Source organism: Ichthyophthirius multifiliis, assembly GCF_000220395.1.
Source record: "Ichthyophthirius multifiliis unplaced genomic scaffold scaff_1120509250845, whole genome shotgun sequence".
Lineage (NCBI taxonomy): Eukaryota > Ciliophora > Oligohymenophorea > Hymenostomatida > Ichthyophthirius > Ichthyophthirius multifiliis.
The window spans coordinates 23,156-164,374 of record NW_004086444.1 but is presented as its reverse complement, the minus strand read 5'-3'; the positions used below and the strand labels follow the sequence as shown (position 1 = coordinate 164,374).

General features: G+C 16.5%; 30 protein-coding genes across 30 annotated transcripts in view, besides 204 other annotated features; 15 read left to right on the top strand and 15 right to left on the bottom strand. All coding sequences in view use genetic code 6, as the record gives it.

The window, feature by feature from the left end:
• Positions 1-3,060, top strand: part of IMG5_100390 (tetratricopeptide repeat protein) — a gene marked incomplete at both ends in the record, with an annotated part of 4,879 nt that extends 1,819 nt beyond the window's left edge. The window contains 6 exons of the mRNA XM_004035328.1: positions 1-11; positions 69-404; positions 537-794; positions 901-1,069; positions 1,186-2,388; positions 2,456-3,060. The exon at positions 1-11 is cut by the window's left edge and continues 397 nt beyond it. Of these exons, the coding sequence (XP_004035376.1) occupies positions 1-11; positions 69-404; positions 537-794; positions 901-1,069; positions 1,186-2,388; positions 2,456-3,060 (2,582 nt within the window). The remainder of the gene's footprint in view (positions 12-68; positions 405-536; positions 795-900; positions 1,070-1,185; positions 2,389-2,455) is intronic.
• Positions 424-526: a microsatellite.
• Positions 425-513: a microsatellite.
• Positions 807-892: a microsatellite.
• Positions 1,106-1,179: a microsatellite.
• Positions 2,405-2,454: a microsatellite.
• A 36-nt stretch (positions 3,061-3,096) lies between the features above and the next one.
• Positions 3,097-3,161: a microsatellite.
• A 24-nt stretch (positions 3,162-3,185) lies between these two features.
• Positions 3,186-3,233: a microsatellite.
• Positions 3,198-3,237: a microsatellite.
• Positions 3,200-3,237: a microsatellite.
• A 1,415-nt stretch (positions 3,238-4,652) lies between these two features.
• Positions 4,653-4,677: a microsatellite.
• A 276-nt stretch (positions 4,678-4,953) lies between these two features.
• Positions 4,954-5,004: a microsatellite.
• A 236-nt stretch (positions 5,005-5,240) lies between these two features.
• Positions 5,241-5,295: a microsatellite.
• Positions 5,296-5,935: 640 nt separating this feature from the next.
• Positions 5,936-5,984: a microsatellite.
• Positions 5,980-6,015: a microsatellite.
• A 93-nt stretch (positions 6,016-6,108) lies between these two features.
• Positions 6,109-6,171: a microsatellite.
• Positions 6,149-6,207: a microsatellite.
• Positions 6,152-6,214: a microsatellite.
• Positions 6,215-6,558: 344 nt separating this feature from the next.
• Positions 6,559-6,642: a microsatellite.
• A 280-nt stretch (positions 6,643-6,922) lies between these two features.
• Positions 6,923-6,956: a microsatellite.
• Positions 6,957-8,144: 1,188 nt separating this feature from the next.
• Positions 8,145-8,173: a microsatellite.
• An 83-nt stretch (positions 8,174-8,256) lies between these two features.
• IMG5_100380 (hypothetical protein) lies at positions 8,257-8,490 on the top strand (the record flags this gene model as incomplete). Its single annotated transcript, XM_004035327.1, has 1 exon — positions 8,257-8,490. One exon carries the CDS (start codon positions 8,257-8,259, stop codon positions 8,488-8,490), a length of 234 nt encoding a protein of 77 aa, XP_004035375.1.
• A 124-nt stretch (positions 8,491-8,614) lies between these two features.
• Positions 8,615-8,697: a microsatellite.
• Positions 8,672-8,735: a microsatellite.
• Positions 8,736-8,752: 17 nt separating this feature from the next.
• Positions 8,753-8,841: a microsatellite.
• Positions 8,842-9,531: 690 nt separating this feature from the next.
• Positions 9,532-9,581: a microsatellite.
• A 501-nt stretch (positions 9,582-10,082) lies between these two features.
• Positions 10,083-10,187: a microsatellite.
• Positions 10,188-10,198: 11 nt separating this feature from the next.
• Positions 10,199-10,255: a microsatellite.
• A 532-nt stretch (positions 10,256-10,787) lies between these two features.
• Positions 10,788-10,835: a microsatellite.
• A 521-nt stretch (positions 10,836-11,356) lies between these two features.
• Positions 11,357-11,382: a microsatellite.
• A 723-nt stretch (positions 11,383-12,105) lies between these two features.
• Positions 12,106-12,144: a microsatellite.
• A 36-nt stretch (positions 12,145-12,180) lies between these two features.
• IMG5_100370 (hypothetical protein) lies at positions 12,181-13,248 on the top strand (the record flags this gene model as incomplete). The annotated part of the gene is made up of 1 exon (XM_004035326.1): positions 12,181-13,248. One exon carries the CDS (start codon positions 12,181-12,183, stop codon positions 13,246-13,248), a length of 1,068 nt encoding a protein of 355 aa, XP_004035374.1.
• A 152-nt stretch (positions 13,249-13,400) lies between these two features.
• Positions 13,401-13,466: a microsatellite.
• A 495-nt stretch (positions 13,467-13,961) lies between these two features.
• Positions 13,962-14,005: a microsatellite.
• A 498-nt stretch (positions 14,006-14,503) lies between these two features.
• Positions 14,504-14,559: a microsatellite.
• Positions 14,515-14,578: a microsatellite.
• A 2,711-nt stretch (positions 14,579-17,289) lies between these two features.
• Positions 17,290-17,318: a microsatellite.
• A 1,288-nt stretch (positions 17,319-18,606) lies between these two features.
• Positions 18,607-18,656: a microsatellite.
• Positions 18,657-19,519: 863 nt separating this feature from the next.
• Positions 19,520-19,574: a microsatellite.
• Positions 19,527-19,586: a microsatellite.
• Positions 19,587-19,680: 94 nt separating this feature from the next.
• On the bottom strand, positions 19,681-20,254 carry IMG5_100360 (short chain dehydrogenase reductase family , putative; the record flags this gene model as incomplete). The annotated part of the gene is made up of 3 exons (XM_004035325.1): positions 19,681-19,698; positions 19,765-19,862; positions 20,005-20,254. 3 exons carry the CDS (start codon positions 20,252-20,254, stop codon positions 19,681-19,683), a joined length of 366 nt encoding a protein of 121 aa, XP_004035373.1.
• Positions 20,255-20,884: 630 nt separating this feature from the next.
• Positions 20,885-20,940: a microsatellite.
• A 286-nt stretch (positions 20,941-21,226) lies between these two features.
• Positions 21,227-21,270: a microsatellite.
• Positions 21,233-21,262: a microsatellite.
• Positions 21,271-21,582: 312 nt separating the features above from the next.
• Positions 21,583-21,651: a microsatellite.
• A 1,012-nt stretch (positions 21,652-22,663) lies between these two features.
• Positions 22,664-22,709: a microsatellite.
• Positions 22,665-22,715: a microsatellite.
• Positions 22,716-24,712: 1,997 nt separating this feature from the next.
• Positions 24,713-24,799: a microsatellite.
• Positions 24,728-24,787: a microsatellite.
• Positions 24,728-24,799: a microsatellite.
• Positions 24,730-24,775: a microsatellite.
• Positions 24,800-25,844: 1,045 nt separating the features above from the next.
• Positions 25,845-25,881: a microsatellite.
• A 1,068-nt stretch (positions 25,882-26,949) lies between these two features.
• On the bottom strand, positions 26,950-28,606 carry IMG5_100350 (hypothetical protein; the record flags this gene model as incomplete). Its single annotated transcript, XM_004035324.1, has 2 exons — positions 26,950-27,089; positions 28,555-28,606. 2 exons carry the CDS (start codon positions 28,604-28,606, stop codon positions 26,950-26,952), a joined length of 192 nt encoding a protein of 63 aa, XP_004035372.1.
• Positions 27,020-27,076: a microsatellite.
• Positions 28,582-28,679: a microsatellite.
• Positions 28,608-28,673: a microsatellite.
• A 166-nt stretch (positions 28,680-28,845) lies between the features above and the next one.
• Positions 28,846-28,930: a microsatellite.
• Positions 28,875-28,952: a microsatellite.
• A 964-nt stretch (positions 28,953-29,916) lies between these two features.
• Positions 29,917-29,958: a microsatellite.
• A 1,209-nt stretch (positions 29,959-31,167) lies between these two features.
• Positions 31,168-31,230: a microsatellite.
• Positions 31,231-31,485: 255 nt separating this feature from the next.
• Positions 31,486-31,510: a microsatellite.
• Positions 31,511-33,392: 1,882 nt separating this feature from the next.
• Positions 33,393-33,432: a microsatellite.
• Positions 33,394-33,436: a microsatellite.
• Positions 33,399-33,485: a microsatellite.
• Positions 33,403-33,491: a microsatellite.
• A 178-nt stretch (positions 33,492-33,669) lies between these two features.
• Positions 33,670-33,713: a microsatellite.
• Positions 33,670-33,715: a microsatellite.
• Positions 33,716-35,027: 1,312 nt separating this feature from the next.
• Positions 35,028-35,085: a microsatellite.
• A 310-nt stretch (positions 35,086-35,395) lies between these two features.
• Positions 35,396-35,509: a microsatellite.
• Positions 35,510-35,678: 169 nt separating this feature from the next.
• On the bottom strand, positions 35,679-37,812 carry IMG5_100340 (hypothetical protein; the record flags this gene model as incomplete). The annotated part of the gene is made up of 6 exons (XM_004035323.1): positions 35,679-35,766; positions 35,817-35,875; positions 35,939-36,231; positions 36,586-37,122; positions 37,169-37,300; positions 37,497-37,812. Coding segments are annotated over 6 exons (1,425 nt in total), but the record flags the coding sequence as incomplete, so codon positions are not given.
• Positions 36,602-36,692: a microsatellite.
• Positions 36,606-36,692: a microsatellite.
• Positions 37,380-37,406: a microsatellite.
• Positions 37,813-37,986: 174 nt separating the features above from the next.
• Positions 37,987-38,043: a microsatellite.
• A 445-nt stretch (positions 38,044-38,488) lies between these two features.
• Positions 38,489-40,436, top strand: IMG5_100330 (kinesin motor domain protein; the record flags this gene model as incomplete). Its single annotated transcript, XM_004035322.1, has 4 exons — positions 38,489-38,674; positions 38,776-38,907; positions 38,954-39,322; positions 39,378-40,436. The coding sequence occupies 4 exons, from the start codon at positions 38,489-38,491 to the stop codon at positions 40,434-40,436; spliced, it is 1,746 nt and encodes a 581-aa protein (XP_004035370.1).
• Positions 39,617-39,652: a microsatellite.
• Positions 40,033-40,102: a microsatellite.
• Positions 40,042-40,105: a microsatellite.
• A 68-nt stretch (positions 40,437-40,504) lies between the features above and the next one.
• Positions 40,505-40,544: a microsatellite.
• Positions 40,545-40,805: 261 nt separating this feature from the next.
• Positions 40,806-40,873: a microsatellite.
• Positions 40,860-40,935: a microsatellite.
• On the top strand, positions 40,931-42,299 carry IMG5_100320 (methionine aminopeptidase 1, putative). Its single transcript, XM_004035321.1, has 4 exons — positions 40,931-41,191; positions 41,239-41,724; positions 41,767-42,060; positions 42,099-42,299. Exons 1-4 carry the CDS (start codon positions 40,940-40,942, stop codon positions 42,228-42,230), a joined length of 1,164 nt encoding a protein of 387 aa, XP_004035369.1. The 5' UTR covers positions 40,931-40,939; the 3' UTR covers positions 42,231-42,299.
• A 788-nt stretch (positions 42,300-43,087) lies between these two features.
• IMG5_100310 (uv excision repair protein, putative) lies at positions 43,088-44,465 on the top strand (the record flags this gene model as incomplete). Its single annotated transcript, XM_004035320.1, has 4 exons — positions 43,088-43,163; positions 43,252-43,409; positions 43,457-44,243; positions 44,299-44,465. Coding segments are annotated over 4 exons (1,188 nt in total), but the record flags the coding sequence as incomplete, so codon positions are not given.
• Positions 43,411-43,457: a microsatellite.
• Positions 43,763-43,789: a microsatellite.
• Positions 44,349-44,417: a microsatellite.
• Positions 44,466-45,140: 675 nt separating the features above from the next.
• Positions 45,141-45,176: a microsatellite.
• Positions 45,177-45,705: 529 nt separating this feature from the next.
• Positions 45,706-45,730: a microsatellite.
• Positions 45,731-46,982: 1,252 nt separating this feature from the next.
• Positions 46,983-47,030: a microsatellite.
• Positions 47,031-47,419: 389 nt separating this feature from the next.
• Positions 47,420-49,813, bottom strand: IMG5_100300 (hypothetical protein; the record flags this gene model as incomplete). Its single annotated transcript, XM_004035319.1, has 5 exons — positions 47,420-47,481; positions 48,313-48,666; positions 49,117-49,148; positions 49,184-49,392; positions 49,484-49,813. 5 exons carry the CDS (start codon positions 49,811-49,813, stop codon positions 47,420-47,422), a joined length of 987 nt encoding a protein of 328 aa, XP_004035367.1.
• Positions 48,073-48,118: a microsatellite.
• Positions 48,075-48,117: a microsatellite.
• A 96-nt stretch (positions 49,814-49,909) lies between the features above and the next one.
• Positions 49,910-49,942: a microsatellite.
• A 524-nt stretch (positions 49,943-50,466) lies between these two features.
• IMG5_100290 (protein kinase domain protein) lies at positions 50,467-51,867 on the top strand (the record flags this gene model as incomplete). Its single annotated transcript, XM_004035318.1, has 6 exons — positions 50,467-50,590; positions 50,651-50,718; positions 50,767-50,886; positions 50,953-51,024; positions 51,090-51,513; positions 51,551-51,867. The coding sequence occupies 6 exons, from the start codon at positions 50,467-50,469 to the stop codon at positions 51,865-51,867; spliced, it is 1,125 nt and encodes a 374-aa protein (XP_004035366.1).
• Positions 51,868-52,185: 318 nt separating this feature from the next.
• Positions 52,186-52,256: a microsatellite.
• A 712-nt stretch (positions 52,257-52,968) lies between these two features.
• Positions 52,969-53,009: a microsatellite.
• Positions 52,975-53,024: a microsatellite.
• Positions 52,988-53,047: a microsatellite.
• A 315-nt stretch (positions 53,048-53,362) lies between these two features.
• Positions 53,363-54,457, bottom strand: IMG5_100280 (ubiquitin- hect domain protein, putative; the record flags this gene model as incomplete). Its single annotated transcript, XM_004035317.1, has 3 exons — positions 53,882-54,457; positions 53,600-53,728; positions 53,363-53,547 (listed from the first exon to the last, which is right to left on the bottom strand). Exons 1-3 carry the CDS (start codon positions 54,018-54,020, stop codon positions 53,363-53,365), a joined length of 453 nt encoding a protein of 150 aa, XP_004035365.1. The 5' UTR covers positions 54,021-54,457.
• Positions 53,763-53,880: a microsatellite.
• Positions 53,778-53,841: a microsatellite.
• Positions 53,826-53,867: a microsatellite.
• Positions 54,458-54,674: 217 nt separating the features above from the next.
• Positions 54,675-55,978, bottom strand: IMG5_100270 (ubiquitin- hect domain protein, putative; the record flags this gene model as incomplete). The annotated part of the gene is made up of 3 exons (XM_004035316.1): positions 54,675-55,265; positions 55,319-55,363; positions 55,940-55,978. 3 exons carry the CDS (start codon positions 55,976-55,978, stop codon positions 54,675-54,677), a joined length of 675 nt encoding a protein of 224 aa, XP_004035364.1.
• Positions 55,837-55,891: a microsatellite.
• A 2,806-nt stretch (positions 55,979-58,784) lies between the features above and the next one.
• Positions 58,785-60,082, bottom strand: IMG5_100260 (ubiquitin- hect domain protein, putative; the record flags this gene model as incomplete). Its single annotated transcript, XM_004035315.1, has 2 exons — positions 58,785-59,586; positions 59,634-60,082. 2 exons carry the CDS (start codon positions 60,080-60,082, stop codon positions 58,785-58,787), a joined length of 1,251 nt encoding a protein of 416 aa, XP_004035363.1.
• Positions 58,877-58,942: a microsatellite.
• Positions 58,882-58,981: a microsatellite.
• Positions 58,906-58,957: a microsatellite.
• Positions 59,200-59,248: a microsatellite.
• Positions 59,608-59,632: a microsatellite.
• A 414-nt stretch (positions 60,083-60,496) lies between the features above and the next one.
• Positions 60,497-60,565: a microsatellite.
• Positions 60,516-60,585: a microsatellite.
• Positions 60,524-60,584: a microsatellite.
• Positions 60,586-61,931: 1,346 nt separating the features above from the next.
• IMG5_100250 (hypothetical protein) lies at positions 61,932-64,334 on the bottom strand (the record flags this gene model as incomplete). Its single annotated transcript, XM_004035314.1, has 3 exons — positions 61,932-63,272; positions 63,364-63,808; positions 63,886-64,334. The coding sequence occupies 3 exons, from the start codon at positions 64,332-64,334 to the stop codon at positions 61,932-61,934; spliced, it is 2,235 nt and encodes a 744-aa protein (XP_004035362.1).
• Positions 61,957-62,002: a microsatellite.
• Positions 63,285-63,360: a microsatellite.
• A 154-nt stretch (positions 64,335-64,488) lies between the features above and the next one.
• Positions 64,489-64,540: a microsatellite.
• A 149-nt stretch (positions 64,541-64,689) lies between these two features.
• Positions 64,690-64,750: a microsatellite.
• Positions 64,704-64,762: a microsatellite.
• A 1-nt stretch (position 64,763) lies between these two features.
• Positions 64,764-64,819: a microsatellite.
• Positions 64,820-64,861: 42 nt separating this feature from the next.
• Positions 64,862-64,960: a microsatellite.
• Positions 64,862-64,979: a microsatellite.
• A 1,004-nt stretch (positions 64,980-65,983) lies between these two features.
• Positions 65,984-66,025: a microsatellite.
• An 829-nt stretch (positions 66,026-66,854) lies between these two features.
• Positions 66,855-66,903: a microsatellite.
• A 192-nt stretch (positions 66,904-67,095) lies between these two features.
• Positions 67,096-67,136: a microsatellite.
• A 1,699-nt stretch (positions 67,137-68,835) lies between these two features.
• Positions 68,836-68,872: a microsatellite.
• Positions 68,873-69,491: 619 nt separating this feature from the next.
• Positions 69,492-69,563: a microsatellite.
• Positions 69,564-70,042: 479 nt separating this feature from the next.
• Positions 70,043-70,108: a microsatellite.
• Positions 70,109-70,116: 8 nt separating this feature from the next.
• Positions 70,117-70,159: a microsatellite.
• A 439-nt stretch (positions 70,160-70,598) lies between these two features.
• On the top strand, positions 70,599-72,835 carry IMG5_100240 (hypothetical protein; the record flags this gene model as incomplete). Its single annotated transcript, XM_004035313.1, has 4 exons — positions 70,599-71,060; positions 71,102-71,230; positions 71,409-72,709; positions 72,799-72,835. Coding segments are annotated over 4 exons (1,929 nt in total), but the record flags the coding sequence as incomplete, so codon positions are not given.
• Positions 71,313-71,342: a microsatellite.
• Positions 71,329-71,372: a microsatellite.
• A 117-nt stretch (positions 72,836-72,952) lies between the features above and the next one.
• Positions 72,953-73,002: a microsatellite.
• Positions 73,003-73,161: 159 nt separating this feature from the next.
• On the bottom strand, positions 73,162-75,583 carry IMG5_100230 (hypothetical protein; the record flags this gene model as incomplete). Its single annotated transcript, XM_004035312.1, has 9 exons — positions 75,419-75,583; positions 75,066-75,098; positions 74,271-74,558; positions 74,030-74,200; positions 73,813-73,922; positions 73,639-73,753; positions 73,454-73,594; positions 73,291-73,400; positions 73,162-73,168 (listed from the first exon to the last, which is right to left on the bottom strand). The coding sequence occupies exons 1-9, from the start codon at positions 75,479-75,481 to the stop codon at positions 73,162-73,164; spliced, it is 1,038 nt and encodes a 345-aa protein (XP_004035360.1). The 5' UTR covers positions 75,482-75,583.
• Positions 73,180-73,231: a microsatellite.
• Positions 73,184-73,224: a microsatellite.
• Positions 75,171-75,206: a microsatellite.
• Positions 75,213-75,254: a microsatellite.
• Positions 75,584-75,778: 195 nt separating the features above from the next.
• IMG5_100220 (hypothetical protein) lies at positions 75,779-76,283 on the top strand (the record flags this gene model as incomplete). Its single annotated transcript, XM_004035311.1, has 2 exons — positions 75,779-76,026; positions 76,094-76,283. The coding sequence occupies 2 exons, from the start codon at positions 75,779-75,781 to the stop codon at positions 76,281-76,283; spliced, it is 438 nt and encodes a 145-aa protein (XP_004035359.1).
• A 592-nt stretch (positions 76,284-76,875) lies between these two features.
• Positions 76,876-76,927: a microsatellite.
• Positions 76,928-76,970: 43 nt separating this feature from the next.
• Positions 76,971-77,011: a microsatellite.
• Positions 77,012-77,946: 935 nt separating this feature from the next.
• Positions 77,947-77,981: a microsatellite.
• An 89-nt stretch (positions 77,982-78,070) lies between these two features.
• Positions 78,071-78,123: a microsatellite.
• Positions 78,124-78,499: 376 nt separating this feature from the next.
• On the top strand, positions 78,500-79,118 carry IMG5_100210 (hypothetical protein; the record flags this gene model as incomplete). The annotated part of the gene is made up of 2 exons (XM_004035310.1): positions 78,500-79,015; positions 79,077-79,118. 2 exons carry the CDS (start codon positions 78,500-78,502, stop codon positions 79,116-79,118), a joined length of 558 nt encoding a protein of 185 aa, XP_004035358.1.
• Positions 79,119-79,863: 745 nt separating this feature from the next.
• Positions 79,864-79,898: a microsatellite.
• A 1,309-nt stretch (positions 79,899-81,207) lies between these two features.
• Positions 81,208-83,972, top strand: IMG5_100200 (leucine rich repeat protein; the record flags this gene model as incomplete). The annotated part of the gene is made up of 4 exons (XM_004035309.1): positions 81,208-81,843; positions 82,141-82,194; positions 82,421-82,568; positions 83,965-83,972. The coding sequence occupies 4 exons, from the start codon at positions 81,208-81,210 to the stop codon at positions 83,970-83,972; spliced, it is 846 nt and encodes a 281-aa protein (XP_004035357.1).
• Positions 81,859-81,938: a microsatellite.
• Positions 83,250-83,305: a microsatellite.
• A 3,324-nt stretch (positions 83,973-87,296) lies between the features above and the next one.
• Positions 87,297-87,360: a microsatellite.
• Positions 87,361-89,395: 2,035 nt separating this feature from the next.
• IMG5_100190 (hypothetical protein) lies at positions 89,396-95,759 on the top strand (the record flags this gene model as incomplete). The annotated part of the gene is made up of 7 exons (XM_004035308.1): positions 89,396-89,728; positions 90,314-90,374; positions 90,516-90,903; positions 92,105-92,369; positions 93,634-94,591; positions 94,643-95,037; positions 95,097-95,759. The coding sequence occupies 7 exons, from the start codon at positions 89,396-89,398 to the stop codon at positions 95,757-95,759; spliced, it is 3,063 nt and encodes a 1,020-aa protein (XP_004035356.1).
• Positions 91,993-92,114: a microsatellite.
• Positions 92,012-92,114: a microsatellite.
• Positions 93,451-93,483: a microsatellite.
• Positions 94,262-94,295: a microsatellite.
• Positions 95,760-97,535: 1,776 nt separating the features above from the next.
• Positions 97,536-97,569: a microsatellite.
• A 100-nt stretch (positions 97,570-97,669) lies between these two features.
• Positions 97,670-97,788: a microsatellite.
• Positions 97,755-97,855: a microsatellite.
• Positions 97,758-97,829: a microsatellite.
• Positions 97,758-97,862: a microsatellite.
• Positions 97,863-98,222: 360 nt separating this feature from the next.
• Positions 98,223-98,319: a microsatellite.
• Positions 98,246-98,276: a microsatellite.
• A 34-nt stretch (positions 98,320-98,353) lies between the features above and the next one.
• Positions 98,354-98,411: a microsatellite.
• Positions 98,412-99,289: 878 nt separating this feature from the next.
• Positions 99,290-99,451: a microsatellite.
• A 131-nt stretch (positions 99,452-99,582) lies between these two features.
• On the bottom strand, positions 99,583-101,098 carry IMG5_100180 (hypothetical protein; the record flags this gene model as incomplete). The annotated part of the gene is made up of 3 exons (XM_004035307.1): positions 100,664-101,098; positions 100,271-100,633; positions 99,583-100,119 (listed from the first exon to the last, which is right to left on the bottom strand). Exons 1-3 carry the CDS (start codon positions 100,823-100,825, stop codon positions 99,583-99,585), a joined length of 1,062 nt encoding a protein of 353 aa, XP_004035355.1. The 5' UTR covers positions 100,826-101,098.
• Positions 99,711-99,771: a microsatellite.
• Positions 99,716-99,766: a microsatellite.
• Positions 99,819-99,978: a microsatellite.
• Positions 99,896-100,026: a microsatellite.
• Positions 99,969-100,028: a microsatellite.
• Positions 99,972-100,038: a microsatellite.
• Positions 100,114-100,192: a microsatellite.
• Positions 101,099-102,141: 1,043 nt separating the features above from the next.
• Positions 102,142-102,189: a microsatellite.
• Positions 102,190-102,713: 524 nt separating this feature from the next.
• Positions 102,714-102,754: a microsatellite.
• Positions 102,755-102,886: 132 nt separating this feature from the next.
• Positions 102,887-102,936: a microsatellite.
• A 1,339-nt stretch (positions 102,937-104,275) lies between these two features.
• Positions 104,276-104,337: a microsatellite.
• A 238-nt stretch (positions 104,338-104,575) lies between these two features.
• Positions 104,576-104,626: a microsatellite.
• Positions 104,627-105,642: 1,016 nt separating this feature from the next.
• Positions 105,643-105,698: a microsatellite.
• Positions 105,699-105,921: 223 nt separating this feature from the next.
• On the bottom strand, positions 105,922-109,552 carry IMG5_100170 (zinc finger lsd1 subclass family protein, putative). The gene is made up of 7 exons (XM_004035306.1): positions 109,048-109,552; positions 108,671-108,992; positions 108,378-108,615; positions 108,063-108,316; positions 107,935-108,019; positions 107,654-107,881; positions 105,922-107,595 (listed from the first exon to the last, which is right to left on the bottom strand). Exons 1-7 carry the CDS (start codon positions 109,219-109,221, stop codon positions 107,259-107,261), a joined length of 1,638 nt encoding a protein of 545 aa, XP_004035354.1. The 5' UTR covers positions 109,222-109,552; the 3' UTR covers positions 105,922-107,258.
• Positions 109,553-109,773: 221 nt separating this feature from the next.
• Positions 109,774-109,826: a microsatellite.
• Positions 109,776-109,815: a microsatellite.
• Positions 109,795-109,869: a microsatellite.
• Positions 109,810-109,858: a microsatellite.
• A 47-nt stretch (positions 109,870-109,916) lies between the features above and the next one.
• Positions 109,917-109,957: a microsatellite.
• A 13-nt stretch (positions 109,958-109,970) lies between these two features.
• Positions 109,971-113,057, bottom strand: IMG5_100160 (zinc-binding dehydrogenase family protein, putative; the record flags this gene model as incomplete). Its single annotated transcript, XM_004035305.1, has 1 exon — positions 109,971-113,057. Exon 1 carries the CDS (start codon positions 112,839-112,841, stop codon positions 109,971-109,973), a length of 2,871 nt encoding a protein of 956 aa, XP_004035353.1. The 5' UTR covers positions 112,842-113,057.
• Positions 112,462-112,496: a microsatellite.
• Positions 113,058-113,114: 57 nt separating the features above from the next.
• Positions 113,115-113,165: a microsatellite.
• Positions 113,166-113,187: 22 nt separating this feature from the next.
• Positions 113,188-113,244: a microsatellite.
• A 358-nt stretch (positions 113,245-113,602) lies between these two features.
• Positions 113,603-113,644: a microsatellite.
• Positions 113,609-113,656: a microsatellite.
• Positions 113,657-114,769: 1,113 nt separating this feature from the next.
• Positions 114,770-114,838: a microsatellite.
• Positions 114,771-114,865: a microsatellite.
• Positions 114,774-114,847: a microsatellite.
• Positions 114,810-114,861: a microsatellite.
• A 1,753-nt stretch (positions 114,866-116,618) lies between the features above and the next one.
• Positions 116,619-116,669: a microsatellite.
• Positions 116,626-116,669: a microsatellite.
• Positions 116,670-117,219: 550 nt separating this feature from the next.
• Positions 117,220-117,261: a microsatellite.
• Positions 117,262-117,512: 251 nt separating this feature from the next.
• Positions 117,513-117,589: a microsatellite.
• Positions 117,513-117,596: a microsatellite.
• Positions 117,597-117,644: 48 nt separating this feature from the next.
• Positions 117,645-117,685: a microsatellite.
• Positions 117,649-117,685: a microsatellite.
• A 10-nt stretch (positions 117,686-117,695) lies between these two features.
• Positions 117,696-117,743: a microsatellite.
• A 185-nt stretch (positions 117,744-117,928) lies between these two features.
• IMG5_100150 (protein kinase domain protein) lies at positions 117,929-119,395 on the top strand (the record flags this gene model as incomplete). Its single annotated transcript, XM_004035304.1, has 4 exons — positions 117,929-118,117; positions 118,192-118,754; positions 118,815-119,203; positions 119,262-119,395. Coding segments are annotated over 4 exons (1,149 nt in total), but the record flags the coding sequence as incomplete, so codon positions are not given.
• Positions 118,756-118,805: a microsatellite.
• Positions 118,911-119,102: a microsatellite.
• Positions 119,116-119,155: a microsatellite.
• Positions 119,121-119,168: a microsatellite.
• Positions 119,396-120,148: 753 nt separating the features above from the next.
• Positions 120,149-120,181: a microsatellite.
• Positions 120,182-120,188: 7 nt separating this feature from the next.
• Positions 120,189-120,245: a microsatellite.
• Positions 120,196-120,285: a microsatellite.
• Positions 120,286-120,370: 85 nt separating this feature from the next.
• Positions 120,371-120,426: a microsatellite.
• Positions 120,427-122,653: 2,227 nt separating this feature from the next.
• Positions 122,654-122,689: a microsatellite.
• Positions 122,657-122,689: a microsatellite.
• Positions 122,690-123,122: 433 nt separating this feature from the next.
• Positions 123,123-123,157: a microsatellite.
• A 973-nt stretch (positions 123,158-124,130) lies between these two features.
• Positions 124,131-124,195: a microsatellite.
• Positions 124,196-124,300: 105 nt separating this feature from the next.
• On the top strand, positions 124,301-126,216 carry IMG5_100140 (hypothetical protein; the record flags this gene model as incomplete). The annotated part of the gene is made up of 4 exons (XM_004035303.1): positions 124,301-124,509; positions 124,560-124,794; positions 124,835-124,969; positions 125,020-126,216. The coding sequence occupies 4 exons, from the start codon at positions 124,301-124,303 to the stop codon at positions 126,214-126,216; spliced, it is 1,776 nt and encodes a 591-aa protein (XP_004035351.1).
• A 171-nt stretch (positions 126,217-126,387) lies between these two features.
• On the bottom strand, positions 126,388-130,121 carry IMG5_100130 (hypothetical protein; the record flags this gene model as incomplete). Its single annotated transcript, XM_004035302.1, has 7 exons — positions 126,388-127,175; positions 128,705-128,827; positions 128,877-129,156; positions 129,194-129,470; positions 129,514-129,629; positions 129,670-129,857; positions 129,935-130,121. 7 exons carry the CDS (start codon positions 130,119-130,121, stop codon positions 126,388-126,390), a joined length of 1,959 nt encoding a protein of 652 aa, XP_004035350.1.
• Positions 127,490-127,521: a microsatellite.
• Positions 127,490-127,527: a microsatellite.
• An 814-nt stretch (positions 130,122-130,935) lies between the features above and the next one.
• Positions 130,936-132,268, top strand: IMG5_100120 (tubulin-tyrosine ligase family protein, putative; the record flags this gene model as incomplete). Its single annotated transcript, XM_004035301.1, has 4 exons — positions 130,936-131,151; positions 131,262-131,344; positions 131,390-131,669; positions 131,720-132,268. 4 exons carry the CDS (start codon positions 130,936-130,938, stop codon positions 132,266-132,268), a joined length of 1,128 nt encoding a protein of 375 aa, XP_004035349.1.
• Positions 131,166-131,237: a microsatellite.
• Positions 132,269-132,578: 310 nt separating the features above from the next.
• Positions 132,579-132,618: a microsatellite.
• Positions 132,619-133,450: 832 nt separating this feature from the next.
• Positions 133,451-133,510: a microsatellite.
• Positions 133,511-133,864: 354 nt separating this feature from the next.
• On the bottom strand, positions 133,865-134,455 carry IMG5_100110 (hypothetical protein; the record flags this gene model as incomplete). The annotated part of the gene is made up of 1 exon (XM_004035300.1): positions 133,865-134,455. The coding sequence occupies one exon, from the start codon at positions 134,453-134,455 to the stop codon at positions 133,865-133,867; it is 591 nt and encodes a 196-aa protein (XP_004035348.1).
• Positions 134,456-134,511: 56 nt separating this feature from the next.
• Positions 134,512-134,546: a microsatellite.
• Positions 134,547-135,461: 915 nt separating this feature from the next.
• Positions 135,462-135,500: a microsatellite.
• A 598-nt stretch (positions 135,501-136,098) lies between these two features.
• Positions 136,099-136,143: a microsatellite.
• Positions 136,144-136,184: 41 nt separating this feature from the next.
• Positions 136,185-136,214: a microsatellite.
• Positions 136,215-136,331: 117 nt separating this feature from the next.
• Positions 136,332-136,367: a microsatellite.
• Positions 136,368-136,825: 458 nt separating this feature from the next.
• Positions 136,826-137,527, bottom strand: IMG5_100100 (hypothetical protein; the record flags this gene model as incomplete). The annotated part of the gene is made up of 1 exon (XM_004035299.1): positions 136,826-137,527. The coding sequence occupies one exon, from the start codon at positions 137,525-137,527 to the stop codon at positions 136,826-136,828; it is 702 nt and encodes a 233-aa protein (XP_004035347.1).
• Positions 137,528-137,967: 440 nt separating this feature from the next.
• Positions 137,968-138,005: a microsatellite.
• Positions 138,006-139,500: 1,495 nt separating this feature from the next.
• Positions 139,501-139,558: a microsatellite.
• Positions 139,510-139,558: a microsatellite.
• Positions 139,533-139,573: a microsatellite.
• A 1,584-nt stretch (positions 139,574-141,157) lies between these two features.
• Positions 141,158-141,204: a microsatellite.
• Between the last annotated feature and the right edge of the window lie 15 nt (positions 141,205-141,219).

The following is a 141,219-nucleotide window of genomic DNA, read 5'->3' as shown; positions in this document are numbered from 1 at the left end:
TTCTGATGATTGTAAAAATATATTTTTTTTATTTAATTTTTAAAACTAATTAAAAAATACTATAATAGTTAGGAAATTGGGAATAATTATAAGAATCTGTATCTTAAATTTTATATGATGAACCTAATAATATAATAGCCTTATAATTGTAGGCTTTTATTACTTTTATAAGAGAAGGAGATATTGAATTAGGATGTGAAAAGCTTGATATTTTAATAAAAGTAATATAAAAATAGGAATAGAAAAATACTTAATTAATGCATAAAGTAGCTTAATTATTTTCAAGAATATCAGGAAAAAATAAACAAATTTTAAATACAACTTTAAACTTATGCCTTTAGTGTAAAAAAAGCAATCCTTTAAATGCCAATTATGCTTCAGAATTAGCTGTTTAATATTTAATGGTATTATATATAAAAAAATAATATATATATATATATATAAATATATATATATATATATATATATATATATATATATATAAATATATACATATATATATATATATATATAAATTTATAAATATTTTATAATAGTTAAATGATTATGAAAAAGCTTATGGTTTATTTTAAGAAGCAGCTGCTTTAGATGAAACAAAAATAGATTGCTTAATAGGAATGATTTAATGTAGATTATATTAAGGAGTTATTGAAGATGCTGAGTAATAAATTGAGTTTTTAAATTAAATAAATTCGTAAGAAGAAAGAACTCCGGAAATAGCATATTTAGAATATTTATTAGCTTCTAAAAAAACATAAAATGATCCTAAAGGAACTATAAGATTTGTTGATGAAGTAATAAAATAAATATATATTTAAAAATATATATATATATATATATATATATATATATATATATATATAATATTTTTTTATATAAATATATATATATAAAAAAAAGGCTTTGAAACTTCATATATAAAGTACTAAATTATTATCTCCAAACTTCGAATATTACATTTAATTAAATCCAAATTTCCTTTTATAACTTTCTCAAGCCTATCTCAGTTAGATCGGTATGAAAGAAATGCTTTCTGGAAATCAACCATCAAATGGTTCAGTTGCGAAAGGTAAATAAAATTTAAAAAATAAAATAAAAAAAGATTTATAAATATATAAAATATATATAATATATATATATATATTTATATATATATATATATATATTCATATATATATAATACAGGTACTAAATTGCTTGATACAATTACTAAATAAATTCCTGGCTTAGTGTCAGCTTATTTATTATTAGCAAAGGGTAAAATGTCTTTAGGATAATAAAGTGATGCTTTAAAAAGTATAAATAAAGTAATAGAATTCGATTCTAAAAATGAAGAAGCTTATGTTTTATCTGCTTTGATAGCTTCTTAGAGTAAAAACTACAGTTTAGCTTAAAATAATTTACAATAGGCTATTTCTAATAATTTTATGATAAGAGAAAATCCTCTTTTCATGCTTGTGAAAGGTGAAGTAGAATATGCAATGGGAAATTTCCTTAACTGCGAATAAACAATGGAAGCAGCTTATGAAATACCGGAAGTTAAGGATTAAAATATACAAAAAAATTCAAATAATCAACAATAAATACTTTAGTTTGGTGAAAAAGATAGATGTTAAATATTCCTTTTATATGCAAAAGCTTTATCTAAGAATAACAAAGCAAAAGATGCTAAAAAAATAATGAATTTAGCCATCGGTTAGTTTGCGAATACTCCCGAAGAGGTAAATGTATTTATTGCGAATTCTGAAATTGCCATAAATTCAGGCGATGTGAAAAAAGCAATTTCTATTTTGAAAGGAGTTTAACAAGATTCACCTTATTTTTTAAGAGCTAAATAGATATTGGCTGATGTTTATTTAGAATAATTACGAGATAAGAGAAATTATGCAAAATGCTACACTGATATGGTTGATTTAGATTAAAGTTTTGAAAACTATAAGCTTTTAGGAGATGCTTTAGTAAAAATTAGAGAAATGGAAGACGCAGCCAAGGCTTATGAAAAAGCCGCAATTTTAAAACCCGAAGATTAGGAAATTATAAGGCTTTTAGGTTCCTCTTTATGCTAAACCCATGACTTTTAGAGAGCTTTAGATTATTATGAAAATGCTTTAGGGTAGAATCCCAAAAGAATAGATCTTATTTTAGGTTTAGGATAGTTATGCATCCAGATTAAAAATTTTAAAAGAGCAGAATAGGTTTTAAGACCTGAAGTATTTACCTTAGATGAGTATTAGGAGAAAAGTTTTAGTGTATTAAAAAAAAATATGTAAGGTTTCTATTTAATTGCTAAATTACATTTAAAAAAATAAACACCAAATGAAATTAAGCCTATTGAAATGTATAGAAAAGCTATTAAAAAAGCTATCTAATTATAAACAGAAGTTATAGGTATTTAATATAAGGCAATAAATAAATATTTATATAAAAATATATATATGTATATATAAAAATAAAGAAAAAGCAAAACAGGAAAGCGAAGATGTAGAAAATGAAAGAAAATATATAGGATAGTTGTTTTTAGAATTAGCGAAATATACTATAAAATATGAAAGAAATGAATAAGCTGCATTGGCTATTTTATAAGAATGTAATAAATATGTACAAGATTAGGAAAATGTATTAGAATTGGAAGCTGAAATATATTTAAATGGTGGACAAAAAGCAGATTGTGAAAACAAATGTAATATTTTATTAAAATTAAATGCAAATAATGATTTCGCGTCTTTAACTTTAGCAGAACTTCTCTTATAAAAAAATGATTATTCATAAGCTATAGAATAATTTAAGAAAATATTATAAGATAGACCAAATAATTATGGTATTTTGTCCAAATTAATAGACTTTTTTAGAAGAACTTTCTAAATATAATAGGCTAATGCATACATAGAAAGAGCAGAAAAAAAGGCAACTAATAAAAACGATCCAGGATTGTGTTATTGTAAAGCTTTATTTTATAAATATAACAGGTAAATATATAAATAATATATAAGTAAATTTAAAATAAATAAAAAAAAAAAATATTATTTATTTTAAATATTTAATAAAAAAAAATAAAAATGAACAAACAATAATTAAAAAATATATTAAATAAGTATTTATATATATATATATATATATATTATATATATATATATATTTATATATATATTAAAGTATATATAGTTTATTTTTTATTATTTATAAACATTTATTTTATCTATTTATATTTATATTTATATTTTTATTTTATATTTTTATAGATGCCCGAAAGATGCTCTAAATGAATTTTCTAAAGCTAAAAAATCAATTTAGTATGCTGAAGAATCTTTAGTAAATATGATTGATATATATTTAAATCCTGATTAAGATTTATACTATAGTAATGTAGATGAAAGTGCTAAAATAGTTGATGAAATAAATTTAAGAGCTTGTGAGAGTTTACTAAGGGAAATGTAGGCGAGATCATCTTATTTGAGATATTTAGTTATGGAAAGTTATGTTTATTTTTTAGGTGGAAATAAATATAAAGGAGGATTAGAATAAGGAATTAAAAATTTAACTGATATTTTAAAAGCTAATAATGAATATATACCTGCTATGTTAGCCTTAGCTATTGGGAAATTCATTTAAAAAAAAGTACTGAGGCTAAAAATTTATTAAAGATTTTATGGAAAAAGAATTACTTGACTGAATACGGTGATGATTTGGAAAGAGCATGGCTATTATATGCTGATTCTTATGTTTCTATATAGAAATATGATAATGCTGAAGAAATCCTTAAAAAATGTCTTAAATATAATTAGTCTTGTGGTAATAATATATAAATATATCTTTATTTTATTTAGATATTTAAAAAAAAGGAAAAGCTGAAGAATATATGGGACTTATTAAAGAAAAAGAAAGTTCTTATGTAGACGCAGCTACTCATTATGAAAAAGCAAATAAATTAACTAATGAAAAATCAGCTTCTATTGCTTTTAGATTGAGTTTCAATTATTTAAAAGCTAAGAGATTTGTTGATTGTATAAATATTTGTAAGAAAATTCTTGAGATTTTCCCAAATTATCCAAAAATTGAAAAAGAAGTGCTTGAAAAAGCAAGATAATCTTTAAAATGATTATTTTTTATTTTATATAAAAATAATAATAATTTTCATATAAAAAAAATTATAAATAAATAATTATAGAAAAAAAAGCATTTAAATATTAATTTATTATTTTTACTATTTTACATAATAAAAATAATAAGAAATTATCAATAATAAAATCTAGTATTATATTAAATTTAAAATATAGAATATATACTTATATTATATTTTATAATATTTTTTTTTCATTCAGTTTAAATATCAAATTCATCTATTTCTTATGAATTCAATTAAATATCTTCATCATTATCTTATTCATTTAATCTTTAAAACCTTCTTTTAAGTATTTATTTACTTGGAATTTTATCTTAAGTAAAGTTCGGTTTTGCTTAATTTTCTAAAATTTTTTATGTCAAAAGATTATCGTTTTTAAGCAAACTTTTTTCAGTTATTGATAAATCATTATGCTTTTGTTCTTTTTTTTTATTAAAAAAATATAAAAATAATCTAATTTTTTTTTTACATAATTAAATTATATTAATAGAAGGCTAATATAATTAGTTATCTATTATTTTTTCATATAATTGTTTATTTTTTCCGTTTATTTTTTCTAATATTAATTTTTTTTTCTCGTTTAGTAATAAAGAGAATTTATTAATTATATTTTTCATGTTTTTTGAATGTGTTTCTTCTTATATAGCCAATTATTATGTTAATTTATTTATTTCTTGAATTTTTTATTCTAATGAAAACTTTAAATCTTTTATAGTCTCCTCTTTTTTTTTATATACTTTTTATATTTAATCAAGTATTTATTCTAATGAAACATCACCTAAACATTAATTTAGTGTAATTTCTAGTATATTATACTAATTTATAAAAAAAAGTATATATATATATATATATATATATATATATATATGTATTTAAATATATATTTAAATTATACATGAGTATTAATATTAGCCTTTTATTATATTTTCATCTATTTTATTTTATTTTTTTTATATCATAAATAATTAAAAAATAATTTAAATAAAATCTACTTATTTTTAATTTGATTCTTCATTATCATCTAATTTTATTATTACGTTTTCGATTTTTTCATTAAAAAAGTTTAAAATTTAATTATAATATTAATCTGAAATTTATATTTCTTAATTTAAACATTCAGATTTTATTACTATTTTTTTATTTTATTTTTATAATATTATTTTATTATTATTATTACATTATCCTTTATATTATTTAATTTATGTCTTAGATTAGCTAACATATACTAATATTTATCCTAATTATCCTTGATTTTAAAATTATTAATAATTTAATACAAATGAGCTAATTATAAATATTAATTCTCCTAAAATAAATGAAAATAATTTTAGTTATAGTTTATTATATTTATACCTTTAGTAGTATGGGCTTTTGTTAGATATTATTAATATTGTTTATTTGGTAGTAAACTTTAATTTTATAATTCCATTTATTTATATATTTTGTAAATTTATTTTAGCTCTAATATTATAAAAAAATACTGATTAAATATAATTTATAAGAAAATAAAAATAATTAATAATTTTATTTTTAATAATAAAAAAAAAAATATATATTTAAACATTAATAAAATGAATAAAATAATCTTATTAATTCTGTTCATAATTTAAAAAAAATAGATACTAAACATTTAAAATAATAAAATAAATTTAAAAAATCATGTTTTGCTTTTTATTAAATAAAAATATTTATTTTATATAAAATTTATATACACATTATATATACTTTTAAAATTTTAATAAATTAAATATTTAGTTAACCAAGTTTTTTTAAAATTAAAAATAAATAAATTATATTATGTAAACATTAAAAAATTAAAAATGAATTTTTAGATATAAAAATAAAATTTTAGATTAAAATAAAAAAAATATTTAAAAAAAATTATTAAAAAAAAAAGATAAATATAAATTAATTTTTTTATTCTTTATATTTTAAAAAATTAAAAAAAAGATAAACATAAGCATAAGCATTAAAAAAAATTCATTAGAATATAAATAATTAAATATAATAGTTTTAAAAATAAAAAATATTATATATAAAAATATTAAATAACTAATTAAAAAATATATATAATTATTTAATAAATAATTAAAATTTAATATTATATATATTAAAAAAATTATTTTTTCTATTTAAAATAATAAGATATATTATAATATTTATATAATTATAAATAATAGAAAAAATAATAATAATAATATATTTTTATTTAATTAAAAATAAAACTTTAATATATTATTAATAAAAAATTATAAATAATTTAATAAAAAAAAATGAATTAAAGATATTAATAAGTCGATCAAAAATTATAAAAATATCAATCATAAGTAACCTAAAGTCCACCTCGCATATAATAATTGATAAATTAATAGTCTAACTAATAGATGCAAGTTAAAAATACAGGAGAAATACTTACAAACTCAAGAGCATTTTTAATCTAATAATAATAATAATAATAATAATAATAATAATAATAATAATAATAATAATAATATTAATAATAATAATTTTAATAATAATAAAATTCTTAAACATATATTTAATAATTTCCTAAATATAAAACTGTTTAAGCTGATGATTTTTAATAAGGATAAGCAATTTAATAAACCCAATATCCTTAACGAAATCCAGTTTTACTATAATAAAAATCTTAATAATAGTTAATATCTTAAAATCCTTCTTAGCAAATTTTACCTATAGCTTAAAGTATAATTTATAATACTTAACCTATTACTACTTATAAAATTTAATAATTATAGTAACCATAATAAATATAATACGTTTAATAAGTACAATAAAAACAATAAGTATAAATAAGTTAATAAGTTTAATAAGTACCTATTTACACTTTAACTACTTAACCTGCTTTTGTTTAAGAAAGAATCATTTAAAAACCAATTTATATTGAAAAAAACACAGAAGAAGATAGTTCTTTAGTTGCCGAATTAAGATAGTAAATTACATAGTAATTTTAATTTAAAATATAATTTTTTTAATAAATATATTATATAATAAAACAATAAAAAAAAATACTTAAAAATATAATTAGATTAGAATAATAAAATTAATAATTATTAATCTAAATATAAAACACTACATCTAATAATTAATAAGACATTAATTTTATAACTTAAGTTAATTCTTTAAAGCTTGAAATGGGTAAATTAGAACAAAATTATATGCTTTTAAAAAGCGAAAACGAAAACCTTTAAATTTTATTAAAAAGATAATCTGAGGAAAATGTTCGTTAGTAAAAAGAATTAACATAATTATAATTTTAGAGAAATACATAGGGTTTAAAATTGGAAGAATTCTAACAAACAATAAACTAGTTGAATATACAAATTAATAATTCAAGTTAAGAAAAAGAACAACTTAGAAATGAATTGATAAAAAGGTCTAAAAGAGAAAAAGAATTAGAAGGTGGGTTAAGCAAAAGTAATGATTTGGAAATTAAAATAGCCTAATTAACATAGTCAGTTTAATTTTATGAATAAAAAATATAATATTATGAGAAAGAATTGGGTAATTAAAATTAATCTAGAAATCAATTAGAATTAAAATTATAAGATTATCAAATTTTATAGTAAAAAAATCTATAATTAGAAGAAACTTCAAAATATTATTAATAATAATTATTACAAAGTGACTAAGATATCTAAAAATTAAATTTATAAATTAATAATCTAACTATTAAAATCACATAAATATAAGGTAATGTATAAGAAAAAGATAGTTAATGGGAAGTTAAATAGGTATATTTGACTTAATCTTTGGAATCTTGTCAAAAGAAAATATTAGAATATGAAAATTTGATTATTTAATTAAGAAAATAGATTACAGAATTAGAATATTAAAATACTTAGATTACTGTATATAAAAACTAGATTTCTAGTCTAGAATTATAAATAAAAAATTATTCAAATATAAAAATTTAAACTAATAATTCAGAATTTGAAGAAAAAATTACATTGCTTGTATAATAAATTGACTTTTTATAAAATAAAATCAATTAGTATTTTGTTTTTATTTTATTTTATTTTATTTTATTTTTAAACAAAATTAGATTAGAAAGAATTATAAATGAAAAAAATTAAGAAATATAAAGGCTAAATAATTTTATTTTAGAATTATAAATGTAAATTGGAAAATAGAATTAATAAAAATAATAAGATGAATCTGAAATTATTAAAAGAAGTAAAAATGTTGTTAGATAAAGTTTCACTGATAATATTGATGAAATTATTAGAAAATCTTAATAAACAACCAATACTACTGTTGCTGATTATATTCCTTAATATAATCCTAATTAAGTTTCTGAAACAATAGAAGTTGTTTAAGAATTTGTTTAAGTTAAGAAAAAATATTGAATTTTTTTTTTTATATACATATATATTTATTTTGAATTTAATAAATAATAATTTTATAATTATTCTTTGTTAAATATATAATATAAAGTATTTATTAAATCTTTAATAAATATTTTATTTATTTTAAGTTTTTTAGTATTTAAAAAATTAAAAGAAAAAAAATGGATATAAGTTATTTGGTAAATAAAAAATAAAGTAAAAAAAATGAAAATAATTTAAATAAAAATAAATAATAAATTAAATAAGATTTATTAACAAAAAAAATATAGTATATTATATTATAATATATTATATTTTATATTTATAATTATCAATTTATTAGTATTAAATATTATTTATATATATAATATAAAATAGAAAATTAATTCTTCAAACTATTATCATATTAATAATGTATTTTATATTTATTTATTTTTATTTTAATCAATTAAATTAATTGTTAAAATTACCATTAAATATTTCTTATTAATACTTTTATATTTTCGATATTTTTATATATTTTTAAAAGCTTTAAAACAATTAATAATTTTCATAAATATATTTAAACCTTTAAAAAAAATTACAATTATAAAAATAAATTATAGATTTTAATATATATATATATTATTCATATACCTTTTTTTCTTGGATTTTTCAATATTTTTATTTTAGTTAATATATAAAGAATTACATCTAACTTTTTATTTTTATTAATTTATTTATTATTTCTACTCTAATATTACTTTATTCAATAATACTCTATTATAAGTGAAAATTTTATTTTAAATGAATTATTAATTTAAAAAGTTTTTCTTTAATTAATTTAATTTTTCATTTTATAATTAATTTTCTGTTATTTTTAAATCTTATTCGCTTTTATTTTTAAACACTATTTATTTTTATTATTCTTTAGATTATTCATAAAATTAATATTTTATTTAATCAATAAAGAATTATCTTATTTTTGGCATTGGAAACACTTTTTTATGCTTTAATATAATACTTTTCAATTTAGTTTTAGTCTTATCATTTTCATATTCAATTAAATTTTCATTTTCTTTATATTAATTATTTTGTTATTCATTAATTTTTTATTAAAAATTTTTTTTTAAGCTATATAATTTTAAACCAAATATTATGATTGCATTATTTATTTTTAATACTTTTTATTTTAATAAAAATATAAAAATTTAAAATAAAATAAATTTACATTAGTTATTGGAATATATTTAGAATAATTTTTTTATTTATAAAAATCTTTATTTTAAAAAAATAATCCTAAATCTTCAGCTTTTTTTTAATTTATCATTTACCTACAAAAATCTATATTTTTTTAATCATATGAAATACTTTTTATACAATCATTAGTCTCACTAATAATTCTATTATATGTAAGCAAAAAATATAAAAATTTATGTTTTTTTAAAAAAATACTAATTAAAAGGAATAAATTGATAATTTTGATTAATTAAATTATTTGTTTCAACAAATTTATATGTTTTATTTATGGAAAAACTATCTTTAAAAGCAAATAAATATTAAAAAAAAATTAATAAATAAATAAAAATATATAATATTATATAATTATTTAAAATAATAAATACTTAATTAGAATTATTTATTTTTAATATTTTAATATTATTATTATTATTATAATTATTATTATTATTATTATTATTTTATTATTATTATTATTGTTATTATTATGTTTATTATTAATTTTTTTCAATTTTTTAATTTATTTAACTTATATCATTTTTAAATTTATTTTATGATATGCTTTTTTTTCTTTATTTTATATTATATCTAACTTTATTTTTTTATTAAAATATCTTTTACAATAAGCTTTAATTTTTTGTATTATTAGTTTTCATTATATTTATCCTTTAAATTTTCTTCTAACTTTTTATACTACTTTTTTAATTTTTTTATATAATATAATATTATAAATTATATTAATTTAATTATTTTTCTACTCATTATTATTTTTCTATTTTTTTTTTTTTTATTTTATTTCATTAGCTTAAAAACTTATATTAGTTATTTAAGTTTCTTAAGTTTCTTAATTAATATATTGTTAAGTTTATGTTTAATTATCAAAAGTTTTTTCATTAATACTTTATTTTTATTTAACATTATTATTTTATTATAAATTACAATTTTTTATACATTTATACTAATAATCATCTTCTTTAGTATTTTAATATTATTTATCATTATTTTGCGAAACATTTTATATGTTTTTTTTTATGATACTATTAGTAATTATTAATAGTTCAATTGCTTAATATTATTTTTTTGATAAAAATAATTATCTATATAATTTTCTTATTTTTCTTCTATTTTATATTATTTTTCTTCTATATGTAATTAATTTACATTTTTATATAAAATTTTCTATGCTAACATGTTTATATCATTAAGTTCTAACAAAAATTAGGAATACTATATAGAAAAAACTAAAAATAAGTATATATATAAAAAAATTCTACTTTTTTATTAATATCAATACATAAGATATTTAAATTATTTCTAAATTCGTCATTAGTATCTGTTTGGAGGCATTTTCCAAAATAAGCCGCTAATTAAAAACTCTCAAAAGCCTTTCTAATTTCAAATTATAATTCAAATAAATAAACTAAATTATATAGAAAATGAATTATTAATTTAATCACTTTCAAAAATCTAAATTCTTTTTTTTTCTTTTATAAATAACAAATTGCTGATTTTATGATAATTCTATATAACTAATATTTATTAATATATGAATGTTTTCCAATTATTATAATAATAAAGAAATGCTATAATTATACAATTTATTATCAATATAAAAGTTACTAATTAAAATTACAATTTTTATATATAAATATAACAAATTTTAACACTTTTTTAATTTTAATTTTAATTTTAATTATTTATTAAAATATTTTACTTAAACGTATAGTGTTTATTTAACTAAATTTTAAGCTTATAATAAATATTTTAAAGCTAAAAATTATTTTTCTTATGTTTTTGCTATATAATAATTATTTAATAATATTTAAGTATTCATGTAGAATATATTAAATATTAATTTAAGTTCCTCAAATGATACTTAATAGCTATTTTAATTTTCATTATTAAAATCTTTATCTTAATTTTATAAATAAATGTCTAAATACTCATAAAAAATATCAATTTAATTATTATTTAATTATATTAAATTGTTTTAATTTTCTTTTTTTTTAAGAAAATGATTTATTAATTATTTTTCTATTATTTTTTAAATAATGTAAAACTATCTATAATATGATTGCAATTTATAATATGGAGATATTATATTATATATATCATTTTCAACTATTGTTTTAAGATTGAAAAATGCTTTTTTGTATTATTTCTTTTTTTAAATTAAAAATAAAATACATATGATAAATATATATTTTAAATTTTATACTTTTTGTATTTATGCTTTTGAAATTTAATATTATTTTAAAAATGTTCTTTTTAATTTATCATTTTAAGTTTTCGGAGATCCATTTACCGAATTCATGTGTTTAATAGAATTTGTTTTGATTAAAATAAATTTAATATTTTTATTTTTTTTAACGAAATAAATAAAAGAATTAATAAAAAATAACATAAATTTTTAAGAATAATATAAAAGTATAAAATTAAATATAAAAATAATATTAAGATTTTTTTATATAAAAATTAATAAAATATAATACAATGAAGACATTAAATTAAAATGATAAAGAATTTTGCTTAAAATCATTAGAATAAGAATTAAGATTAGATGGAAGAACATTATTAAATAGTCGTAAAATCGAAGTTCATTTTGGATTAAATCCAGGCGAAATTGAATTAATAAGTGGAGACACACATATAGCAACTAAAACGCATTCAAGTATAACAGATCCAAAAAAAGAAAAGCCAAACGAAGGTTTTTTGTTTTTTAAAGTAGATTTATCATCCACATAAGACGAATAATAATAAAACTTGTAAAATTTCAAAGAATATTCAAACGAAATATAAAAATTATTAGAGAAAATTATAAAAGGATCAAAGTAATTTTTTTAATTCAAAACAAAATAAAAAATATATAAAAGAGCAATAGATGTAGCAAGTTTATGTATAATTACAGGAAAAAAAGTATGGAATATAACAGTGGAAACATCAGTAATTTCAAATGGAGGAAATCTTATTGATAATATATATTTATGTGTAATGATAAGCTTATTGCATTTTAGAAAACCATATATTTCAATTGAATAATAATCGAAGATAAAAATTCATCCAGATAAAAATCCATAACCATTATCTATTCATCATATGCCTATTCCTTTTACTTTTGCGCTATTTAAAAATGCGACTCTTTTAGTAGCTGATCCTCTTGCTTAAGAAGAATAATTAATGGAAGGAAGAATTACTATTTCAGTTAATATTTATAATGATATTTGTAATATTCATAAACCCGGTGGAGCACCTTTAAAACTAGATGTTATTGATAAGCAATATAATTATAATTAAATTTTTTATATATATATATTTTATATTTTTAGAATTATTCAAGTTTGTTTAAATAAAATTAAAAAAATGACGGGATTTGTTAGAGAAATTACTAGTAAATGTGCTTAATATAATGTGGAGCTTATTAAATAAAAAAATTAAATAATTATAATGAATTTTGACAATCCTTAAAATTTTATTGAAGGAGAAAATAATAAAATTGAAGAAGAAAATAATGATGCTAAATAAATTGATTAATAAGAATTATAAATGATGCTTGAAAAATGATGTTTTTTTTATGTTAATGTTTTTTAAATTTATTTTGTTTGTTTTAAAAAGTATAATTAATATTGGTATATATTTTGTTAACCATTAAGTTAAAAGAATTGTTAAAGTATTAAATATAATTATTTATTTATTTATATATATGTATAAAAAAAATATAAATATAAATATATATATATATATATATATATATATATATATATATTTATTTATATATATATTTATTCGCATATTATTTTTCATTCTAACTTTTAATAATAATTTAATATTTTCTTCATATATGTTTCTTTCAGTATTTAATTTAAAATTAAATTTTAATTAAAAACAGCATGTAATTTTTAAGAAATATTATCTTTTTCGTAATTAATTAAAAAATTCTTTATATAAATAACATAATATATATTTTTTAACTAAATTATATATTTGAAACACATCAATTTTTTATTTTAGTAAAAAATATTAAATTAAATAATATTAATATATTTTGTTATATTTCTAAAAGAATATTACATTTTATTATATTTCTTTTATATTTTTGGCTCAATTGATTTTTATTTTTTAATTATTCAATTTTTTTTTAATATCTTGCTAAGTAAATTAGAATTCTTTTTATCCTATCTTTTTAAAAATTGCAAATATTAATATAAAATAACCAATAACTATCCTGATTTTGTATTATAACTTATATATTTAACTAATTATCTAAAAAAAAAATATATTATAATATATTTATTAGTCAATATTTATTATTATCAATATTATTGAAATACTTAATTTATTTTTTATTATATTGTTATAAAATAATAGTAAAAATTCTTTTTTATATTAATATTTATTATAAATAAATATTTTATTTTATTTTCAAATATTCTTTAAATAAATTTTAAATTTATTGAAAAGTTAAAAAATATGCATTAGCTATTTAATTTAATTTATTATTTTAAACATATTTTTAAATAGGAAATATATACTTTAATTTAAAAAATTTTCATATTCAATAATTGATTATTAATTTTTAAAAATAATATAGTATTATATGTATTCATTTTTTAATATTTATCATATTTGTTTTATAATGAGTAAAATTAAATGTTTAAAAATTTCATTTATATTTGTATTTATTTTATTTGAAAAAATAATAAACTAATTAAAAATAAATATAAATAAAATTTAATATTATTATATATTATAAACTAATAATTGAAATTTTTTAAATTCAAACTTTTAACAACATATTTTTTTAATTTAAATTTAAAATTAAAAATAATGTTTTATTTATTTAATTATAAATAATAATATTTTATTTATTTAATTTTAATTATTTATAATTTATAAAATTCATATATATTAGTTTTTCATACATAAAAATCTAAAAGTAAGTATTAGGGATTAAATTTCATTTCATTTGCAATAAATTTATTAAAACTAACTAAAAAACATAATAATTTTTTTTCTATTTAATAATATTTTGAGATTGATTTAAATGTAAACTATCTGGTAATGCTATTTCAAAATTAATCATATTATAAAATAAAAAAGGATTTTATTTATAAGTTTAAATTATATTTTCAATTTTTTCTATTTTATTATTTCTTTATATATTTATTCGATAAAAATACATTTTATTTATATATGTATTACTAAAAATTAATTTAAAAGTAAATAAGACTTTCTAGATTAGAAATAACTGAAAATAAAGATAATATATTGGTTATACTATTTTATCTAATTAGTTTAGATATTTTTTTTTTAATATTTTATTATAAATTTACTAAAAATCTAATTTAAATTCTAATAATTATTTAAATTAAGGTAGTTATTTCATAAATAATTCGAATTCTTATTATCCGATTTTATTTTATTATAAGTTTAATTTTAATTTCTTTAAATTTTCTTTATTTTTAAATCCTTAAATTATTAAATGAATATCTTTTAAATTTGAATTCCTTAAATTAAGAACAATTTTTTTATTTATATAATTTTTTTTTTATTTTTTTAAAAACAAATTACATTAAATATAATGAAAATTCTTCTAAATTTATAAATAAAGGTAGATTATTTAATAAAATTTAGCAAATTTAATTATCAATTTAATTATTTCTAAAAGTAAATAAAAATAAAACAAAAAATTTTTTGATTTCTTTAAATAAATATTTATATATATTTTACGATAAAGCAATATCTAAGTATTTTAATTATTCTATTTTTATTAATTTTTATAAACAATCTTCTAAATCAATATTTTTTAACTAGTTTTTGCTTTTAAATATTATATATTCAATAATAAACAAATGTTAAAAACTTTAATATTAAAATAAGTTTCTGTAATTATGTATATTTATTCAAGTTTTAAAATAATTCTTAAATATCTTCATAATTTGCTTGATTATCCCTTCATTTTTTTTTAAAAAAAAAATAATTAAAGAAAATGTAATTCTACCATAAACCAAAGTTAATATAAACTAAATCATTCTATAATTGATTTTATTCGTAAAATTCAATATTCTTTCTTATTTAAATTTAATCTTTTAATTAAAATCTATTTTTTAAAAATATAAATTCCATTAAATAATTAATTAATTATTATCTATTACTCTAGATTTTTTAATATATATTTTTTAGTTTGAATTTTTTATATTATTTAATGTATTTAATTCTTTGAATTATTCTTTTTTTTATTATTTTTTTCGTAAGTATATATTTTAGATTATTTTACTGTAAATAAAATAATACTTTTTAGTTCTAAGTTGAATTATTTTTACTTATTTTTATTAAATTTTTGTTTGTAGTTTTCATGAAATTAAATAAATAAAAAGTTTAAATTTAATAATAATATATTTTTCTTAATTATAAAAAAAGAAACAATAAAGGAAAAAAATCCTTTTTTTTAAAAAAATAAATAAAAAAAATACTTGAAATAAAATGAAAATAAAACATCAATATAAATATATAAAAAACTTTATTAAAATATAATTAAAATTTTCAACTTCTTCTTAACAAAAAACATATTATTAAATACTTGGAGTAAACAAAGATGACACCTAAGAATAAATTAAAAAAGCTTATTTTGAAAAAGCAAAATATCTTCATCCAGATAAAGAAAATTCTTAAGAAAAACCACAAAACTAAATGTCTATTGAAGAATTTAAATTAATAACATAAGCTTATAATGAATTAAAAGATCCTGAATAAAGAAAAAAATATGATAATTCTATATATTAAAATACTACTAATTCTAGTTATTAAGGTAATTACGGTTTTTAAGGAAATCCTGGTTTTTAAAAAAATTAATTTAACTAGTAAACCAATCAATAGTATATGAATTCTTAATATAATTATTCATAATATAATGACTAGGGAGAATATATGTATAAAAATGTTTATTAAAATTAAAATAAATAGAAATTAAATGATGAATATATGTAGTTTTAAAATGAATATAGATAAAAATATAATTAAAATAAATATTCTTCGCCTAATAAGAATTTTATTCTTATAGTATTTATTTTAGGAGGCGTTTTATATGTTTTTATTGATTAAATTAATGATTATTTTTATTTTAAAAATGCTGAAAATTTAACCGAAATAGAAATAAACTAAAAATTAAATGAATTAAAACTATAAAAAAGTGCTGAAATTTAAAGATAAAATGTAATTTTGAGTAGAAATGTAAAAAATGATCCCATTTATATTTAAGAAAAGAGAAGAATTTAATTCGAAAAAGAATTAAAAGAAATGAAAGTGAAAATTTAAGTTGATGATTTAGAAGATATTAGAAAAATAAAAGAAATAAATAAAAATTAAGGCTTTAAAAATAAAAAACTTTTTTATTAAGGTAAAGATGCTTTACTTGAATATTCAAAATAATAAAACTTATAAATTATTAAATAATAAAATAATGAATTTTCGCTTTTTTAAGATAATAATAATGATTTTATTGGTTAATTTAAAAAAAATTATAATGAAAATTAATAATTAAATACAGATGAAGATGAATAGTATATGTGAAAAGTTTTTTCATTTTCTATTTATATATGATAAAATTATATATATATATATATATATATATATATTTTATTTTTCAAAATCTTTATGTAAAAGATCTTGTTTTTTTGATTAAGCTTTTTTTTTTAGGCTCTTTTTTAGCTAAACTATTTCTTTAATTATTTATTTTGATTTTAGGATTAGGAATTTAATTTAGACTTTTTTAAGTTTAACATCTTAAAGGTTTATTTGAACAAACATTGTTTAACTAATTATAATTTTATTGTTAAAAGCTTTATTATTTTATAATTCTAGTAGAGTTAATTGAATCTTATTATCTCTATAAGCTATTGTTATATCTTTATTTTTCTTATTTACTAATAACAAATTAATATTATTCTTCTTCATCGGATTTAGGTTGAGTTTTTTATAATTAATCTTAAGCAATTATTTAATCAAATTTTTATTAAAGTCTTTTTATATTTTAATTTACTTCAGTTAGTTTAATTTCATATGATTATTACATTTTATTTTCCATTTAATGAAAACTGTATTATTATTATTAGTTTTCATTATTTATTTATGGAGTTTTTTCTATTTATATATGTTGGGTTTTTAAAGATATACAGTCACTGTTTTTAATTAATTATTATAATCGAATATTATTTATTCTTAATGAGCTATTTTTCACATAATATATTTATATAATTCTCTTGATCTTTTATTTTTTTATCTTTTTGTCTTAATAATTCATATAATTCATCTTTTTTGTTTTTGTTTTTTTCAAAATAAAAAAAAATGAAAATACTTAATTAAGATTTATATTAATTTGTTTCTTCAATCAATTTTATATATGAACTTTATTTTTATTCGATTTATTATTAAAGTTATTGCTTTTTTTTTTCTACTTTTTATAGTTCATCTTGTAATTCATCGATTGTATTTTTACATCTAATCAATAATTCGTCTTTTTAATCACTTTTTTTTTTTTAAATAAATATTAAATATATTAGTGGTCAAAATCACTTTATATTTTTCACTTTTTAATTTATATATTATTATAATTTTCTTTTTAAAAAACTACTTTGATCTTTTTTGGTAATTATTATTTTAGAAAAAACTACTCATTTTTTTTTTAAAAAAAAATGTATTTATATAATTTATAAAACAATAAAAATATTTAAATTTTTAAAAAATAGACTTTATATTATTTAAATTATTCATTTTTATAAAAAAATAATTAATTTCAAATTAAATATACATTTTATTAGTTTTTTTTGTCCACCAACTGAAAATAATTAAATTTTTTTATTTTTTTTAAACAAAAATCAAAATATATATACAAAAACTTAATGAATTTTAAAAATTAATTCTAAAGTTTTTATTTTAATTATAATGGGGGTTTTTATTTTAATTATAATGAGGGGGGGAATATTAATACTTATAATTTAACATTACTTTACATAAGAAAATTATATTTAATTAATATTTCATAGAACATAAGGTTTATTTCTATATTTTAATGTATATTATAATAAATAAGAATAATATATTTTATTTTTATTTTAAATGACAAATATTTTAAAAACTATTGCCTAATTATTTTCCTTAAATAAATTTATGTAAGAAAATCAAATACCAATTAATAAAAATATTTTTTTTTATAAATAAACAAAAAATATTTAAAAATAAGATTCTTTTTTTTTATATTGAAAAAAAAAAAAAAATATTTTAAATTTATTCTAAATAACATTATCTATGTAACTAAATTAATTTATATTAACCTAAACTTCATTTTATGATATTTTTATTTTAATTTCCAAAAAACTTTTTTAAAATATATTTTTATAAATAAAAAGATGTTTATTTTAGTAATATTCTTTTTATTAATATATTTATTATATAATTATTTTATATATTATTTAAAATAATATAAAGATTTAATATTTTTAATATAAATTTTTTATAATATTTAATAAGTATTTTTTTTTTATTTTCAAAAAGCAAATTATTATTGTTTTATTGTTCAATATAAAATATTTATCGATTTTAATATATTAATTCTTTTTTAAATTAATCATTTGAATTAACTTCATTTTATAATCCCATTTACTTCTCCTATATTAAAATATACATTTTTATTTTTACGTTTTCAAGTTCAGTTTTAATAATCAATTTTAAATATATATTTAAACTTATTTATATATTTTTTTTTTGTGAAAATAATAAATAAATAATAATAATATGAAAATTTTTGACTTTAATTCATATAGTAACCAATAAAAACTATTATAAATTTACAAAAAAAAATAAAAAATATAAATTTAATTACAAAAAAATAAAAATAAAAATCAATTAATAATTTTCTAAATATTTTAATAAAATTCGTCTACCTCATTTTAATTATGTCCAGTTAAAGAAATACACAAATGTTTTTTCTAAGATTCTCTATCAAAATAAAATTCTCCGCTTTTAATTTTTTTATAATTAATACATAAAAGCCATACAATAGTATCCGAACCTTAATAACATTACCTAAGTACATTTTTATATCTTTTATAAAACTCTGGCATAGCTACAGGTAATACAGGTGTATCTAACCCATCCTGGATGCATTGAATAGAATTAAATACCTGTTTTTTAAGTATATAATTATGTCCATTTTTCACACAAAACAACTTGTTAGTCTTTTATTTTTGGCATATTATACTTATCCATCGAAATTTTATTTATTCATATTAAAATCTTAAAATTCTAATTTTTAAGTGTACATACCTCCACTACTTACTAGGACAACTTTTGCTTTATCTTCAGCAGTCTAAGATGTTTTTTCCATTAAAGGAATAAACTTTTCAGTCATAAGGGCCACACCGGCAACATTAGTGGCAAAATTATATTCTATATTTTATTTTGTTAGTTATTTATCCTTATTCATAGTGCCAGCATTATGCACTAAAGCATTTAAAGGAACATTTAATTTTTAATATTCTTCTACGAAATTTTTAATAGAATCAAAATCACTCATATCACATAAATGTAAAGAAATTAAGTCTTTATTTGTCTCTTTTTTTAAATTTTCTAATGCTTCTTCGCCTCTTTCTTTATTTCGACAAACTAAATGGACATAAGCACCTTTTTTTATTAATTCATAGGCAGCAGAATAGCCTATACCGCTGTTTGCGCCAGTTATAATTATATGTTGACTAGATAAGTCTACTTAAGTGTCTTATTGGTTGAATTTTTAGCTGTTTTATCGTAACCTTTTATTGTAAATTCTCTTTGACCTTTTAAGATAAATTGGATTGCTCTAATGTAGTACATTTTGTTAATTTTTTAGCTTTTATTTTTTATAATTTTTATTATTTTTGTTTATTTTTGTTTGTATTTTTAGTGGGTTAAAATTTATATATAATATACTTTATTTATATTAATTATTACTTAATAAAGAATTTATGAAGAAAAAATAAGATTTAAATTATAAATTAGAAATTTCTTAATTATTCTTTATATATCTTTATATATTTATAAAAATATATTAATTAAAATATTATTTTAGTAAAAAAGAATTTAAGTAAATCTAAATTACATAATTATTAATAAGGAATAAAAATATATATTAAATAAAGTAATTTAATAAAGATATTTTTTGAAAAAATTATAAAAATAATTATTTATAAATATTTTATAAAAAAATATATATTTAATATTTTTTATTATTTTAATATATAAATAAAATTACTAGTATTTAAATTATTTTTCATAATTATATATTTATTATAAAAAAAATTTATATTAAAATTCATTTTCAGTAAAAAAAAAAATTAAATGTTTTTCTATATGTTAATATAATATTAATTTATTTATAAAAAGTAATAAAAAAATATTAAGTTTAAGAATAAATATAAATATTTTTAAAAAATAATGATTATATTATAATTTAATATCATTAATTATTTCATTTAGAAATAGTCCATTAACTTCTTTAAATATGTCCTTCAAAATCTAAAATAATAAAAATAAAATCATAAAAATATAAAAATATATAAAAAACCTTCATAAAAAGATTATTAAGTATCATCATTTTCAAAAGAACTATTTTAATCACTTTAATCTAAAGAATTAATATCAATTTAATTATTTGTATTTTAATCATAAAAATTATAATGTAAATTAAATTAGAATAAATTATCAGCAACTTATACATTAATATTTTATAAATATTCAATAAAAAAATCAATGTTAGGCCTATTTTACTCTTCTAAAATAAGAGCATATTATAAAAAAATATATAGTTATTAACTATATCTAAATTTAATCTGAAATATATATAAATATAAAATAAAAAAAAATGAAATATATATATATATATAACTAAAAATATATATATATATATATATATATATATATATATTTATATATATACTTATATTTTACCATTTATAAATCTGCCTCAATAACTTTCTTATCAAAATCGAAATTTTCATAATCATATAATATATCTTAATCATGTAAAATAGAAGTTTCTAATATTATCAAACCTAATGAGAATATATCACTTTTCATAACATCATGTATTGGGTTATGTTATTACATTTCAAGTTATTTTAATAAAATTGGTGATAAATAATTAGCTTTTTATAATCCCATTAATGATTACATATAATTACTTAGTTTGTTTCTTTAAAAAAATAAATATATAAAATACTAAAATAAATACTTAGCTTAATTAAAAACGCTTTATGGTAATATTTTTATTTTTCCTTATTTATTTATTAATATGTTTTCAGGTCGTATAGATCCATGAAGTATATTATTTATTTTTAATGAATAAAGACCTTATATAACCGAAAATATAATATGCCAAATTTCACTTTCTTAATAAAAGTTAACTTCTTATTTTCTTTTTGTCAAATGAAATTATAAATTATAAGATAAATACCTAATAAATTAAAATTTATATATAAATATATAAGTATATTTTTTAATACAAAATAAATGAATATATATATATAAAATACTCATAATAAAATTATAGTTTCCAAATATTTTAGCATAATGTTGATATATAACTACTATTATAATATAATAATAATACAACTTTATCATTATTTAGCTGTATTAATTTTAATTAATTTTAATTTATATCATTTACTAAATTTTCATTTTAAGTAAAAACATTTATAATTGCTATTTCATATTAATAATTTGTGCTTTAAAAAACTTTTATTTTTCCATAAATATCATCATTAAGTTATTTGATTAATTTTAAGTCTAAATTATTAATATTTTTTTTTTTTACTATGTAATATAAAAAAAATTATACCATTATAGATAGTATTTTTATCAATTATATCGTTGTATATTTAAAAATCGTTTTATTTATTATCAACGTTTCCCATTTAGTTTAAAATATGATTTAATTTTATAAAAATAAATATATATATATATATATATAAATATATATATATATTTATATATATGTTTATCTTTGTTATAATATTTAAATTTTTTAATAATTCATTATTTTGTATTATTTTTTAATAATTAAATATATAAAAGTTTAATTACAAAATATATATAAATCAAATATTATAAAAATATAATATTTATTATTTTTAATATAATTTTTTTTATAAATTCTAATATAACTTAAAGATTATTTTTAAATTTAAAAATTATTTAAAACTTTTCTTTAGAAAATTTTCTTTTTTTTCTTATTTTTATTTTTTTTAGAAATTTTTATATATTTTAATCGTATTTTCATCCTTTTTCAAATTTAAAATTCACTTACTATACTATATTTTTTAAAATATTATTATAAAAAATTTATTCATATTATATTTTTTTACTTTTTAACTGTCTTGTTACTTTTTTCGAAATTATTTCCGTAAAAAAAAAACTTTAAGTAGTTAATTTATTACTTTCATTCGTACTTTAGATAAATACATACTTTTTTTCTGGCGTGAAATTAAATTCTTATGTATTTTGATTTTAGCTTTACATTAATTATGTTTCTTATTTAGTTTAGAGTGTATTTATTTCTTTAAAATTTTAATGTTTATAATTTTAAATTGGTGGTGTGTTAATAAATTATTATATGTTAGAACATGATTTTTTAGAAATTTAAAAATCACTTAATTCAACAAAAACTTTATTTAATAATTCTTAAAAATTCATTTTTTTTTATGTACAATTTTTTTGATTTATTTAAAAATTTTATTTATTTATTAAGAAAAATTGTATTAAAAATTTTAAATTCTTAAAAAAAAATTAATTATCTATTATTTTTGTAGCCCAAAATATAGAAATATATAAATAAAAAATATTTTTTTCAAAAAATACTATTAATAATTTTAAAATTAATAAATTTTATATAATCTATAATAATAAATAATTTAATTTTTTAGTAATATTAAATACCTTTATTGATAATTTCTGATTATAATGTAATTATTTTTTTTTTTTTTGTAAAAATAATAAATAATAATTAAATTTAGTTACATATAAACTAGTATATGAACTAAAATATTAAAAAAATATTTTCTTCTTTTTTAATTTTTTTAAAATGTTATTTTTATTTATATTTTTAAATTAAAAAAAACAATATAAAATAAAATAAATAAAATATCTTTTTTTAATATTTATAAAATATATAATATAATATTTTATTTACGCGCGTTTTTAATTAATTTGCAAATTATATTTTAATTAATAAATATTAAAACAAATATATATGTATATATATATATATATAAAATAATTTTTTGAATTTTCATTATAATTAATAAAGATTATTTTATTTAAAAAAAAAATTAATTAATATTCATTATTAGAATGAGTTTTCATTTTTATTTATTAAAATACTTTTAATTAAAAGCTAAATTATTTTAAATAAAAAATTATTAATAAGATTAAATATAAAATAAATACTTTTTTATTTTTTGACTATTAATTGCTTTAATTGTTCACTCTTTTTTCTTATAATACAGAATTAAATTAATTAAATTAACTCCTTATATATTAGAGTTGCTCATTTAAAGAAAATTTATTCTCAATTAATTCTTTGTTATAATTATTGGTTCTTTCTAATTCAATGCAATTTAAAAAATACTAGAAAAAAAAGACTATATATTATATTTTAATATTAATAAATACATTTAGTAGGATTGTTGTTTTATATTATTCAAAATCATCTCTAAGAATTTAAATTTATTTATTATTTCCATTTATTACTAGCTCCATTTTTTCTGTAAATTATACAATTAATCTTTCATTTTCAGATAGTAATAAAACAATCTTTTAAACAAAAAAATAATTAAAATAAGAAAAAAAAATACTTTTATCAAATATTGTTAAAGACAATTATTTATTTATATAATAACCTAATCTCTTTCATAAATAGTATTTTCATAAAAGCTTAATTTTTTTAATAATTCATCATTTTCTTAAATTGATTATAAAAGCTAATTAAAAAATAAAAAAAAATATTATAATATTATAATATTTATATTTATATTTATATTTATATATATATTAATATATATATAATTATTATATTTTTATAATATTACTTTATTTTGGATATTTTTATTTATTTCTTTTTATTTGATAATTTAATTATTAGTATCTATTAAACTATTTTCTTTTTATTATAAAATTTTATTTAATTTTTAAACTTCTTTTTTTTATTATTGATCTATTAAAATAATATAAATTTATAAATTTTTAAATAATACATCTAGTATATAATTTTCTATTTAAAATTAAAGATTTTAATTTTCTTTCAAAAACTAATTACTTTACTAATTCAGAGTATCAATTTATAATTAATTTTAATAAATTTCTTATTAATACTTATTTTATTAGCATTCTATTTTCTAATTAATTTAAAGTAATTCGTTTTACAATTTTTAACTGTTATTCTTTTCATTTACTATTCATATTAAACAAATTTTTCTTGATAGGAAAGTTCTATATCTTAGCAAGATTTTTTCAAAACTTCATTATCTTTCCATAGTTTAGAATTTTAATCTTTTAGATTTTCTATTTCAGTATAAAGAAGTACTAAGTTGATAAGAAAATCAGAAATTTTTTCTTTTAAAATATTTTTTTAGTTATTTAATATATTTTTTAATTCCTAAATGTCTTTTTTATAGGATTTTTCTAAATTTTCAATTTCGAAATTTTTTATAATTTCTTGTTATTTAATTAAGTTTTAAATATCAATTTTACTTTAATTTTATAAATCGGTAATTTCCAATTAATATTGATTTATATTTTCTATAAAGAATCTATAATATGATTCATTTATATTTCCTTTTATTTAAAATTTTCTATATTTTCTTATTTTTTTTCAATACTTATTTTCAATTTTTCAACTTCATAATTAAGAATCTGATTATTATTTTTAAATTCCTATATTTATTATTATTAGATTTAATTTTTGGTTTCTAATGTATTTTTTTCATTACTAAAATATATTTGTTTAATATTTATTTTCTCTTCACAATTTTTTTCTAAAAAATCGTTTTTTTCTTATAATAATTCTATTTCTTTTTATTTTTTATTTATTATATTTTCATATTCTTCACTTATATTCTATGTTTCTTATTCACTTATTTTTATTTTTATTTCTTATTTTTTAATTTCTTAGACTTAATTTTAAATTTTTTCTTCGTTTTTTTATATCTATTCTTCATATATTTATATATTTTATATTTGTTATTTCATATTTTTTTCATATATTATTATTTTTTCTTCTTGTTTTTTTAAATTTTCTTCCTTTTCTATTTTTAGTTGTTAAAATAATCTTTCTAATTAATTTTTTTCATTTTCCAATTAATTTTTTATATTTTAAAATTTCAAAATTTCTTTGTCTTTCATTTATTCTCCATCTAATTTTTATTTATTAATAATTTAAATTTACTATTAATAACTTTTTTAAGCATTATCTAGTTATTCTTTATAAAATTATATTTATTTATTAACATTTTCATCTAAGAAATCTTCTTTTTATTTTAAAATTTTATTCAAACTTTCAATTTCCATTGAAAAAACGCTAATTTTTTCCTCATATTTATTAATGATTTCGTTCACTTTTTTATTCTATTCAATTAATTAATATTTTTTCTTCCTAAATTTTAGTAAGTAAATTTTAATGTTTAAAGACATATATAGGATTTTTTATAATAAAGCACTGTAATTTATAATGTGGCTAATACCTAAATTTTAGTAAGTATATATTACAAATTTTAATTTTCTAAATCCTTTTAATTTTTATGTGATTATTTTCCTCGATTTATTAAATTAATTTCTGTGAATTTTCGTCGTATTATTTTTCTTTAAAAGACATCATTTAATTCAATCTTTCGATTTCTTGATTAAAATAAGTAATTTTTTCCTCACATTTACATTTTTTTATACTTTAAAATTACTATTATGATTGTTTTTTGGAAAATTCAATTTACATATTTTACATTTATTAACAAATTAACATATTTTTTTCCTCTAAGAGTAGATTCTCTTTAATTTTTGATTACAAGTTGTCATTTAGTCTTTCTATTTCACTAGTTAAAATATTTATTCTTTCTATATTATTTTTATGTTCTAAAATAGTGATATCTTTTTCATTTTCTTTCTCTTCCTTTTTTCTGAACTGATTATTTTTATAATTTTCTAAAATATTATTTTAGTTATTTAATATCATAGTAGACGAGTTTTTCAATATATTCTTTTAGGGATTTATATTCGATTGCTATTATTTTTGCTATAAATCATTTTTTAATTTACAATTATTATTATTATTATTATTATTATTATTATTATTATTATTATTATTATTATTATTGCTTGAATTTAAACTTAGAGCACGATTTGACCCAGAAGTCATTTAATTTACATTATACGAAGTTAGTTTTGTAAACTTTAAAAGCTAGTACTTGTATTTATTATTTAATTTTATGTAGATTATTTTGGTAAAGGAATTTTTATGCTACAATTTGATTAATTTAAATATTGTTATATACATATGGAGTCTTTTTATTTTAATTATGTAAATATAGTTAAAGAGTCAGGTTCACATTTTTTAGGAAAATCTTAATTGGGAATATTTTTGTATTTTACGTATTGACTTTTTGATAAGTTTCTGACATTTACTTTTTGAGTTCTACTCATTTTTTTTTTTTTTTTAAACGTAAAAATATATTTTCAAAATATAAAAATTAATATATAGTAAATTAGTTTAATTATATTGATATTTTTTTTAATTTTATTCATATTAAATATTTAGTTGTTATAAATTAAAATACTTTAATTAATTAAAATTAATTAAAATTTATGTAATAAATAATTTTATGTAAAAATCATATTTTTTAGTCTTCAAATGATTTAAATTAAAGTAAATATAATAAAAATACAATATATATATAAATTTTATAATATAAAAATTAATATTTTAACTATACTATATTTTTGTAAATTTATATATTTAAATATGTAATTAGAATATTTTATTTTTTTAAAAATATAAACATAATATAATTAGTTTGAATGAAAGTAAAAAATAAAAAAATTCTATTCTCAATTATATATTAAAAATTATTTTTTTAACAAAAGTGGAGATTCAGATAATTTTTTTATTGATTAGAATTAGTAGAATAATTATTTCAATTTTAATTATTTTCTTCTATATCCTCTTTAAAAATTTATAAATTAATTAAAAGTTATTTTGAGTATTTATATTTTATTACTTAATTAATCTAATTGCTAATAAAAAATAAAATATAATTAATATATTATATTATATTATTTATTTTAATTTCATTAAAGACAATGTTTATTTTCAAATAAAAATAATTTATAATTTTCATTAATTTGAAATAAGATTATTTCTTAAATTTTAATAAAAAACTAAAGAAAAAGAAACCTTTCACATTATATAAATTTTGATTTATTTTTATTAAAAATTAAGATATTTAATCTAAAAAATAAATATTAAAGTAGGAATTTAATTTTTTTCATTTAGATAAGAAAAAATACTAAAAAACCATATAAGAAATTAATAAAAATATAAAAAAATTATTTTATATAAATTTATAATTTTAGAATTGAATTAATTAAAATAAAATAAGAAATATTTATTCTATTTTATTTAAAGATCATATAAAATTGTTTAATTCTATTAATATTTTTTTTAAATTTAATTTAAGTAAAATCTTATAAAGCTAATAAAAATAATTAATATTATTCTTGTAATAATATATTTAAAATATAATGAAATTTTTGAATGAAAATAAAAAAGTCTATTATAAAATATATTTAAGAAACATCTTATAGTTTAAAAATAAATTATGTTTATTATAATTATAATTATAATCATAATTATTATAATTATTATTATTATTGTTATTATTATTATTATTAAAATTATTATTATTATTTTTATTGTTATTTTTTTAATTTTTTTAAGAATTTTTTTTAAATTAATATTTTATATATTTATAAACATATTTGATTATAATTTTATATTTAGACTATATTATAATCTTATTTAAAATATTTAAGGAATCTTAATCATTTGTAAATAAATAAAGATATATATAAAAATATTTTATTTTAATATATTTATTAATATAAATATATAAATATATATATATATATTTATTTATGTATTTATTTATTTATTTATATATATATATTTATAATGATTTTTGTTTTTTTATTTACTTGTTTCTTTTTTTTCTTTTTATTTATCAATTACTTTTCCTATATTCTTAATTTCTTTAATTTTTTAAAAATTAAAATCTTTACTTTTATTCATTATATCTTATGGATTATTATTTTCCTCAACATATTTTTAAGCTTCTTCTTCTAATATTTCAATTGAATCGATGGAATCTTTTAATTTTTAATACTTATTTATATTTATATTTTTTTCTTTTTCTTCTTTATTTATTTAATTATCTTCAAATTATCTTTCTATATCATACCCACTGCTTTCTTATAAATATTTTGTTTTTTTTATATTTTTATTATAATATATAATATTTTAATCATATTAATCCTCATCTAATATTTCAGACATTTCATGAATTTCTAAATAGCTATTTTCTTGTTTTTTTAAATTAAATATATCACAAACTAATTATTGTAAATTTTTTTAATTAAATTCTAATTTTAAATCATTTTTTGCTATTTTGAACCAATATTTTTATTGATTATTTAAATCCATTTCTTTAGGATTTAATTCCTTTTTTTATTTTTTTATTTTATATAAATATTTTTATTCTTTTACTTTTTATATTCTTTCTACAAAAAAATCAGGTAAATTATATAAATTTAAAAACATTGAATCATCATATTCTGATTCTAAAATAATTTTTAATTTATATTTTTTATATTTTTTTTACAAGAGTTTAGGTTTTAATTTTCTAATACGGCTTTATTTTAACCTTAAATGTATTCAAATATCCTATTATAGTATCCTGGTAAGATATTTTGAAAATCGTAATTTAATTATATTAATTGGCTTGTGGGATAGCATTTATATCCTTATTCGTTTTAATAATTTTAATTTATTAATTTGTTTACGGGATTTTATTTTTTTTCTTTTTGGACTTTTATTTCAAAATTCATTATATTTATTTTAAAAAATAAATTAAATTATTAACTATATGACTATATGATTTCTATAAAATAAATAATTACAAAAAATATAATAATAAAATAATAAAAACTTATAACTAAAAAAAATAGATATGGGGTTGAAATCTGTAATTTTTTTTAATTTTTAAAATTATTTTATAAAAATAAAAAAGTCTATAAAATAACTAAATATTTTATTATAAAATTAAGAATAAACTATATGTAATTTGAAAGTTTGATTATAAAAAAATATATAATTTTTTTTTTTTAAATTATATTTATTTATTTACAAAAGGAAATATAACATATATTAAATCAATTTGATTATATAAACAATTTTTTTTCATTTTTAGAAACAAAATACTAATGCTTTGATTTAATATCTGAAGTAAATATAAAAAAAAACGATATTTTTATTTAAAAAAAAAAACTTTGTATTAATCTAAAGTTTATTTAAGCCCTAAAAATAAAACAAGACATAAATTAATATGATACACAAAACTACATATATATATATTTAAGTAACATAAAATAATCATACATTTCAGATTTTACATATTTGATAAATTAAAATCATTCCAATAGTATATAACCTATAAAATTAATACATAAAGAAAATTAAGGACAAATAAAAAAGGAAAAATAAGAACTAGAATTAACTATGATTTTACAAAAAGAGGAATATTTGCAAATATTATAAAATTATTAATAAAAAAGAAAAATAATATATACAAACTTAACAAAATCAATATAATAGCTTTAGTAATTAAAATAAAACAGTCACATAATAAATAATTTAATTAGAGAAATTTAAATTCATTATTTTACAAAAGATTAAATAATTAATGAATTTGATGTAAACAATGAAAAAATATGGATTATTATTAATGGGAAATGTATTATATAAATAAAGACGGAAAAAGGAGTTATTCTTAATATAGCAAGTCTTAATGAATATGCCATTTTTGGGGAAGAAAAGTTTCTTTTTTAAGATGAAAATTACGAATATTCTGAATATTTTTTAAAGGTTTAGAGTGTTTATTTAGAAGTTTATTGTTTTGCGGGATGTTTTCTTTAAAAATACTTACCTTTTTGTATTTTAGAAGATTTAAAAAATTAATGCCTATAAAAAATTTCTTTGAGGAATTAAATATAGACTGAAAAGAAAATTTGGAAAAAATTAAATTAGTTTTAAGGATTAAAAAATTAAATTAACGAAGTTAATTTGATTTGTAAGTCATATTAAGAAAAAAAAAAAAAAAAGAATAATTTTAAAATAAAGAAAAGTTAATTTTGTTAAAAAAAGAAGAAATATAAAATTTTCAAGAAAAAAAAAAATATGAAAATTTATAAAAAAAAGTTGAAAATTATATTTTCTATAAAAAATATAAATTAAATATTTAAGAAAAAAAAAATTAAAATTTTTTAATTGATAATTAATAAAATATTTCTTTTACCCCTAATTTTTTTAGAAGAAAAGAAAATTTATTTTCTATAAATAAATATAAAAAAGATAACATTAATCTAAAATAAATTAATAGTAAAAGTAATATTTTTTAAGGATATGATTTTGGATAATCTTAAGAAGAAATAAACAAAATTAAACGCAGATAAAATTAAAAATTATAATTAAAAATTAGTATTTTAAATCAGTAAGATAAACCAAAATTAGTAGAATTAAATTAAAGAATAGCTACAGAAAGAAGAAAAGAAGATCTAAAAGTTAACATAATTAACAGAAATAATAATTTAAACTCATTTTTTAAAGATAGATAATATTCTAATTATGATTATAATTCAACTATTTAGCCCTAATAATAATTATAAGTTATTTTAAAAAAAAGAAGTACATCATTAAGTTAAAATGGATTAATTTTATCTATAAATAAAGGAATGAAAGATAATAATTTTTAAGAAAAAAATTCTAGAAAAAATTATAAAAAAATAACTGACTGTTTAAATTTATCGAAAAAAATTGATTTTTTGAAAATTTAGAATTTTAAAATAAAACAAAAAAATGGTACATTTACCCAAAAATAAGCTGAGTCTTTATAAAAAGAAAAAGTTATTTATAGAAATAGAAGTTCATCTTAATTAAGAAATAACTAAATTGAAAATAATATAAAATAATTAAATTAAAATATTTTTTAATAAAAAAATGTCCTTAATTAAAAATATGACTTTAATAAATATTTACTTTCAAAACAAAAAAACAATAAGGTATTAAAAAAAGGATATATTCATAATTTTAACATAAATATGCCATTAAATACTATAGAAAATTAATCAAGTTAATATAATAATAATATTAAAGGTTATAATAATTAAACTTGATAATTAAATATTTATAATAATATATTATATGTATTTTTAGTAAATTTAGTGTTTGTTAAAATAATATCATTAACTAAAATATTAATTATTATTATTTTTTTATATATAAATTATTTCTATCAACAATCTTCATTTAATCCAGGAGTTTTATTTTAGTAACTAAGTGCACAAGAAGTTGAATCAAACTAACAATATTAGTTAAATATAAACAAATATATTTAATATAAAAAATAACTTTGCAATTATCAAAATATGATTCACAATAAGATTAACAAATCGGCTAAGTTTAATTTTCTTTATATTTTTAAAAAATAAATAAATAAAATAATACTTATTATTACCATTATATATACAATTGGGAAAATTCCATTTACATAAAAATTCTTTATATGAATAAAAACAACTTTGATAATTTAATAGTATTATAGATCCATTGTAACTATAAATAGATAAAAATAAAATTTATTTTAATTAATATTTTTTTTAAAAAAAAAAAAATGCTAAAATTTATATTATTTACTTTGAACTTAGTTCTTTCACAAATTATTATTCGATGTTTTATATAAATATATCTTCAATTAATTAGTCTTTTGAAGAAACGGTATAATCTGGCCAAACTTCCTTTTAGAATTTTATTTATAAATATTAATATATAAAGTTTGATTATTTATATAATTATATATTAATAATACTCTTTATTTAGGTATGCAAATATATTAAAATAAATATTATTAGCAAAACTTTATTTCATTTATATAATTTAATGATTCAACACATTAACCACTTTCATATCCACTTAGTTAACAGCAATTAAAATATTTTATGAGAAAACAAATTATTAATATTATTTAAAACATAAATTAAAACAAAAAAATATAAATATAAATTAATAATAATATTTTTTAATTAAATATTTATTAAGATTTTATTTATAATAATAAATAAAAAATATTATCCATATTAATTTTCTCATATATTTATTAAATAAAATCATACTAAAAATAGTTTTTATTAATCAAAATTTAAAAATTGTAATATTTAATATTAAAATGATATATATATATTTTTTAATTAAGTATTTTTTCAAAGTTTTTTATTCATTTTCAATTTTCTTTAAATTTATTATAATCTTTTTTTTTTATAATATATTTTAAAAATATTTACTCTTTTACTAAAAAAAATATTATTATATAATATAATATATAATATATAATATAATATAATATAATATGTTAATATTAAATATTAATTCATATACAAATATATAATATATGAATATAAAAATAAATATGATATTTATTTGAAAAAAATTATAATTTATAGATTAAATAATATTTTTCAATTAAAAAAATAAAATTGAACAAATCTTTATAAATAAAAATAAAAATTAATATAAATATTATTCTTTTTTTATAAAAATGAATGTAAAATAAATAGAAGTATATTCTAATTAAAGGAAATATGTATATTTTATTATTTTTATATATTTTATATAATTTTATATTTTTTAAAAATCTTATTAAAAAATTATATATAAAAATATGTCTAGTCTTGATCTTCTCTAACAATGTTAAAACTAAATTGAAAAAAATCCTATTGTTTTTAAGTTAAAAAGAAAACCAAATCAAGAACCCATAGAATAATTAAGCAAAAAAAACCAAAAAATATTAAAATATATATATATATATATATATTTATAGTATTAGAAGAATACAAAAGTGAGAATTTATAAAAAAAGATAAAATTAAATGAATAAATTTCCGAATTATAAAAAATGGTCTAAAACCTTGAATTAGATTAAAAAAAGTAGAAAAAGAAGTGTAAAATTCATTATTTCCTTAAGAAATTGAGAAATAAAATAAACGATTTGTTCTAAAATTAATTGACAAAAATAATGATGAATTAATATAAAAAATAAATTAAAGAAATTTAGTAGTAATGGAAAATAACCGAAACGAATCAAGACAAAAACAATTAAACAAAAATAGAATGAAAGGGAATATTTTAAATATAGAAATTAATAATAATGAGGTAATTTTGGAATAAAGAAATAAGGAAAAAGATTAAAAAGTTGAATAATATGATTATTATTAAATAAAAGAAGAATTAAGCGATGACGAAGATTTCTAAGAAAATTAAAAAATTATGAAGATTAATTAAGAAGTAGTATATATGATTTAAAACAATTAAGGAGAATTGGTTTAAGGTTATTTTTATTCAGATTTCGATGAATAGGATAATAAAGACATTTAAAGTATTTTTTTTAATATTTTAATTTATTTTTTGTAATAAACTTTTTTTAAAAATAAAATAAAAAAAGGTGAAGATTCGAATAAAGAAAGTGCTGAATAAAATGATTATCCGGAAGAAGATTATAATTCAGAAAATGAAGATGAGTTTTTTGGTTAAGAAAATGATGATTATTTTGAAAAAGAAAGTGAGGAAGATTTCGAAGATAGTTTTACTAGAAAATATTATAAGGCACATTAAAATAGAGAGTATGAAAATTATAATGATGAAGATTATTACTAAGATAATGAATAAAGTGATTGAAGTTTTAATTTCTTTTTAATTAATTAAATTGTTTTAAAAGCAGAAGCTATTTATAGTTTTATTTTTATAGATTATTGAAAATAATGTGTATTTTTTTATTTTTAGTTTATTAATAAAAAAAAAAAATTATTAAAGATTTAAATTATTTTCTTTCAAAATTAAAAAAAATTTAAAAATTTAAAAGAAATTAAGAAAAAAAAAAAAAATAATAATAACAAAAAGTTGTATATTTATAAAAATAATAAAAATACATAAATTAATAATAAAAAAAAATTAAGTTTTTTTGTAAAATAATTTTTTTTTCAAAATTAATTTTATTTATAAAATCTTTATTAATAATAATAATAATATTTTATTTTCTTTCAATGATTTATGCCTTCATGATTTTCATCTTATTATTCTAGAATATTTTGTCCGTTTTAATAATTAATATTTCTTCTTAATACATTTAATAATTTTAATTAGTTTAATAATTTTAGTAAGGATTTCCTCCTTATTATTTATATGCATCATAATTTCCATATTAATTTGGTTAATAAGAATAACTTTAAACTGGTTATTATTATACTTATTGTATGACTTATGGTTAATTTTATTAACTAAATTATTAAATGGTTTATTATTATGTATATTAAGGTTATTATTAAATCTATTAATATTATTATTACTATTATTATTATTATTATTATTATTATTATTGTTATTATTATTATTGTTATTATTATTGTTATTATTATTATTATTATTATTAAACTTATAACTATTACTATTATATATTTTTTTAAGCTGCATCTTATCCAGCATTTATTTCAGCTAAATAATTATTCACTTTTATCATTAAATAAATAAATATATTAATTTTTTTATTTTTGCTATACTTTGATTAGGTGTTAAGAATTAATAAATATCTTTTTCAATACATACTTTTCTAAATTCTTATTTAATATTTAAACAAATTTTCCAACTTCAGAATCTGATCCATTATATAAAATACAGTTATAAAAAACTCTAATTAATATAAAAAATAAATCTTCAAGTTTTTTTTAAATTTTTTTTACAATTCTACATCTTCTATAAATTCTTTACAACTTTCATATACATTGCAATTTAATTTATTCTTAATAAAATAAAAACAAAACAAAAAATTAATAAAACAAAAAAATAAGTATAATTTATTTACTTTAATAGTTCCTAAATCCATTGGTCTTTTAACAATATCGTAATAATCATGTATTTAATATTTAACAACGTCAACAGGTTATTAAAATAAATAACATCCTTTTGCTTTTGAAATAATTTAAAGAATATTTTTAGCGATTTTTTCCCATGCATCTTTTTCTTTTCCTAGTATATCCTCATTAATCATTTCATCTGCATTTTCAATGATTTTAGTTATTTCTGGATATTTTATTTTAAACTCGTTATATTCAGATTTAGTTAATTCTGTTTATTATCCGTTTTCATTAGTATAAACTATAATATTTTTTTTTTTTTTTAAGAAAATAAATATCAAAAAGTTTTATAATATATATATTAATTATTTTATTTTTTTAATAAAAATAATAAAATATAAATTAATTTTATTTTTAAAATATACATATATTTATAAATAAATAAAAAAAATACCTAATTTATAAGACATTTTAGCTGCATCTTTTGGAGCTTTTCTTTTAAGAGATTTTTAATTATTATCAGATTTTTTTTTATCATCTTGAATATTACTATTACTATTATTACTTGCTAAATTAATATTTTAATTATTCTAAGAATTGTTTTCTTAAATTTTCTTTTCACTCAAAACAGCCAAATTATGTCCTGTATTACTACTTGTAGCAGTATTTATTTATTATTATAGTTATTATTACTATTATTGTTATTATTACTATTATTGTTATTATTATTATAATTATTATTATTACATTAATTATTATTATGGTTTTTCTTATTTAATTTTTAATTTATTTATATGGGCTTATAATAAATCCACAGTTTCCTTTTTATTGAATTTTTTGGCAAAGAAAATCGCGTTTTTCTTCTAAGCATCTTAATGGTTTACTTTGCACCCGTGTTCAATTAAAATATTACAAATTTCGTTATTACCTTCTCTAGCTGCATAAAATAAAGCAGTTTATTAGCAAACTTTATCCACATGATATGTATTTGCACCTTTAGCTAATAATTCTTTAACTATTTCTAATCTATTGTCTCTCGAAGCAAAAAATAAAGGTGTTTAGCCATTTATATCAATCTCATTAGCATCACAACCTAATTAATTTATAAATTTAAGGGAATTTAATTTCCCATCTCGGGCTAAGTAAAATATTATGGATTAGTTTATTTAATCTCTGAATGTTGGATTTGCACCTTTATTTAAATTCTAAATTTTTAATATATTTAGATTAATAAATACCTGATTCTACTAATAATTTTAACATATTAAAGCATTATTCGTCTGTTGGTAGGCAAGCGGCTAAATAAGTGCATATTTAACGAGTTTATGAGTCTATTTTATTTATTATATCGTAGTCTTTTTAATATTTTCCTATTTTTATTATTTGTTTTGTTAAGTTTTTATTTATTGAAATAAGCAAAAAAAACAAAATAATAAGATATCTTTATTATTATTTTTTTTTTTATTTTTTTTTTTAAATTTATTAAAGAGAAATTTTAAAAAGGGGGAAAAAAAAAATTGTATATATATATATATAAGTATATAAAAATTTTGTATTTTCTATTACTTATCACATCCTAAACCTTTTCAATATTATTATTTCTAATGGCAATTTTAAATTCGTTATAAATGTTTTACTATTCTTCTTAACTTAAAGTCCTTTATTATTCCTATGTATATTATTGGTTTGCTTTTTAGGATTCTAATTCATTCATATTTTAATCTTATTTATATTATTAATTATCATTTTAAGGTTGGCTTTAGTCTTAATGTTACATTTCGTTTTATTAATACATATTTTATTATTCTTCTTATCTGTATTGGTCTTGTTATTGATTGTTTTCTTCAACTTCGATTTAAAAATCTAAATTTTCTTTACTCATTTTTTTATTTTTTATATCTTGTGTATTTTTTTTTTAAAAAAAAATAATTATAATTTTATTGATATGTTTTAAAATTTTTATTTAATTTAAAAAGTAATATTTTTATACTCATATTATATATGTATTAATAACATATATAATGATAATATGGATTATAAAAAATAGAAAAAAAAAAAAAAATTTAAAATTATAAAATTAAAAAATTAAAAAAATATGAATTTAATAAAATTTTTGGAATTTATTTTATAATAAAAGAATAATATAAAAAAAAATTAATTATATTTTTTTATTAATTATTATTAAATTTTTTAATATATATAAAAGCTTTAATATATATTTTATTAAAATAATTTTTTTTAATTAAGAAAATATTTTAAATTTATAAAATATTATTTTTGAAATTATGCTGTTCTCTATAAACTGAAATAATAAATATAATTAAATTCTTTCTATTTATATAATTTCATTTAATTTTATTTGTTATTTATGAATATTTTTTATAATCTATTTTAAATAGTAATACAATATAAATATTATAATTTTAAAAAAGAATATTGTTCAAATTATAATATTTAATATTTATATACATTAAAATTTAAAATAAAAATTTTAATATTTAAATAATATAAAGCACACATAATCTAAATAGCATTTTTTAATCATTAAAAAAATAAAAATGAATTTTAAAAATAATAATAATACTAATAGGTAAGAGAAAGTTCGTTTTAATGGTAAAAAAACCCTTAATATAAGTTTTTTGTTAAAAATAAAAGTATTTGTAAGAATTAGACCTTTTATAGATGAAGATTATGAAGTTTCTACAGATGTCGAAGATTTACAAAATTGTATATAAACAGATAAAGTTAGAATAAAAAAAAGGGAATATTCAAAAAAATTATTATTAATAAAATATATTTTAAGCAATCAAAGAAAAAATTATTATTATTCAAATAAAATCAGGAGAACAGATTATTTTAATTTGATCACATATTCGACCCTTAATGTAATTAAGAAACTGTGCATAATTAAGTTGGTGAAAAATTAATAAATGAAGTTTTTGAAGGATATAATGGTGCCTTAATTTCATATGGACAAGTTAAAAATATATATATATTTTTTTTTTTGTTGCTTAATTTTATAGACTGGATCAGGAAAAACATATTCGATTTTTGGCACGAGAAAAATATTAGAATGTGATAAAAACAGTGAAATATTTTGTTAATAAAGTGGAATTGTATTCAGGAGTTTAAAAAGCGTTTTTGAAAATATAAACACGAAAATGAATTAGAGATAATTCATGGTCACTTTATCTTTTATGGAAATTTATATGGAAAATATTTACGATTTACTTGATTAAAATAAAAAAAGAGATTCTCTTTAAATTAGAGAGGATCCTAATTCAGGAATTTTCGTTAATGGGCTTATTTAATAAACTGCAAAGACATATGAAGAAGCTTTTAATTTAATAAGAGAAGCTGTTAAAGGTAGGATTACAGGGAAAACTATTATGGTATTTTTAAATTTAAAATAAATTGAATATTTAAATAATATATTAAAAATTATAGAATTCAACATCAAGTAGAAGTCATGATTTATTATAAATTTTTATAGAATAAAGATGGATTAGTTTTAATAAGAACTAAAACAAAAAATAAAAACATTATTAAAAAGGACTTCTTACAATAATAGACTTAGCAGGAAGTGAAAGATTAACTAAAACAACTTCTTAAGGAATAAGATTAGAAGAAGCAAAAATAATAAACAAATCAATATGTTCTTTAGGAAATTGTATAGCCGCATTAGCTAATTTAAATAAAAATAATTTAAAAAATAATAATTTTATTGGTTAAAATTAACATATCCCATTTAGAGATTCAAAATTAACAAGAATTTAAGTGAGAGTCTATGTGGAAATACCAAAACTAATTCCTAGCATGTGTAAATCCGTCTAATTTCATTATGAGGAAACTTTTTCAACTCTGCTTTTTGCAAGTAGGGCTATGCTAATTTCTGTAGATGCAATGAAAAATGAAGATGTATATTATAAAATTGTTAAAGATAATGGTAAAATTTCAAGTTTATCACCAGTTGATAAAATAAAAAGTGGGAAAAAATAAATAAATGAAAATGCTTAAAATAGTTTTAATACTTTTCTTAATTAAACGCCTAAAAGTAAATATTATATTTAAAAAAAAACAAATAATATATCTATATCTAATCAAATATATTTATATATATTTTAAAAATATATTTTTATATATTTTATATATTTATTTATATATATTTTATATATAGATGATGAAATCAAATAACTCAGAGAAGAAGTTGAATTTTTAAAATATTAAATATAAATTTAATAAAAATAATAAATTGAAAATGATTATTAAATTTCAAAAACACCAAGAAAGTATAGTTTTAATACAAATATAAATAGTAATACTGATACATCAGAGACTAATAATTAGTAAAAATGTTTTTTATAAGGTAAATATATAAAAAAAATCTTTAATATTTATAAATAAACATAAGAAATAATAATATTGATAATAGTTATAATAATAAAGAACTCTAGCTTATATAAAAATATAGCATTATTATATAAAATTTGTAATAAAAGCTTATGAAAAAAGTATTTTCTTATATTAATTAATATTTAATTTAATATTTTTTTATTTTAAAATAAGAATATAAAAATTAATAATTTTAAAATAGAATTAAATAAATATAAAATATAGTCAATAACAATTAAAACTTTTTATAAAATAATAATAAAAATGATTGATATATAAAAATTGAAGGGTTAAAAAAGACTTCAAATATACAAATAATAATTAATAATAAACGTTAAAAAATAAAAGAAAGTAATATTTAATAATTTCTTAATTAAATTACAATTATAATTTTTAAATAAAAATAATAATATTAAAAAATCCTTTAATTAAATAATAAAAAAAATATAATTATTTAAATTTAATTAAATATAAAAAAAAAGATTTTAATTTTAATATATAATAAATTTTAAATAAATATATTAAATTTTTAATTTTTAATATATAAAATTAAATAAATAATAATAATATAAAAATTACTAAAATAATTATTATTTATAAATTACAAAAATAAAAAAATGGAAAGTTAAGAATAAGAAAAAAAAACAATATAATAATAATAAAATAAAGACAATACATTATAATCAATATGTTCTACTATTAGTTGTGGAAAAGCAGCAAAAATGACATGTCCTACATGTACAAAATTAGGACTTCCAGTCTCTTATTTTTGCGATTAAGACTGTTTCAAAAGTTTTTGGCCTATTCATAAATTATATCATAAAAAATAAGAAGAAGTTGAATAAGCAAAATCTTAATTTTCATATAGTGTATAAATCATCAAAAAAATAAAAATAAAAAATATAATTAAAAAAAGGGACCATTAAGACCTGGTAAAGTATCCCCTAGACTATATGTTCCAGATCATATAAAAAAACCTGATTATGCATTGATAGGTATTCCAAAAGAAGAAATAAATTCTAAATTTAGAGATAAAGTTATAGAAGTAAAAAGTGCCGAAGATATTGATAAATTGCGACAAGTTTCTCATTTGGCTCGTTAAGCACTAGATTTGGGCCATAGCTTAGTCCGCCCAGGAATAACTACAGATGAAATAGATAAGGCTGTGCATAAATTTATAATAGAGAATGATGCATATCCATCTCCTTTAAATTATCATAAATTCCCCAAAAGTCTTTGCACGAGTGTCAACGAGGTTATTTGTCACGGAATTCCTGATGATAGACCTTTAGAAGAAGGAGATATAGTAAATTTAGATATTACAGTATATAAATATGGCTATCATTCAGATTTAAATGAAACATATCATGTAGGAAAAGTTAGTGAATCTTCAGCATTTTTAGTAAAGAATAAATAAATATATTTATTTATTTAATTTATATAGGTAGAACATTCTTATAGATGTTTAGAAGAAGCCATTAAAATTTGTAAACCGGGAACTATGTATAGGGATATAGGAAATGTTATTGGAAAGTATATTCATGAAAAAGGATTAGAAATTACTAGGTCTTACTGTGGACACGGTATTGGTAATCTTTTTCATATAATGCCTACTGTACCTCATTATCCGAAAAATAAAGCACCAGGTTTTATGAAAGTGGGGCATGTTTTTACTATTGAACCTATGATTAATTAAGGAACTTATAAAGATATTTTATGGCCAGATGATTGGACTGCTGTATATTTTTTTTCTTATTATTATTTATATATCTATAGGTAACTGCAGATGGATAAAGAAGTAGCTAGTTTGAACATACTTTGGTTATTACAGAAGGAGGATGTGATATTTTAACTAAAAGACTGCCGGAATCTCCACCTCTTGATTTTATTACGGGAAGTATTATGTGATTTTTTTATTATGTTTTTTCTACTATATTTTAAAAGTGTTAAAATATTTAGATTTCATTTATTTAAATTAAAAATAAACTTTCAAAAAATGTGTAGGTTGATTCTTAATATTTGCAAAACCAAAATCAAATAATATTTTTTAATTGAATAATATTAACTTCATATTATAAAAAATCAGTGTGAAAATTAATACTATCCACAATTTATAATTTATTTTAAATAAAATATCAGTTTTGCAAATATTTTGATGCTTACCTATATATATTTTGGTTATTTTTTTTAAGAATATAAATAAATTATTAAATATTATATTTATATATGGCTTTGATAGGTAAAAGATAGGAATTGTTTATTAAAAGTCTATATTTATTTTATTTATAAATTTAATTAGAGTTTTAATTTTTAAATTTATTTACATAAATTTAAATTTTAAACAATTAATTAATTTAAAAAAATTAAGAATAAAAATAATTAATTTTTTTTTATTGAAGTTTAAAATATTTATAACAAAGTTTTGATATTATTTTTTACATCTTAATATTAATAATACAAAACAATATATATAAAATAACTAATTTTTTTTTGAAATATATTATAATATAAAAAATCAAAAGAAAATAATAAAAGCAAAATCATAAATTTGATAATTTTATTAAATTATTGTGAATTAACTAAAAATAGAAAAAAAAAAAATTATTATTTTAAATAATAAAATTAAAAATATCTTTTTATTTTCTGATCTGATTTATTATTTTAACTTATATATTTAATTTAATTAAATAAAAAAATAAACAAATAATAGATTTCAAAATTAAAACAATTAAAGCAAATTAATTATAAATTAAATATTATAAAACTTTTAAAATGAAAGTTAGTATAAAAACTTTAAAAGGGAACGAATTTTTCGATTTGTAATTCGAAAATCAAACAACAGTAACAAAAAAACATGCTAATAATATAAATTAAATATATATAAAATAATAAAAATAAAAAACCAAAATTTAATTAAAAATAAATAAAGGTAGGATAATTAAAGATATGATAGCTTAATAAAAGCAAAAAGAAAGAGACACTTTAAAATTAGTCCATAAAGGAAAATAATTATTAGAAGAATCTAAAACATGTGGCGAACTCGGAATAAACGACAACGATTTTATCATATTAATGATATTTGTTAAAGTAAAAAAAAAAAAAACAAAAAAGCAAAAAGACTAAAAAAAAAAAAGAAACCTGAAGGATAATAACCTCAACAAGAATAAAATTAATAATAACCACAATAAGCTTAATAAAAACCAGAAGTACCTCCTTAAAAGCCTCCTTAATAACAATAACCTTAAACGTAGCCTCCTACATAGGCTTCGGATATGGTTATGGGAGCTGAATTAGAGGCAAAAATAGCTGATATTGAATCTATGGGATTTGAAAGATCTAAAGTTATTTAAGCTTTGAAAGCTGCCTATAATAATCCTGAAAGAGCTGTAGAGTATCTTTTAAGTGGGCATATTCCCTCTAGACCTGCTTTTGAATAACCCCCTTAATAACCTTAATAACCTTAATAAGGAGGAGTTTTAGGAGAAGAAGGGGTAGGTAATTTAGGAGGTTTAGAAGAACTTTAATAATTGGCACAAAATCCTTAATTTTAACAAATTGCAATGGCTATAAGATAAAATCCAGCACTTTTATAACCTATTATGTTATAATTAGCTTAATCTAATCCTTAATTAGCTACACTTTTGTAATAAAATCCTTAAGCTTTCTTATAATTACTAATGTAAGCAACAGGAGGAGAATAATGTATTTTTTTTGATAATGTTATTTTAATTTTTTTTTTTTTTGTAGAAGTATCAAGGAATGCAATTTAAGTTACACCAGAAGAAAAAGCAGATATTGATGAAATTGTTTCTTTAGGTTTTGATAAAAATGATGCTTTGGAAGCATATATTTCATGTGACAAAAACAAAGAATTGGCAATAAATTATTTATTTGATGCAAAAGATAGTGGAACTTTATTATGTATTTATTAAAAATATCGTTTTGTTTTTTAATTTTTATTTATTTATATTTTTAGCTAGTCATATTGAAAAAGAAGAATATGAATCGGCTTAATAATAATCATTATAAAATTAAAATTAAAATTAAAATTAGAGTACAAATTAAAATTAAAATTCTAATAATTAAAATTAAAATAACTAAAATAAAAAAGATGATGAAGATGATGATAATATTTTTAATTGATACATATTAAATATTTGGAATTATATATCAAGGATATCTTAAAAATAAATATATATAACAAAATATAAATCTGAAAAGTTATTATATTAAATGATAATACACAATATTAAATATTTTTATTTTTTTTAGAAAAAAAATAATATTTATGGAATAATTTTTTTTTTTTTTTTTTTTTTATTAAGCAATTTTATTTTATTTTTAATTAATTTTTTTTTTTAAAAAAAAGTTTATAAAAATAAAATAAAAATTAATTATTTTAAAATTATATTAGATATAAATAATTATAATCTTTATTATTAAAAAAAATATATATACTATATTTATATTTTTAATATTTTTTTAAATATAAATTATTTATTATTATTTATATAATTAATCATATTTTTTTAATTTTTGGCTTAAGTTTTATTTTTATTCAGTAATCTTATTTTAGTTTATATCTATGTAAACTTTTTTTTTTAATTCTTTATTATTTAATTTTTAGGAGATTACTGAAACTAACTATTAGAAGTATCAGTTTTATTAATATTACTAAATTATTTCTAATTAAATATTTGATTCTAAGAATTATCACTAAAAAGTCTCATACTCTAATCAGTATTAAGTAAAGTAAAATTAAATTGTTATTTAGAAACTTAGATGATTTTTTTTAGAGCATTTAGTGTATTTTTAGATTATTATTATTACTATTATTATTAATATTTTTATTAAAAATATATCTAATTATTACTTAAATTATTTTGAAAACTATTTTTATATTCAATTGAAATTTCATCTTATTCAGTATTTTTTTTAGAAAGTATATTCTTAAAAATTTTCGAATTTTCATCAATGAAATTACATTGAGCTTTTTTGACTTTTTGATTGATTTTTTACAAAATCATATTTAATTGATTTTAATTATAATTCGAGCTATTAGTTTTATTTAAGTCCGCTTTTTTCTAAATTAAAATATCATCTTCTTTATATTACAAATTTTATGATTAAGATTATAATTAGGTTTCTTTAATTTTTGAAGGTAAATAATCTTTCTTTTAGGCATAATTATAAAAGTCAATTGATTTTTTGTAATATTGCTGGCTTTTTATATCGCTAGAAGCTTATGTTAATTTAAATAAATTATTATTATAAGTATTTTTATTAATAATATCTAAAAGAAATGGCTAACTTTCTATTATTTTAATTGATTTTTTTCTATTATTTAATGAATTTGATTTATTATTATTTATGTTTAAAAATCTATTTTTTTTTTTATTTTTTTTTTTTTTGAATAAAATAAATATAATTTATAATAATTACTTTTTTTAATAAATAACTAAATCTAATTTTTTACTTAAGTCTTGAGTTTAATATGTATAGTCTTTAAAAGACATTGTTTTTTAATCTTATTATAATAATTTTTTCTTATAATTACTATCAAAAAAATTAACTAATTCTTCTCCATCAAAGTTTTTCATTTTGTAGAATTTTAATTTACATTCTTTATCAAATTCATCATTTTGTTAATTTTTCTTCCAACTATTTGCAGCTAAGGATATTCTTTTATTTGCTTCCATACTTTTTAAACTAAGTCCTATTAATTCACTTTTGTATGCTTCTTTTAATTTTTAATAATTTAAATCTCTTGATTAATATTCATCTTTCATTAATAGTATTTTATCTTTATTTTTATTTTTGGTAAGGGAATCTTTATTTTACTCTTTTTATATTTTTTCTATAAAATTGTTTATTTTTAATTATTATTTTTCACTGAAATTTAATTAAGAATCATATTTTTAATATATAACATCTAATACTTTTAATGCATAAATTAATTTTTTTTTGCAAGCTTATCTTTCGTCAGTTTTTATTTCCCATATTATAGGAAGAGGATGGTTTATATTTAAACTTGCTTTTAATATTCCTGTTTTAGAATCCCAGAATTTTATATAACTATCAATAGAAGAAGTTATTAGATGCTTTTCCTTTAAATTTATAATCTTAAGTTAGATTAAAAGATCTTTATGTGTTTTTTCGATTTCATAAATTATTAAATTAGAATTCTTTTCATCATTAGATTATTTTTTAAAATTTGAACTTAAAGGAATATCACTATTTATTTTAATATTTTCAATACTACTTTAATTTATGTTCTTTTTTTTATGATTTTTTTTTTTAAAAAAAATAAATAAATTACTTTTATAAAATTTTCATAATAAACTCTATTAGAATTATAATTAAGTCTTTTATTTGAATGCTCTAAGTATTAAATATTATTATATGAATTTATTATAGGTAAAATATTTAGAGCAATAATATGTTTATTGTTTAATCCAAGAAATAAATTTAGACAAGAAATAAACTTTTATTAATGAGTAATCTTATTGTCTTATTATATTTCTAAATCAAAAGTCATTTTTGTAGCGAAAAATTAGTTTTAGTTTTTTTATTATTTATTTTAATTAATTTTTCTGTCTTCTTATATATTAGTAAATTTTATACTTTATTTTTGTTTAAATGAATATCTTTGATTATTTATTTTTTATAAATTATCATTTTTTTATTAATTTTCATTTAGTTATTAATGCTTTTGTAAGTTTGAGTTTATTTATATATGTCTTAAACTATTTTCATTAGATAGTATGGTATTTCTTTTTGAATTAGTATTATTTTCAATAATACTTAACTATATTGCTTTTTATTTTTAAAATATACTGCCTTATGTTCTTATGCTTTAGTTTAAATTTAAATATTTCTTATTTATTGGAGATTTATTAACTAGTTCATAATTATTTATTAAACTTTTCATTTTCATAGGTGATGCTTCATTTTATTCATCATTTCTTACTTTGTCTATTTATTAGCTATATATTAATTCTTTTTTAGTTAATAATTGATCTATGCTTAATATTCCAATTAAATTTATATTAAATTTAAATTCTTTTTTAATAAAATTAATTATATATATATATCCATCATTCGCGGAAATAAATAACAAAGGGAAATAATTTGTTACTAAAATACATGTTGGTTCTATCTATTTTTAAGATAAAAAATATATTATTTTAATTTAAAAAATAAAAATACATTATTATCTAATTCTATGCATCCAATATATTTCATATATTCATAATCATAAACATAAATTTTTTCTTAATTAGATGCCATTAATATTATATTATGATATACTGATAATTCTATTAAAGATATTTCTTTATTAAAAAAACAGTTTTCTAATTATTTTTATACTTCAAAATTTTTATTTGTTAGTTTTTATATTTTTAATGTTGAATCCCAAGAACTTGAAACTATCATTTAATTTTAATAATCTATTTTTAAGCTAGTTATTTCATTATGATGAGAATTTAATTTGTATAATAATTCACCATTATGCATGCTATGTATATTTATATCACCATTATTATTAGCTATTTTATTTTTTTAAGAAACAAAAATAATGTATATATGTAAATTTTTATTAAAATATAAATAAAAAAACCTATAATAAATTTATTTCCTTTTTCAAATTATTTAAAAACTGATATGTTTTCGTCTTTTTCAATTAAGCCTACAAATATTTAATTTGTTTTCCCTGTTTCTAAATTTATAAATCTAATATATTAATTTTTAAAATAATAATAATAATAAATAAAATATATAATTAAATAGATAAATGTATACCGTATATCTTTTCTTGTAGCAATAATAATTTCATTTTATAAAATATCAATTTTAATAGGATAAAGGTCACTTTTTTTCGTATTTTTTTTAACAATTAGATTTTTTTCTGTAAAATCAATAACATTAATCCTCGTACCAATAAAACATAATTTTCCTTTTTAAAAAATATTAATAAGTTTAGTAATACTAGTCCTTTATCCACATTCTATACTCTAAATGCACTTTAGGGTCCTAATATCCCAAATTTTAATATTTCCTTAATCGTCTCCACTAATAATCATTGGAGTTTTTTCTACACAATCAATAGAAGTGACCATACTTATATGACCTACAAGTTCTCCTTTTTAAATAATATCGACATCTTTTGGTTCTAAAGAAAATATACTGATTACATTTGAATATGCAGAACAGACTAGAGTTTGAAAAGATTAGAAATATAGGAAAGAATGTATACCAGATTTTTAAAATTCTAATTTTTAAATGATTTTTTAAGACGAGAAATCCCAAAGAGTTAAAAGTTTATCTGCAGAAGCCACTGCGACTAATTTAATTTATTAAATTTCAACTAATTAAATAATATTATTTTATATCAAAGGACTACTAATTTTTTTCAAAATGGTGTCTCTATCCAAATCCCATACAAATAATTAATTCGAATCATCTGTAGTCACCCAATAATTTAAAAATTCTATAAACCAAATATTTTTTTGGTAATAATTTGAATGGTTCTGGATTTATACTTATTTTTCATATTTAAAATTATCGTTATAGTCCCAAAAACATAATTTAAAGTCCTTTAATGTTGCTCCTAATCTTTATTGTTTATTACTCCAAGCAAAATTAAAGATGATGTTTCGGTTTTAAGTTTAGATACTTTTTTAAGAACTTTCTTTTGTTTCACCTATACTTTATGGTTTTACGTTTTATTTAAATTTACAATTTATATCATATATACTTATTTAATCAGATAAACTATCTAGAGTTATTATACTGTTTATTTCTTCGGCATAAATTCCACTAATTCTTTATTAATAAAATAAATTATTAATATTTTTTACTTTTATATGTAATGATTTTTATGTGGAACGGAATCTGTTTGTATTTATTATTTTACTAATCGGTGTAAAGCTTCTTCACATTTTCCGTATATTTGAGGCATATTTATATCTACATAACGTATTTTTGTTGGATTTATATTGTATTTTTGTTGCTCGGGAAAATTAAAAGTTTATATTTTATATTAAGAATAGTTTTTATCTTATTATTGCTATGTAATTTTTTTTTTATTTTATTTTTTTTGACAAAAAAAAAAAATTTAAGTTTTTTATATACATTATTTTTTTTTATTATTTTTCTACATCACAAATATATGAAGTTATATCTTATAAATTTATCTTTTAGGTAAATTAAAGTTTTTCTGTAATACTTTTAAATAAATCAATAGAAGCCATTATTATATATAGTATTTCATCTTCTTTATATTTTTGTTTTGTAGAAAAGAATTTAACAAAATCTATTATGTCAATGCTTTTTGAAGAAAATTGATTTTCAAGTTCTTCAATTTTTTCTCTATCTAGCATTTAAAAAATAAAATCTTTGTTTAATTATTCGTATAAATTGATGTTATGTTCATTTCTGTAATTATAAACTTTATCAGATATTTCATCTATATTTATTTTTTATTTCATTTTAAATGGTCTAATTTTTATTATTTTCAAATTATTATTAATCTTATATTTATTTTTTTATTATTATTAGTTTTTAACTGTTTTTAATGTTTTTTTTTAAAAAAAATTAAATAAATAATTAAAAAATAAACAAATTTATAAAATTTACTTAATTTTTTTATTTATATAATTTAAAGCTTATAAATAAAATAATAAATTATTGTAAATATTTTATAATAATTAATTTACTTATAAAATAATTATTAAATACTAATTTCATATATTGAAAATTAAGTGAAATGTAATTAATTGATTTTGCTAAAAAGAATGATTATTAAAAAAAAATAAAGAACTTTTATTTATTATTAACTTAAGAGATAATAAAATCTATAGAAATAATAACTTTTTAAAAATTCATTTTAATTATAAATTTAAATTAAAATAAAAAACATTTAAATATTAAAAATTTAATAATTAATAATAAATACGTTTAATTTTAAAAATTAATAAATGATAAGTTATTAAAAATTTTTAATAAAACTACATGCAACATAATAATAATTTATTTAAATTTTTTTAAAAAATTAAATTGTTTGTTTGTTATATAATTCTTTACAAATTTGTAAAATTGTAATTTAAAAAAATAATTTAAATTTTTTATTAGTTAAAAATATATGTAATAATAAATTCAATAAAGAAAACAATATAGTGTTCCTCCTTAAATTAGCATGAATTCCGAAACATTGAATAGTGGATAATAAAACAAAAATCAATAATAAGTAGGAAATTTTATTATTGGTAATTTAAATTTTTCTTTAATAAGAAATAAAAAATTAATAATTATTAAAAAAATAAAAGGGAAAACAATTGGAAAAGGAACTTTTGGTAAAGTTAAATTAGGAATACATAAAATTACTAATGAAAAAGTTATTTTAAATATATATAAGTTTTGAGAATAATAAATTAATAATAAGGTAGCAGTTAAAATATTAGATAAAAATAAAATAATTGATAATACAGATAAAAAACGTTTACAGAGAGAAATATAAATTTTAAGAAAAATCAGACATCCAAATATAATTTAACTTTATGAAGTCTATTGATTATTTTAAAAATATGAAAAACATATAATTAATAATATTTTTTTAAAAAATAAAAAGATAATAGAATCATAAAAACAAATGTTTTTATTTATGGAATATGCTCCAAATGGTGAATTATTTGATTTTATAGTTAAAAACATAAAGTATTTATTTATTTATTTATTAAACAAAAAGAAATTTAATAAAAAAAAAAGATTACAAGAAAAAAAGCCAGCAAATTACTCCAATAAATAATAAACGGAATAGAATATATAGCTAAAATAGGAGTAGTACATAGAGATTTGAAACCTGAAAATCTCCTATTGGACCAAAATTATAATATAAAGATAATAGATTTTGGCTTAAGTAATTTATATAAAGAAAACGAAAAGTTGAAAACAGCTTGTGGATCTCCATGTTATGCAGCGCCTGAAATGGTAGCTGGATAAGCTTATGATGGGCTATAAACAGATATTTGGAGTTGTGGAATTATTTTATTTACAATGTTGTGTGGATATTTACCTTTTGAAGATTCTAATACTTGTTAATTATATAAAAAAATTATGTATTCGGAATTGTAATTACCGTCTTTTTTATCTTCTAATGCTAAAAGCATATTAAATCATATTTTAACTAAAGGTATATTTTTATTTTATTTTTAAGTTTTTTTTTTAAGATCCAGAATAAAGAATCACTATATAATAAATAAGATAACATTAGTTTTGTGAAGAAAAAGTGCCTATTTTTCAGGGATTTATTATTGGGATAGATGAAATTCCAGTAGATAATAGTATTTTGAAATCGATAGAATAATATGGGATTAATTCAGAAAACGCATAGGATATGATTAAAAAAAATAAGCATAATAATGTCACTTCTACTTATTATTTATAATTTTAAAAATTTTAAAGAGAAGGAAATAAATGCCTTAGTAATTTTAATAAAAAAATTCCATTACAAAAATGTAGGATTCCTATTTAGAAATCTAGTTGATATTATTTTTTAGTTATATTTTATTTATTTTACAAAAGTTTATGAATAAAAGGATTATCACGACAATGAGTAAAATAAAATTTTAAATTTTGATAAAGAAATGATAAATATTAAAAATAATGCTGATATCAAAAAACATAATTCAATTAAAAAAAAAAATTATCAATAACATAAAGAAAATAATTAAAGTTATAATTTTAATATAAAATATTTTTAATTTATAAAAAATATTATTATATTAAAAGAAAATAAATATTTACATAATAACTAAAAAAAATTAAACTTTTCTTTAGAATAACATATAAATAGTAATTATTAATATATTTATAATATATATATATATATATATATATATATATATATATATATATATATATATATATTTATATTTTATTTATATTTTTTATGATTTAAAATTAATTTTTATACTAGAAATCTAAATGTATGATAGAAATAATAATTCCATTGATGATTATTAATTATTTAATAATTAAAATTAATAAAATAATTTATAGTAATCTATTTTTTTGATTAATAATTATTTTATTTATATATATTATTAAAAAAAGTGTAAATATTTTAAATAAAGATTAATTGATTACCAAAAAAAATAAAATTCGAATTAATAAAATTATTTGTCCATTAATAAATTAAGTTAATAATTATTAATTATACTTTTCTTTTTTGGTTTAAAATAAAAATAATATATCGATTGAAAGTAAGTAAAATAAACATGCAAATTTTTATTTCTATTTAAAAAAAAACATATATTTTAATTAAAAGACAATAAAAAATTTAGAATTAATTCACATTCAGTACATGTCAACGAAATATAATAAAAATAAAATACTAAATCTACAAATAATAGTGAAATCAATATATCTTAAAACCAGAGAAAAAATATTGGAAAAAAATTTTAAATAGATTTATTAAAAGTAATATATATAAACAAATAATAAAATATATATATAAAATTTTTTTAATTAGTTCTAAAATAATTAAATTAATAAAAACAAAATAGAATAATAATAATTAAATATTAATTATAATAAAAATAAAGAAAATTATGATTAAAAATCTAATATTATGTAAAAAAATAACAAAATTATATATAATATTAAAAATAAAATAAATATTAAAAAAAAAAATATAAATATAATTAATTAAAATAATAATAATAGAAAAAGATTTTCTAGATATAAATTAAGAAAAGTTAAGCAAGATATAAATTTAATTGATAATAATTAATTTAATTAATAATATTGAATTTGTATTAAATTAAAAAAATATAAAAAAATAATATTTTAAAATAAATATTAATATTTTTTTCAATAATTTTACTTAATATATAATGATTTGCTTTTTATAATAATTTTTGTTAATAAAAAAATATATAATTATTAATATTTTTTTTATTTATTTTATATTATAAAAAATAATTTTTTCAAATAGATTAATTTTATAAATACCCTAATAAAATATATATACTTTCATTTCAAGAAATACTGAGAATAGCTTTTTATTATTCGAGTGACTAGTTTAGTTTTTCTCTTAGTATTTCTTTATTATCATATTAAGGTAAATCTAATGAAAATGAGCATATATGAGAAACAGGTAAATTATTTGTATTATCATCTTAACAAATATAAATTTTAGTATTTTGACATATTGAAAATGCACCTATATTTATATATATATAATATTATATAATTTTTTTTATTTATGAAATTACCAGTAACAAAATATAAAAATAGTTTTCTTTTATCTTATTCAAATTCTTCTAATATTTCAAAAAGCCATCTAATAATAGAATTATCTTCATTATATTTATAATAACTCACAATATTTTAAATTTATTAAACTAATTATTATAAATAAAAAAAATAATAATTAAAATATATATTATTTTTTATATATATATTTAAATATATATATATATATATATATAAAAATATATATATATATATATAATATTTTTTATATGTATATACATATTTTTTTTATATATTTATACCTTCTAAAATTTAATTTCCATTTAATATCAATCCGAATTCTTCTTCATTCAGGTTTTCAGATTTAATATATTATAAAGGAATAACATCATAAAATCCTTATACAAAGCATTGTGTTTATATTATTGTTTCTTCAACCATTTTATACTTAGTATATAATTAAACAAAATCTTTTTTATAATCTTCATTAACTCTAACTTCTTTTCCATTCTCAATTAAATCATGAGTAATGATTTTCCGTTTTTTTCTATTTTATCTACAGAAAAAGTAATGCCTAAATCGTCTATAGGATTATTTAAAATCCAGAATAAATAATTTGCCTCTTCCGGATGTACATCTTCATAGTCAGATAAATCTAGTGGCTTTTCAAGGATTTGTTTGATTAAAATTTTTGAAAGAGAAATTGAAGATGGAACCTTATCAACTAGAAGTTTTGCGAATAAGGCTCCTATATAATAAAAAAGAGTCTAATAACCTAATTTTTAATTTGATTCAGGATTAATATAAATCGAAATTCCATTAGAACTTTTTTTAAATAATCCTTTTTATGGATCTGTTATTTCTTTGAGAATTTTTTAAATAAAAAGTTATGTATTTTGGAGTTTGTTTTCTTAGAAAATAATTAGTTTTTAAATCGAGATTTATTTTGGATTTATTTCTATTATTTCTTGTAAAAATATTAACCATAACTCTTAATTATTTGTATTGAATTTCAATACTAAATCATTATATTAATTTTATTAATCTTCTTTTGTTTATCTTTTTATATGTTTTCTATTTTTTTTTTATTTTTTTTCAAATTTAAAATTAATTTTATTTTTTGTTTGTTTTTTACATTATTTAATTAAATTTATTTTAAGCATATACTTAATACGATTAATTAATATTTAATTATAGAATATTTAATAAATCCAACCAGCTTTTTTTAGAATTAGATTCATTTTAATCTAAGAAAATTTAAATAAGACTTCTAGTATTTTAAATAAGAATATCAAAAATAGTATTTAATTCAATTTTTAGTTTTTATCCTTTTATATTTAATAAATTATAAGTTAATTTATGAACTGTAATATTATTATTTTCCAATTCTATTTATTCGTGTGAAAACTAAGTTTTTAATTGATTATTTTGATAATTTTCTTCTTCATTATTTTCAGTTTCGGGTATATTAAGTTTTTGGTTGTAGTCTTCTTCATGTAAGAATTTATATAAACGCAAAATGGATTTCATACTGTATTTAAAAAGACTATAATTAGTCATATTAGGAGAAAAAGTAAACTATAATGTATTTATGATTAATTTTATTAAGTCATACATAAAAGAAATAACACTTTAATCTTCCTATATTAAAACTTAACGGACATTTTAGATTAATTTTTAGTGTATCTATTTTTCATTTTTATTTAATTTTTACTTGTTTTTTTTATTTTTTATTTTACTTTTTGCTTTTATTCTTCAAACCAATTAAATGCTTCTTCTTCTCCCTATTCTTATTAAATTAAGATATATTGTTAGTGTAAAGATTTCGTTTCTTCATTTAAAGAAATTTCATATAATTATTAAATGTCTTTTATTGTTTTATTAAAGTTCATCATTTATATTTCTAAAAAGTTCGAGAAATTCAAAAAAAAAGTATTGAAGTTTTCTTATACCTATTCATTATTACTTAAATCTTCTAAATTATCTATTTACATATATATTTTATATAATTAAAAATATTTATTTTTATTAATACATTAATTTCTATAAAATGCTTTTTTCAAAAATATTGAAGCTTGCATTTTTTTAAGTTCTAAATTAAGTTTTTTAACTAAAATTCTTAAATTAATTTTCGAAAAATCTAGGAATATATTGAAATTTTTACATTTTTCTTAAAATATTGAATAAATCCTGGAATGCTTTTTTTAAAAAAATTAAAATAAAATAAAATATAAATATGTATAAATAGAAAATATGGATATAATATAGTTATATATATATATTTATATACATATATATATATATATATATATTTATTTTATTACATATAATCTTTTATTATTATCAAAATAAAAATTAACTTCAGAAATAATAAATTCATTAAAATCATCATAAACCATTTCTTTGGCAGGTCTAATAACGGCAGGATAAAATTTGTCTATAAAACTTTTAAGAGTACCTACTTATCCTATAAAATGAACTTTTTTTAAATATTCCTAATTAAAATTAATAAATTCTTTATTTAAATATTTATGAGAGCTTTCTCCTCTTTAATAAACTAAATTTTCATTATATAATAATTATTCATTTAAAATCCATTTTTAAGCAAAATTAACCAAACTAATAATTGAAACTCTGCAAAAAAAATTAAAAAAAAAGAAAAAAATAAATATAATACAATTATTTATATATATATATATATATAAATACCCATCTTTTTATCCTTTCATAATTGTAGGTAATTTAACGTCTTTTAATTATTCAAATTATCTAAATTATACTTATAATGAAAATTCTTTACTAGGTTTAGATAACAAATCTTTTCCAATAGAAATTTTAATTTCTTCATTTACTTATATTGGATAATCAAAAAGTGTAAAAAGTACATGAGAAGTATTATTATGTAACATTTGTCCTAATAAATTTACATAATTTCCAACTTTCCAGTATTTGCTTTCTGTTTCAGCTTTAAAGAAGTACTCTTTGTCTATTTAAAGTACAGGAATATCTACTAAATTTATCAAATTATTCATCTATAATTAATCATTGGCAAGTTTTTGCCTTCTGGGATGTGCAAAGATTAAAAACTATAACAAATCAGCATATCTAAAAGCATTATAAGGATTTATAAGTAAAATATTTAGCAAGTTTTTGATTTATGGATGCATTTTATTGATATTTTTGTCGTCAAAAATATGAATAGATTCAAATATTTTTAATAAAATATCATCTTCGAATGTTGGGATCATTTCTAAGAGTAAATTGAGGTGATTGCATATTCTTTCAAGTGATTAATTTGAGTTATTTTATTCATCTTCTTCTTCCTCTTATTTTTCTTGTGTTTTTTTTTAGGAATTATTTTATATTTAATTTTAGATTTGTTAAGGAAGTTTTTTTTAGAAGGAAAAATCTTCAGTTAAAATTTTGGAAAAAACTTTTTGTTATTTAGAATCTAAAGAATTAAAAAAATCGACAAAATTTTCTTCGAATTAAAAATTTTCGTTTATTTTTTTAGAAGTTTCATTTATGTATTTTTGTTTCTCATTTCTTAATAAATTAAGCTTTTCATATTAAGATAATTAATTGAATACGTTTTCGTCTATATGGTATATTTATAGTGAGTTTTTAGGATATCCAAATGATTAAAAGTCAAAAAATTAAGTATTTTTATCTACATATGTATAATTTGTTTAAGATTAGCAAGATTTAGTTTATTATAAATTAAATTGATAGTTATTACTAATATGTTTTTCTTAAAATGTTGCTTATTATTCATTATTTTATTATTTAAATATGATTTATGAGAGAATATTATTTAAATTTAATTATTAATTATCATTTTCATTATTAATAGAAGAAGCTTTTTTAAACAAATCAAGCTCATCTTATTTAAAATTATTTTATTTATAATTTTATAAATCATCGTTTAGTTTTTATAAACAATAAATAAAGGCTGGAGAATGTTCTTTTTTAGGGAAAAGATTTTCAATATTTTCATAAAAATTAGATAGAATTTGTAAAGAATTAAAGAAACAGGAAAAATGGAAATATTAAATATCGTTTAAATTACCTAAAATTTCATTTTGGAGGAAAATATTTTATACTTAATTAATATTTTCTATTTCTAAAATATTATTTATTTATTGATTTTCTTCTGTTTTTACTTAAAGTATATCACCAGTGTTTAAATTTGTATTTTAATTAATTTATTAAGTATATATTTCTTAAATATTTATAAATGAGTTTTTTTCCAATTCAATTCCTTTTTCTTTTTCAAAGAATTTCAATATATTCTTATTTATGAAAAATTTAATAAAATCTAACATTTTCTCAGAATTTTCAATATGAATATTTCTTTCATTTAAAAAAATTAATGGTAAAATTCTCAAGGCATTTTCGAAAACCTAAAAAACACCGAAATTTAAAATTTTTATAATTTCGCTTTGGTTTTGGCACTTTTTTATTAAACAAGAGGCTAAAGAAATTACTTTTTTTAAGCTTTCTACTGAAAAGTTATTCTAGTATTTTCCTATTACAAATAAATTAAAACATCGAGTAGTCCCTTTAATAAACTACAAGAGGAATCACATTATAGAAAATTTTTACTTTCCGAAATTCTTTTTATCCAAGAAAGAATTCTTTCAAAGGAAATTTAGAAGTAATATTTTGAAGATCCAGTAATTTTTTTTGGTTTATTTTTTTTCACTTTTTTTTATTATTATTCCAATTCTTGTTATTATTCTTAATTATTTTCTTCATTTTCATTTATTTAAACTTCTTCGTTATTTTCCTCTATAACCTCTTCTCCTTCGCCTTCTCCTTCTTAATTTCGGTTACTTTTTTCTTTGTAAGTGTAGTTTATGTTTAATATTTTATCCAAAATTTGTAAAGAAAATCCATTTGAGAAATTTGAAGTTAATATAAGGAAATCTAAAAAAGACACTTAAGTAAAGCCTTTTTTAAAAAAATGACCAAATTCAGGCATTTAAGTCTTTTTTTCTAATAAATAAGGAATTACTAGAGGATATTTTTACATAAAAGTGGCTAATAATTAAATTAATAATGTAGATTCTAAAAAGTAAAATGTATATTTTTCATCAATTTAAAGTTTTTTTTCGGTTTTTAATTTAGCTTAAGTATAGTTATTTATGAGCCTTTTTTGGATATTTTCGAAGATTTTATCGATTATTTCCTTTTAAGATTTTGTCAGTTTAATAATTTTGGAAGATTATATATTTATATTTTCATGGTTTTTTAATTTTAATTTTTTATGTTTTTCTCTTATTATTATTATTTCCTCTTTTTCTTATTCTTATTCTTCTTTTTATTATTATTATTATTCTTAATTTAATAATTCTTATTATATTATTTCTTATTATTAATCTTATTCTTCTTCATTTAATTAATCTTCTTCCTGTCCTTCTTAATTTTCATTTGTTTGATTTCCTTAAGATTATTATTATTCACCAGAATTTTCTTAATGATTTTCTTCTTCCTATTCTTCTTCTTCTTCTCCTTCTTTTTTTTCTGGAATAACTTATTCTTCTTCATTTTGAGTTGGTTAATTTTATTATTATTCTTCATCTTCAGGAGGCTATTATTATTATTATTAATTTTCATCTTCTCCATCTTTGTTTTCTCCTTCTTTATTCTCCCCTTCTTTATTTTCTTCCTCATCTTTTATTAATTCAGGTAATATTTCAGCTTCTCTTTCATATTCGTCGACAGGTTCTTCTTCTTGGAAATATTCAATTCCTTCAAAAAGTACTTGTATTACTTCAGTTAGGCTTTTTCCATTTTCTAACATGTCTTTTTGCATATATTTGGTAGAAAAATCATCTAATGTAATATATTAATGGAATCTATTTTCTTCTTTTATATATAAATTATTCTTTATTTTTAATTCTAGACAACTTTTGATGAAATTATCTTTTTAAATTAAAAATAAAGCTCTAAACATCTCATTATTGGTGTCCATAAATTATTTGATTTTATTTATTTACTAGTTCTATATATAAATTTATATTTGTTTATTTTTTTATTTTATTTTTTTACTAATTTAATAAATTATCTTCATATGAAATATTAAAAAAATTAAAAATTAAAATAATTAATTCATCTATTATAGAATCAAGCACTTATATATTCCTTTCTTTTAAAAAATTCAAAGAAAAGCAAATAAAAACAAGTACTTATCTCAAAACCTAGTGTATAATATTATTTTTTTCTAATTAAATGTATTCCTTTAATATATTAGAATTCAAATAATTTTGTAATTTTGAAAAACATTGAATATTTTTTTTCAAAAGTAAATTTATTTAATCATCTTTTAAAAAAATAAAAATAAAAATATATGAAAAAAAAAATACTTGAAATAAAGTTATTATTTTGATTTTTTAAATAAAGTTTAAGTTTTTCAAACCAAAAGCTGAACAATTAAAGTTATTAGCAAGAATTTACTATAGCAATTTAAACATTAGAAGGTTATATATTTAAATATTCATTACAATAATCAAATATAATGAAATAGAATTCTAAATTAAAACATTCGTTTTTTTTCAAAACATTTAACTATAAATAATTAATGATATAAATAAAATTATTTATTAGGGAAACTCTGTTTCTCTAAGATACATTAACAATATCTTTTATTAATTATTAACTTATGATTCATAAACCTTCCGATAGTTATTTCGGTTATTCAATTGATTTATTATTTCCTAAGAACGGAAATATTTCTTCATTAAATGATATTGATTTATTAGATTTAAATAAATTAATAGTTATTAATTAAAATACATTTATTAAATATTCCATGTTTACTTAATTTTAATCTAAATTTAAATTAAATTAGAAATTTCAAGACATTCTTATTATAACAAAGTAATTCCATTTCTATATATATATATTAAAATTGAATATAAATATATATATATATATATATATATATATATATATTTAAATATTTATTTATTATATATATATATTAAAATTTACTTATTTATTTCTTAAAATAATTTTAATAAAAATTTAGCTGTAAAAACCTTAACTTAAGAATTGTCAATATTTTGAACTATTTTAGAATTCATTTCAAAATATTCTATAGAATCGTTAAAAAATTCTTTTCTTACATTAATAGCTAAAATAAGTAAATTAAGTAAAATTTCTGTAGCATTACAACTTTAGATTTTATTTCTTTGATCTTAAATTAAGACTTTTAATAATTATACTCCTTTTTCTTCTATATTTAAGAAACTATTAAACCATTATTTTAAGAATTCTTTACTTAACATGTAAAATTAAAGCTTTAACCAATTATCTTTATTTTAAAAATCTTCATTTTAATTTTATTTAATAATGTCATTTCTTATTTTAAATTTTCTTAAATTCTAAAGAATTCCATTTAAAATATTAAAAGTTTTCTTATAATATTCTTCTTAATTAAATTAAGCTTATATATTAGAAAATCTCATACTTTTTCTTAATTCTTATTCTAAAATAACTTCCAAAATTAAATCCTATAGAGCGTTTTGAATATTATTATTTCTTATTTCTCCTTTACTATTTTTTAATAAAACTACATTTATTTCAGTATATAATTCATCTATTAACAATCTATTTTATTTATTATTTTTATTTAATTTTAATATTTATTAAGGTAAGCCAAGTATTTATTTAAGAAAGTCTTTTTTCGTATATTAAAAAATACCGAAATCAGCCAAAAAAGCTTTAGAAATTGAAAAAAGTTAGTTTTTTTTAAAAATATTTTCCATAAAAAATCCTATTTTATTTTTCAAAAATAAACTATGTTATATCTTTATTAAGTAGTTTTGGTAAAAAAAGTCTATTTTTTAACTAAAAAATTATATTTTTTCATTCAAAAATTAATTTAGTATATTAGGAATCAAAATTCGGCTTTTTTACGTAAAATTTTCTATATTTTAAGTTGTTGGGATGTTTATAAAAATTCTACTTGTTTGTTTTAATAAAGCATAAAGAATATCTAATTATTTTATTATTAGAAAACTTTAATAGGTATTATTATCAAAATTATTAATTAATAAGGATGAACTTTCAGCAATTCCAATAACTTTTTCCCTTAAATATATTTAATGATTTTTCTAAAGGCCCTAATGATGTAAATATGTTATCTTTTCTATATTTTCAGACAGTAAATCGACATATAAATCTAAAAAAACATTCATTATAGGAATTTTTTAACCCTTAGAATCAACAAATAATTAAGATTATTAATCTTATAATTGTAATTAATGTAAAAATAAATGAGTAAAATCACCAGAACAAGGATGTACAAATTCTAAACTTTTTTTTACTAAATTTTTAATTTCAGTTTCATCTTGTAAACTAGAAGCCTAAATTTTATAATATATATTTTTATATATAAATATATTTATAAATAAATACATGAGATAAAATATAGATTAAATTTTAATAAAAAGAAGCTAAAAATTAAGAACTACGAAAAGCATTTATAGCTAATAAAGACTCATTATAAGATTTTACATATGGATTTTTTTTATAATTAATTAATATTTTTCCAAATATTTCTTATTCTAAATTTCTATCTTATTCTATTATTTATTATTTGTTTTCTAAATATTAGCTAAAAAATTCGATTATTCGTCCTGAAAAAATACTTAATGTTTCATTATCTATTGCTTCGTTTTTGTAAGTACCAAAAGTGAATCTTACATAATTGATTTTGTCAAAAAACTCATCATATTAAGATTAATTTCTGTATTTTTCTAAAAATTAACCTAAAATATTATTCTAAAAGGAATATTATTCTTATAATTATGAATTATTTGTTTCTAAAAAATCCACAATAGCTTTTACAAGTGAATAGAATCTTTCTTAATCTTCAATATAGGTATTTTTTAATTACTCGGAGTGATAAAATAATATTTTTTATTATAAATTGAATTAATTATTTATATAATTAGATATTAGTGTATCAAAGAAATTTTTTTCTGAAACAAACTCATTTAATTTTTCTAAAAGTGCGAAATTAGATAAATCTAAATATAAAAAGAACTTATTTTCATCATCTTTTTTTTGAGAAAAAAGCTCATATAATTCTTTTAGTGAATAAATAATTTCATTATCATATTATTATTAATTAATATAGGCAAAATTATTTTAAACAAAATTTTATATTGAATTAAACAATTTAATTAAATTTATATTTTAATTATTTTCTTATTAAATCTCATTTATTATTTTTCTTATTCCAATTGATATATATTTATCTATGTTTAGAATTATTTCATAAGCTTCTTGTTCGATTTTGTGAATATTATTTATTGTTTTTTCTTCTATTTTTTGTATTATTTAACTCTATATATATCCATATATCTTGCCAAACTAAATATAATATTTATAAACGTCTTCCAATTTTACATTTTCAATAAAATAAACTTCCTCGTTCAAAAACTTACTTTTAAAATCATCCAAAAATTTAATTTCATATTCTAATTAAATTTCTTCATTAAAATTATAAAATATACTGTCTTTTTGTAAATAGTTAGATAAAGCATTTAATATGTCCATTTAATATTCGACATAAGGAAAGTTTTTAAAAGAATATATTAATCTATAATCTTTAGCTATTTATACATTATTCAAATATTCTGAACATCTTTAAAATAAACTACTTGAAGCGATAATATATGACTAAAATTAATAATATATATATATATATATATATATATATATATATATATATATATATATATATAAATATATATATTTTTATATATATTACTTATATAAGGGATATTAAAACACGATTTTTTATTGCAGAAATATTTTTAGCTACCCTTAATGAAAGCATGACATTAATAAAATCTTAAGAAAAGCATTTTGGGTTATGGATGTTTTCTTTTATGAATATTTACTAAGATTAATTATAGGAAGAAAAGAAATCAGTAAATTCTTTTTTTACTGAATGTATATCGACTTTTATATTTTGTTTATCTTATATTTCATAAAATACAAAATCTTGCAATGTATCATTTCCTATTGGCTTCATTCCCGTATCCTATTATTTTAATTATTATTTTATATATTATATAAATTTTACTTTGTAGAACTTTTCATTTTTGAAAATTTCACCGATATAAGGATATCTTAAACGCCAGTTATTAATAAAAAAGCAATAATAATATTCTAATAATGTATAATTACTAAAATTCTTTATACAAATGTTTCTTTTTTAATTTTTTTTTTTAAATATAAATAAATAAAAATATATAAAATATGTCATATCATATTATTAAAATATTACTAAGAGACTAAATATAAGAATTTAATTAAAAGATAATTAATTTCTAAATTATCACAATATAAAAGTAATTATATTAAAGAATTTACTTTCTCAGCTTCTAATTATATTCCTTTTTAATTTTAATTAAACATTTCAATTAGTCTTTCTATAATAGCTATTAAACATTTTAAAATATTTATTATCCCTAAATCTTACTTTTCTATAAGTTTGATGCTTTCATTTCCATTCCAAGCAGTTTCTTCGTATGTTTTGCTTAGTATTATTAGTCTTTTTTCTAATTTCAATAAGTAAAACTATATTAAGCAATCTCCTTATTGCAATTTAGATAGTTCTAGCTTATCTTCTTGCTGTTCTTAATAGTTTAAGAAATTTTCATAAAGTTCTTAAAGCTTTTCTTCGTCAATTTCTTTTTCGTCATCTATTTATAAAGCTTCTATTATTACTTACATTTTGCTCTCTTTTTTATTTAATTTTATTTATTTTTTATTGAATTTTTTACTGTTTAATCAAACCTTTGTGATTATTTTAAATAATTTAAACTTGTTTGCCAATTAAAATTCATATTATTTTTACTATTTTTTTTGTTTTGTTTTAATTAGGTTTAATTTTTTTTTTATTTTATATTTAAAATTTATTTTTTTATATTAATTAAAATCTGTTTCATTTTCAAAAATATTAAAAATAAAATAAATATATTTTTTTTTATAGATTTTAATTAGAATAATTAAAAAGTAGTTAAAATAAAAAAAAGATATTATAATAATAAACATATTTTAAATATAAGAAATATTAATTATAATTTAGATATTTATTTTATTAAAATAAATTAATTTTTATATTAATTAATTAAAAATAAATTAATTTTATTGTAATTAATAATATATATAAATAATATTAAAATTAAATATAATTAAATAATATATAAATTATATATTTATTTTAAATAAAATATTTTATGTAAAAGTATACTAATATCAATATATTTTTTTAAATAATAAAATAATTAGAAATAAAAAAAACATTATTTTATTCAAATAATAAATAAAAATTTAAAAATAAAAAAAATATTATTTTTATATATAAATAATAATTTATTTATTTAATTAAAATAAAATGAATTAAAATAGTTATTTAAATTCAAATTTTTAATAAAAATAATCAAATCTTGATTTTGGATGTCAAGTAAGTTTGTATTCTTATTTAAATAGCGAATAATAGATAAATACAAATTAATACACTCTCCAATTATAGCAACTTAAATCACAATAATAAAGTTATGAGGATTTATATTTTCCTCATAAAATGAGTTCTTTAGGTTAAATTTATGAAAATTATTCTGATATTGATTTTAAAAGAATTAATTTTACTAGCATATATAAAAATAAAGAGCATCCATTGAATTTATTTACTGAAAATACATATGATTTATAACTTAATACATTAAATAAAAACTTATATTTATTAGCAGCAATTAATATATTAAGCTAAAATATTGTATAAATAAAAAGACTTTTTATTGAATAAAATGTTAATAATAACTGTATATATGGTATTTGGATAAATATGAATGGAAGATGGTAATTATAAACAATAGGTAATTAAAGATTTATATTTATTATTAATATTTATTTTTTTTAATTTATAGATGATTTTCTTCCTTATGATAAAAAAAAATAAAACTTCTTTTTTTATTAAGTACCACAAAACAATTTATATTGGGTATGTTTATTAGAAAAATCTTACGCTAAGACTTATGGAAATTATTCTATTATTTAAAATGGTTTAATTTATTAAGCTTTAACTGATTTAACTGGAAGTTCTTATGAATGCTATTTAAAAGAAAACCGAATTTCAAAATGTAATTAAGAAATGAGAAATTATGAAATAAATCCAAATTAATTATAAGAAGTTATTAGTAAAGCACTAAGTTAAAGTTTTATTATTTTATTCTAAAGCAAAGAAAATAATAATGGATTAGATAAAAATAAATTTTATTAAATTTAAAATATATATGAATATTAGAATTAAAATAATTTAGAAAAATAAGTTGTTTTATAAATTAATTCTTTAGTTGGGTATTTATTTTATTTTAAATACAAATAAAATTATATTTTTTTATAATAAATTTATGTATTTTTTTTATAGTACTACCTAATGGAAAGGCTAAATTTAACAAAATAATAGTTTACTTAATAGTTAAATAAAAGAAAAAATAAATTTCAAAGAAAATGATCTAAAAGTATTTTATATGTAAATAAAAGAGCTATATGAAAGTGCTTAATATTTATCAATAAATAAAATTCACTTAAATTACGTATTTAATTCTTTGAATATTAAATAATAATAAATATCAGATTATACACTAATTCGTTTAAATGTTTAAAATTAAACTCATGGATATATTTAATTGAATTAATATGATAAACGAATTTTTTAAGATAATTAATCTTATTAGTATTCTATTTTTAGCATTATTATTACAAAATACTTAAATAAAGATTAAATTGTTTACTTAAATTCGGCATATAGTGATGAGCGTAATATTTCTATAGAATAAAATTTTTAAAATGGAGATTATTTAATTCTAATATAAGCTAAATGGCAAAATTAGAATTAAAGAAATTTCACAATAAGTATTATTTATTTTTATATTTAAAAATAAATATAATAAAAAGGTACATATACTAAATATAACGTGAGCATAACATAATAAGATAATTCTAAGTGTTCTGAAATATAAAAATACATATTTAAAAATTATGCAGTAGAAAAAGTGTAACCTTTTTAAGTCTGTTAAGACTCAATTTTCTTTAATTATGAATTGATTGGATATAAAATATTATGCATTCATAACTCAAATAAAAATGTAATTTTAAAACAATAGATAAAAGATGTAAACTTAATTGGAGCAAAAATATTATAAAAAGAAATGTTATGTAAAATAAAATAAAAGATATAATTTAAATTAAATATATAATTATATATATATAAATATTTATATATATATAATATAAATATTTTTACAATTCTTTATATTAATACATTTATAAAATTATTAAATATGTTTTTTCATTATTTTTTATTAAAAAAAAAATGATAACAAAAAATCAGATTTTATATAAGAGTATATTTTAATTTATTTAAAAATTTTAAAAATAATATATTATAAGAAATAAAAATAAAAAAATATATAATACATATATATAAATATTTATATAATTTATATTTTTATATAATATAAATATTTTATAATTCATAAATTAGAAAATAATTAAATAAACTTTTGTTTGTTTCCTGGATAATTTATTGTAATAGTATTTAGTTATTTAGAAATTCCAAATTAAAAAATTTAATTTTAATTTGGGGAATAGACCTTTATTAATGTATAATAAAGGTAAAATCTTTAAATCTCCAACTTTGTTTTAGGACATGTTAATTTTGAAGAAATACTATAAAATAAATATAATAATAAAAGGGTTAGCTATTACTTTGAAGAAATTAAATAAGAAGATATTATACATGAAAAAATTTAAAATGTATAAGTTAATAAATAATTAATTACTACTTAAACACCTTAAATTATTGATTTAAAAATTTCTAAAAACTTTATAATTATTTCTACAATTTTAATTAATATTTTAATTTTAATATTTTCTTTGTTTTGTTCTTTTTTTAAATGCAATTATTTAGAAGTAAAAAAGTATATTTTTTTCTAATTTTTACTAAAATAAAAAACATAAAAATTATAGATAATTATAATGACATTAATATTAAGTGGCCTTCTTAACAAAAGTTTATCAGAAAATCGAATAGGATATTTAATTATATTCATAAGTTTCTCGATTATATAAGATTATATATATGTTATTTAAATCTCTTAAATGGAAAGCTTTTAACATTAAATTTATTATGAAAGAAACTATATAAGTAAAGCTGGATAAATATTATTTATATCAATAAATATATTGCTAAAGGTTATTTTTTTAAAATCTATTATAATAATTATTTATTTATATAATTTGAAGATATTAAATACATTATTACTATTTAGAATTAATATTTATTTTGATAATATTATAGAGTAGTATTATTAATTTTCTCAAGTAAAACTAATTAATTTTTAATATATATAAATAAAAGTTATTTTTATATTTTATTTTATAAAGGACTTAATTATGAAAGTATTTCAAAAGTATAATAAATGAAATTTATATAATTAATATTTTTATAGTAATAATAAAATAATTTTGTATTGAAAAATTTAGAAAAAAATCATTTTAATATACAAATATTTTTTAATAAAGGTTCTATTTAAAAAATTGAAAATTTTATATTTTATAAATTTCAATAAAAAATATTAGTTTATAAGTATTTTTAAATTAAATTATGAAATAATATAATAAAATATACTTTATAATTTGTCAAGTTTATTTTTTAAAATAAATAAATAAATACATAATTAATAAGTTTTAAAATATAAATGATAAATTAAATAAATGAAACTAAAAAATTAATATTATTTTTAATAAAAATTGAAATAAAAAATTTATAACATGTATAATTTTAAAATGTTTTTTTTATTTTTTTTTCATATTATAAATTCATCAATTTCAAACATTAAATGGTTTTGATAATCTTAAACTTGAAAATTTTATATTTAAAAAAATTCCATATTTTAAGAAGTTCTACTTTCTAGATTTTACTCACTATTTACTAAAAATAATTAAGAGTTAGTTTCTATTTTTTGATATTCATCTATTCCTCTAGTTAGAACAGAATTATTTTCTACCTAAGTATTATTTTATTCTTTTTGTTTTTTATATTCAAAGATTTCTTTTTATTAATTTTCTATTTTCTAGATACGCTTTAATATTTATTTTTTTTTAATTTCGATTTTGTAATTTTTTTGGATTAATAAAGAGAGTTTCTTTTGTTCTATAAAAGGTAAACTATATAAATATTTATATATATAAATATGTATATATATTATATTTCATTTTTTTTTAGTTAGTTAATTATTTAAATAAATATACTTTTATGGAATACTTATTGTTCTTTTTTAAGTAAATACTTCATTATATGGGTCTAAAGCAGCTAAAAATGATATAAGAAACTTCTTTTTGGGAAGCTTTGTTTCGTCTAAACCAGTTTCTATATTTTTCAATTTTTTTGATTATTAATTAACTACTTAAAGTAATTAGTATGCATTTAATGCTGTTTTTTATTTAGTTGGTGGAATATCAAATGTTTTAGGGCAATATATTTATAAACTTAATAATTTTTATGCATATTCATAAGTAAAATAGTCAGGTACTCTACCATATTTATCTAATTTATATAAATAGTATTTATGAGTTATAGAAAGATAATTATATATTAATTTAGAATTAGCAAAAAGAGTATTTGCATCCTCGTCTATTATATTAATTTATTAACCTATCATTTTATAAAAAATTTGGAATTAATAATTATTTTATTTTTAATATTAAAAATTTATAAAATTATTTTTAGTATTTTAGTCATTTTTGATAATTATGAAATTTTTTATTTTATTTTTGAAATTTGTTTTTAAAATTAAAAAAAATAGTTGGATGCTATTTTTAATAATATATATATATATATATAAATATATATATATATATATATATATATATATATATATATATATATATATATATTTAATATTTACATTTTTATTTTAAATATAAACACATTTTTTTTTTAGATTAATAAATTATTTAAATTTAATAAATAATTAATTATAGGTATTTTTTTTTACAGCAGCCTAAATTTAATAAGTCAAAATTTTATTAATTCTATAAAGAAAAAAATATCTAATTAACAAATATAATTTCTTTTTTAACGTTATTTATTGATTAAAAGTAATAAAAATATATTATTTATAATTATATTTGTAAATATATTTTTATTTCTTAAATTATTTTAGAAATAATTTAATGTATAAACCTTCTGATAAATTATAAAAATCATATATATAATTCAATTTTCATAAAAAAATTATAAATCAAATAATATAAAGTTAAAAATTTCAAAATCTATAAAAGAAACAAAACATATTAATAATAATCAATTGAAAATTGTAATAAATTTTATAAATAAAAATAAATATTTATATTTTACAAATTATCTATAATAAATAAATTAAAAATATTTTATAATATAAATTAAAATATATTATCATTATAAATTAATAAATTTTTATTAATAATAATATTAAATATTTTTTTTATATATATATTTTTATTTAAATTATTAACATTAATATATAAATTATATTTTAAATAAAATACTATGATATTCATTTTTATATATAATAAAAAGCAAAATATATATATATATATATATATCAAATAACAAATAATAAAACTGTATATAAATAAACACAAAAAACAATAAAAAATCAAATAAAAAAAACTTGAAAAAAAAAAGATAAAATGAATTAGAATTTACATAGTGATAGTTAAAATCCCGATTCTAACCTAGGTTCTGCTTAAGTTTTGAATACGGAAAAACACTAATAAGATTCTTATACTCATTTATACTAGAATCAATAATAATAGTAAACTTAATTTTCTAATGTCAATATTCATAATATGCACCAAAATTAATACGTTAATCATGATAATAATTAAAAAGAGTATTAGATACATAACAATAATAATCATAAATAGAATGAGAGAACATATTAAATAGATTAAAAAAATGTTGCTCATATGGTTCTTCCCTAAAATCTTAAATATTAAAATTAAATGCCTTAATTAATATAAATAAATTAAAATAATGATTAAAAAATTGTTGAAACAAATCAATTAAATGATTATGAAATGGATTTACCAGATGAATAATCTACCGATGATTTTATTTTGAATGATAATATTTCTAAATATATGAAAACTCATGTTTAATAAAGTGTTGGATTTACAAGAAAACTCAATTATGAAGCTTATGGAAAAAAATCTTAAATTTAAAATAAAATCGACTAAATTTATTCTACTCTTGATTAAAAGGCTTAACTTTAAACTTAGTTTAAGTCTTTGGCTTAATATGAAAGAAAAGTTAATATTCCTATTTTAAATAATTATGGAGAAGGTATTTAATTTATTAGCTGGAATGAAAATAGTAATTAATTTGAATTAAATGAATATGCTATTGATGTAATGATTTTTAAAATAATTTTATTTATTTTTTAATATAGCTTTTCAAAAGGAATCAAAATGAATAAAAAAATACTAAAATTTCATTTGTAACAATTATTGGAGAATAAAAATCTGGAAAAAGCTTTTTATTAGATTAAATATTAGAAATACCAGCTAATAAATAAAGAGTATTTAATTATATTTATTTAAAAAAAATATATATATATTTACATTTAAAAAATATAAAATATAATTCAAATTTAATTTCATATTAACAAAAATAAAATTAATAAAAATAAATTCATATTTAACAAAATAAAATTTATATTTTTTGTTTTTTGTTTAAATAAAAAATAAAAATATTAGTTATGTAATACATAAAAAAATCCTGGATTAATAATATGGAGTGAGCCAATATATAATTCCCATGAAGATTGTGAAATATACTTTTTAGACACCTAAATAGATTTAAAAAGCAATTCTCATAGGCAACAATAACTATTTATGTTAATATGCTTACTATCTAGTACAATATTAATGAACATAAAATCAAATAATTTAAAATCTTAAGATTTTGACACTTTAAAGTCTTTAATGCACTTATAAGAATAATTTGAATTTGATAATTTGGAACATAAAGAAGACTTAAAGTACTTGTTTCCTAAATTAATGATATTAATGAGAGATTTTACACATGAAATAAAGCATAAGGGAACAACAGTTAGTGGCTAATAATATTTAGAATAATTTTTATTTGACGAATTATAATTTCAAAGAGCAACAGCAGAATAATAAAAATTGCGAAGAAGAATAATAAAATATTTTCAGAATCGAAATTTATTCACAATGGTGAACCCTATAAAAAATAAAAATAATGAAAATTTAAATTAACTTTCTTTTTAAGACTTTTGTGAAGAGTTTTAATAAGAAATACAAACATTGAGAAAAAAAATAATTTTGGAATCTTCTAGTGTAAAAGAATTTAGAGGACTTCGACTTTCGAAAAATATGGTTGTGGAATATATAAGGAGTTTTATTGAAGATGCAAATTGTAATGAGAAATTTTAAATAGAAAAGGCTTTTTGTATTTTACTTGAGAATGAATTTATTTCTGTTTACCATAATTGCATTGAAATTTATAAAAAAGAAATGGAATAATAGTTTGGGGATTGTGAATATATGTCTTTGGAATAAATGAATGAGAGTCTCAAAAAAGCAAGGGATTAGGTCTTTTTTTCATTTTTTAAATTAAAAGCACATGATATTGATGTTGCAGTTCCACTTTTTGATAAGTATTATAAAAGTATTAATGAATTTATTAAAGAAATGGAAGATAAGTTCCATTAAATTAATAATGAAGAAACTTAAAATGCTGTAAATTTGATTATGGAAGAAAAAATTAGAGAAGTGAAGGAAAAGACGAATAATAATTAATAAACGAAGGAAGATTGCTTTTTTATTAAATAATAATTTGAGAAAATTTTGAATGAAATAAAAACTATATGCTTAGGAAAATAAACTAATTATGCTGAGGTTTACGGTAATCATATTTCCCAAATACAAAAATATATGTTAGATGTATTATATGAATAAATTTAAATGCTTTAGAATTTAAATTAGGAATAACTAAAAGAAATAAAAGTTTAAATCGAATAGAAAAATAAATAGTCGGCTTAGGATAATGATATCATTGGGAAATTAAAGGCGGAAAATTAATTAAAAAATGAAGAAAAAAATAAACAAAAATAAATTCTAGATTAAAGTACTTAATAATAAAAAGAACTTCTTAATGAAAAGAAAAATCTTGAAGAAGCTATTGATTTTTATAAAAAATAAAAATAAAAATATGAAGAAGCAATGAAATGATTTAAACTTATATTTTTATTTTTTTTGGGATATATAGTTACATTTATTATTTTATAAAATTATATTATTTTATATAAATATATTTTATTATTATTAATTTTTTATTCTTTTTGGTTATTTACAAAAAAAATTGACTATTTTTTTTTTTTTTTCAAAAAAAGATATATTTTTTTTTATTTAAAATAAAATTAATAATAAAACATTTTATTATTTCAAAAAACTTTTTATAAAATAACCTCAAATTAAGTGAATATCATCTTCTAATTGATTATTATTTATTTATTATACGTTTTATTCTTATTAATTATCTTTTATTTATTAATCTAATTATTCTTATGATTCTCTTTTATCTTCTTATTTATATATTTATTGCTATTCTTACTCTTCATGTTTTTAATTTAATTTTAAGACTTAACTTTAATCAGGATTAGTTTTTAAACTATATTTTTTCCAATCGAGATAATTTTTTAATACACTCAAACACATTAAATTCTTTTTATATTTTATAAATAGAATATAAAAAATTAGATAAAGATTAAAAATACATGTGAAACATCAACTAAAATAGTAAAAAAAGGACTTTTATAGTCAACGAAATGAATATGAGGCATATATTTCTAAACTGTTTCAAGAATATTTTTTTTATTAAACTTATTATTATTTCTAATTTTGCATACTATCATCCACTATGTGTTATATTTATAATTCATTTAAAAATATATTTATTTACAGAGCTTGGAGTATCTAAAGGAATTTTTTCTTAACTTAACTTTTATATGTATTTATCTAAGCTAGATTATTCAGCTCTAAATGCATATTAAGCAGGATATATTCTATGACGAAATCTATATTAAAGTTATTAAATATAGTAGTAAATATTATTATTTTTAAAGTAAATAAAAACCTTGTGACTATCTCTTTTTATATATGAACTTTATTCATTAGTATTTCTGTTATTTAATTTACATCTACTAAATCCATTTATTATGAATTTATTTTCAAAAAAACAGTACACTAATTTATTTTAATTTAAGAAAATATCATTATTAATATATAATATTTTTTTATTTTTTTTTTGCATTTTTTATAATATATAATATTAGCTGAGTATATAAGCTTACTTTAACATCAGTATTTACATTATAAAGTAATTTATTCTTTTATTATTTTAACTCGTTTAATTCTTAATCTAATATATCATTTGTATTAATTTTAATTTCTTCATTTTCATTTAATTTTACTTTTTTATTTTATACTTTTTATTGAATATCGGGATAATGCTATTCTATTAGCTATTTTTTTGTTTAACATTTATATATTATTTTTTATATATTAAAGTTTTTGTTTTGTTTTAATATTTACATTAACTAAAAAATTATAAGCATCTTTTACTGCATTTTTTTCTCTATCTCTATCACACATTAAAACAAAACCTCTCATTAATTCATCAAAATTACTACTTCCACCTTATTTTGAATATTTATTAAATCCTTTTTATTATTTCCCCATAAAATAATTTATTAATTTTTATAAATTGTTTAGAATAATTTATTAATTATTATATATATTTTAAAGTATAAAATATATTAAATATGGATATATTTTTATATTTTTCATAAAAAAAAAGTATATATTGTATAAAACTAAATTCTAAATTTTAAATATACATTTAAATTAATAAACTATTAGTATAATTTAATTCTTATTTATTATTATTAACATTTTATTTAATTTATATATGTTTTAATTAATTACAAAAATAAAGAATTTAATATATTTATTATATCGTTTTTTAAAAAAAATTATATATTATATATTATTTTTATTTTAATAATAATTAAATATTTAGATTTTATAAAATAAAAATTTCATAAAATGTTTGGTAATGACTACAATTATTTAAAAATTGATTAGATTGAAGTTAAAAAATATAATATTTCTTGTAATTTTTATTATTGAAAAAAATATTTGTAATTTTTTATCAAACTAACCCCTTAAAAAAATAAATAAAAAAGACAAAGATATAGTTAATGCAGATTAAAGATATATTTTTTCAGATCCTTCAACATATACATAATATGAAATTAATTAAATAAATTAATTTAAAAATTACTGCTAAAGAATAAATTAAAATAAGATGTAATTTATATTTATTACATTTAAAATATTATTGTTTTCAAGATAACAATCCTTTAATATATTAAATTATTAAAATAATAAAATAGAGCTTAATATAAATAAGAAAAAATTTTAAGGTATATGTATGTAAATAATTATAATATGTAAGATACATTATAAGTAGAAATATATATATATATATATATATATATATATATATATATATATTTTAATTATTTTTTTTATTTAAATAAAATCCTTAATAAGAGTATTATTTATTCAGATTAATAAATCGAAAATCATTTAAAACATAATCTTAATAAGAATACATTACTTTTACTGGTATAAATAATTAAATATTTATTTATTTTCTTAAAAAAATATTTAGTAACATGGACTTATTTATTTCTAAAAAAGAGATAAAAAAGGTCGTCCTATAATAATAATATGTCCATATAAAATAGATTTCTAAGTAGTTAAAAAAATAGATGTTTTTAATGTTTTAATGAGATGTTTTTTAATCGTAAAAGAATATATGTTATATGATGGTTATATAGATAATTGGAAAATAATCATAGACGCAAACTATGATTCAGATTTTGGAATAAACTATGGAGTATTTTTTTAAAAAAAAAAATTACAATTTTATTTTATTTTTTAAATAAAAGTTCCTTTTTTATATAATATAATAAGTAAGTAAATGTTTTCCGTGCTATTTAGATAAATTATATATAGTAAAATGTAATAGTGTTATGACCGATTTTAGATGGGGTATAATCGAAAAGATGATTCCGAAAAATACATTAAGTAAAATAAGTTATGAAGTCGAAGAAGATGATTTAAAATATGATCTTATAAAAGAAATCGATTAATATGATTTGTAGTTAAAATATGGAGGTTTAGCTAGAGATGCAACGAAGTTTTGGGATATAATTTATTCAGAAGAAGATGAAAATTAATAAGAAAACGATCAATAGTTAAAATTAGAAGAAGAGCTTTTGTTAAATATAAATTATTTATATTAATAGTATTAGTTTTTATATGATGCCTAAATGTAAGATAACAAGTTTGGAGGAGGATTTTACCACAGAAAATTCAAATTGGAAAGAAATCCAAATGAATCTAGTTTTGAGTATTAATAAAGGTTAAAGCAATATGATGGGTTAAGAAATGGATAACTTAGAAGAGGAAGTAGAGAAAATAGTTTTGAATATTCAAGAAGAGTTAATGGATATTTTTAGTAATAAATAATTATGAAAAAAAAATAGAGAAGGAAAGGGAAGAATAAGAATATATTAAAAAAATTTAAAACAATAGAAATAAATAAAATTAAGTTGATTTATTATAGTAATAATAGTATTAATAAAAATCTAAAAGTTATGTTAATGCAAGTAAGATGTATTGTAAGAAATATGAATAAAGGGGAAAGTTAATATTATTAAAGATAAGATAAAGAAGAATATTTTTATAACTCAAAGATTGTAAATAGAATTTATAAGTAAAATATTAATGATGTTTAATAATATAGAAATTCGTAAGTTTAATATTAAATTAATAGAAGTAGTTAAGAAGATTAAAAAAAGGAATTTATTTATACCGAAAAAAATTGGTAATTATATAAGTGAGGATTATTAGAAATAATTTAAAAGTGATAAAGCCCAACAAAATTAAATTGAAGATTAAAATTATGATATTTATAAATATGATTATCTTAAATTTGTTTAGGAAAAATAAAAAATTAATCATTAAGATGACCTTAAAAATAGTTTATAAAATTAATAATAAATTAAAAATAATGATGAAAATTAAAGTTTATGTTTTATTTTTTGAATATTTATTTATTTTATTATTTTTTTTATTTCTTACTAAATTTTTTTTTTTTTTTAATAATGTTTTTTTTTTAAATGCAATAAATTTTATTAAAAAAAATATAATTGTTTATTTTTTATTATTATAAAATTAAATTTAATATATATAAAATAAATAATAAAATGTATTGTAATTAATATTTTTATTAGACAAGTAAAATAGACCAAAACATAATTAAAAATTAAAAAAAAGCTAATGAATATTCACTGAATACTCCAACTTATGAATATTATAAATATGAAAATAGTATGAACAAATCAATATTACCTTTAAGCAAAATTTAATAGAAATAATTATAAAAACTACCTTCAAATGCATATATAATAAACGAATATAGCCCAAATAATGCAGAATTACGTATTAAAACAGAAAATAAGCCTTAAATAAAGATTTTGTAAAATAATTCTAATTTTAAATTAAGTGTAAATAAAATCAAAAATAGTCAATATTTTTAAGAAAATATTCTAAATTTAAGTAAATGCTCGCAGATATTTTAAATATCGCCAAAATTTAATAATAAATCAATAAAAAAATCAATAGAAAATTCAATGGAATATTAAATCAATTGTAAATAAATAATTCAAGATTTGGATAAGGATTAAAAAATAAAAATAAAAAAAATCGAATAAATTATACAGGACTTAGAAAAAAATTAAAATGTATAGAAAGTAAATTCTTTTATAAAAACAAACAGAGAAAAAAATTAATAAAACGATTTTTATGAAAATGATTTATAATAAACTGAATTATGTGTAAAAAATGTATTTGACAAATTTGAAAAAATAATAAAGAATAATTTTAAATAAGAAAATAAATAAATGATATAATAAAATATGTAAAATCAATAGTAAATAAAATTAGAAAATAAAGCAAAGTTAATTTAAGAAAAATATTCATTTAACAAAAACAATGGTAAAGATTCTATTAAAAATAATATGTAAACTTTAGATAAAAATATAAAAAATATGAAAGATATTACAAATTTAACATAATAAATAAATAATAATACAAATGTAAAAAATAATACAAAAATTATAATTAATCAAAATAATATTAATAATATTTATTAAAATATTAATTAAAATAATAAAAATAAGAAAGAAAAATAAAATAATATTAATAATAATTAAGATAATAATAATAATTTCATTAATATATACACTTTTTAATTGAATTAATATAATATCAATAATAATAACAATAATAATAATAATAATAATAATAATAAATTGAATTTAAGTAATAATTTACATTCTAATATTAATAATAATTTAGTTCATCATCCAATTTAACCTCATAAAAATTTAAATAAATATATTTTTGGAAAAATATTAGGTTTATCTTGATAAATAAATAAATAATATTTTAATTTTTTTATATAAATAAATTAAAAAAGGATTTGGCTCATATGCTGTAGTTAGAATAGTTTAAGATATTGAAACTTAGGAGTTTTATGCCTTAAAAACTTATGAAAAATAAAAATTAAATGACCCTTAAAAAAAAAGAATGTTGCAAGAGAAATAAAAATATTATCGATAATTCAGCATACTAATATAATAAAATTATATGGTATTATAGAAACAGATTAGTAATTAAATTTACTAATGGAATATCCCTCAAAAGCTATTCCATTGAATATATATTTAAAACAATAAATTACCAATAAATTAAGTGAATAAGAATCAAGAAATATATTTATATAATTAATCTAAGCAATAAAATATTGCCATAACAAATAAATAATTCATAGAGACATAAAATTAGAAAATATTCTTTATGACCCTAATGCTTAGAAAGTTAAATTAATAGATTTTGGATTTTCTATTGCCATAGTTCCAGGTACTATGTTGAATATTTTTTGTGGAACCCCAAGTTATATGGCCCCAGAGATTGTAAACAAGTAAGATTATTCTTTTAGTGTCGATATTTGGGCTTTGGGTATTCTTTTATTTAAAATCTTGAACGGAAAATTTCCTTTCAAAGGAAAAAATGATTAAGATTTATATAAAAAGATTAATGAATGTAAATTAGATTTTGAATCTGATGTTAGTTTAAAATCTAGACTATTAATATAAAGTATTTTAAAATAAAACCCTGATGATAGAATTAATATAAATTAGGTAACTTTTAATTTTTTTTTTTTTATGTTTACATTAAAAATTAACATAATATAATTTTAAGATTTTAGAAAATGATTGGATAAATAACATTGAAAAAAGTTGAAAAATGTATATATTTAATTTTTGTTTTTCGTAATAAAATAAAATTTTAAAATAATTTAATAAGTTTTTTTACATTAAATATTTTTATATTTAGTTTTTTATTCCATTTAAAAAAAAAAAAAATATATTATTATTAAATAAGATTTATTAGTTATAATCATATTATTTTTATTAAATTATATGATATCATAAACTGAAAATAATTAAAAATTAACTTAAAAATATAAATGTAGTTTTTTTATTATAATGTTATTAAGCTTTATATATTTAATTTGTTTATTGAAATTATTAAAAAAAAAAATATTAGAGCTTTTTTTTTTGTTTTTTGATAATTTAAAATAATGATTACCTTATAATATTTATATTTAAATAATTTTTTGTTTTATTATTATTATTATTTTCTTTTATTTTATTATCTTTATAAAAAAATATGTTATAAAAATTAATAAATAGAAAATTTAAAAAATATATATTTTTTAATTTTTAATAAATGCTTGAATTATTAATTTTTATTTAAATAATAAAATTAAATTTAATATTATTGTCAAATCTATTATAAATATTTTATTTAAATATAATATAAATATGTATAAATTAATTTAATAATTATAAAAATAAATTAAATTTATTTTAAAATAATTAAGTAATTTTAATAATCAGAAATATTTAATATATATAATTTATATATTTTTTTAAATATATATTTTATATCGTCATAATTTTATTTTAATAATATAAAATAATTATATTAATTTATATTTTATTAATTATATCTTTATTATTAAAATATTATTAATATTAATTAATATATAAAAATCTATATATTATATTTTAATTTATTTTATTTATATAGATATTATATAATTTATTTAATAATAATATTGTATTTGAAATTAAATATAAACTATTAATAAAAAATGCTTTTTAAAAAAATAAAAATATTTAAATGAAACAAATAAAAATACTTTAATTAATTATATTATATAAAATATTTATATCAATAAATTTGTTTATAATATATAAATTAAAAATATTAATTTTATAAAATACTTTACACAATAATGAGTAAAAAAGCATTTATAAAAGCAAAAATAAAATAAAATAAAAAAATAACATTTACAATAACAAAGCTTCCACTAGTAATTTTTTAAAAATAAAATAAAATAAAATATTGTTTATAGACTAATAGTTCACCTGTTTTAAGCTACGAATAAAATATTAAACATTAGATGATGTAAAAAAAAACTAATTTTTAAATTATTTAAAATATTTTAGGAATTCAGAATTGATAGTTTTAAAAAATTTTATTAAAAAAAATATTTTTATGTTGAATCTTATTAAAACATAAATGAACATGTTGATTTAAACAAAATCGAAATTAAAAAAAACATAAAACCTATAAAATACATTTTTCACTTGAAAACATTTGCTTATTTTGAATAATAAAAAAGTCCAGGTTAATTTTAAGAAATTGACAAAAACTCTCTATTAATAAATTGCAATTATATATGTTTTAAATAATGTTCTTGCTTATCTATAAGACTTATTATTTAAAATGATATATTATTTAATCAATTAAGCTATATTTAAATTGAAGATTGTCCAATAAATAATGAAAATTTTTAAAAAATTATTGAAAAAATATAATTATCAAAATTTAATAAAAATGAAAATAACTAAATATATGGACTTTATAATTTCGAAAACGTATAAATTTGCATTAAAAATTGCAAATTATTAACTAGTGGGGTTTTAAGAATATTAAAAAATTGGTAAAATGAATCTAAATAATAGGGAAATAGTTTAGGATTAAATAATTTGAATTTTCTTAAGCCTTAATCTTTTTTTAATTGGGTTACAACTCCATTTTTTAAGTTAGTTTTTTTTGTTTTAATTATTATTAATTTTTTTTTATAGTTTATATATTTTTTTATTTAAATTTAATATAAAATATTATCGAAAAAAATTAAATAAATCATAAAAAAAGATAATTAAAAAAATTAAAACTTAAATAATGTGAAGCTCCAAATATTTTAAAAGAATTACTTTATTTTAGAAATTGTAATGTGAAAAGCAAAATATAAAAAAAAATGGATATAGCTAATTAAAATAATAAAGATTAGTATGAAGAAAGTAATAGTGAAGATAGTGATGATGAAGATAATGAATCTGTTTAAAATATGCAAAATAATTAAAATAACAATAATATTGACGATGCTAACGATAATTAAAATAATAAATTTTCTAATATTATAAGCAATTTAGAAAGTATATCATTCGATAGTTCTGTTTGTAAAGTATTCGAAGAACTTCCTTTAAATTTTGAATATTATTCAAATATTTAATGTCTTAGCTTTGATGGAACAATCAAAAAATAATAAACAAAAGAACTATAAAAAACAAGCATAACATTTGAAAATATGTATCCTTATTCTTTAAAAAACTTAAAGTGTTTAAAACTAAAAGGATGTGAGTTAACTGAAGAGTTTTTTAATAGTTTATAGTATATGGAATGTATCAATAAGATTTAGATTTTAGTTTTTAATAAATGTAATGTTCATTTAAAGGCTTTTAAGTCTTTCATCACAAATTAAAATTTAACTAATTTAAAGTACTTAAGCTTATAAGGGACATAGATAGATGACCATTTCTGTTCAATTATTTCAGATAGGTCTTCAGTTGCTTTTGATTTAGAAGCAATTGATATTTCTAATAATGTTTAGAATGTATATATAAAAAGCATATATATATATATAATTATATATAAATATATATATAAATATATATATATATATATATATATATATATTATTATATATATTATTGTCTTTTTTTAAATAATAAAAGTCGAAAATAACATAAAAAGGGATTAAATATCTTACTTTTATTGACAGTTTAAGATGTATTAATCTCACTTAATGCAAATAGATTAATTGTTAACTGTCAACATTTATTATTGATTTAATTCATAAAAAAAGTATATATTATTTTTATTTATTTATTTGTATTTTTTATAATAATAGGATAAAAATATATAGAAGATTATTTAAAAAAGATAGAAATCCTTACAAAATAAAGTAAATATATTTAAAAAAAAAAAACTATATAACTACTTTTAAATTAGAAAAATAAGATTTGAAAATTACTGATGACGATATAAAAGAATATTCAAATAAAAAACCTTAATATATAGAAGTATAAGAAGAAGGGTAAGTTTTAAATGATGAATCCTAACAAAAAAATTCTTAAATGAAATAATTATTTGATAATGTTTAAATTTATAATAACTTTTATAGAATTTAGCTAAAAAAAGCTCGAAAGCATGTCCCTAAAATCACCTCTATCAACTTTAATGGATGCGAAAATGTAACAAGTTCATTAATTGAGGATTTATTTAGACATCGTTTTTTAAATAATTTACAATATTTAGATTTATCATATAGTGGTGTATGTAATAAATTTATTGATTTATTTTTGGAATCCAATATAGAATACAATGAAGATAAAAAGAATCAAGAAAATTAATAAAGACTAGAAAAATCTTATTTTGTATAACATGAATTAGTTTAATACAAAGAAGATGAAATAGAAAAGAATATAGAGTATTAATAAGATAGATATTTGCATTTAAATATATAAAGTTTAGTGCTAAATTCTTGCAAAAATATAAAGGATTATAAATTTAGTCAAGTATTTGAAGAAGTAAGTTTTCCTAAATTGAATTTTTTATATTTAAATGAGACTAATATATTAGATAAAACAATAGAAATATTATTTAAAATGTTAAAAATAAATATACCTAATTTGTTTGTTTTAACTTTAAAATATTGTAAAGCGACATCTAATGCATTAAAAAATTTAAGTAAAATATAATATTGCAGTTTAATTGAAATCGATTTATCTTGTACATCTTTTGATGATATTTGTGCCTTTAATATTTTTTGTGAAAATATTGGACTGTTGTAGAATTTATAGGTTTTGGTACTTAAAGATTGTAAATAATTAACATCTTCGGGTTTAGAGGTTATTATTGGAGGATTATGTGGGATGAAAAAAGAAGATGCACTTGTTAAAGTATAATAATTAAGTGAGGCTGAGAAAAAATAAAAAGAAGATTAAAGAAAACTTAAGGAATAAAAAAAGTTAGCTGAAGAATAAAAATAAAAAGAGTTAGAAGAAGAATAAAAAAATAAAGAAACAATAGAAACTTAAAAAAAAAAAAATTTAAAAATAAAAGATGAACATCCTGATAAAAATAAAATAAAGAAAAAAAAATTGTCTTAATCTAAATAAAAAAAGCTTAAGAATAGCTTATTATTTTTAAAAAGAAAGAATTTGTTATCCAAAATTAAACTTTTGATATTTTAAGAATTTTCAGTGATTGTTATTAAATTGTGACAGATTAAATTATTTAAATACTGTTTGAAGAATTAACTGGGTTAGTTAAATATTTATCTTATATTGACTTTTCGAAACTTAATAGACTTAATTTAAGTGAATAAAATTTTAAAAGAGAAGAAAATAGTTAACTATTTTTATATTTGGAAATTCTGAATATTAATAATACGAGGATTTCAAGCAAATTTGTTGAAAGCTTCTTTTCTTATTGGAAATAATAAAATTTACAATAACCAAAAAAAATGTAAAATTTTATTTATATGTAATGCTCAAAAGCATTCTTTTTAGATGCTTAGTTTTTTGATATTTTTGTAAATAAAAATAATAATATATATAAAATACATTATTTTTATTGGATAGATGATATTAATAAAAAAATATAAATTATTTATATATTTTATTTTTTTATAAAAAAAAAATATTTATAATATTATTATAAATACATATAGAATTTTGATGGATTTAGGCAAATATAAAAGGCAACTTAATTTAGATTTGAGTATTTATTTAGTGAATTATCTTAAAAAATCTAAAATTAAAATTTAATATTTTTAAAATATAAAATCCTAACAGAAAAATATATCACATTTAAAATACAAGAATTAAATTTAGAAAACAATCAATATATAAACGGTGGAGGCTTTTCTGAAATTCTCCAATCTAGTTGGATGTAATTAGTTTTGAAGCTAAATTTTCGAAATACCTAGTTTAGTAACCGAGAAATTGAATTGATGAGTTCCATTTTGAAAAGAAAACCTGAAAATTTTTCAACGATTTAATATATAGCAATAGGTGGATGTGTAAATGTTAATAAAAGGGGATTACTTTAATTATGTAAAATAGACAAGTTCGACCGAAAATTTGATTTGGGATGTATTTTTGAATTAAAAAAATTATTGATTCAGAAATTATGAAAGAAATGGCCTAGTCTATTTATATGTAAAATATTGAGTATTTGGACCTTTCAGAAAACGGAATCAAAAGTATTGATAAAGGGTTTAAGTTTATTTGTTTTAAAGGAAAATCTTAAAGGCTTAATTTGAAAATTATTGATGTTAGTTAAACTTGGTTTTCCGATAAATCTTTGTAGTCACTTTCTGTAACTGAGAATATGGCAAGTTTAGAAAGAATTTATTTAAAGGAGTGCAGAAAAGTCACAGAAAGAGGTATTTCTTATTTGGTTGATTCTAGAAATTTAGTCAATTTTGATCTTTTTCATTTGTTTTAAGAATATTCAAGGCTAGTTAGTGGTAGAGTCATTGATACATTGAAATATTCAGATAGGAAAAATACAATTTCCGTATTTATTTATTATATATTTTTTTTTATTGTTTTTCTTTTTTTTATTAGGAACTTAATTTATATGAATCTATGGCTTAAGATAAAGAGTTGAATAATTTAATGTAAGAAGTATAGTCTGAAAGTATAAAAATTAGATGCCTTGATTTGAGAAAAACTTCATAAATTGGAGTTTAAGGATTATAATTTATTTATAGCTTAGTTTAATGGAATGTTTTTAAAAATCCAAACTAATTAAAATCGAATTTGGAAGTTTTAATTATTGATAATGAAGTAATAATATATATATTTTTTTAAAATTAATTAAATTAATTTCGTAATATTTGTTTTAAAATAAAAATAGAGATATGAATAATTTCAAAGTAAAATAATATATGACGAAATAAATGATTAAATTTAATGTAAAAATTAAAAAAAATATTTAGAATTAATTATTATATATTTTTATTTTTTTTCAACAACAAAAAACTTAAATTGACAATAAAAAAAGAACATTATATAATATTATATTATATTTTGTTTTTTTTATTATTGGATTGACTTATTTTTTTAAAAAAATAAAATAAATACTTATCATTTTAAAAAATAAAATTATAGAATCCGAACTCTTTAAACAAGGCAAAATTTATGAAAAAGCAAAAGGGCCAAATTAAGAAAATCCACAAAAGCCATCAACTAACATTCCTTAAGTCTAACAGCATAAACTTTATGAATTAGTAAAGGATAATAAAGAATAATTAGAAAAATTAAATATTTTTTTAAACGATTGTGAGGCAATTAAATTAAGATATTAACATAAAATTTTAAGTGCAGATAGGCCTGATAAATTAAATGAAATTTTCAAAAGTGACTTTGTATAGGATTTTTTCCTTTCAAGTTCTGCCTTAAAAAATTTAAGATATGATTATTTTATTTATAAATATAGACTTTATATAAAAAATAATTTTTTGGACTCTTTAGCTTTGTGTGATTAAAAATGGTCCTTATTTAAAGATATCGAATAATAAAACTAATAATTAAATTAAGGCGATTTTGTTACTAATAATAATGTTTTTGGGGGTAAAACAGACCATATAACTTAATAAATAGATATGAATAACGAGAATTAAGGTGCAAATGCAGATAGTAATAATTAATTTCCTTCTTTTAAAAATTAACTTGAATATTTAGATTTAAATGGAAACAAACAACTTATAAACCATCCTGTCTGTAGGCTTTTTTTAAGTACTCAAATGATGAGAGAAATCAGGTTTATCAATTTATCGAATACTTTATTACATGAAAAATGTATTCTTGCTGTTTGTGCAAGTCCTTATTTTAGAGAAAACTTAGAATTAGTAAGATTTGATAATTGTGTTAATATGAGAGAAGAAAAAGCTTTATTGTTTCTTTTAAGGACGGATTTTTAAATATTTAAATATAAAGCATTGGTGTAACATTACATAAGATTTATTAATGATGAAATTTTATAATTAATGATGTATAGATTAAATGAAGAGGAAGTAATATTTTATTTATTTAATTTTTTAAAAATAAAAATACATATATAGTTAAAAAGTATAAATTTGGAAAAATCTTAGATTGGAAATTAAGCTTTATAGATATTAAAATCTAATAAAAAAAAAAGTTGTTATTTTTGTATGAATTTAGGATATACATGTTTTGAAGCTGAATAATTTGATAAATTCATGCGATCAGATGATGTGAAACAATTCGGGACTTTTCCTCCTAATTTAAAGTATTTGTGGATTGAAAAACACTAATTTATTATAGGATGATTAGTTGAGTAAACTTAATTTTTGGAAAACATTCAATAGTTAAAAATTTGATATGATGGAAATGATATAATCTAAATCAAAAAGAATTAGTTAGAGTTTAGTTCATCTAGAAAATGAAAATTTACATGCTTTAATTTTTAAAAAATCATATATTTAGCTTGAAATATTCAATAGTATGCCCCCTAATTTAATGATAAGTCTTTTAAATAAATAGTTTTTGGAAAAACCTGAAAAATATCCGAATTTAACTTATATTACTATAAGTTTTTATTAGTAGCATTATCCTGCTTTAATGAAAGTTTTCGAAAATGCAAAAATGGAAGTTTTTAATAAATATACAATAAGGATTGTGAATATGTCAAACGAATATGAAAAAATGCCTATTTTAGACCTTATAATTAAATTAAGTAGATAACATGAAAATAAACTTAAAGGAGGAATTTAATTTACAAAAAATGATTTTGTTAGATGTTTAAGTCATGAATAAATTATTTGTTTTCCAGAATTAGTCAAAAGTTAATTTTTGACAAAAATAAATTTTTCTCATTCGGATCTTTCTGGTTAAATGTTTATTTAATTTTGTAATAATTTAAAAGGGAATTCAAATTTTGTTACTGAAATTTCTTTAGAAGGATTAAAAACTATCAGAGATGAATAAATTTTAGTATAAATATTTTATTTTTAAATGTGTATTTTTTTTAAACATATATATATATATATATATATATATATATATATATATATATATATATATATATATATATATATGGCTATGATGTTTGATGAAGTGGAAGAGTTAAATTATTAATTAAATTCGGATTAGAATCTTTTATCAAAAATAAATTTAAAAACTCATAGCAAAATAAAACTAGAACAAGAAAAGAAAAAAATAAAAATTTAATAAAAAAAAATAATACATAAATTACAAAAGAAGAAAAAATTCCCTTTTTTGATAAAATTAAATATTTAAAAAACAAAAGTTAGTTAGTATAGCTTGATTTAAATTTTAAAGTCAACTCCTTTTAGTATGTGCTTTTCGATTTAAGAATTATTCAAATAATATTAAGATTTATTAGAATCTGAAATGGATGATAAAGTTTTAATTTAATTAAGTGAATCTAGTTATTTAAATAATTTTTAAATTCTTGATTTAGAAAAAATGACTTTTTGTACTTATTCTGTAAAAAAAAATAAAAAATAAAAATAAAAATATTTTTTATATTAAGTTTTGTAATTTATTATAATCTCCTAAATTAATAAATGTATAATAAATGAATTTAAATTGTAAATAATTAAATGAATGTGCCTTTATAACTCTTGCAAATTGCTAATATTTACCTTAATTGAAAAAGATAACAACAACAAATGCTGAAAAGGTAGAGAAATCATTTCATTATATACTAAGAGCTTAGTATTTAAATATTAGGTTAAAAATAAAAAATCTTACTGAAAAACAATCTATAATAGAAAATGGTCCTTTTATTTCTGCAATGATAAATTGTACATATATGAGTAATTTAACTTCATTAATATTTTATAATGCAAATTAATTCATGGAATAAATTAATGATTTTTTCAAACTTTCTAAATACACATATTCACTTAAAGAACTTGTTATTAAATTAAATGATGATAAAGTTGAATATAAAGAAATTTGGATAAGTTTCTAGAATTCGAAAGGATTCCCTTCTTTAGAAAATTTTAGTTTGAAAAATGTACTTAGTTAAGAGCATTTAAAAATATTATTAAATTAAAAATATAAACCTAATTTTAAAATTGATTAGTTAATTAAAGATAATAAAGCTTTAGTTAATGATTAAATTATTATCGAAATTTCTAAATTACCTTTGCTTTTGAATTCTGATTAAATAGATTTAAGCGATTTACGTACATTTTTTCATTTTTTAAATAAATAAAAAAAATAATAAATTAAAATATAGCACATATAAATGCTTAAGCTTGGAAAATGTTTGCTGAAAGTAAATATGTAGTTAATTTGACAAAAATAAATTTTTCAAATCAAACACTATAATAATAAAGGATAACTAAATAAAGTGATTATTTGAAGTTATTAGGTGATAAAAGTTAAGAGTATCTCAATTATTTAGAAAATAATGGAAAATGTACAGCCTTATTTAAAAAGAATAATTTTAATAGTTTAGAAAGAATAGATATTTTGAATAATACGGCTATACACTCAAATTAAGTAGAACGTATACTATAATCAGTAAAATAGAAATATGTAGGAATAATGTTTGATTTTTAGATGTTTTTTTCGAATTTAGTAGAATAAATAATGAATTTGATTACAAAATAAATTGATAATTAAGCAAATAAATATATATTATATGAATACATTCCAGATTTAAATAATTTATTTTAGACGTATTTTATAAAAACAAGAGAATGGTATAATATAAGACATAGAATTTTAGACTTAACTTTTTATTAAGTTTTAACTAGATTTGCGCCTTTTGATTCTATTTTTAGGCAATTTGCTGATTTGAGTTGTATTTAAACTATAAGGTTTTATGATGTAGGATTTGACAGTATTTTTAACAAAAATCATTTCAAGTTTATTAATTTGAAAAATATTGATATTTTGGGTGTTGATAAAAATGCACTTATTAAAGATGATGATGCTAAGTATATTCAGAAAATTTTCAAATAAAAATATTTAAACCCGGAAAATATTGATATTAATAGTTTTATTGAAAAATTCGAGTTTAATTAGTAAATTTAATCTTAGTTAATTCGTAAATAAGAAATCATTACTAAAGTTAAAGAAATAAAATTGTATTTTATGAATATTACTGAGGAAGATATTAATATTTTCTTCTAACATAAAATTTAATTTGAAGCTGTTTAGATTGTGTTGGAAATTTCAAAAGACAAAAGAATTAAATTAGCTGATGAAGAACTTAGTAAAATTAGTAAATTATAAGATATTTTTATTTCTAATATTGCAAAATCAACCCATTTTAATGAAATAGAAGTGTTCAAACTATGTCCTAATACTAAAATTAGCTTAGAAAATATGATTGCGTTGCTCAATTCAAATATTTTCAAAAGAGATTTTGATATTTAATAGTTGTCTTAAAATTTGGAAGTTGACAATAGTTATTTCGAAGCACTTGTAAAATATAAACATTATATTTATTTTGAAAAATTAATTATTCCGAAAATTAAATAAGCAAGTCCTTAAAATATTAATACAAATGAAAAAGATAAGAAAAATAATAATGAAAAAAGTAATTAAAATAATCATATTAGTAGTGGGTTTAATATAATATAGAAATTACAAATATATAGAATATTTGATTTAAATAAAATTGTTTTCAAGTAAACAATTAATGATGTAAATTTATTATCTGAATTATAAAAAGTAGATACTATTAAATTTAATAATTAATTAAATATAGAATTTTAAGAATTAAACAGTAAATAATTTGAAGCTGCTTTTTCAGAAGTTAGGGAAGGTTTAAGTTGGAAATTTTATATGAATTTATTATAAGATTAAAAATATTAATAAGAAATAAACGAAAACATATATAAAGTTATTACTTAGAATAAAAGTGCGTATTATTTTTTAATAAAACTTATAATTCCAAAAATTTACAATTAAAAAAAGACTTTTATGATTTTTAAAGCTATAAATGAAAGTATAAGCAATAAAAATTATTAAATAAAAGAATTACTTATTAATAAATTAGAATTATAGCAATTACCTAATATTTCTAATGAGGAAGAAGAAAAAGAAATGGATACTTTCCTTTCTAATTGTAATAATTTAAAAAAAATTGTTTTTGCGAAAAATCTTTAAATTAGTTTAAATTCTGTAAGCTCTTTACTTAAAAAATGTACTAATATTGATTTAGCTGAATAAATTTTAACTAAAGTATTCTCTTCTTTAAATAAATAAGATTTATAAAAATTAAATGCTTTAATTAATGAGAGTTAGAAGGAATTCTTATAGGGAAAATTGAAAGAAAAGCCTATACTTTTAGATAATTTGTCTTATGTAGATTTTTCTAATAATAAATATTTATGGAGTGAAGAAGATTTAAAAAATGAAATCGAAAATATTAACAAAATTAGGAATGGAGAGACTCAAAAAGTTAAGGAAAAAGAAACCTAATAAGAAGCTGAAGAAGATGAAGATGAGTTATTAAAAAAAGCTGAAAATAATAATAATGATGAAAATTACGATTAAAATTAATAGGAGGATATATAAGAAGAATAATAAAAGGTACAAGAAACTAAATAAGTCGATAACAAATAAACAGAATTAACTGAAAAAGAATTAACTGAGTAATTAAACAATCTCTAAAATAAATGTATGAATGAAAATTTCTTTTATGAATTTCTTTGTTAATTCAAAAATATTAGGGAAATCAATCTAAGTGATACTAATATTGATAAATTCTATATTAAAATGATTAAATAACTTCATTTTTCTAAATAATTATCATTTGTTAAATTACATAATTGTAAAAAAGTTGAAAATTATTTATAATATTTAAGATTTATTCAGGACGACTTAACTCCTTCGTAAAAAAAATAAAAATTATATATAATTAAATATAAAAAATAGATTTTAACTTTAAAAATACTTGAATAATATTAGTATGAATGAAAACTTTAAATAACATTAAAAATTTATCCGTATTTTATTAAAAAAGCTTTTTTTCTAATAAAACTATGTTCATATAAACTTCGAGTTTTTATTTAATATTTATAAAGATAAAGAAAGTGCTACATTAATTGAATTATTTGAAGAAGTAATAAAGGAGAAAATAGCAAATTGGAATATTACTATATTTATGTAATCACTTCCTTCGTATGTAACATCAATGGTTCATGATTATCATATAGAAAAAATATGCTCTACTTATGGAAATTTGCTTTATTTATAACCAGAGGCACTTTCAAGTGTAAAATACGGTTTAAATCATATAATATAATAGAAAAATATACCCACAGCTATTCGATTTATGTATTTATTAAATGAGAATTTCCAAAGTTGTATAAGTGCGACTTCTTTTTCAGTAATTTATTAATTAGCACTAGAAAGTGAAAAGCTAAAAAATAAATAAATATTGAGTGAAACAGATTAATAAGTGATTAAAAATTTACTTTTATTAGAATTAAAATTGAAAAAAGAAAAAGAGGCTATCAAATAAATTAAGGTTAAGTTGTAAAATGAAAATGAAAGGAATAGAGATAAATAGAAAATTTATTTCTTAAATTTACTTGGTTAAGCTAGAAAACTTAAAAATAATAAAGATCCTTCTTCGGTAGGAAATCAGACTTCTTTTTTTAAATATGAAAAAGATTAAGGATAGAAACTTTAGAGTAAAAAATCTCAATTCGCGAGTATTATGGGAGGGGATAAAGACGATATTAATAAAAATGAAATTAATAATAATGTTATTAATAATAATGATATTAATAACAATAATATTATTAGCAATAATATTAATAATAATAATTTTAATAATAATAAGATAAGTAATAATAATTAAGAGGAAGAAGATAAATTTGATTTCGTCGGAGAAGCAGAAGATAATAATAATTAAAATAATATTGATGGAGAAAATTTTGATGCAAACAATGATTAATAAGAAGAATAGTAATAATAATAGCAACAAGATGATTAAAATATCTTTGAGGACGAAGACTAAAATATTAATGCTAATTAAGAAAAAGACACTTAAATAGTTGCAAAGGAACCAGATATAAATGAAAAACTCGAAAGTATTAACCAAAACCAAATTGTAGATTAACAAAAAGAGCCTTTAATGCAAAAAAAAGCAAAATTAAAACATAAGTTTAGTTTAACATTTTCTTAATAAATCTAACAAGAAGAAGTTAAATAATAAACAAATAGAATTTACAAAAATGAAGCATAATTATAATTGCACAAAAAATTGCTCCATTTTTACAAATAAAAAGAAGATTTAATAAAATAAGGTGAAAAGACAATTGTATTAGCATAATAAATATAAGAAATAAACAATTAATTAGATATTATAAGATATGAAATTAAAATGATATATAAATATGAGCATGAGTATAAATCTTAGGAAGTATAAAATTTATTCACTTTTATTGAAAAGTTAGATTTGGGAGAAAATAATCATTTAAATTACTAAGGATTAAATTATTATGTGGCAGAGCATATAACTCCTTGGCTAAAAATGAATTAAAATATAAACGAAATTAAGAAGGGAATAAAAAGGACCGTTAAAATTTAAAAAGAAATCACAAAAAAAATGAATAATTAAGATTAAGTCGATAATGTTATTAATCCAGACCATGTATTAGATGATAAATTAATAGAACATTTATCTTTTTTAATAGAAGAAAAAATGGTTGAATTAAGGTTTATTGATTTAAAAGGACTTAATTTGAGTGATGATTTTGCGGAAAAATTTAGCTTAGTCTTGTCTAATAGTCAAAAATTAGTACATTTGACTAAACTAGACCTTTCTAATAATAGAAGATTATCTCCTTTTGGGTTAAAGTATTTATATTCGAGTATTGTTAATAGAATTCCATAAGGGTTTAAGATTATTATTAGCTCTACTATTAATGATTCTGAACATTTGAAATTATAGATTGAAATTTTAGAAGGATTTATAGTTAAAAAAGCATTTAATCTAACAAATAAAAAATAAAGTGACTTAGAAAAATTTATTATTAATGTCTATAATAAAAATAGTGGAAAAGAGAAAAATAATACAGTAAAAGGAAATAAAATTAAGCCGGATTAATAAAAAATTTAAGTTGCCGAAGATGGATTGGAAAAACTTGATGTTAAAATTCCTTTTTTTTCAGATAGTGAATCAGAATTAGAGAAAATACAAGAAGAAAATCAAGAATAAAATAAACAAAACGAAGACGATGAAGTAATAATATATTTATATATATTTATTTTTCTTTTTCAAATAGTATGATGTAGATAAAATGAGTAATAATGAATTAAAAGAAAATTCTTTTGAAAAAAAAGGACATTTAAAATTATTTTTTTAAACATAGAAATATTTAAATTAGAAAATAGTCAAGAGACTCGAAAAAGATCCTGATACAAAAAAACAAATCGAAAAACTTAAAACATATCAATCTCATTATTTACAAACCCAAAAAGAAATAGGAAATGAATCCCAAAACTATGATGATATAAGAATAATTTTTTAAAATATTGCAAATGTAGGTTTATATGAAACTATTAATGTCATAGTAAAATTGAAATGGCAAAAAAGTTTTTTTTCGTTAATTTTATTAGGTATTTTGGTCTTTCCATTTACTCTTTTCCATATTTTTATGGTTTTAAGCAATAGATTTACTATTTGGCTTGCCTAATATTAGTTTTCGTTTAAGTTTTTTGATAATGATAAAGTCTAATTTATTGCAGAAATTAATAAAAATGTGCCTGAAGGTATTTCAAATGAAGATTTTTACTTTGATGAGGACGTAGCTTAATTAGATGCTATTTTATGCCGAAGAGTAGACTTGGAAAATTAAGAGTAGAGCAATTTGAAAGAAAATGCAAGGCTCATTTGTAAATATTTAAAAGATCCTCAAAAGTATAACTTTAATAATATTTTCTAATAACTATAGTAGACTAATAAAAAATAAAAATTTAATCTTTTAAATTATGTAGATTTGGTATTTTTCTTAAATATGGTAATTTTTTAAATTGGAATTTGTATCGTTTATAATGTTGTGAGATTAAATTTAAAACATTAATGTTTAAATTCTGATGATTTTTATGATGTACCATTTTATGTGATTTCTGTTATTTAGCTTATTATTGAGGCTGGGTTTATGTTTTATTTGTAAGAAATTATTTGTACACAAAAAATTTTCACACTTAAAAGTGTAGGGATTTGGTTCCATTTGTACACTTCGTTTATGTCAAGGTATGATATGTATACAGATATGATTTTTTCGCTTAACACTTTTATTTGTGAGGAATTGGGTGCTGTAGAATTAGGTAAATTATATATAAAATAAAATATTTTTTATTTTATTTTTTAAAAAAAAGGTTTAATAAGTTTGATTGTAATGTTAGTAAACATGACTTTATCATTAATAAGCTAATGTTGGGAATTTTATGATATTTATCAAAAAAGATAAAGTGTAATTAAGTAAAATGGAAAGCATTCATTACATAATACTACTTTTATTAATGAATATACAAAACTTTCTCTTATTTAAGAGTTTAGTGCCTTAGGACATGTTTTGGATAGGTTTTCGACATCTTCGGCTAGTGATCTTAGTGGATTTTGGGTTCCTAATAGTTTAGAACATACAAAAGTTCCATAAGTTTTGATTTCAAAATTTTAAAAAGTATTTTTAGAAGACATGCCTTAGTTAGCCATATTGCTTGCTTTTAATTTTAGAAAAAGTGCATCTTTTAATGATTGGAATAACTTAAAAGTATTTTTTTTTATATTACATTATTTATCTTATTGTTATTATTTCTTCTCAAAATAAAGGTTATACTTTCAACTTTACTAAACTTGTATAATGCTTTAAGTGCGGCTTGGGTTGCACGCCCGAGTATATTTAGAACTTATATGATGAGAGAATATTTAGAGTTTAGATAGCAAAATTAAGATTTATATAGATTAGAAATAGGGTTTAAGAAATCAAATACTTATCTTTTAGGCATTGATAAAACAATAAGTAGAATTCTTAATTTTAATTCTAAATATACAATGGTTTAGACAAAACAAACTACTAATAAGAAATAAGAGAATTAAAAAGATAAAGAAACTATTAAAGATGGAGTTAGTTAAAGTTAAGCTTAAAGTTAAGCAAAAAAGCAGAGTTAAAGTTAAGTTTAATCAGTTCATTCTTAATAAAAGAGTGAACATAATATTTCAGAAAAAGGATAGAATGATAATTAATCGTAAGTTAGTGGGAAGTCAGGAAATATTAATAATAGTAATAATAGATAGTCTTAAAATTAAATTGGAAGCAATAATAAAATAAGTAAAAATATTTTTAATTTAATTTTTTTAATTTTTATTTTTTAAGGTAAAACAAAAAATAAAACTAAGTCAATTGACTCAAAATAATTTCAGATAAAACTTTTCGAATATTTAATGCAAAAAGAAAAATAATATAACTTTGATGATAATAATAAATAAGATTGAAAAAAAAATATATATAATTAAATTATAATAATTTATCTATTATTATTTTTTTATTAATTAACAAATTATAATTAATATAATATTTTTTTTTATATTACCAAAAAAATATAAAATTAATATAAAATTGGCTTATACATAAAAATATCACTAGTTTTTACGATAAAAAAAAAAATCATATGTGAAAAATAATTAAATTTATTCATTCTAATTTTATTTTATATTTAATAAATATATAAACGTAATTTTATAAATCTATTAATATAGTAAAACGAAGATTCTAAATAAGAGACTTTTATTTTATAAAAGACCCGAATACTTTTGATTAGTTTTGGTAAATAATATATTAAAATAATGTCAATTAGATAATATCATTAAAAAAAATAAAAGATGGGGATTTCATATAATTTGAATAATATTGGCCTATTAAAGATTTATATAAATCAAATAAAAATATAATATTATTTATATATATAAGAATATGAAAGAAACGAATTTATTTTCGGAAAATTAATTATTATAAAATTAAAAAAAGATTCTAATTTTTATAATATTAATGATAGCTCAGCTCGTTAATTTAGTTCCCTAAAAAAGAATATTTCGAAATTTTGAAGCTATTAATATAACAATATTATTAATAAATTTGATATAAATAATATTGCGACTTTTTATTGAAGGTCAAGAGTAAGAAAAACCTTAACTTAAATGAGTTTAGTAAATATTTTTATTTATTATTAATAAATATAATGGAAAAATACTAGATTAAAATGAACATTTGTAATATTGTTATAGTAATTAAATAATAAAAAATTAATATGATTAAAACTTTAAGTTAAAATACTTTATTGTATTAATTTTTTTTTTTTGTTAATTAAGTTAAAGAATATTAAAAATAAATGATTTTATTTTTAATATATATATATATAAATTCATATTTTTATGTATAAAAAATAAAACAAATAAATAAATTATTTATTGTTATTTTCTTTATTTTTTATTATACATAATTATTAAATCTGTTTCTTATCAATGTTTGAATTCTAAAATGTTATTATTTAATTTTGTTAAATTTATTCCATCTAATTATTTAAAATTCTATTTATTCGCTTCTATATTGAAACACGGAGAAGACTTTTACATATGCTAATTTTATTAAATTAAAGGTACATAATCATCGATTACATTTCCATTTGAAAATTCTTTTGATATTATATTAACTTTTTCATTTTTATAATTTTGGAGTTAAATTAATTCATCTTATTTTAAATTGTTTGCCGATTTATAATTATTTGAAGAAACATATTAACTTTATATTAAATTATTTTAAAATTCAAAAATTCCATTGTTAGTAAACTATTCTTAATATTCAGCACTATAACTTTTGCTTATATTATTGATAATATTATTTTATTAAATAGAATTATCGAAATTAGAATTAATATCTTTATAAGGATGAAAATTAGGTTGACAAGGTGTAGAATATGAATTACTTAAAATATTTTAATGAGTATTAAAATTTTATGTTTATAAGTTTTTATTTTAGATTGGTAAACAAAATTATTATTATTATTAGTTTTATTAATTTAATAAATTAATTTGTTATTAAGACTTGCTAGTATTTTATTAATTTATACGTTAACCTGACATATTTTATGAGTATTATTAGTTTTTATAATAATTTATGTTTTATAAGTTTTAAAATTAATTTGTATTATCACTATATATTGGTATTTAGCATTATTGTTATTAATTTTAACTTAATATATCTTTATTCAAAATCTTAATTTTTTCTTAAACTTAATTATTATCTTAATGCTAAAATTATTCTATTTTTTAATAATTATGTATTTATTTTTAATTATTTTATTGTGAAATTTAAGTTTATTATTCAATCAATTGCTTTTATTGCTACAATTATTAATTAATCTATTTTTATTAAATTAAATTATCATTAATTTATTATAAATAAAACTATTTTTCATTAAGTTAATTGTCAATAAGTTATTATTATTAATTTTATTATTATTAAATTTACTATTATATAAATTATTATTTTTATATTTATTATTAATTAAAATTTTATTCTTAAAGTTATTATTAATAAATATTAAATTAACTTTTTTATAAATTTTAATTATTTTGATATAAAAAGGTATTTTATTATTATTAAAAATTCTATTATTCTTTAATATATTATTCATTTATTTATTATTATTAGTAATTGAATAAATTTAAATGATTTTAAGATTAAAAATTATTTAACAATAATAATTATTATTATTATTATTGTCTTTATTATATTTTTTTAATTTCTTAATTTTTATTTTATAATTCTAAATTAATTTATTATTAATTATATTCTTTTTATTATTTAATAGTATTATTATTTTATTAAATTTTATTTATTTACTATTATGTTTAAGGTTATAAATTTTATAATTACTATTATAACTTCTTTTATATATCTTATTATTATTAAGAAATATGAATTTATTATTATTTTTATTATTATTTTTATTAAATTTAAATTAACTATTATTTTTATTATTCTATTTTTAATTAATAATTAGACATTTTAATATCATCTTTTTTAGTAATATTATTATTATTATTATTATTATTATTATTATTATTATTATTATTATTATTATTATTCTAAATCATATTTTTTTATTTATTTACCTATTCTTCCTTTTTTTTTTTTTTATTATCATATTCGTATTTCATTTAATTTATTATATTTTTTTCCTAAATTAATTCTTCCACAATTTCATCTTTTTTAGCTGTTGTTGCAAAATCCTAAATTCCTTATTAATAAATATTATAGCTATTTTTTTTATTTTAATTTTAATTTAATCTAGCTTAAGGAGTAACATTTGCTGAATTAGTTATTATTTTAGGAATCGGGGATTTGGTACTTTAAGTTGAACCAGCATTATAATCATATATGCCATTTTCAGAGTCTATATATTCTTTTTTGTTTTTTAACTTATAAAATTATTCTTTTCTTGAAGGTGTTTTTTCATTGTATTTTAAATATTCATCTACATCATTATTTGCATTATTAATATTATTTTCATTATGTGCCTCTTTCTTTAATATTAAAATTTTTTAAGGCGAAATCTAATTTTCTTATTATTAATCATTATTTATATATTCTAAGTTTAAATTTTATATAATTACTTGTTTTGCTTCTTATTCGTTTATTTTTTAAGATAATATATGCTTATTTGTGTTTTCATTTATTTAATAATTTTGATTATTAAGTTCTTTTTCTTCCTAATTTTAATTTATAGTTTAATAAATTTCTTAGGATTTATTAGTTTTTTAATTATATTAAGATTAATAATTTAAATCTTAATTAAGAGGGCTTTCAATATTATCATATTTGCTAAAAGTATTTAATTAAATATTAAATAAATCATTATTTTAATATAATTTTAAATCATTTTTATTATTTATATTTTAAGAAGAAGAACAATTTTCTTTAAAATAAAAATTTTTATTAATAGAATTATTGTCTTCTTATGCGATATTATTAATATTATTAACTATATATAAATTATAATTATAATTATTATCATTATTATTATTATTATTATTATTATTATTATTATTATTATTATTATTATTTTTATTATTATTTTTATTATTATTATTATTATCATTATTACTTTCTTATTAAATATTATTATAATTTTTACATTCCTTTATTTAATGATTATTCTTATATTTTTTATCATTTTTAATATTTTCACTATTATTTTCATATTATTTATTTATAATATTGTTAATGTTATCATTAAATATATTTGATTAATTTTCATCATTTGGTAAATAATACTAAGTATTATTATTTTAATTTTAACTAATTAATTATTTTAATTTTTAACACTAATTTAAATATTTTCTTTATAGATATTGTTATTATTTTATTCATTTTCTAATTAATTTTATTAATTAATATTTTTAAAATCATATTAATTATTTTAATCATTATTAATATTATTAATATCTTATTTATAGTTATTATATATATTATTATCATTTTCAATTTCAAATTTATTATTATTATTTTTAATATTATTATAATCATTATCATACATATTATTATAATCATTAATAATATTTTTATTATTTTTATTATTATTATTATTATTATTATTATTATTATTATTATTATTATTATTATTATTATTATTATTATTATACATATTATTATCAATTTCTTTTTCAATATTATTATCAATTTTATTATCAATGTTATTATCATCGTTATTATTAATATCATTTTTCTTATTATCTTTATTATTTTCATTTTTACCATCATCAACATTATTTTTATTTTATTTTTTAATATTTTCTTCTATTTAATTTTCATTATTATCTCTATTATCTTATTAATTTTCATTTTATTATTTTCTTTTATTTATTTTTAATTGTTATTGTTATTCTTCATTTTCTTCTTTTTCTCTTTCTTCTTTAGACTTCATAAGCATATTGAACTACTAAACGAATTCTTCTGATAAATACTTATCATGCTAATCATATAAGACATTATTTTTCTTATCTTCACTTTAATATTATTTTTCAATATTATTTTGTAAATAATTTTAATTAGTATCTCTTTTTTTATTTTTATCTGTATATCTTACGGAATCTTAACTAATGCTTTTTTTAATTTTTTGAATTTTATGCTTATAATATTATCTTTATTCTATTTACATTATATAAGAGTCTCTTTTTTTCATTTTCTCTATTAATTATAAAGTTTCTTATACTGAATAAGTAGGCATATCGTTATCCGCATCATTTTTCCTTTGTATTAGTGGTTAAGCAAATGGATTTTGAATAAATTAGTGAAAATTTTCCAATATCTCTACATTCTTTTCTTTATATACATCTACTGTATCGTTAATAAATTAAATCCATTCATCTGTATAGGCATCTTCTATTATATATAAATTAATATTTTTTTGAATTTAATTTTCAATCATTTTGTCTAAAGAATCTGAAATTTTAACAAGAAAAGGGAAGCAACCTTTTTTTTATATATTATCACTTTTCATTAATTATTCAGTTAGTTTTAAATCTAAAAGCAGATGCTCTATGTATATTTGAAAACTTGGTTTTTCTTAATTTTCGATAATGTAAAATATAATTGATGAAACTTTATGCAACAGGATATTATTCCATTAAAATTAAAATATACGAAGTTATCGAGCAAGATCTAAATTATTTTGTGATTTATAATATTTTCTTATATAGAAGGGAAAGCTATTCGGATTAAATAATTGATAATTTCTATCAATTTTAATCTTTCACTGCCTAAAGTTTTCTCGTTTTTTTATTTACAGGCAGTATTTCCTTTAAATATTCAATAAAATTAACTATTTCTTATATAAAAGGAACTTTTTGATACTATTATACCATTGATTTGTAGTATTCACTTTCTTCGTTGTAATTCTTTAAAATCTAGGTTCCATTAAAAGCATAATATTAAGATATTTAAAGTATTATTTCATACGCTCCATTTCTACAGTCACTTTTTTTTGATTTTATGTTCATAAAAAGGACTTCAGATGGAGTTTTTTGACATAGATTTTCGACTATTTCTCTCCCGTCATGTACTAGGAAATAATTTTTTATTATTTCGGTTATTATTTAGCTGAAACTTTATATTTCCTCATGTTCGTAATTTTCAAAATTTTCTAAAAAATCATTTATCAATTGTATTTTTTAAGTGCCGTATTTTTATGCTTTTTAATTTAATTTTGTACTTTCTAATGTCAGCATATTTTATATAAAAAGAGCTTTTTAAAAAAATTAAAAAATATAATATGCATATAGAATATTTTTTACTTATAGATTCATTATATAAATGCTTAAATAAGCTTTTTAATTAAAAAGTGTCTTCAAAGAAATAAGAAATAATATAAGAGGGATAACTAGCTAATAATTATCTCATTAGATTTGACCAATAACTGGCTAAAACAGGGTTAAAAGGAATCTAACATCTTAAAGCACATGTCAGTTAATTTAATAAAATATTTTTATTTTATTCTGTTTCAAATATGTTCATTATTATGGTAGATTTTGATTCAAAAACTTCGTTTGATACTTGTGGAAATTTAAAACATCTTTCTAAGTTATTTGTGTCAAGATGCTCAAACGATATATATTATATTAACTGCTGAATTACGGGAATGTTGTCTTTGAAGTATTCCTCAAGTTTCGGATTTTTGCGTTTTAATGATTATATTAAATTATCTTCTTGGTTTAATAATTAGTTTAATAAATAAACATCTCGATTTTCGGAAGAATTTAGAATATTGTTTATTTTATCGTTTCGTAACATATTATGGATTAATTTTTGTTTGTTTGCTTTTTATTTTTATTTTTATGTATATTTTTATTTTATTTTATTTTTATTAATAATATACAAAGAAGATAGATTTTGTTTTTATATAATAAATCGATATTTTTATTTATCTGAAATATTTTATTTTTTTAGGGTTTTTATATTTATTTTTTTAATTAATTTTTAATTTATTTAATGAAATGCTAATTTGATTTATATTATATATATATATATGCTATTATTTTTATTAAAATTATTTTATTTAAGTTTTTAATATGATTGTTTTTGTGTGGAAAAAATATTCTTATTTTAATATAAATGTTTTTAATTAATTTAACAAAAATTATAAGTTTTTTTATCAATTATATTATAATTAAATATTAATATCCTTTATTTACATAAATATTTATATTTATTAGATATTTTTAATAATATTACTATCAAATTTATTTATTTTTTTATTCAATTTAATAATATATAATAGAATTATAATATATAGAATAATTTTTATATTTTTTCTTATTTTTTATTAACTTTAATATATAGAATAAATACCATAAAAAAATATTTTTCGATTTTTTAATTGAATTCATTTATAAATTTTAAATAAAATACTAAATTTAATAATAATAGTAAAAAAAACATTATAATTTAATACTTTTTTAATATTATAATGTTAATTTTTTAGTATTAATTATTTTCTTTTTAAGAAAGTTATAAAATTTATATTATGAATTAAACATATGTAAACATAAAAAGTCAAAATAAATATATTATTTAAAAATAAACTTATTATATGATTATAAATAAAAATTATTAATACATTTAAAATTTTTTGGAATATTTATTATTTTATAAAGGTATATTTAAATTTTTATTTAAAATAATTATTTTTTAAAATATAAATCTATTGTATTTATTAAAATATTAGTTAATATATTTTGAATGTTTATTAAATGAAATAACTTGAAAAAAAGAAAAACATTAATAAATCATAAAATTATATAAAATATACTAAATAAAAAAACATAAATAACTTTATCTCTTTTTTTTCCATTAAAACTAAATATAAATTAAATATAAGAAACAGAATATAATAAACCGAAAAATTTGCCAACAAAATATTTTAATTAAATATAAGAAAATCCTATAAGAATCCTCTCAAGTAATAAATAAAAAAATACAAAAAAAAAATTGTGAATTAAAGAACTTTTAAATAATATGCAAACTTGGAAAGAGGGGTTCATAAAGTTCTGGATATAAAGTAGGGCTTTAAAAAATTACACAATGTAAAAAAATAACTAACATTTAAAAAAAAAATGTGTAAACTCTTTAAAATGAAGTCCGTTTTATCGTCTCAATTTAAAATAAATATATAAAAAATAAAAATAAGTCTTTTTTATAAGTAGATTTTAAATTTATATGTAATAATGAAAAGTCTTTGAAGAGTTATTTCATATAATTAAAAAAGGGCTTTAGTGTATTTGTGATATTTCAATTATTATACTAGAGATTAAAAAAGTGCTAATAAATTTATAGAAAATAATATTAAAAATCAAAACCCGATATTTAAATGTTTCGAAAAAAATAAGATTAGATAAAACTCTCTATTAACTTAAACAGAAACATATGCAGTATTGTATACATTATTTATGAAATTTGTGGTTTAAAATAACCTTTTTAGATAATAAATATGAGTGATTTTATAATTTAATATTTTCATAAATAATGAGAAAAATATTATATATATACTTTGCTAATATAGTGTAGAAAAAATGATTTAATATAGATTGTATTAAAATTTAATATTACCCTAAAGACCAAATTATGATTAAATTTTTAAATCTATTAAAAGATAAGGGAATAATTTTATAAAAATAATTAATTCTGGAAAATAGGGAAAAAAAAAAAAAAAGTTGATTACAATAAAAACTATTCATTATCATAATTATATTATAAAATTCAAGAAAATTTGTATAATTGTAGATGTTTATATTATTTTATGTTTTATAAATAGAAAAAATAAAGTAAAAATAAAAATAAAATATTTAGATATAAAAAATACGAAAGAAAATAAAGACTAAAAATTAAAATTATAATTATAAAGCAAAATGAATAATCAATAAAAACATTAAATTATTTATTAAATGTATATCAAATATATATATATATATATATATATATATATATATATATATATATATATATATATATATATATGTTATTATTTTAATTATTATATAAACTTTATTTTACTATAAAAAATGCTTTTCTATCTAATATTATACCTAAAAACTCAAACTTAATAAAAAATATTTAAGGCATAAATATTTTATAATTTAGTTTATTTATAAAGTAATTTTTAAAATAATAAATTCATAATGTTTTATAAAATATATAAGATAATAGAATAAAATATTAATAATTTATTAAAAACAATAAGGATGGAAATTTTAATAATTTATTTAAACAATATATAAATTTAATTAATACATATGATAAAAATTTACAAAAAGATAACGAATAAGTATCTTAACTTATAAATCGTAAATAAAAGATTAAATAAATAAGAAAAGAAAGATTAATATTTGATAATATTTTTAAAAATTAAGCAAAAAGTATATACTAAAAGGAAGAGACAATACAATACATGATATTAGAAAATGACATATTAACTTCACAATTAGTTTAACTTGAAGAATTATAAAGTTTTCTATATTTTCTTTATGAAGAAGAATAAAAAGTTTTTTAAGAAGAATATATATAAATGTTAGAAGAAATAGAAAATGAAACTAATAATTATGAAGTTCCAAATAATATTGAAAAACCAAATAATTATACATAGAAAATAGAAAAGTAAATTTCTTCAAAATAATAAAATTCCGATTTTACAGAAAACGATTATCTAGAAATAATAGAAAAATTAAAAATTAGGGCTAATTCAGATAATATTATTGATTTTTTGGAAATTTTTTAAAATGGAGATATAGAAGTTGAAAGATTTGTTTAAAAAAGCTTGAATTTATAAAATATTATTTATGATTTGAATAAGGAAATTTAAGATATAGAATAAAATGAAGAATATATAAATAACTAAAAAACTGTTCTAAAAAAATTAAATATAAGTTAAAAAAAGATAAATTAGAAAAAGTACTTAAAGACGAAATTTAAAATTATTAAAAATAAATTTACTTTTTTGAAAATAAAATTCTAAAATTCATAATGTTTTGACTTCTTTTTGTAATATTTTGCCAGATTTTTTTTTAAAATTAGATATTATTTAAAATGATATTTTGGAGGATAAAATTTATAAAAATATAAGTATAAATAATGTTGATAAATTCTTGAGAATTCTATAGAAAAAGGTTAATCATTCTACTAATTTTTTTTAATATTTGTAAAAGTTATTTAATTGTGAATAATAATAATAATAAAAAAAAAACTTAGAGTTTTCGATTAAAAATAAAAAAAAAGAGAATAAAAATAAAAATAAAATAATGTTAAACATTTAAAAAATAATAATAAATATATATATATATATATATATATATATATATATATTTATATATAATATATTTATAATAATTTTAATTAAATTGTTCAATAAGATAGAATAAATATGAAATCTTAATTTATAAAATAATGTTAAAATGTGTTATAAAAGTATCAATTATTAAAAACAAAAAATTATATTAAAAAAATTTATTTATTTATTATATAAAAAAAAATATTATAAAATAATAAAATAAGAATAAAAATAAAATTTAATATTAGAAAAAAAAAATATATAATTTTTTTTTTTCAGCAAGAAATCATAATCTAAACATTTCTATCACATCTACTTGGATTTATTTAACACCAAGTACTATTTTTAATAATTTGAGAAATATCTCTATGTTATTTCTTTTACATATGTTCCTTAATATTTTTTTCTTCAAAACAATTATTATGATTAGTGAACAAAATATCAGCCAAAACATTTTTCACACACTAATTATGCGTACTATTAAAATCATAGCATTCTTAACTAATTTTAATTACATTCTAAATAACTTGCTTGAAAATTTCTTCAGCCAATTCTTAAGAAATTGTCTTTTTATTATCTCTATAATCATCAATATTGATTTCGTATTTTTCCAAAATAGTATTAATATCATTTGCGGATATACTATTAGTAATAAATGTATTTTTTTCTGTAATATATCTTATTAACTCCCCCTAATTATCTTCATTTGTTAAAATATATTCCCATTCTTAATTATCCTCACTAATTTTACATCCATTATTTTTAAATTAATTAAGCATCTCATCCTCTTTATTTAAACCAGATTAACTTTCTTCTACTTAATATACCGATAATCTTTTCACAATGTATTCATCGAAATCATTTTTAAAACTACCATCACAATTTTAAATGTAAGTATTTTATTCAGAACTTATTCCATAAATATATATTTTGAAATTTTCACCATTTTCACTGGAAAAAACTTCCGCAAATCCATTCCCTAAATACTATTGAACTAAAACTTATTATGAGAAATTGTTATTATTTTACTTTCCACACAACTGTAACACTATATATTATTAAAATGCGGTTCCTTAGCTCTATTTTGCAGAAACAAATGCTTTTTCAATTTCTTATACATTTTAAGAATCTATTTCTTCCCCATAATTTGATGAATCGAAGCAGTCTAGCTAATCTTTGTTTATTGATTTTAAAGTTATGTCTTTTACATTCTTTATGGTTATTTGTTTACCCTGATTATTTGATAAATTGTCAATGTATGTTTGTTGTAAAACTTCACAAATCAAATCAGAACATTTAAATTACGAGTCGGATAGTTTGTTCATATATAAAGGTGTAAAAAGACTATTTTTGATACAAAATTCAGATAAATTTTTAGGGTCTACTGGTTTTAATTCTATTTAAACACTGTGTTTTGCTAAAATGGTGGCTAATATGGTTAACATGGAGCCTTTTTAGCCTATTGTGGTCTTTTTAATTTATGAAGAGTCACATTAATTAAGAATTTATTACTCAAAAGTTTCATATTTTTAAGCGAAAATTTCCTTTGTACATACATTAGGATCAATTAAAGAGATTGTGGAATATTTAGCGTCGTTTTTAGAGTATTTTTGCATCAAATCTATTTTATATTTATTACTTTAAGAAGCAAATGCTCTACAAGTGTTTATATCAGAAAATATTTCAGATTTAGGAATTAAAGGTTTATCGTTTAAATCATCACTTGATGCGTTCGTATCACATATACCATCTTATGGAAATAGATTTGAGATATTTAAACATTTTACACATTCTTTATGGCTTGGACCAGTACATGTTTCACATGTTTAATGGCAATTTTGACATTAGGATGTTTCTTTGTCCAAAAATAACCTTATTAGCATTCTGTGCATTCATTATTTGATAAACATTCTATACAGTTCAAAGGACATTATTAGCATTGTTCACCATCCCTATTATTTTTATTTATAACAAAAAATCTTTTTTAGTATTTTTATTTATATATATTACCAATATTATGAAAAGGCACAATTTCCTACTATTTCGTCCATTTCTTTTATAATTGAGGGAATATCAGATTCATTTCCATTGTCAACTGGTAAATCGGGATCGTTTATGACTATTTCTACAGTAGGTTTTTCACTTTTAATGATACATTTTATCTATATATCACTTTATATTTCAGCTTCAGGTTCGTAACCGATAGGACATTTGCTGTCACATTAAAATCTGTCTTCACTATTTATTTTTGAATAAAATTAATTATTTTATTTTTTTAAAAATTTTAATACACTTCTATAAAGTAATTCATATCAGGTTTGCATATAGTGCAATATTCAGAAGCATCAATACATTCCAAACATGAAAAATGGCAAGCTTTGAATAAAATTAAAAATAATATATTTTTTTTAAATAATACGGGTAAGTATATTAGTTTATGGATCAAGGAAAAATTACTCTTTTTTTCCTGGATTAATACATTAACCAGCCTCCAATTAATATCCATTTTTGCAAGATAAACAATTATCTTAATCTGGACCTGTACAAGTAGCACATAAATCGCTACAATATTAACATTAAAATGGATAATCGCTTTATCTAAATTAATCATCTTCACATTTATCTGATGCACAGCATTCATTTCCTACACAAGGTCTACATCCATTTGTTTCACTTTGTTTTTTTTTTTTAAAAAAAAAGAGTTAAATAAAAAAATATTTTGTTTAAAATATACTCTCTCACAAATCCTTCGAAACAGGTTTAACATTAATTAATTTAAGGGCCACTACATACTTTACATGTATTAGGTTAGCAAGAAAGGCATTAGAAATCAGATGCATAGGTACCTAATCTGCAGTCAAGACATGCTTTCTTGCTTTAAGTTAAGCCTTAAGGACATTCTGATACGCATTAGTTTTCATAAAGATATAATCCTTTAATACATTAAGAACATTTTTCTTCTCCATTTTTATCTATATATATTTTAATAAAATTATCTTTATTTTGTACTAAAAAAAATAAAAATACCTAAAGGACATTCATTACATCCATCTATTTAACAGCCAACACATTTTGAGTCTTTATAGCTATAACCTTCTTTACATATTTCACATTAATCAGTACTTAATAAAGAACATTTTCCACAATTTTCAACTTCACACTACATACATCTTGATTAGAAACCATTGGTATCAGTTTTATTTAAGGCATCTTCAGTTTCTACATCTAGTTATCCATTAACTTAAATTATTTTTGTAGGATTATTACAGTTCCATAATAATTAAAATGATTCAACAATTAATTATTATAAACTTTTTGCATCTGTAGCTGTAAATATTTAAGTAGCGTCCTTTTTTTATTATTAAAATAATTAATAATTATATAAAGAAATAATTAAATTTTACATCATAAGAAAAGTCTTCGTCATTTAACTTAAGAGTATCTTTCTAATTTTCATCTGCTATAAAGAAGGAATTTCCTTTGCAAAGTTTACAATTCTCATAATCATTGCCTAGAATAGTATTGTTTTCTGGAGTTTAGCATGCATCTATTTTTTTATATAAATAATATTAAATCATATCTACAAATCCAAAATCTAAAGTAACAATATCATTTTAAAAGTTTTTTTTAACTTTAAAGTTGTATTTTTTTCGAGAAAAAGTAAAGATTAAATTTTTTCTTTAGAACTAATTTAAGCGATATTATCAATGCTTTCGAATTTACACGAATACATTTTTTTGCAAAGTCTAATATTTGTTCGGATAAAACTTTAGTTTACTCGAAATCGCAAGCTTTTGTATCAATTATAGTTTATAGAGGTACTGATTATACTATTTATGCTAGTATTATTAATATTAGGATTTAGGATATATTTTTTTTTTATAACATTTTTTTTTAATGTAATTTTTTGTTTTGTTTTTATAAGGTAAATAAAAATTATATTTTATAATATTGTTTATTTCTATTAACTTTTTTTTTTATGGATAATAGTATTATTACAATTTTTCTTAATATAAGAAAAATAAAATAATTATCTCTAGAACCAAAATTATAAAAATAAATTAAATATATATTTTTAGTTTATATATTAATTAATTATTATTTTTAAATTTTTTTAAAAAATGAAAACAAATAATTAATAATTAATTATTAATTAAAAATTTATAATTAATAATTAAAATTATTAAAATAAAAATTATAAACTTATTAAAATTAAAAAATAAAATAAATTCATTTTCAATATATAATAATTTTAAAGAAAAAAAGAAAGAAAAAAATAAAATAAAATTAAATAAAATAAAATAAAATAAAATAGTTATTTTTTTTTTCAATTAATTTTAATATAATCAATTTATAATTATTTAATAACATCAATAAATTAGTCTTTGTATTTCTAAAGGATATACTAAATTCTTTAATTATTAAAAAATATTCTTTGTTTTTCTACTTCGTCATAATCCAAAAACCTAGCTCTACAAACAGTATTAAAAATCGCTTCTGGTTCTTTATGTTTCATATTTTTGATAGATTTGTTAAACGCAGGGACACTAGCTCCACAATCTTAAATATGTTTATTCAATCCTTTCATTTTTTTCATATAAAATGGGCAATTTACTGCCAAACATGCATTCAAAGTTAAATTAGAGACATTATTAAAAGAAGGCTTAAATTCTAAATTAGCAAATTATTCAACTGTCGCCGGTTTAATATAAAAATGAAGTGGACGCATAAATTCCAAATATTTATTTTTAAGAATTTTCATTAAATCAATTAAAATGATATCTTACTATTCTTATGTAAAAGAATTTATTTTTAAATTTTTAATAGCCCTATATACAACTTATATTTTATTTTAAATAGGGGCAGTGTTTCTTTCATAACTTGTAGTGTATTTTTTCGCATGATAAAGCCAAATCCACAATAAAGCTTCACTAAATTTTTCTTCAGGAACAAAATATTTACATACATTTTTCATTGTTGTGTAGAAGTTTAATTTTCCGAAATTCATAAATGAAAAAGATTATTTATAAATAAATATTTTTGAGTTTTTCAAAAAGTCGAAAAAATTACCGTTTTCGAGTATATTTTTGACTTTCTTTTCAATTTAATTCACATTTTCGAACTAAAATATTTCTCCGATTTCATTTTCTAAAATTTTATCTTTTATTTAACTAAAAGTATTGTTATCATAACCCACTATTCCGAAAAATTCAGTTAATTTTTTGCCATAATCAAATCCTCTATTGATTATTTCCTATAAAATACTCTCTAAAACTTCCCTTATTTTACCTTAAGTATTATCTATTTATCCATTCTTAACTAAATAAAATAGCACTAAGATACCTTTAATAGGATCCTAACATTAAGTATCATGTCCTTCTTTATAAGTCACCATAGCACTTCTTGGTTATTCAATCAATCTACTGCAAAATTTCTAAAAGAAAGGTCTATCTTCGTATACTATTTTTGTTGTGAAAAAAATCTTTTGAATATACTCTTGAACCCACTATTATTCCAAATCTTAATTCAAAAAATACACAAAAGCATTCGCCAATAAAGACAAATAGGCCTCATTAAAAAAAGTGTCCACGTTTTTCATTACATTGAAACTAATAAGTAAATTAAAAAGCCTTGTTTTTACCAATTTTTTCATGAAAAAGTCTTATTCTCCAAACAAAGGCAAAACAGCATTAATAATCTCGACTAATTATTCATTTTTGTAGTAAAAAGATTCCTATTATTAATAATCTTTTAGAATTTGTTTACTTGGTTAATATTAAGTCCACTTTTATTCCTTAAATCCATAAAACTATATTTATTCTTATTTATTACCGACTCCCATTCCCATATAATATCCTGCGTTCAACCTCAGAGTCTTATTATCAGCCATTTATATAGAAACTGTATCTACTGTTGCATTTATTTTTGCAATATTTTCAATTTTTACAAGATAAGGATTAATCATAGATCCATTAGTCCTTTTTAACTCAACTCCTAAACCTATAATAGGAAAAGCTTAAACTATTTAATATTAAGATTAAATTTCGTTTAATGCGTTTATTAAGTCTTCCTGTAAAAAAATATCAAGTTAATTTTCAAGTGAAAAAACGGAAGGATTTTACTCTGATTTTTTTGATTTTAAATCCCCTTAAATTTCATTTAGGACAGAAATGAATTCTTGTTTCATTTACTGGAATTGATCTTTCCCTATCCCTTTCATTTTTAAAGCTCTTTAATGGTATTTGCCTATCTCGGTTCCTATTCTTTCTCTATAGAGGGCTTCTTCAGGTGTTAGATCATCTATTGTATCTTTTTAAATCAAATCTTTTAACCCTTTTATATAAAGAGATAGCTTAAAATAATAATTTTCGGCCTATTAAGCTATAAAACGTTACCTTACCGACATTTTATGTATAGGAACATCTATAGGTAATTGATCAGTTTTTAAAAGCTCTTTATTGTAATCTCGGAAATTTTAGAAGAAAATAATTGCTGATTCCACTTCGATTTCATTTATTTATTTTAAAATATATTAAATTCTCATTTAAGTAACCCAATTTGCGAACATTTCAATTTATTCTTATATATCGAAATAATTAATTTTTAAAATTTTTAATTATTTATTAAATTTGGCAGCTACTTCTTCCCCATAATCCTCATAAGAAATCACATAATCCCTTTATTTTATTACAGAAGAAGGTTTATCTGACCAAGGAAATTCATAAAATTACTTCTCTAATTCTATTTCATATGAAAAATACATTTCTTGAATTATTTGGGAAGTTATAAAATTAGCATATTCATAAGTTGGCTCATATTTTTCATCAAAAAGATAATTTTCATAAAAACATAAAATATGCTCTTGCTTGTCTGTACATAGTTTATTTTGTATTTCTACAGCAAAATTTAAATAAGATTAAACTTCGAATTTATTATTAGGAACCCAATATATTTTTGAACGTGAATTATTTAATTTAAATAATTATTTATATTCTTTAAATTTGTATTCTTCAAGAGGATTTGGGCTCATAAAAAGTACTACATGTATATCCTAATTTTTATATTTTTTAGTAATTTCATCAAAATAAAATTAAATTATAGTTTATTTTATAAATTTCTGCCATTAGTATTTATGGATAGTATTAATATTTATTTAATGGTCGTGTATTTTTCGTTATTCTATTATAAAGTTACGCATTTGTTCATCATAAAATCTCTCTGTAGAAATTAGTTTTTCACATAACTAAGATAATTCTTTTTAAGAGTTGTTATATTAGTTTTAATTTATTATTTACTAAAATGAAGTAAAAATTATGTTAGCTTTTTTTATTTCTTGTTGTAATTAATCTCTTATTAAATAAGGTAATCCATATTCATTTTCTATTAGGAATAATATAGTAGGATTTTCTTATTAAACTATTGGAGGAAGTTAATAGTATATAAATTATTAAAAGTTGATTAAATTTTCCATATAATTATTTAATATAATAATTTATATGAATAATAATTATTAAATATAATATTTTTATAAAAACAAAAAAATAATATATATATATATAAATTTATATATATATATATATATATATATATATATATATATAATTCTTTTATTTTTTATATATATTTAATAATGTTTCTTTTTTTTATTTATTCTATAATATTTGGCCAAAATTATTTAATAATCATAAAATTTTATTAAATATTTTATATTTTTATATATTTTTTTTTTAATTAAAATAATTTTTAATATTAATTCTTTATGTTCTAATTTATTTTATTTTTTATAAAAAAATACAAATTTATTTTTTAAATATTTTTTTATTTTTTTTTATTATTATTAAATTTTTTTTATGGATTTTAATAAATCAGATTTTTAATATAAATTAATTATATATAATATTTATTTTAATATTTTTAATTATTAAAATAAAAAAAATAAAAGAAAATGAAAAATTTAATTTAATTTAAAATTAATTTAAAATATATATAAAATTTATTTAATAAATATATATATAAAAATAAATTCATATTGTCATATATTTTCATTAATTTGTTCAAAATCTTAATTATTTTAGAAAAATACATTATAATTATATTTTAAGCTTTCTATATTTAAACTTTAATTAAGAGGATTATCTTCAATGCTCATACTTTCCCTTTATCCATTTTCATAATCAGATTTTTCAAAAAAGGAGAATTTTTTATATATAGTTTATTTTTCAATTTCTGAATATTTTTGAATTAAAGAATTAAATATATTCATAATTTAATATTAATCATTAAAATTCTAATATATAATTTCAAATTTTTACATAGCATCATTTTCTTTTCCTCTATAAATCAAAAATTTGATAAATAAAGACATATAGTAATTCTTAGATTATGCTAATGTATTAAATGCTTTTAGTATTTATTATTCTTACTGGGGATTGAATTCAATTCTAAAAAATCTATCTATTAATTCTTTATCAATAATTAATTTAATTAAATCTTATAATATTTCAAAATAATGGGATTTATCAAATACTAAATATTTATAAAAAACTGTTTATAATATTTAATTTATCTATAATTAATAATTAATATATAAAGATATTTTTTTATATTTTTAAAAAATAAAAAAATATACATCTTAAAGAAAAATAAAAATTCTATTAAAAATAAATGCATTTTCTTTAGTATTTATTTTGAAATTAAACTACTTTATTAATTAAAAAGTTTCAAATTTAAAATGTTAAATTGCGAATCTACAAACTATAAAAATTTTTAATTTATCACAACAAAATTTTTCTTTTTAATTCAAAATTAATTAAAATAGCTCTTTTCTATTATATTAGTTTAAATAATCTAATTATGATATTATGTTGTAATAGTCGTAATCTAAATTAAATGCTTTACAAAAAATTTGTAATTCTTAAACATTATATAATTTATCAAATTCTTCCAAATATTTATATATAGATAAGTGTACTAAGAAATTTGAGTTATCTTTGTACTATTTAATTAAGTTTAATGAGTGAATAGGACTCTATAGTTTAAGATTATAATTAAAAAGTATATAATCTATAAAAAGATGAGAAATTTATAATTCAAAATTTATTCTAATTTAATTAACTCTAATTGAAGAAATATAAATAAATATAGAATAAATATATATAAAAAATAAATATATATATATATATATATATATATATATATATATATTTATATAATATATAAATACGTTTATTAATTTTCTAATCTTAAATTTTATAAACTTTAGAATATTTTTATATATGATTAATTATTAAAGACTAAATTGTTTATCTAAATGTATTTCAATAATTGTATAAATTCTTTTTTTTATTTTTATTTTTCTATATATTTTTAAGTTTTTATTATTGCTTGATTATGATCTTCACTGAATTTATTTAATTATTTTTCTTTCATATTTTCAAATGCTTCCGTTTCTTTTCTCATTAAAATATATCTATATATTTCAATTACGCAATTCAGAGTATTTAAAAATTTATCTATTAAATCATTATTAACAATTTATTAACTTTCAAAAGAATTATTGATTTATTAATTTAAATCACTAAATACTATAATATAATCTAGTTCATTTTCTAATTATTCTATGTATACTATAGAGTATTCATATATATTTTCATCTCCTTAATAATTTTTTATATTTAAAATTAAAATAATAAAAAATACTTTGAACTGGAGTTCTTTAATTCAAAATTTTATCTAATATATAAAACTAATTATTTTAAATAAGCAAATATAAAAAATTTAGTGTATCTTTTTTTTAATCTAATATATATTTAGGTAAGTTTTATTATTATTATTATATATAATGAAGTAATTAAATGTTATCTGTTCTAATTTAATAAATTTTAGTATAAATTTGATTTAAATCTTCTGGTAAAATATAATTTTCAATTTAATATTCAATATCTTATATGTTTATAATTAAATCTTAGTTTTCAATTTTTATTATACATATTTAACTCATAAATTTATTTTCATTTAAAAATTAAGTTTTATTAGTTAATTAAAATTTTTGAATATTTTTACTTTAATCATTTAATGAAAAATCTTTTCTAAATTAAATGACTTATCTTTAAACATCAAATTAAATAAGTTTTATCCAATTCTATTTGTTTTTAATATTTTTTGTTAAAAATAAATAAAATAATACCTTAAAAATATAAGATATTAACAAATTATTGCCTAATTTTTATATATTTATGTCTGATATATCTTTTAAATTGTCTAAATAAAATTCTTTTATTTATTTTACTAAAGCTAAAAAGAACTAATTATCTTTTACTTTGATTGAATATATTTCATCATTCTATATTTCAAAATCTTGGAATTAATAATCAATTTAATAAATTTAAGTATTACTATATTAGCCTTCTATAAAAGTAACATTAATTATTTAATTATATGAGGTTTATAAATATAAATTTAAAATATTTCCTTTTAATTCATATTTCTAGTAAAAAAGAAAATAAAAATTGGTTAATTTTTTTTTTTAAAAAAAGCATTTTTAATATATTTATTTTTACCAATTTTACAAATTTTTCATCAATTTTTTTTCTTATTTCATTTAACAAATCAATAGTTAATATTATTTTCTTTTCTCTAATTAAAAGTGAATAGATTTTAAAATCTTTTGTAAAAAGTAACAATGTATCCTAAAAATATTAAATAAAGCAAACTATTGGCGAAGTAATACTAAATTTTTTATGTTCAGATTCAAATAGTATTTATAAATTAAGATATCTTAAAATAATTTAATAATTTCCTTCTTTATATTGAATAGTTTGGATGATATAGTCTTTAAAAGAACACACACTAACTTATTTTCCTATCTATAATAATATTATACTAATTATACTATATTAGAAGTTCATATAATTTACATTTTCTTCAATATTAACTTGTAAACTTTATTAAGGAATTAAATTATAAATTATGCTATTTTTTAAAAAATTAAATTATTTGATTTTTAAAAATAAATATTTATTTTTAATTAAAAGTAAAATATATTTAATAATCACTCTAGTTTGTTTTCATAATATTAAATTGTATATTATAAATCTCCTGTAATTATAATATTCGCCATTTTTATATTTATTTATATATATATCTTTTTTTTATAATTTTTTTAATAATAAAGATAAATATTTTTAATTTGAAAAAAAAAATACAAAACAAATTTGAAAAATATAATTTATAATTTTAAATGAAAGAAATTTTTTAAATTATAAAAATATAAAGAAATTAAAAATTAAATTTATTCGTATAAACATAAATAAATACATTTTAATATTATTTTTTTTAAAGAAAATAAAAAATATAAAAATTAAAATATATACACTTATTTTATAGTTTATTTCAAAATTTATTTTATAATGGAAGATTCAGAAAAGAATTTATTAATAAAATAAGTATACATTTTCATAGTTTAAGATTAAAATAAATTAAATTTCAGAATAATAATAAACATATAATAAACTTATATTCTAAACTTAATTCTAGATTTTATTAAAATATAAAAATTAAATAAATTTCTATTAAACTTATAAATAATAAATTTTAAAATACTAATTTTTATAAAACTATAATAGCTTTAATAATAATTTAAATAATATTAATATACAAAAAGAATCTATAATACAAATTTTATAAAAATAAATTAATTTAAAAAATATATTTAAAAAGAAACTTTAATATTATTTAAACCTATACTAAATTATATAATAGAAATAATAGAAAAAAAAAGGAAAAATAAAAATGATTTATAAAAATATATATATATAAATTAAATAAAAAATATATTCAAAAAAGATAAAAGAATTTTAAAAATGAAAAAAAATAAAAAAAAATATAATATTTATTAAATAAAAAAAAAAAAATTATGAAATTGTATTTTAAATAAATAAAAAAAATAAATATTATAGAAATTTAAAAAAAAGAAAAAATTAAAAGTATAAATATTAATATTTAATAAATAAAAAAATAATAATAATAAAATAAAAATAATAAGTATGTTATTTATATATATATATATATAAATATATATATATATATATATATATGTATAAAATATTTTTATTATATAATTAACGTAAAATAAATAATTATTATTTTTAATATATAAATCATTTATTTAAAACTAAATATTTCTATTGATTGTTTCTTATAATTAAATAAAATTTAATTATATTATTTATATAATAATTATATTTTTTATTATATCATAATATTTATATATATATAAAATAATGAATTAGTAAAATTACCAAGGACAATACAACTATCCACCTAACTAACAATACCCTTAATAAAATCCATCAAATTATAATTAGCCAGGTTATTAATAACAATTTCCCTAACAAGGTCAATATCCGCCTTAGTATAACTAATAATAATAATAATATCCAGGATTTTCTAGCCTACCTGGATAATATCCATAAGGTTTTAAATATTGTTTTTACATTAAAAAAAATAAAAAATAGTTTAATAACCTTATTAACTAAACTAATATTAAGAATAAAGAGCTCAAGATATAATTAATAAATTGAAATATTCAATTTAATATCACAAAATAGATATAGCATAATTATTTTGTATGTATGATAAATAAGCAGATGCCACATTAAACCAATAAGAATTTGGTGAATTATTAAGAAAAATAGAATACTAAATAACACAAGATGAAATAAATATCGTTTTTAGTAAATTTGATATAGCAAGAAACGGAGGAATTACTTTTGATGAATTTTGTTCTTTATTAGGAAATTCTTAGGCTTTATAATCGTAATAATATGACCCTAATTAATTAAAAGCGCAAGCCAAAAATGCTGAATAAGCAATAGAAAAACTAAAATATGCTATTGGTTATTATAATATTAATCTTTATGAATTGTTTACTAAGTATATTAAAAACGGAGATTAATAATTAGATATGAATGAATTTTCTATGCTTTTAAGAAGAATGGATCCGAATCTTTCTAATTAAGAAATTTCAATGGCCTTTACTAAGTTTGACTTAGATAAATCTGGAACTATTACTTAAAATGAGTTTTAAACTATCCTTATGTCATATTGTTAAGTAATTTTTAAAAATTTAATTATTAATTTTATTAAAATTTATTTTTATAATGAAATAAAGCTTTAATAATAATAATAATTTGGATATCCTTAATAATGGAATAATTATAAACCTAATAATCAATACCCTTAATAAATGAACTAATCCAATCATTAGTAAGGATATCCTCCTTAATAAGGATTTCCTCCTTAATAAGGATTTCCTCCTTAATAAGGATTTCCTCCTTAAAAAGGATTTCCTCCTTAAAAAGGAGTTCCTCCTTAATAAGGATTTCCTCCTTAGTAAGGATTTCCACCTTAGTAAGGATTTCCTCCTTAGTAAGGATTTCCCCCGCAATAAGGATTTCCTAAATAATCAGGAGCTCCCTAATAAGGTTAATACCCTCCTTAATAAGGATAATATCCGCTTTAATAATAATCTGGATATTACTAATAACCTTTTTATTAAGGGTAATTATAAAATTTAATTTTTTTTAATTAACATATTATTAATATTAATTATAAAAAGGTATAAATGAAGTTAAATGAGAAAGTAGCACTACTTTAAAAAATAGAGTTCATATAAATTTATTTTAATAATTACATTTTTGAGATTAATAAAAAAAATATAAAGTTATTATCATAAACATTAGAAACAAATTTAAAATATTTAAAAAAAATAAAAAAAAAATATTAATTATATTTAAACAAAATAGATAATCAAAGTTTTTTAATTTATTTTATATTTATAAAAAACAATATTGTGCTAATATCAGTTTTATTACTATTAATTAATTACTATAAATACTTCCTGCTAAATAAATTTTTATTTCTTTGATTTGATATATTATATTTATTAAAAAAATGCAATTTAAAATAAAATTATTCATTTTCATTTTTATAAATTCTATTATTATATCATAAATAGATAAAGTTTATTTTTAAGATATTTAAGTAAAATTTCAATCAAAATTTTCTTAAATTAGAAGTATTTCTAATCATAAATTATAAATAAAAATAATTTTATTTATTTTAGAATACACTTTCAATATAAATTAAAACTCTTTTATAAATAGACTATTAATTTATATATACCGAATAAAAAAAGTTTTATATAATTTAATGTTTAAATAAAGATTATAAGAATAATTATATTCAAAATATAATTCTAAAAAAAAACAAAACAAATATTAAATAGTCTAATTTATTATAAATAAAATAAAATAATTTATTTAGGCATATGTATTTAAAAAAAAAAAGAAAATTGAGAATATTTGCATAATATTTATTATAAATGTTTTAAATAAATAAAAAAATTTATTAAATAAAAAAATAATATTAATATTATTATGTCAAAGATAGATATTCTTTTATAATAATAAATAAAAATAATTAAATATATAAATAAAAGGAATAAAAAAATATATTTATAAAAAAATATTAATAAAAGTACATAAAAAATTTATATGTATATATATAAAAATATGTAAATATATATATAATATATTTATATATATTTATTTATATATGTGTATCTATATTTATATAAATATTTTTTAATTATAGAAAAATAAAATTAATTAAAATTAAATTATACTATTAAAATGTTATATATCTTATTATACATATATATTTTTTTTTATTTATATTTAAATTTATTTAATATATATATTTACTTTATTTTTTATATTTATATAAAAATTAAATTAATAAATTAATTATCATTATTTAATATATTAAATTTTTTAATAAAATACTACTTTTTTAAAAACATAATTTTTATTTGCAATATTTTCATTCATTTATTTTTCTCAAAATAAATATTTATTTTATAATTTTTATTTTCTTTTTATCTATTTTAATCATTCATAATTACTATTAATTTTTAATTTTTTTCTTTATTATCATTCTCTTTTTGATATTAATTTATACGAACTTTTATTTCTTCACAATAATTATTATTTATATAACAAATATTTTATTTTTTATTATTTATATTTTTTTAAGTTAAATTATTTTTTAAAAGCTTTTAGCCTTTTTTTTATAAAAGTAAATTTAAATTTTCAAAATTATAACCATATTCTTTTTTTTTATTTTTTTATTTATATTCAACTTTTAAATCTGTAATTTTTTTAAAATCAATGCTTTTATATTTCTTTTCTATATAAAAAGTTTTTAATTCGTCAAAAAAATATGCTTTATTATTCAAAACAGGAAGTTTTAATTGTTATTTTTTCTCTTCAAATTTTTATATTCCATATTAACTAAAAGACCTATTTTTAACTAAATCTTCACAATAAGAAACTTTGTCGAAATCTTAATGGAGGACTTCAGTTTTAGCCGCAGAAACATACTAAGAAACTGAATCCATAATTTTAATATTTTAATTGTTTTTAATCTTAGCTTTTGATATTATATAATCTTTAATTCTTTTGTTTTATAAAAATAATTATTTTAAAGCAAATTTAGTAAATTAAATTAGTTCGCCTTAATTACTTGCACTTATTATTGAAAATTATCTGCATTAGTTTTTTATAATTTCTTCTTCTCCAAAATAGTCATTTGTTTTTAATTCTTTTACTTTAATATTTTTATTTTCATCAAAAGTTATAAATTAATTTTTTCTTTCATAATAAAATTCTTCGTTTTTACCAAAATATTTTCTGAACTAAAGATTTTGATAGTATTTGTAAACCTATATTTAATTTTATAATTTAAATTAATTTTTTTTTTTTTAAAAAAAAAAAGAACATCAAATATTCCATTTTTAATTATATAAAAATTAAAGCTTTTATTTCCTTAAAAATAAACTGCCTATTTTTCATAATAGAAAGATTCTGTTTATAATAAATATAATAAGTCGAGCTATAAATCATTTAAGTGCCAAAACATAGGAAGGCTTCTTAAAAATGATAAATTTTCATTAATTTAAATATTTAATAGTTCTTTTATTAAATCAAAATTTTTGGTTTCCAAAACTGCTACTTAGCAACCTATTTCGATGTTACTTGCTATATAAGAAACCTAACTTTTTTTCTTTCTAATAATTGATATTTAGTTAAAATAGTCACCTTTGATTAGAATTTTTTCATTATATTATTTTTATTAATCATTTTATTTTTTTGTAAAAGCTTAAACATTTCCGTTTAATATAACATAAAATTTATCAGCAAACTCATCTTTTTATAATTAATATATATAAAAGAAATAAATTAATACTTATTTATTAAATAACTTAGTTATGTTTATAGGAAACAAAATAAGAATTTAAAAAAAAATCTTCAATTAATTGTTTATTATGTTATTTTAAAAATTAAAAGAACTTATTGTCTTATGTAAGTAAATTAAATTCTTGAATTCTTTCAGGAAGTTTATTTTATTTATCTAAATTAATTAATTGACCTAAAATCTAATTTTAAATTAAAAATGAAAATTTAAGATTATATAAATAAAAAATTAAAATATAGCATAATGATGCTTAGTTTTACTTATATTTTTTCTTAAATCATTTATAAAATTTTTGTGTTTTGTATTTTTAATTTTTATTTTTATAATAAAAATATAAATTAAATTTTAATTTCTATTTATAAAATTATATGTAATATTTTTATATATAAATAAACTTTTATTATAATATATTTAATTTCATTTTTTATAAATTTTTTTGTTATTGGTTAAATTATTAGAATATTATAAATTTTTAGGTTTAATATCTTTTTTTTAAGTAATTCTATCATTTTCTTATATTTTATTTGAAGCTAGGCTTTTTCTAATATTATTATTGTTGTTATTATTGTTAAAATTATTATTATAGCTAATAGGTTATTAATAATCACCATATTATTCATTTACCTCAGTATGCTCATTTCCATTTTAATCTCTTATCGTAGTTTTTGTAATAGTAACTTTTTTGCCATTTCTTATAAATAAAAATATAAATAAAATAAAAATAAAAATTCTTTTAAAAAAACCTTACAACTGTAGAAGTTTAAATACTTTTATGGGTTCCATTAGTTTTTTAACTAGGAAAATTTTAATCTAGCATAGTATGTCCAATTTTAGAAAAAAAATTATTATTGGAACGAAAATCATTTCCGAAACCAAGTAACATATTAGAACCAAAAAAATCATCATTATTACTAAAATTATTTTTCAATTATTTTTACTAGCGTTTATTTTAATTTCCAATATTAAAAAAAGGATCATTAAAAAATCATCATCATCATTATCATTAAATAAATCAAACCCACTTTTGTTAAAAAATAAATAATTAATAAATAAATATAACTATTCACAAACAGAATTTTTTTCTGTTTGAATTAATTAATTAATATTTAAAAGAATTTTATGTTATTATAATATTATATTAACATATATTATTAATTTCTAAATATAAGTTATATTTTATATATAAATTTTATTTTAAATTTATTATTTTATTTTTTATTACAAATCTGAACCGAAGAATTCCCTGAAAATTTATTCGGCTCTTTAAAAAGTAAAAGGCTAAAAGGAAAAGTCTCTTTTCAAATTATTTTATTAATAATTTCTATTATTTTTTAAATTGTTAAATCCACTAAATCCATTTTCGTAATAGAAATCTTCTTCATCGTCATTTCTATAATAATCATCAGCATTACCTCTATATTAAAATTAATCCTCATATTACCTATCATAATTTTTATTTTATTATTTATATGATGCTTATGGAGGTTCATTATGTCCATATTAATCATAATGTTATTTTTTTTCAGGATTAGATAAAATACTATAAGCTTCTGCAATTTCTTTGAACTTTTCTACTGCAATTTCTTTATTATCTTTATTTTTATCCTTTATTTATTTTAAATATTATATATAATATATATAATATTTTTTAAAAATAAATTAATATTTTAAAATATACAGGATGCCATTTTAAAGCTTGTTTTTTGTAAGCTTTTTTAATTTCTTATTCGTTTGCATTTTTGCTTAAACCTAAAATTTTATAATAACATTATTTTCTTTAACTCATTTTTTTTATTAATACTTTTTTATATTTATAATTTTAAAAAATTAATAAAATTCGAATAATAATAAGAATTTTTTATTTTTAATAATAACTATAATATATTTTATTTTTTTTAGAATAAATATTCTTAAATTTAATTTAGTTCTTCAATATATATAAAAACGATTATATTTATATATTTTTTTTATTAAAAAAATATATATTTAATATTAATGTTAATTTAAATTATTAAAAAATAGTTTTAAATTATTTAACATTATAATTTAAAATATTAATATAAATATATTTTATTCATTTATTATATATTTCAAAATATCTTTTTTTATAATATAAGTAAGTATTATTACAAACGATTATAACTTAATAATTAATCAAATAAATAGATTCTATATAAAATTATTTATAATAAGTATAATAAATATAAAATATATTTAACTAAATTAATATATATATATTATTAATTTTATTTTGTTAATTTTTTATAATTAATAATTAGTATTTTAACTAAAGTTAAATATATATAATACAAAATAAAAAAAAAGTAATATTAAAAAAAAATGGCTAAAAAGGCAGTAACTTCCAAAAAAGCAAAACATGTTGAAAAATTATAAAACAAATGGAAACAAAATAAAAAAAAACCTTCAAAATCAATGAATTCGGATAATCCAAATCGTATACTACCTGGAAAAGGAGATGGAAAATTCAGTCACTTACGTTCTAAAAATTAAATAAAAAGATTGAATATGTACAAAGATAAGCCTGACATGTAATAAAATATAAAATATTATTTAAATTTTTGTTTAAATTTATTTATAGGGAAGCCATGCATAAATAAAAAACTTAGCCATCAAGAATTGCACCTGATAGAAAATGGTTTGGACCAGTTCGAACAATAGATTAAAAAAGTTTGGAAAAATTCAGAGTAGAAATGGCATAAAGATCAAATGATCCAAGACATTTAATTGTAAGAAAAAAGAAATTGCCAATTTCATTATTAACAGATGCTAACACTGATTCTAAAATGAATATTTTAGATATAGAAAAATATGAAGTAAAAATTATTTAAATAAAAAAATAAAAACAAAAAAAAGGATACTTTCGGACCTAAAGCCAGAAGAAAGAGAGTTAAAACTGATAACTATACATATGAAGATATGATTGAAAAAGTTGTAGAACAAGAATAAAAATATGACCATTCTAAAGATAAAGATTTACATAAATAAGATGTAAAAAATAAAATAAGCATTTAAATATAATATAAATAAATTATTAATAGATGCTAGATCATAGAAAAGAATGTAGAGACAAAAGAATGGAAGCCGGTCAATCTAGAAGAATTTGGGAAGAATTATATAAAGTATTGGATGCTTCAGATGTTGTAGTATAAATATTAGATTCAAGAGACCCAATGGGAACCCGATCTAAACATGTTGAAGATCATATAAAAAGAACTTGTCATAACAAACATTTAGTTTTTATTTTAAATAAATGTGATTTAGTACCTACTTGGGTAACTGCTAAATGGTTGAAATATTTGAATTAATTTTTTCCGACTTTAGCTTATCATGCTTCTTTGAATAATCCTTTCGGTAAAGGCTCTTTAATTAATCTTTTGAGGTAATTCGATAATGTACATAAGGATAAAAAACATATTAGTGTAGGATTTATTGGATATCCAAACGTAGGAAAATCATCCGTTATTAATTCTATAAAATAAAAAAAAGTATGCAAAAGTGCCCCTATCCCTGGAGAAACTAGAGTCTGGTAATATATTACTTTGACAAAGAGAATTTACTTAATTGATTGTCCTGGTGTAGTTTATTATCATGATGGAAGAAATGACATTGAAGTGGTCTTGAAAGGATGTATTAGAGCTGAAAAAATCGATGATCCAAGTTATTATATTCATGCCATTTTAAAAAAGGCAGATCATGTTCATATTAAGAGAATTTATGGGATTGATAAATGGGATAATGATGAACATTTCCTTGAATTATTAGCCTAGAAAAAAGGGAAACTAAAAAAGGTATATTTTAATTTATTTATTTTTATTATAATTATATATTTAATAATAAAGGGAGGTGAACCTGATATTAAGACTGTTTCAAAAATAGTTCTTATGGATTGGCAAAGAGGTAATATTCCTTTCTTTAATTTCCCACCTGATTATATTCCTGATGAAGAAATGAAAAATTAAAATAATTAAAAAATTGGAGAAGAAGAATTAATTAATGATAAAGAAATTCAATAATTAAATCTATAAGCAGAATAAAAAGTTGCTTAAGAAACTTAAAATTAAAAAACTGCTTAAAAAAATGGAAGCTAAACTTAAGAAAAAATATATAACATGAGAATGTTTTAGATGAAAAGAACAAGTATAATAATGAAAATGATATATTCTTTTATATATGTTTAATTTTTTTTAATTATATTTTTATTTTATCATATCTATTTTATAAATTATTATATTTGATTTCTTATATAAAATATATAAAAAAATATTAAAATAATTTTAAAATTATAATATATTATAAATTTATATGAAATGTTAAAATAATTTTTTGATTATTTTATTTAAATATATACTTTTGTCACTCTAGAAATTTTAAATTTGTATGCTAATTAAATTATAATTGTTAATTCTTCATTTTTATACTATTTTTTATTAAAAATAAAATAAAAATATTTTAATCAATAAATATATAATACTCTTTTCTTTTCTAAAATAAACCTTTAATATCATCTCCTAGCATATTGATAAGCTTTCTATTTAAACTATTTTAAAAGATAAAAATATTAATAATATACAATAATACTCTTAATTTTCCTATTCACTAACTTATTCGTAAGCTTCATAAAGTTTTTTATAATATTATGAATTATTTTATTCGGAAGAATTTTTTTTTTTTTTTAATTTACAAACAGCCTTCAAAACAATACCATATTTTTTATATTTATTAGTAAACTTTCCGATTTTTTTCTTTTTCTTTTAATTAGGTCTTAAAGTAGACCTTTAGGGAGAAGCTAAATGAACTTGATCTCTACTCATGGATATTCTAGAAGGAATAATTTCTTCTTATTTAACTTTAATAATTGGCTTTGGGAAAAAATTAAATAGAATTAATTGTTGCTTATTTAATAACAATTTTTTAAGTTTTTCAACCTCTTTAAGCTTTTCAATAATTAAAAAGACGTCAAGGTCTTCTTAGACAAACTATATTGCTTTTTCTATTAATTTTACTCTCTTTGTATTAAAGAGCTTTCCACAAGTTAATTTATAAAACAAATATTCATAATTTAATTAAAGTAATTCATCTTTGTCTATTATTTATTAAAGTTCTTCATCAAATTCTTATAAATATTATTAATTTTTTGTTTACGGGGTTTAATTATTTTCAATTTTTATTTATTTATTTATACTTAAAGTTTGTACTTATATTTTTTTTGGGTTGATTGGTTAACTTTGTTATAATTTTGTTTAATTATTTGTTTTGAATTAATTAAAAAGTATGCTGTTTGGACTTTTTTAAAATTATTTTATATAACTTTGAGTTTATAAATTTTAAAATGTTTTATTATTATTATCTTTAGGATTTTTTTAATATTATTCCATTAAAATTTTATAATTTTTAATTTAATCGGATTTTTAAATTTAATTTGAAGTTTTAAATATCTAATTATTTTAAATTTTTTAATTTTACATTTATTTTATGTTTGAAATATTTTAATATTATTTATTTGAAGCATATTTATTTTTTTAATTATTTACTTTTTTAATATTATTATCAGCATTATCTTTAATATTAATACAAATTGGATCTTTTATTATTTATTCGAATTAATAATAAGAATTATTTTAGATTTTGTCGTTAGTACTTTTTATAGGATATTCTTATTATTATGAACAATTTGCAAAATATGAGTTACTATACATTTTATTACATTAAACAGTATTTAAAGGTTCATTTTAATTGTTTGCATCTCTATCAGTTTATAATGTAAATAACAATTTATTATTATAAGGACTTTCTATGTGATTATAGTTTGGATTATTTTATTCTTATAAATTTTTTAATATTGGATTTTAATATTAAGAGCATTAAAAGAGTAATTCGTTTTAATTGTTTGTATTATTTATAGTTTAGAAATTATTATTATGACTTTTTTATGGTAACTCAAAGCAATTTATGTTATTCTAAAAACTATTCAAAGTTGTAGAATTTCCTTTTTCTTTTTTATTCTTTAATATATAATATAATTAATCATCAGTTTATAAAAATATATCATTATATTATTCTATTGAAGTTTTTTTTAAATTGATTATTTTTATTTTTAGATAAAACTCATTGATTTTTAAAATAAAGATTTTGTTTATAAAGATTACAATTGCTATTTATTTTATAATTTTATTGAATCTTATTATTAATTTAAAACAAAATCACACCTTGGAACAGTTGAATTTTAAAATACATTTGAAAACAGTTTTTTTTAAAAAGATAATTTCTTTTAAAAAGTAGGAGGTCTATTATTAGTTTAGATAAATAAATTATTTTTGTTTTCTTGACTTTTAGATTTCTTAAGATAATTAGATTTTAAGTTGAAATAATCTTTTTTTTTAAATATTTCTATGTTTATTAGAGATGAAAAGCGTTATTATTTCATTTAAAAGTTTTAATTTGTTGGAAAGATATTATTTTTTTGATTCTCAATTTTTTAATTATTTTCAATTATTTTTTAAATTTTTAAATATTAATGACTATCTTTATTTTATAAAAGATATTATTATTTTTATTAAATATTTCCAATTAAATTAGATTTATATTTATTTTCACATAAGTTATTCATATTATAATTATCTAAATTTTATTATTATTATTTTTATTCTTGATAATTGTTTTCTTATTCACATTTCATATTTTTTATTTCGATATATTTTAATATATTCTTGTTAACGTTTTCACTTTAATTAGATATTTTTTAAAATTCTCTTTTCTTTTCATTTTTCTTTTATTTACCACCTAAATCAATATCATATAATTTATTTGCCAAATCAATACCATATACATATTCATTATATTATTTTACTTAATATTTATATAAATAAATTCATTTATATATTTTATAAAAAAAAACTTATTAATGCGATAATTATAATTGCTGCTTGAAAGAATCCTCCTAAGTAAGAAACTAGCTCATCTAACTTTTAAAAATTTCTTTTTGTATAATCAGTATACTAATCCCTATGTAAATAAATATCTGCAATTTGATCATAGTCTCCAGGAATTTGCTATTCTCTTAAACTATTAGGATTATATTTGACAAACTTTTATTTAATTATAGACTTGATTGGAAGCATGCTATTATCAGTTTCTATTTGATGTTCTCCTAAGTATATATTTATACTACTATACCTCTTTTTTGTTTTAAATTTTAAATTTTTTAAATATTACCATTTCTGGTTTAATATAAAAATATATATCATCATTTAAAAAGCTAGTGACATAATCTATTGGTTTAGTTGGGTTTATTACAAAATTTGGGAAAAGTAAAGACATTTTTATTTCCCTTTATTTATTAAATTGATTTATTTCATCCTATGATTTACATATTGGATTCCATGTTGATGTTGCTTATAATGTATTATTTTGACATTTTATTACTGATAATTTCAAAAATTAAAAAATATCGGCTGAATATGAACCTTCTAGTGTAAAATTTTGCATTTTCCTTTTTAAAAAAATAAGTTTTATAAATAATTAATAAATAATACTAGGGACATAAGTATTTATTTATATTATTTTAGATGAATATATCGGTATAATTTAAATACTGAGAATTTACGTCTTACCAATGTTCTTTAGTACAAGGTTCCAGTTTTATAAATTCCTTATGTATTTTTTAATATTTTTTTATTTTTTAAAATAACTTTTAATTTAATTTATTAATTTTATTCGTTTTTATAGTATTTCCTTTTTTATAACTAAATTTAATAATAAGGATTATTTATAAAATTTTCTTAATCTATACTTATTGCAAACATGAAATTATTTTTATCTAAATATATTGGATCAGGCTTAAAGTTATAAGTTTTAAAACTATTAACATGAACAGTTTCTTAAATAATTTATTGTTTTTTTTTAAATTTATTTAATATAATATATTAATTTACTTTTTTTTATGAAATCAATAACCTTTTAATTATTTATTATTTACTAAATAATAATAAAAACTTACATTGTTAAAAAAAAGTAAAGATATACTTAATATAGATAGTATTGTTATCACACCTCCGAATTTTGTTCTAAAAATATTATCTCTTTTATAATTTAATCCAATTTTCCATCCAATAAAGTCAAAACCTTTTAGTATTTCTTACATTGTAAAGAAACTTATAATTAAAATTAATATTAATTAATTTTTATTTTTTATTTTAATAAAAAATATATAATAAAATTATTAAAAAAATGATAAATAAATAAATTATATTAATTTTTTTTAAATTTAAATAAAATATAAAAGAAAAGATTACTAATTTTTCAAGACTTTTATATATTTTAACTTATATTATATATTTTTCAATTGATAAATAATATATATATTTTCATTTAATTTTTTTTTCTTTAAAAATAATAAAATTTAAATAATGTTTGCATATAAAAATACATATTAATAATTTATTTTATTTTTTATATAATATAAAATAAAATAAATAAATAAATTATATATTAAAATTTAAAAACAAAATAATAAATTTGAATGGAATTATTTGAATAAAATTGTTAATTTTTAGGTATTTAGAATGATCAAGATGCTGCTACATACAATGGAACATATTCCGATTCTGGAGAATCATCAGAATCATATTAAGAGCCTGCATCACAAAAAAATACATAAGTGATATCAGAAGATGGTGTAACTACTGTCACAAAACCAGAAATAAAACTAAAAAAAAAAATAAGCGAAAAATAATAGCTACTACCAAAAAAAAAAAGCTAAAAAATAACGATAAATGTAGTAGGTAAAAAAATAAACTATTATATACAAAATAATAACTAATATAGATACACAATACCCTGTTGTTAGATTTGTATCAAAAAAATTATTAAAATGGAAACTATGTTATGATATTGAAAATATGGATTGTGATGTTGTGTGGACAGATAATGCAGTTTAACCTGAATATTTAGGCAAAATGAGCAGTCATTAAAAAATTAATCACTTCCCAGGAATGTATACACTTGCTAGAAAAAATGATTTGGCTAAAAATTTAAAAAAAATGAAAAAATAATTTCCAGATTAATATGATTTTTTTCCTTAAACATGGCTATTACCAGCTGATTATAATGAACTAAGAATTGAATTTGAAAAAATTTCCAAAGGAAAATGTAAAACTTTTATTGTTAAACCTGTAAATATAAAATAATATTTATATTATTTATATATATAAATATGTATTATATAAATATATATATATATATATATATATATATATATGTTATAAATTATAATTAAAAATAGGAAGCTAGTTGTTAAGGAAGAGGGATATTTTTAACAAGAACTTTAGATGATTTAAATTACAATGATCATTATGTAGTTTAAAGGTATATTTTTTAAAAAAAATACTAAATAAAAAAAATCAAATATAGATATTTACATAAACCCTTACTTATAGATGGCTTAAAGTTTGATTTTAGAATTTACGTATTACTTGCAGGCACAGATCCATTAAGAATATATATATTTAAAGAAGGCTTGGCAAGGTTATCAACAGAAAAATATGAACCTCCAAATAGGGAAAATTTAGACAATTTATGTATGCATTTAACTAATTATGCAATAAACAAAGATAATCCAAACTTTTAATTTAACGAAGATGAAAATCATATGGATATAGGAAATAAAAGATCCATGACATCTGTTATGTTAGTATTATTTATTTATTTTTTAAATATTTTTTATTTTATATTAAAAATAAGTTACTTTAATAATAAGGTCATGATATATTTAAATTGTGGGAATAAATAAAAGTTATTATTACAAAAACTATTGTTAGTGCTTAGCCTACTTTAAGTCATCATTATAAATCTTGTTAACCCGATAATTATATGAACAATATGTGTTTTGAAATTCTTGGATTTGATATTTTTCTTGATGCCAATTTAAAACCTTATTTATTAGAAATTAACCATACACCGAGCTTTACAACTGATACTCCTTTAGACTCTTTAATAAAAAGAAATTGTATAAAGGATGCTTTGATTTTAATGAATATAAGTCAGAAAACTCGAAACTTGATTATTTAGTAAAGAAAAGAATAATTATAAAAAAGAGTTATTACCGGTAAGAAAGTTAAGCTTACTTTAGAAGAAAAAATATAGGAATAAAAAAAAGCATAATTAAAAAGAGATGAATATGAAAATAAACATTTAGGTAATTATGAAAAAGTATATCCTCTAAATGTAAACATATATTTTAATAAATTTATTTTTTAAATATAATTATATATTCTTTTAGGAAGGCGTTGAAGACATTTATGTGAAGTTTTAAAGTTATGCTTAATAATTATATGAAAACTATACTGGAGCAAGTTATTTTTTTTATATATATTATTATTTATATATTTTTTAAATTAAAAAAGATATTAGAAGGGTCTAAAAGAAAGAGTAAACTTCATTTAGTAAACAAAATCCATTAGTTAAAGAAGAAAAAGCTTAAAAAAAGAAATAAAAAGTGATGTTACCATATTAAAAAAAGTAATTGATATTAAACAATAATAGTAATAATATTAAAAATAAATATATAGTCTGAAATTTAATGATAATGTAAAATATATATAATAATTTTATTTTTTTAAATATTTTATTTTTTTAAATAAAAGACGGTAACAGGAGAGGATGATTAATAGTCAGTATTTTAATCAAATAATTGTCTTAACCTTTAAAATAATTAATAAGGCAATTAATATATTCAGTTAGCAAATACTGAAAAAACAATATAATAATAAACTAATTTGCAATAAATTTAATAAATAAGTCATTAATTAATATAATAATCTAATATATAAATTCAATAATTATAATAGTAAACTGCATAGTCAAATAATTTAATAAACAAATAAGCTTATGGAACACCTATAGTAATCGAATCTTTGGGTAATTTATTATAATATGTTAATTTAAAATTTTAATTTAATACTTTAAATTAGATTGCAAAAATAATAATTACAAATCTTTTAAAAATCTAAAAAAAACTAATGAAAACAAATTTCTAAAATAAGAGTATGAAATAAAAAAAAAAAAAAAATAGTATTTGTAATATTTAAAATTTAAATATAAAAAAAGAAAAAAATTAATTTAATATAATATAATTTATTTTAATATAAATAATTAATTATAAAAAGTGAAAAAAATACTAATTTTGAAGAATTAGCATTTAAAAATTATGGAATTAATGATAAATTTAATTAATAATCAATTAAGTTACTACCTGATTTATTAAAAAATAATTTTAACTTTAAGATGAACTAAAAAATTCCCCTTAATAATGGATTATATATATAACCTAAAATTTTTGATTTAAATGTTTTCAAAAAGTTAAATAACAATGAAGAAGGTCTAAGAAAAGATAATACTATAGTAAAGAATAAAGTTATTCTAAAAGAATAGAATTTTTCTAGAAAAAAGTGAATTTAAAAATATAATTTATAAATATAATATTAAAAAAAATATTATATAATTAATAAAAAAATATCAATAATTATTATAAAATTTTATTTTGTTATATTCATTTAATTAATTTTTTCTTATTCAAATTATATTTAATCTAATTATAATTAGAAATTAATATTTTTATATTTATTAAAAATATATATTAAATAATTTTTTAATTTTACACATGAATTTATTTTTGTAGCTTTTAGATTTCTATTTAAAAAAAAATACTGAAAGAATTAATATTTAAAAATAACATTAATAAATAAAGTAAATATTTAAAAAAAGGGATAATTTATTATTAATTATTTTAGAAAAAAATAAATAAAACTAAAAATATTTATAATACATATATATGATAATAAAATCTTATATATGTTATTTATTTTTTTATTTTGTTAAAAATAAAAATCACTAAAATCTACTTATATCTTCCTTATACATAGGATCTAACCTTAAATTGTTTTTCGGAGCTTATAATTCTGCAGGATAAAAAGTATATATAGGATCTTCTAAAAGATGTTAATTAAGTCTGTTGACATGAATATTTTAAAGTGTTTCAACATGAGTATAATATTTATTTGCTAACTAATTTTTTTAATAAAGAATAGGAAGTACAAGAGTCCATAAATATTATCTAAAAATTCTATGTGTTTTAAAAAACATACCATATTATCTTAAAACAGGTAAAACCTTTCCTTATCTTGCAAAGGAATAAATAGCAAACCATGTAACTCCTGTGAAGATTAATGAGTTTTACAAGTAAGCATTTTAATCATATTGATATTCCGCTACTGTGGCTTTAATAACTTTTTAATAAGGGTAAAATTATCTTAAATTTTCCAATTTTTACTATATTGAGAACTTATCATAGAAACGACCTAAAAATGTTTTTGGAGTTTCATATTTTTAACCATTATAATATTTCCATTCTTAATGTGTTTAAGGAAGACTTTCTAAATGTTATTTAGGTAAATACAAATTATTATGAGGTAAAATCATTTTTTTTTTTTTCTTCTTTTTTTGTATTTAATATATAAAATAAATATTATTTTGAAAAAATATCAAAAATAAATAAAATATAAAAAAAAATTAATAACTATTTATTTAAATTAATTTTAATAAAATGGCATATAAAAATAAAAGAATAAGCAAAAATAAAGTTAAAAATAAAAAATATAATTATTTCTTTATCAAAAATAAATATTGCTTAGTTATTGTATCATTCAAAAATATTTTTTAATACTCATTAAATATTAAAGTATTTATGGTATTCCCATCATTATATAAAAATAAAATCAGCATAATATACAAAAAACTTGATAATATTAATATAATATAAATACTTTAATAAAAAATTTTCTGATAAAAATCATTTTTCATTCCCCTTTTTTACCTAAAGTTTCATTTTTAAAATCCAATATTTAAGAAATTTTTTGAATTCTAAAAAGAAGTACCCCAAATGTAGGATTAAATTAAAGATATAAATTCTAATATTAATCTTAATAAACTTGCTTTAAATTAATAAAATAACGTGAAAGTATACTAATATAATTAAAAAAATAACTTTTTGAGGATTTTTAAGATTTAGAAAATGATTTTTATATTAATAATGTTTAAAGATTAATCTACCAATATTAAGGTCCTTTTATTGATAAAAGTGTAGCTAAAAAACAATTCCTTTAATCAAAAAAATATGATCATTTTATAGTTTTTTTTTCTTGAAAAAATTAAATTGTGAAAGATTTTTTTAATAAAAATAAAGTTTAAAATAACGTTTTTTTATTTGGATGAAAAATTAAAACAGAAAATTTTCGATTGTAAAAATAAATATATAGATTTTTGAGTATGTAATATAATAGAAAAAGCCTTTTTTGATTATATTAATCAATTTAGAATTTTTAATTAAAAATTAACATAAATTCTGAATATAAAACTTAGGAAAAATACCTATCATAATAAGGTTTTAAATTTATATATTTTTTTAGTTTATAGAAAATCATAAAGTTAATATTAATAAAATAATATAATATAATAAAAGTAATATTTTGAATGTTATATCTCTAAAACTGTTTTTATTTTTAAATATCATAAAATTTTTTTAGAACATTTAGAACATAGCCAACTGTTTTGAGATTTTATTCGATTCTGTGTTTAGATTTCAGCCAAATGTTTTTAAAATTTTATTGACTGTATTTGAATTTTTGGCACTGTGAATCAAAAACTATGTTTAACGAATGTGTTTAGATTACCCATATTTTATAATGCAAGGAAAAAGTACTTCCCAATCCTAACCATTCTACTTTTTGACAAAAATTTATAATAAAGTAAAATTACAAATAAATTTACATATAATCTTAAAATAGCTAAATTGAAAAATTCTTTAAACAAATTAATTTAAAGAAAAATATTTTTCTCAAAAGAAAGTGAGAAAGTTGGAAATTATTATTATTTAAATTTTAATATGATTTAAGTTAAAAATTAGAAAAAAAAAATATTTGAGATAAAAATAAAAAGAATAAAAAATTGAAACAAAAATAATAATAATATAATATTAAAAATAAAATTACTAAAAAAATATTTAGAATAAAAATACAATTTTACATTATAATTGAATTAATATAGTTTAGAAATTACTAATAATATTAATAATTTATATATATTTTAAAATATAATATTTATTTAATAATATTTTTCTAAATTATTTATTTCTAATTCATAAAAATTTAATTTAATATTAATATTATTAATATAAATATTAAAATCTATATTCATAAAAGAGTTTATTCGAGTTTTTTTATATATATTTAGTATTTAATTTCTAAAATGAAGTCTAACATTAATATATTATTATATTTAAAATGAAATAAAGTATGTTTATATATATATATATATATATATATATATATATATAATGAAATATATAATAAAAAATGAATATTTGTTTTTTGTTTTAATAAAATATAAAAATATTAAAACAAAAAATAAAAAATAAATATAGTATTATATATCATACATTAATAAATAAAATAAAAAAACATCCCGATATTCCGAAAAAGCTACCTTATAAAAGACTAAAGGAAATATCGTCCACATCTTAAAAAAGTAGAAAAAAAATAGGCATAATAAAAAGCATAAAAACTTCACAAAAAAACCAAGCTAATTACAATCCTTAATTAATAATTTTATATTATTTTTTATTTTTTGAAGCTATTAATCTTGGAATTATATCAAAAGAAGACTATGCAATTCCTGAAATAACTAAACTTGTACATAATAAATAAAAATTCCCTGTATAATAAGTAGCCATTAAAACACAATTCAGCAATAAATTAGTTAAAAAAAGATAATATTTTATTTATTTAAAAGTTGTCATTTTATCAATTAACTATTCACTAAAATAATATAAAAAAGAGCCTACACATAAAACTATTGATCCCCAACTTATTCCCATACTAAATAAAAATTCTTTACTATAACTTGTTGATTCATCATAATATTCTAATATTATACTTGATTATAGCATACTTACACCAGTCCATAAGGTTGCATAAATAAATATAAGTAATAAATTACAAGACATTAAAAAATACCCTATTATGAGTTTTTTTTGTTCCAAGTCAATTGTTTTAAATTCACTTAATCCTGGAAAAAAAGTATCAACATTAAATTATATTTGACTTTCATTTTTTTTTTTTTAATATCCATGTAATTAAATACTATTAAATAATAATATTAAGGAAATTATAGAAATTATAACTCCTATATAATAAGCAAAAGATAAATTATCCTAAAAATCCTTTTGAAAAAAACTAAATTTATATATATATAAATTAATTACATGAATGCTTAAAGCATCAATATTAAAAGCTAAAAAACTGCATATTAGATAAGCAATAATTTTTCCTGTTGTGTTTGCTAAACTTAACATTTATTCACATTATTAGACTTATTTTTATTTTAAAGAGTCATTAGTATATTAATTTATTATGAGGAGAATTGTAAAATTTGAAATATCTTAGAATGAAAAACCTATTAAGGATAAAATCTTTACTATATTTGTTTCGTGTTCATTTAATCTTGATATATCTTCGGCTATTTATAAGGAATTACCCAATAAAAAATTCCCAATTATATTGATTATTACAAAAAATAAAAATAATATCTTCCTTTCTTATATATTTTATTTGCTTTATAATAAATATTGAATAACTGGATAGCATAACCTTAAAATTAAAGGAGGTAATAACCAGATGAATGAATCTAAAATATCAGGTAAATCAATTTTATAAAAAAATGGAGAAACAAAAATCATTTCTATAGCATTACCTATAATATATTATATATTTTTTATAAATTTATTTATGTTTTTTTGTATATTATAACCATAGCTAACACAAAAATTTAAAAAAGCAAGTATTTTTATATCATGATCTGTTAAAAATTGGTTATTTTTATTCACTTTTTATGGGCTTTTTTTTTTAAATAATGTTGAATAACTTGATATTTCCTAATTTTCTTTTGATTTTGTTCTTTTATTTTTTATTTTGATACTTCTTTTTTATACATTTTCTTAAAAATAAGGAGATTGTATGTTTACAACTATTTCATCATCAATTTAAATCATTTTTATCTAAATAATTAAATACTAATATTAATTATTTTTTCTTAAATAATATAGTTTTTAAAATTATATAAAATACAAAAAACTTAAACATATAAAAAAAACTTATTTTATTATATTTATAAAAATGTTGAATAAAAAAATTGTATATATTTCTATTATATATATAATCAGTAATATTTTTTTAAAAGAAGTATATATAAAATATAAATATGAGAAAATAATATTTATTCAAATTTTTATTTAATGAATTAGTATTGGTTTTTTTAAATATTATAAATATCTGTAAAAAAATTATTAGTATTAAATCATAAATTATTATAATTCGTCCAAAAATTAAAATTTATTAAAATCTTATATTTATTTTTTTAAACATTCCTTCAAATATTTGATATATAAAAATATTATATATAGAATGGACGAGGAAGAATTTTAAAATACAAAAAAAATAACATAATAAACTACAAACGTTTATGCAAACAATATTATCATAGTGCGAAAGATCAAGATTTAGAAGAAGTAATAATTTATAAGAAAAAAACATAATATATATTCAACTAGATAGCATTATAAATATTGAAAAATAGTAAAATTGATTAAAGAATTGATGAAGAAATAAGCATATTAAAAAAATATACTGATAAATTTTAATTTTTTTAAGAATTAAATTATAAGTAAAGAAATATAGAATTAAAATTACATGAAAATATTTGCTAAAAAATTTAATATGAGGTACTAAATGGAGGAACAAATGTTTTTAATGCAGGTTTAATATTTTTTTTAAAAAAATAATAATCTAAATATATATATAAAAGGAGATAATCCCAATTAAATATATATTATTTTAAGTGGATCTGTTAATGTATTACATCCCATAAAAAATATAAACTAAGAATTACAATAAAATGAAAAAACTTAATTAATAGAATAAAAGATACAATATATAGAAGAAAAATAAAATGAAATTATTTAAGCATAATAAGATGATCCATAAATTTTAAGTAAAAATGAAAGTCACGAAATAGACTAAACTATTTATAATCAGTTCGGAAAAATAAACCCTTTTATAATATAGGATATAAAAAAGTATAAATATAATAGTAAAAATAATTAATTTATTTTATTAATAAATAAAAAAATAATAATTATTTTTTAGTTATTATATAAATGGAAATTTTAAATATAATTATGGTTTGACTTTAAATAAAGGATAACTATTTGGAGAACTAGGAATATTAACAAATAACCCAAGGCAAGAAACTACAATTACTTGTGAAAATACCTAATTTATAGTATTAAAAGTAAAACACTATAATGATATATTAAAAATGAGTAAAGAAATAAAACTTAATTAAAAAGTCGAATTTTTCAAAAATAATTTACTTAAAAGCTGTGGAAGAGAGATTATTATTAAGTTTTTGAGTAATTTTGAAAAATAAAAATTTATAAGAAAATAAATAATTTATCAAGAAAATAATAATCTAGAAAATATTTATTTAATAAAAAAAGGTGAAGTAGAAGTAATATAATATAATTTATAATTTTTATTTTTATCTTTTTTTTTTTTTAAAAAAAAAAAAAAAAAAAAAAGATGTTTAAATTATTAAATTTAAACAAATAATAAGAAAATAATCTATAAAATTAAACCAATCATTTTAAATAACATGAAATTATTTAATTAAGTTCAGGCTAAACTTTCGGAGAAATAGAAGCTTTATTAAATTTTCCATTAAGAATAACTTCAGTCATATGTAAATCATTATAAGCTTCAATATATATTTTAAAAATTAATGTAAATTTTAATTTTATACTTTAAAAGATTTTTCTAATATTTTTTTTTTAAAAAAAAAGAATTTCATTTAATTGATTTCTTAAAATTATTATTTAAAAAAATTATTTGAATAATAAGCTAATGCTAAATATAATTAAATTAATTTAAAAATTGAAAATTACCTTTATGTTTAGTAATTCATAATTGAATAAGATATATAAAATTAAAAAGAAAAGATATAAAATAATACAAAATCATTAGATAAAAAATAAGAATAAGAAGCATAAACAATTTATAATTAAAATAGTATAAATAAATTATTCAATAAAAATAAAAAAATAATTAATTCTTAAAAAGTGTTTTCTACTTAATAAATGCATAATATCATGCTAAATTCTGAAATTATTCGTTCTTGTATTAAAAGTAATATTAGATAATAATATAAAAAGCCATTTAATTTTGTATTTTCTAAAACAAGGGTAATGTAAAATATATATTGATATATTAAATTATAAAATAAAAAATAGAAATATAGTATTTCTGAATATCAAAATAGCTAAACTTCTATTTTATAAACAGTAAGACAGAATCAAATTTAATTATTTACAAAATAAAAAAGTTCAATTGTAGAAAATATAGAAGAAAGTTTAAATTAAAAAGTTAATATAAAAACTGAACAACGAGATATTAATGAATAAAACGATACTCCTTATAATAGAATAAAATTTTACGATTATTTAATTTCTCCATTTACATTAAAATAAAATAATAAATCTATTCAAACATCATAAAATTTAAAATGCTTATAAAAATAAACTATTAGTACTAGAAAATTTAGTGAAAAACTAAACTAAAATAGATCAAACAATTCAACATTTATAAATTATATTATTTAAGGGAATATTTAACCTCCAAAAGATTAATAAAATTCTATTTCCAAAAGTAAAATAAATGGTTAAAAATCTTAATATTTTAAAGGAAAGCATAGTTTTTTTAGAAAAAAACCTTAAAACATTGAAATTTTTGATAGATATTAAGATAATGGTATTTAATTTTTTTAAAAATTAAAGAATAAAATAGCATTATAAAAACGTAGCAGTAGCCCTGAACAAATGTTTAAAATTTAGAATTTAATCGGAGAAAATAATAACCCTGAATAAAAAAAGTTTAAATAAATTTCTAAAAAATAAATAATAACTAAATAATTAAAACTCATTTAAGAAAAAATATAATTTTGATAATTAATAAAAATATAAATAATATATAAAAAAATAACTATTTAAACTAATTAATTTTCTTTAAAAAAAAAAAAAAATTATATTTTTAATAAAAAATTAATAAATTTATATAAAAAATGAGTAAGCATAATGT